The sequence below is a fragment of the Malus domestica genome, chromosome 02, assembly GCF_042453785.1.
Source record: "Malus domestica chromosome 02, GDT2T_hap1".
Lineage (NCBI taxonomy): Eukaryota > Viridiplantae > Streptophyta > Magnoliopsida > Rosales > Rosaceae > Malus > Malus domestica.
The window spans coordinates 31,292,306-31,414,215 of record NC_091662.1 but is presented as its reverse complement, the minus strand read 5'-3'; the positions used below and the strand labels follow the sequence as shown (position 1 = coordinate 31,414,215).

The window sequence follows — 121,910 nt, the reverse complement described above, 5'->3', positions numbered from 1 at the left end:
AGTTCTTTTATAGTTCCTTACATATGTCTCTGTATACTTTGATTACTTTCCTGAAAAGCTCAGTTTCATTTGAAGGTATACCATATACAGAACTATGTTATCCTATTTTATATAATCAATGGAAATATTAGATTCTTGGCTTGTTTGTTGACTAGAGGCTAGAGCTATAAATTAAGAGTGCTTGCGCTCGTTTGAAACTCGTTCCTTTCTTAAAAAAATAAGTGAAGCAGATAAGAAGGGTAGAGTAAAGACTGAAATATATGAATTCCCAAGAAGTACCGGAAAGAAGAGAAATTGAAACTGAGGAATACTGTTAAAACATTTAGTAATTACTCTCTTGATCTAAAATTCTCATCAGTTTTTCTTACCCTGACACAAACTAACAAACTTTCTTTGCCTGATTTATTATATCTTAACACCGAGTGAAACCCCAAAGAAAAAGAGTAAGCCAGTTGCAACGTTTGTTCGATTTTTGTGTTGTGGGGTTGTTAGTTTGGACTTTGGAAGACTTGATTGATGATTCTAGTTGAACTTTAAATGTTTATTTTCATTGTCTTTGATTCTAGTTGGAATGCTTATGTTATGATTGTGTTGGAGATGTTAAAATTTAAAATTACAATTATTTTCATTTTTTGAAAAAAAAAACCGAAACCAAACCGAAACCGAACCGAAAAAAAATGAACCGAACCAAACCGAATCGAAAATAGGGTTTGGTTTCGGTTTTGGCAAAAAACCGAACCGATTTGTACCGAACCCACCCCTACAAGCTGCTCCGTAGATTAGGATCTAGGAATTGAGCTTGTGTGGTTACTTTGTAAGAATCTTGATTTCACTAGTGGATTGGACTCAGTGGAGAGTCCCTGGTTTTTTTTTTTTTTTTTTTTTACCCAGAGGTGGGTTTTTTCGGCCAAAAACATATTGCGTTGTTTGTCTCTTAAGCTTGTCCACATATCTTATTTACTTGCATATATTTCATGCATCCTATTAATTGTTATTTGGTATGTGTTAGAGACTAAGCTTACATTGTATATTATGACCAATAAACTGATTTGTTGTTGACTAAGATAACTCGTAGTGATCTAAATATGGTTCATAGATTTGCGTTTGATTAAATGACGAATCTGTGCTTGTTGACTGGTGAGCTTGACTAGTCAATCCAGCATACTTTAATTCATAATTGCTTTGTTATTACTGTTTGCATAATGAATCGATATGTAAATGTGTTCAAGCTTAGGAATTATTGTTATGAAACTAATCTGGGCAGACTTTGATTAGTTGAACGTATTAATCAGTTTTGTTTTGTTCTTACAACTGCACTTTATATCACTGATTAACTTGTAACTAGTCTATTGTGCAAAGTTAATTTTTATTTACAGGATATTCTGCCTAGTATCGAATTTCAGAAGGAGTCAAATATTTTTAATTTTATTTTTTTAATTCATACGTCCCATTAGAGCAACTCCATCATTGGAGCCCTCCTCCCATGCAATCCACTATTCAATCCACCATGTGAACAGTAACTGCCTTTTGCATCTCCACCCTTGCACTTGAATAGCCATAGCAATAAACAATAAAATATTTATTAATTTTTTTTTACAAAATAATACTAAATAATTTTTTTTGTAATTTCGGATAAGATATTTGCATCTCCACCCTTGCACTTGAATAGCCATAGCAATAGGCAATAAAATATTTATTAATTTTTTTTTACAAAATAATACTAAATAATTTTTTTTGTAATTTCGGATAAGATATTTTAAATCGTTCTCGTTGAGCCACGTGTCATTTACCCAAAACGACTATTATTGGTCATAGATTTCGATAAGATTTTTATCTAATGTCATCGTGCCACGTGTCGTCATCTTTTCAGAATCTTTGAGAATGGATTTCGATCAGATTTTAAATCGTTCTCGTTGTGCCACGTGTCATTATCCGAAAAGATAATTATTGGTGATGGATTTCGATAAGATTTTTATCCAATGTCGTCGTGCCACGTGTCGTTCTCTTTTCAGAATCTTTTAGGATAGATTTCGATCAGATTTTTAACGAATGACGGCATGCCATGTGGCACTATCTACAACCTAATCATTTCAGAATCATCCATATAATCCATCATCCATCCTTTTAAATCTCACACCAATTTTCTCAATATCTCTATCATTATTCATAGTTTCTGCTTCCTTCTTCACCAAATCAAAATATGTATCATTATTCATAGTTTCTACTTACAATGTCTTCTTCTTCAAGCATGATGTGGGAAATCGATCAAGAAGAGGAAGAATTGTTTAACCAATCTGAAGGAATGTTCAATCTCCATATAGCCCAAAATGAGAATTAAGAGGATGAGGAGCGGAGAAGGAGAGATGACGAAGCAAGAATGGCCAGAGACTCACATTCTCGTCGAGTCATCCAAGCTGTGGCTTAGATATGCAAACCCACCCATTCCGAAAACCTTGATAGAAGTACGCAACAACGAGGTGAGGAGCTGTTGGACGATTATTTTGTCCATAATAGTGCATTTCCTGATACGTACTTCAGACGTCATTTTAGAATGGAACGACATTTGTTCAACAAAATCATGATTGCTATTTGCAACCATGATTCTTACTTTGTGCAAAAGAATGATGCTTGTGGTGCTATGGGTCTCCTTCTCGAGCAAAAAATTACTGCTGCGCTGTGGATGCTTGCGTATGGAGCATCTGCAGACCAAGTGGATGAGATAGCGAGGATGAGGAAATCAACCATTCTTGAGTCCCTGATGAGGTTTTGCGAAGCAATCAAATCTATCTACACGGTAGAGTACCTTCGGAAACCTTCTCACATGGACTTGAAAAGGCTTCTAAAGAAGGCCGAGATGTGAGGTTTTCCTAGGATGATTGGGAGCATTGATTGTATGCATTGGACGTGGAAAAACTGTCCAAGTGCATGGCAAAGCGCTTATGGAGACAGAAAATGAGCAAAAAGTATCATTTTTTAGGCGGTGGCATCTTTTGATACATGGATTTGGCACGCCTTTTTTGGGGTTCCGGGAGCTCAAAATGACCTCAACGTCCTTACCCAATCCCCAGTGTTCAACGATGTCTTGCAAGGAAAGCCCCAAAAGTCACGTATGAGGTCAACGGATGTATGTACAACAGGCCATACTACATAGCTGACGACATTTACCCAAGGTGATAAACATTTGTCAAAATAGTGCCACGTCCGCGAAGTGCAAAGGAAAAACATTTTGCAAGATGTCAAGAAGGGTGCAAGAAGGATGTGGAGCGTTGTTTCGGTATCCTCCAAGCTCGCTGGGCGATCGTCAGGGGTGTTGCCAGATTGTTTAATGTAGAGTCGTTTCGATCCATCATGATGACGTGCATCATTCTTCACAACATGATTGTGAAAGATGAGTACGATTATGAAGCCTAATCCGTACAAACAAATAATTACAATGTAAATTTGGGTATAGTACAAACAAATAAATAATATATTGTTACCTGATCCGTGTAATTTTCCCCACTTCGAAGATTACTACTAGTTTGTGCCAAGGCGTCTCTCCAAATAGTAAACGATTGGCTAAGTAATTTCCAATGACTAGACATCGATTCTTTAGTTCTACTCCCACCCATTTTCTCAGGATAATTGGTATGAAAAAGACTCCACATTTCTTGCAACTGCATCTCATTACCTGTAAGCGAACTATGAGTAACTTCAACCCAGCTAGTACACAACACAACATCTTCAAGAAGCGACCAATTCGTACCTGTAGCGGTAGTCATTTTGTTGAAAAAAATTGGATTGAAACTTTGAGAGAAAGATAGGAATTTGATTGAAAGTATTTGAGAAAATATGAAATTGTGGTGTAAGGTAGATGATAATGAGAAGGTATTTATAGAAAAGTAGAAACTTTTTTTTTTAATTTTCAGATATTTTTTTCGGATTTTTTACAATTTTTAAATTTTTTTTATTCAAATAATTAATCTCTGCCGTTGGAATTGAATTCCAACACTCCAGATTGTGCCACATGTCACAACGGCAACTTTTCTTAATTTTAAAATTATTTTTTCTTTTTTTTTTTAATTTATAAAGCAGATTAACATCAATTGTTGATCTCAGATCGAACGGTTGATATTAAATCAGCTTTTTTTTTTATTACCGTTGGAAATCGGACGGCTCGTATTAAATAACCATTGGGATCGAATGGACTGTGGGAAGCCATGTGGCTTCCCAACAGTCACCTGCATTTCCTGGCGCGTGGGCATTGTGCCCTGTAAACTTGTCGGCTGACGCGCCCCCACTCGCGAGTGAAGTGCACGCGCGTGACACAAAAAAAATTAAAAAAACACTGATGCCAAGCTTGGCGTCAGGCTGACGCCACACACAACTCGAGCTGCAAGCCTGTCAATTCTCCACGGGCCTGGCCCTCGGGCTCCCACCTTCACTCAGGCTGCCCAAGGCTGGAGGCCTATCCACCGGCCCTCGGGCCCTTTCCCTTCGCCTGTCCCCCGAGCAACCACCAAGGGTGGAGTTGCTCTTAACAACCAATAGAATAAAAATCAAAATTAATTTTGATTATTTTTAATAGTTAATATAACTCTGGGTGCAATAAAATAATAAGATGCATATTTGACACATCTATTGGAAAAGAAAAGGATTTAGCACTTGTATTCAATTTGCCAGATCAACCATCAAACATAATTTTGAAATACTATTTTTGACATCTCCTTTAGGGATGCTCTTAGTATAATCAATTGACCCTTCTCAAGTTATATTGCAAATTTGTATATGTTTGAATTTTGATTTTATATGTATTATTCTCAAGGCATGGTCCTTCTCATCGATTGGACCTTTATTGAAATAAAAGCTGACATAAATTTCACAAATATTAAAATTTTGATTTGTTGACTTTTATGTTTCTAGGACCTAGAAGATATAAAAGAAATGGTAATATGAATGATAAATGTGGTAATAGTTGTGGTTAGTTGTTGAAATAAATTTTTATATTAATGAAATTTACTACCCTGCATGAAGACATAACACCTCAATCCATGAATATGAAATCAACTTGGCAAACCTAAGGATTTTGTGCTATTAGATGATTTTATTTTGTTTTGTCTTAATTTTTGTTAATTTAAGTTGACCATTCTTAGTAGATTTTTCTGACTCCACCATTACTCTCACGTGTGACGAGTTCTCAAGTCTAACATATGGACAGCATAAATTGGGTGGCATGGAGCACGTGTGGTTGTTGTGGTTCACACATGAGACAACCTGCTTTAATACCATGAAGAAAGTTGAGGTTCCATCATAAAACTTATTGGCAATATGAGGAATGCCCAATAACTTATAAGCACATGCAAGGTCTATTCTTTACCCAATGTGGGATTAATATTTTCAACACCATTGTGAAGCCAAATATAATCCAAAAAATCCAGAAGGTGACACGTGGACTTTTACTCAAGAAATATAAGATTGCCCTCACTAAATGGGCATCGCATATTTATATTCCCACGCGCAGCTCATCATCCCTACAAGTTCAAGCAACGGACCATGACTGCTTAAAACTCCTCTACTCGTGGCCTCATGGTATAAAATAGTCAAAGGCATTAAAAATATGATTTATCAAGTAAGGAATCCCTACCATAATCAATTAGGGATACTATCACCATTATTCTAAGATATTATCTCCTAATTAATATCTTGGAAATATCTTTTCCTTGCGCATCCTACGAATGACATAACTTGGCCAATAAGAGGCTACCATATGTAGGGCAGAACCCTACACCATGGCCAGCCACTACATCCTATAAATACCCTCATCATCACCAAATTTTGATAAGTTTTTCGCTATACCAAAAAACCTAAATACTCACTCTATTCAGAGTTTTTAACAAAGGCATCGGAGATCCATTAGCCAAATCATATTCCCCTTCCCCCACTCCTCGTGGGTGCGTGAGGCTTTGGACTTTGATCAAAAGTGTTGATTGTTTTGTAGATACAATTTTGTCAAGACTAAAGACGGCTGAAATTTTCTGCCACAAGTTAGTGCTTTCATTGAAAATTTGGTTCAAACACTTGAGGAAGTCTCTCACATTCAATGTTTCAAAATTTTTGTTTATATGTAGATTTTCCCACACATTCCTATTCTTAGAATTTTTATTTAAATTCTTTGAATAGCCCTGGTGAAGAAACACGATGATGGGAAATTATGAAACCACGACAAACGAAACATTCTACGTTTAAGGATTTGGACCAGAAGATGAAGATCGTGACATAGCCCCATGTCGTCGCTCCTTGAGGATCACCACGGCAAAATGAGCAACCCTACCACCATGGGGCGCCATCGTTACCATGCAGCAGTGAAAGCCGTCACTGTAGTGGTCTACGGTGCACCCCCGAGCCACGGTGAAGAAGTTGCGAAGCATCAAACCCACAACGTGTGGGCATCAGTTTAGCAAGCCCAGGCAACTACATGCCTAAGGTAGCAATGCAAATTGCTTACCCAATCCACATGGGCCTAAACCCCAAGCAAAGCCTAAAAGAGTCGTTGGCCCAGTAGCGCAAGCCCAATAGAGGTAGCTATGCCAGACATGGCCCAGGCCTAGTGCGCGCATAGCGTGGCATGTGCTCAAGCGCCCAACTCACTCCCGCGGCCCACCTGACGGGTCCCATATCGGTTCAACCAACCCAACTTCAAGTTCCTGGACCGGCGATTAAACTGGGATTTTTTTTTCTTCGTTTTTTTTGCAATTTACTTGTCCCACCTTAAATTTTGGACCCGAAATCCATTACACTTCCACTACTCATGTAGATGCCTACCATACAAGCTCTTCCATCCCGAATAGTGAACAACATTTGTCTCAACAGGTCGCAGATTGTACAAGCGCATTCTTGTAGCATATGATGACATTTCTTTCCATCACGTTCCAGCAAGTAGCCACTCAACCAGTCAAGAACCAAACGTTCAAGTAGCTATACCAGACATGGCCCAGGCTCAGGCCCAGCGCGTGCATAGCGTGGCATGTGCTTAAGCGCCCAACTCGCTCTTGCGACCCACCTGACGGGTCCTAGATCGGTTTAACCAACCCAACTTCAGGTTCCTGGACCGGCGATTAAACTGGGATTATTTTTTCTTCATTTTTTTTTTGCAGATTTACTCGTCCCAACTTGAATTTTGGACCCGAAATCCATTACACTTCCACTACTCATGTAGATGCCTACCATCCAAGCTTTTCCATCTCGAATAATGAACAACATTTGTCTCGACAAATCGCAGATTGTACAAGTGCATTCGCGTAGCAGACGACTTTCATGAATCAGTTCTTGTAGTACATCGAGACACAGCGCGCCCTAAATAACGTGTCCTGAAATAAGACAAGGGCATACGAAGACATTTCTTTCCATCACGTCCCAGCAAGTAGTCACTCAACCAGTCAAGAACCAAACGTTCAGGTAGTGTGCACTCCCGTCTAGGCTCTTACGAGAACATTTTCTCCCACCTAAGCTCGCAAAGAAGCGTTCACTCCTGACTAGGCAGGGCAAGTATGCATTCACGGTTGGACCCTTACTTCAATGAACATCATAGACTTAATTCCAAGAAAAGTGTCCCTTCACAGTTTTGCCCGCGAGGAGCATCATCCACACCACATCGGAGTAGGCAACACGGTGGACAAAGAGAAGCAGCCACCCAATCCAACTCAAGTTCAACTGGCAGTCTGCGTCAAGTGCAACCACGAACAGCCTTCTCCCCGGCCAGAGACGAAGCATGTGCACCGAAGTCGTGACACAAACAAGCAGGACAATGGGAAAGCTAGCGCAGACCAGCATGTCACAATCAAATGAAGTCAGGAGTTCCGCTGCTCCAACAAAGGCAAATTCAATAAGAAGTGAAGAGGCTCATATCTGTCTGATTGTAGGTTCCAGCACATCAAAACCATTGATGAGGCACTTCAAAAATATGTAGCCCACATAAGTAAGTCACATTTCACAGACGAGATCAAGCAGACGGAGCCTACACGCAAGTTCAACATGCCACATTTCACTTTTTTGAATGGAGATGAAGACCAGTAAAGTCACCTAAAGCACTACCTCATCGTAGTGATCCTTTACCAGATCAATGAAGCCCTCATGTGCAAGATATTCGCCATCACCTTACAAGGTGAGGTGCAGGATTGGTTTCACATCCTGCCACCACGATCCAGCCAGAGTTTCGATGAGTTTTTTTTGGTCTTCACTAAGGAACACTCCTCCTACCGTTCAATCAAGAAAAAGTCTAACCACCTGTTCAACAAAAAAATGGTTTGAATGAGACGTTTCGCGACTACTTAATGAGGTTCAAGGCGGAGAAGGCAAAAATTGTATGATGCAGTGACTCGATAGCTATTGCAACCTTTCATAACGGACTCCCTGTAGACTACCCATTACTTGGAGAATTGATCATAGGAGAATATTTGGCTATGGCAGAGAAGCATGCACCTTGGGACGAAAGCTTGGTGAGCCAACAAAGCACCCAAGCAGCCTCGGAATAAGTCGGAGGTAGCCAAGAAGAAAGCTAAGCGATACTTGCCACTGCGATTAACCCATAATCATGAGGAAAATTGGGCGAAGAAGATTGTATGGGTTTTGCCTATCTAAATTAGGCAAAAAAGATGAAGTAAGTAAAGTAGGCAAATACTGTAATTTTGTAAAATATGTGGGGGTATGCTTGTTGTTTGAAAATTTCATTAAAGAGGCATTGTTCACTTGCATGCTTTGAAAATAAGCATAGTCTGAGTTGCTTTTTTTTTTTTTTTTTTTTTTTTTTTTTTGCCAATGATTCACAATTTTGAAAAAAAATAGCTTCCTTGCTTTTTACCAAACACTATTCTAACCTTAGCTTTTTTAAAGCTGCTTTAAAAAAAATCACCTCAACCCCAACCCAGCCCATAATCATCTGCTTTCAAAACATTAATTATTTTTTAAACAAAAGAAAATGAGGAAAAGGTAAACTACAAAAAGAAAAGAAAAACAAAGAAGAAAGTAACGAACTAATTGCAATCTAATTGCAATCAATGTAATGAGAATGGATGGAATTTGTGTATTTCCAAAATTTAGGTGTAGTAAGGAGGAGGGGGATAGTACTTACAAAGCGTCTATGACTCTCTGAGTAAGTTATCGAGAGTATAGGCTTCGACTATGTGAAGTCTAGTTTTATTGTTTGGCTTTCTTTGTTAAATGTTGTAAATTGTACCACACATGCTCTAGTTAGTTTTAGGGTTAAAATGCTCCTTTCGGGATTATGCTGCTGAAATATCATTTCAAGAGCTTAACTTCTCTCATCAAAGGTTTGTTCATACATATGCATTTCATGCCATTATTTCTAGTTCATTTTGTCTAGTCAAAACTTCTCGCTGCTTTCATGCTTGGGCACACACTTTTAGATAACCCACATGGGCTTTCTGACAGTTTCTTCCCCAAGAGTGTTTTTCAACCATAGATCTTTCCAGATTGATTTTGCACATGACATGTGGTTTTTCTGGTCCCCTTTATGTTCGAACATCAAATCCTCTTTAAAAGATCAATCTAGGGTTCATTTTGTTTTTGGGGTTTGAGATTGGAATTTTTTTTAAAGCTTTATTCTTCATCTCCATCTCGAATCTCCTAGGAGCGTGGGTAATGTTCTTTATCGAATAGTTCTAAATCTATCTTTGAAATTGCTTGCTTAAATTCGTTTTACAAGCTCATTTGTTTTGGCTAGGAGTTTTACTTTTTCAGAAAATAGTTCATTTTAGCTTTGAGCTACCTCTTGTGTTCTTCATTAGAACCCTAGCCAAAAAACCATGTTCATGAATCAAACATCCAATCATTGCATATTAGGGTAACATTGTCTTCATGGTTTTTTTTTTTAAATTTTGTGGTCAAGTTTTTCAAGTTTCAAATCTTTAAACTGACCTCTTTTTGGATTCACGTCAGTTTCATCTTACAAGTGTTTGATTGGTGAAACTGACTAGACATGGAATCCAGATTTATATCAACTTCATCATAACATCATTGACATAAGTTGATTTAATTTTGGTGCCAAAAGGTGAAGAGCTTAGAAGGAGCTTCCACTTCATGAAGACCGAAGGAGTCTACCTCGTGAAAGACAAGGTTGCACAAAGGTACAAGCTGCTATCTAGATTAGGATCTAGAAATTGAGCTTGTGTGGTTATTTTGTAAGAATCTTGTTTTCACTAGTGGACTGGACCCAATGGAGAGTCCCTGGTTTTTAAACCCAGAAGTGGGTTTTTTTGGCGAAAAACTTCTTGCGTTCTTTATCTCTTAAGCTTGTCCACATTTCTTATTTACTTGCATGTGTCTCATGCATCATATGAATTATTACTTGATATGTGTTAGAAACTAAGTTTACACTGCATATTATGAGCAATGAACTTATTTGTGACTAAGATAACTCATAGTGAACTAAGTTTGGTTCGTAGATTTGCATTTGATTAACTGACGAATCTGTACTTAGTTGATTTGTGAACTTGACTAGTCTATTGTGCTGCAGAATATTCTGCTTAGTACCAAATTTTAGACTATTTATGAATGTAGATTTTTATGTGAGTAGGTTGTTGATTCTTATGTAAGTTGTGATGGAGATATATATTAATTTCGGTAGAAATTGGGCAAAAAATACTAACCATCGGTACTAATTGATTCTTCCTCGAAATAGTTTTTGAAAGGACTAATAATGTAAAATTCATTCTCAACATGCTCTTTTATGTGTATAACAAATTTTCAAGCCTAATACATAAATAACATAAACAATATGACATGGAGCACATGTGACTGTTGTGTTTTACATATGAAACAACTTACTCTGATTTTATGAAAAAAGTTGAGGTTCAGTATAAAACTAATTAATAAAGAGTGTACTCCAAAATATAAAAAGTTTGGCCTTCTTGTTGTCATATGCTAATTAACGAAAATAATTGATTGATTAGGTTCAAAATATATTTGTTAATTAGTATGGAATTTTAACTTTTTTGGTCATAATGTATAAATTTTTAACTTTTTTTGTCGAACGTATAAATTTTTAACTTTTTTGGTCGAACGTATGAATTTTTAACTAACATATCTTTATATAGATAGATGCTAGAATTTGAACCGATACATAAAAAATCGTATCCACGAGGGATGTATTGGCATAAATGCCTTTCCATTTATTTCAAGAATCCGAATTCTCTCTGGATCCTTTTGTGATGCTTTTAAAAATTCATAAATCGTGTCCATTTATTATATATCGTGCAGTTCAAAATTTTAAATACTGTTTATATTTTAAATAATAAAATTTAAAATAATTTATGAAAACTTGATATAGACGAACAAAATACGCAGGTTCTCGAAATCCTCACAAAAGGATCCGACGAGGATCCTTATTCCCATATCACATCACCCCCATGACGCATACTGATACCAGTAAGTAGTCAGCTAACCTTTTGGCCTTCCTCCTTTGCCTTGTCTTTCATCCAAAATCACCGTCCGCTGTCAGAAGCTTTTACATTTATTTATATAAAGGAAACTCGATCCTCACTCAAAATCCAAAGGAAAGATAACCCACATCAAATCTCAATGGAGATTAGTGCCCCAGTCCCCCATGGCCCCTCCTCCTCTTTCTCAAGCCCCCGGGCCTACCTCCGAGCCCTGGCTGACACACCTACCCGCCTCGCTCGCCGGGCCAGTTCCGTCTCCACTTCCTACGACGAAATGAGTGCCGTCCGAGCTCGCTCCGGGCCCCACATGCAGAAGACGCTCCGCTGGTTCGACCTCGTCGGATTGGGCCTCGGCGGGATGGTCGGTGCTGGCGTCTTTGTCACCACCGGTCGTGCCAGTCGCCTCTACGCCGGCCCGGCTATCGTCATCTCCTACGCCATTGCCGGATTCTGCGCTCTTCTCTCCGCCTTCTGCTACACTGAGTTCGCCGTCGACATGCCCGTTGCTGGCGGCGCCTTTAGCTACCTCCGCGTCACCTTCGGTAAACTTTCTGATATTTTCTTCTGTTCTTTCTTTCTATATGTTTCTAATAATTAATTACTTAAATGCTTTCCCCTTTGGCTTATTTTTATTATTTTTGGTTTGGGATTTGGCGTTTGGGTTTCTCAGGTGAATTCGCGGCGTTTTTAACAGGAGCGAACCTGGTGATGGACTACGTAATGTCGAACGCCGCCGTCGCAAGGGGCTTCACCGCCTACATGGGCTCTGCAATAGGCGTCCCCGCCGCCAAATGGAGGTTCACCGTCTCCGGACTCCCCAACGGATTCGATCAGATCGACTTCGTTGCCGTCGTCGTCGTTTTAACCATTACGCTCATCATCTGCTACAGTACGAAGGAGAGCTCTGTTTTGAACATGGTGCTGACGGCGGTGCATATAATCTTCATCGCATTTGTTATAGTCGCTGGATTCTGCAAAGGGGACTGGAACAACTTCACGCACCCGGCCGACCCGGCTCAGCCATCCGGGTTTTTTCCTTACGGGGTTTCGGGCGTGTTCAATGGGGCAAGTATGGTTTACCTCAGCTACATCGGGTACGACGCTGTATCAACGATGGCGGAAGAGGTGAAGAATCCGGTTAAGGACATCCCAATCGGCGTGTCGGGCTCCGTCTTGCTCGTCACCGTCCTCTACTGCTTAATGGCGGCGTCCATGTCGAAGCTCCTCCCGTACGACGCGATCGACCCGGAGGCTCCGTTTTCGGCGGCGTTCAGAGGGAAGTGGGAGTCGAACGTGATCGGAGTGGGGGCAAGTTTTGGAATTCTAACGTCACTGCTTGTATCCATGCTGGGCCAGGCGCGTTACATGTGTGTCATCGGACGGTCCAGGGTTGTCCCTGCTTGGTTCGCTAGGGTCCACCCTAAGACATCCACGCCTGTCAACGCCTCCGCTTTTCTCGGTACGTTAATTATCCAAAAGTTTTATATTTCTTTTTTTTTTCCTCCTTCGTTGGTTTGTTTCTTTATTATCCATTTAGTGGTTTTATTCTTAAAAGAAATAAACACCTTAATTAATTAAGGATTAAATCATCAATTCCCATATATTTTTGATTTAGGTATGCTTATTAAATGAGCATAAAGAGACTCTCAAAAAGTGATTTTTGCTATAATTCTCGTGCCAAATTTACAAATATGATGCAAAAAAAAAATTGTGGTGACGAAATGTTTATAGAGAATTTTTCATTTTCTATTTTAAGAAGTAATGATACATTTACTATTTATTTGTAATGTCTCTATAATAGAGGAAGGATCTGTCAACGCATATGGTCTCATCTTTCTAATACATGATGTTACAAATAATTGGTAAAAGTAACATTTTTACATTTTTAAGAGTCTTATTATTAGCATTTCTCTTATTAAATTTGGATTTGGATCATCTTTTGAGCTTATGAGACTGAGTCTTTTGAGCAAAGGGCATATGCCGTTAGATTTTACAAATAAAGAAATTCTTTAAAAATTATAATAATTATAACCGTTGAATTAAAATCTAACGATCCGTATCTTACTTAAAAGTCCCAGCTTTCTAAGCTCACATGAGAGGATCCAAATCCATTAAATTTATGGTGGTTGTGATAATGTGTCAGTCGATAATGGTAATAATATAACGCTTTCTTTTCGTGTTTATCAATCAATGTGAGAGTTAATGTGTTTGCGTGCAATGCGTGTGTTGTTTGCTGTGCGCGCACATTGCCCCATGCGAAGGAGGAGGTTTCTTCCGGGCGTTTCGAACTAATTCTGTGGTGGGGTCCATTTGAACCGTTTCCGTTTTCCACGGCCGACCGGCGGACCGTCCGTTTTGTTTTGGCTCATCTTCTTTTGACCAAAAAAAGTTCTAGTATCGACCGAGTGATGAGTTGGCGGATTTTATAAGTATATTTGTCAGCAGCTGATTGGTGGAGTTAGGCGTTAGGATTAGTGGAGAGATTTTTCCGTTACACGAGATGGTATATCACGTATCCTTATATAAATAATGTGATATATGTGTGAAAAGATTAATAACTTAAAAGTTAAATTTTTCACCATTTAAATAAAAACACAGTGTACTATACGTGTTACTGTCCCAACTAAAAATTTCCTTAGTGCGTGGCTGGTAAGATGCACACGTAGGAAATTATCAGCTGTTGGTGTAGGGTTTAGTGAGTCCTCCTATGGTTGGGAATTGCGTGGCCCACTTAAACCCTAAATACTTGTTGTTGCTAATAATAAATAATGATGATGTGAAAAAGGATCCTACTTTTGTCCACCAGCGAAAAGTGTGAGAACTGCAGCTTCTTCTTCCTTCCTTCCTGTAATCTGTGTGTTTATCTAAATAAGATGTGATGAGGAAAGAGGGATGTCAATGTGAGTCATATTCATCCATTGGGGATTTGCGTAAGCTACCTCTGAAGTAGATGTGACAAATCAACTTGTTAACGGGTACTAGATTCATTTAGTTTGATTTCATCTTACACGATTATTAACACTATAAATTTCACTTTTATATTATGGTGATATCAATTAAACGGGTCTTAACGGGTATCCGTTAACAACCCAATGTGTTGATTTGCCGCATCTACCCGGTAAGACACTATGAGTGTTTGAATTGTTTGATGTATGCGAGAAATTGAAAAAATCAAGACAACTGTTAAAACATAACATCGAAGTATCTCATACTCTAGAACTCCATAGAATTTTTGTATTTATCGTCATAAGTTCTCATAACATTGTTGTTTCGCTCTATTCTATTCATCGTCTCATAGCATGTTTAATCTTGTTGGTGGTGTTGGTGATGAGGATATTTTGGTGACATATCAATTGGTTACAGCCGCCTGCGAGCTGTGCGCATGGGTGAAATGGAATTTGCTTTTGTCAACTTTAGTGCAATGGGCGTATCAGATTTCTCTCCATAAATTTATCCATCTATCTATCTATCTCGTGGTCGTAGTATCAATTTTCTTTTTTCAATATCTAATATAAAACATGGTTGATAGTTACCTTTGCAGCCAGGCTTTATCATGTTCATGGGCATTCTGACTTTAGCATCATCGTCATCTCTTATCTTTATCTCTGTCGCTTTCGGGTTCGATTTTTAAGTCGTTGGAGGAGATTTTAATGTTCAAGTTACGAGTGAGTCAAATGGTCGAGATTGGTCCAACCATGCATCTTCAATTTTCACTAGATAAAAATCCCTGCATATGCACTCGCAGCCATTGATGGAAGACGACCTTTTATTTTCTCTCAATCTCACCTGTCAAACTTCGTATAAATGGCTATCCCACTCAGCCCAGCAACTTGGCTCTCATATTCTTTGTCACATTTATGCTTTTGTTTTGTGGGTGCTCGTCTAATCTTCATCTCCCATCACCTCTTTGTTTTTTTCGTCTTAATCCCGAAAATGAAAAAAAATAAAAAAATTAAAGTTACTGGCCTTAGAAAACATGTTTTTCGTACTTACATATTTGTGACTTGTTCCTTTCAGGTATCTTGACAGCCGCAATTGCGCTTTTCACGGATCTGAATGTCCTTCTCAACCTTGTATCCATCGGGACGCTATTTGTTTTCTACATGGTGGCCAACGCTGTGATTTTTAGGCGCTATGTCGTGGTGGGGACGACCAATCCACGACCTACATTATCATTCCTGTGCTCATTATCCCTCACCTCTATCATCTTCGTCTTCATCTGGCATTTCGCACCACCAGGGAAGCTGAAAGCCTTCATGCTTGTTGTCACCGCAGCAATTGCGGTTTCAATGCTGCAAATTTTCCATTACCAGGTTCCACAAGTGAGAAAGCCGGAATATTGGGGCGTCCCCTTGATGCCATGGATGCCATCCATCTCCATCTTCTTGAACATATTTTTGTTGGGGTCCATGGACAAGCCATCCTATGTGAGGTTCGGGGTCTTTTCGGGAGTTACGGTGCTCGTGTATGTGTTCTATAGCGTTCATGCTAGCTTTGATGCAGAAGGAAGTGGACTTCTCAGTCAAAAGAACGGTGAATTTCACAAAGAATCAGCTCAAGAAAGAAATGATCCAAGTCTTGGAGTGTAGAGAAGAAAATTGTGATGTTGATGGACTAATTAGAGAGGGGAAAATAGGAGAAGAGAAAAGGTTAGGAAGAATAGTGCGTGCATCTTTTCCCAAATGACAAATGTATAGTTTGGTCTTTTGTGGGTACTTGAAAAAGCAAAGCTTTTTGGGCTATGATTCCTTTACCCAGCAAGTAATGTAATCCCATCAACTTTATCGTTGGATGTTGATCTCACTAGTAATGACTTGTAAGATGGAGCATCACAAAAATGCAAAGCAAAGAGAAAACTCAGAGTAGGGAATACAGGTGGGGAAGAGATGATATATTATTTAGTGCCTCCACTTGCATTATTAAACGCGATGTACATGCTTGTGTTTCATTGACAAAATTTCTTGCAAAGCAATATTTCAACCACCACGGAGTGACCTAGTGGATGGGACACGGCATGTCTTGAGGTCGATTCTTGACACTCTTGAATCACACAATGGTGACCATTGAGAGGCTGAAGTGTATTTGTGAGTCTTCCACTCTGAGAAGAGTTGACGGTCGTGACAAAATGATCAACTAGTTATTTTGAAAATGCTTTTTAGCCACAATGGTTTTTAAGATTTACATAACTCCTCATTTTGGTCTCTAAGATTTGAAATTGATAGAATTGGTTCCTGAGATTGTCCACAATCAATCATTTTAATCATTCTATGAAATTTTTTCATAAAATAAGGATAAAATAGCAAAAATACCCTCAAATTTGGTCAAATCATTTTGGCCTATTGTTTATTAAATTAAGGGTAGTTTTGTTATTTTGATCATTATTTAACATAATATTTCACACAAATACCAAAATGATTGATGGTGGACAATCTCAGGAACCAAAATGAAAAGTTATGCAAATCTCAATAATCATTTTAGCTAAAACAGTCTTTAAAAAAACTAGGTTACATAAGAGAACAAAAAGTGTGTATATCATTTATTTACTAAAATAAAAGGGGTTTTATACCACCTAGTTGGGTGGGCCAAAACAAAGTGTTCACACTAAAATGAGTAGTTTTGTTAATTCAAACTTAAATAATGTTGCAACATGCTCAAATTCTTGAAAGAGTTGAAAATTTTATTGGGGGACTATTGAAGAATCTTTGATACTATTTTCAGTCTGCACAAAGTTATGTATGGATGATTGATATTAATTATCTAGTTTAATAAAATGCTCCTAGTATCTTTCGAGGATATTTACAGTCGACATTTTCTAATTCGAAATCAAAACCATCATAGACTAAGGATTATATTAATCATGAAGAATCTTCAGCAATATATTTATCATAGAATTACTGTTTTAGTAATTTTGATGACATCGATAATTATTTAATCTTGTTTTTGCTGCGTTATTTAAGCTTCTATGTTCGTATTTATCTTTTAGGGATCACATGGATTACATAAAAAATTAAACACCTAAAATTACCACCAAATATTAAAAACATACAACATGAGTTTTAATGGTGGAAGTGAAAACAACCCATATATGCTTTAAATCTCAAACGGCATCTTTTGTCAAAATTATAGTCGGCATTTTTTGTCCAAATTAAAAGCTTTATAAGATTTGAGAAATGTGGGGTGTACAGAAAATATGGAGTACATGTCGAAAATGTAAGGTGTACATTGAGAATGTGAGGTGTGAGGATATTATAGGAAAGTAAGTGAAGTGTATGAAGATAATTTTTCATTGAAAAAACAAATATAAAATATATTAAGTATGTAAAATTATTTAATAATTTGTAGAATGTTAATATAATAAGCCTTATATTTATCATGAAGAATCTTCAGCAATACATTGTAACGATGCGCGTTGTGTTTTTTTTTTCTTCTGGCCTCTATAAGAGGAATTAAAAAGTAAGAAAAAGAAATCCGCATCTAAGAAAAGGAGAAAAACACCAGGCACCATGTCTTATCTTTCTCTTTTTTTTTTCAGTTGAAGATAGTGATCCTTTTTTTTTTTTTGTGTGTTTAAACATAAAGGAGAAGGATTTTCTTCCATCTTTTTTTCTTTCATCTCCCCTCCTCTTCTATTTGAACGGTTATGATTAAGTTACGTTAACATTTTATATTAATTTTTTTTATAGAAAGAGAATATGAGAAGAGAAGATGAAAGAAGATAGAAAGAGAAAGAAAGAGAATCTTAATATAAAAATAAATGAAGGGGACAAAAAATAATGGGATAACATGTTGGGTCCGCGCTTACTAATAGCACGCTATCTCAATTGAATTCCTTTTGTCCACAACAGCAGTCAATTTGCTTTCCTTATTATTTAAGGAAAACTAATGAGAATAATTTGAAAATTTTGAGTTTTAACGATAAAGATAAAATAAAAAATAAAGTAAATAGTATCAGAATTAATTTTTTAATAAAAAAATATGATTTTTTTTATTAAAATAAACAGTACCGAAAATTTTTCATTAAAATTCTTTATTGTTTATTATTGGGCCCAATAAACTGAGCTTTTAGTTTGCCCTATTTATTTATCATGGGCGGTGGGAGGGACTTCGAATGCTTTGCTTTGCATGGGTCATATCTATTGTATTGTCCTATCAAGCAGTTGATCCGTAAGTCTGACAAGGTAAATCATTCAATAATTTCAATTATTTAATGTTTGCACTTGGATGAGCATAGGACTGACAGTTGAATTGGAATTTTTGGTTCCACCGTTAAAATTTTAGGTTAATTATAGTTTGAACTCTTAAGTTTAAGGTTCTTAACGCAGGTTCTTTCTAACCTCTACGAACAGAAGGATAAGCTTACTCAGATGTCAACTCCAAACCACGTGACAATCATTCGATGGAACAAAAGTCTTTGAAAGGACATAAAGGTTGGCAATAGGTCTCTCGAGTGAATTTATCTTAAGAGAATCAGGATACAGCCCAATTTTGAGGAACGATCCACTTTTATCCTTTGTCTTTTTCCTTATTGTTTGCAAAGCCCAAGTATATCAAGGGCAAGCACTTGACCAATTCAGCCCGTGGTGATCTCACGAGTGAGCGTCCACAGTTTTAATGCCGTCTGTGAGAATAAATACAAGGGGTGTGCTATCCACACACCCCTTTTTACTTCTCACACACCCCTTGTTAATTTATGTCCGTTGATTTTCTTTATTTCATCTGATCCGATGGCCGAAAATTAGAAGGGTATGTGAGAAGTAAAAAGGGGTGTGTGGATATCACACCCCTAAATACAACTTGATTGCGTGTTTTTTTATAAGAAAAATAATGAAAATGTTTTAAAAATTTTGAATTTCAACAATAAAAATAAAATAAAAAGCATAATAAATAATAATATAATTAATTTTTTAATATAAAAATATTATTTTTTATTAAAGTAAACGGTATTAGTAGATCGACCATCCCGTGGCAAAAGAATGAGAGATCGAGCTTGTGGCTAGCAAGAGGAGGAGAGCATAGAAGGGCAAACCGAAGTTACTGTTCGGTTGAAGTTCGATTTCGATTTTTTATTTTTTCAGTTTGAATTCCATTTTGGTTTCGGTTTTTTTGAAAAAAAAAAAATTAGAAAATAAAAAAACCTGGAGATTAGCTTTGCCTAGTAAGAAGAAAAATCCTGGAAGGAGATAGGGAAATTGACAGATATCAAGCCACGCCTCCAGCCTTATCTTACCTTCAACCACGAAATCTATGGGGTATACTCAAACAATCCCCATCCAGTCAACAATAAACGTGTCGAGAACTAAAGCGTTGCCCTAGCAAGGTTACAAAGAATTTCCATGAGCACTACTTCCTGTAATTTCTCAAAATCCCACCATCCAGTCAAACAAAATAAGAGACTTTGAAATAAAGATCATGGGAGGATGGAGACGCCCTTTACTCCATTGAGAGAGAGACGGAGTTGTGGGGAAAAGGAGAAAAAAGATGGGATAAAAGGAAAGAGGTGACAAGGCGATAAAATGAAGAATAGGAGAGGCTGGGGTTTCCATAAGAATAAGATATTTGGACTTTTTGGGCCTCAAGTTGGACTTATGTAGACTTGTGTTGAAATTAATATTGGGTTTGAAAAATAAATACCCATAATAAAATAAATAAAATATTAAATTAAGTTTCATTTGGTTCGGTTTGGTTTCTAAATCTTTGAAGCCGAAACTGAACCAATAACTTGTGGTTTGGTTTGATTTTAATTTTGGTTCAATTTATGATCGGTTCAGTGAATGGTTTGATTTATTTTAGTTTTTGGTTTTTTGAGCTCACCTAGCCTAGGGGTGGCGCAATGCGGGTCGGTGTGCCTTTGAAGCCAAAACCGAAATGAAATCAAACCGTTTGATTTGGTTCAGTGCGGTTTCAAATAGTTTGGGTTCGGTTTTTTGAGAAAAAAATTGCAATTTTAAATATACACCTATTTATGTTTAAAACGATCTCATTTTCCTCGTACATTAATCAATGAACCTGCAGCGAAAAACAACAGCAAAAGCAAAACTGCAGCAAAAAAAGTAGCAAACCTGCATCAAAAGAGTTCACCAAAAAAAAAAAAAAAACTGCAGCAAAGGAAGTCAGAGATAGAGAGATTTGTCTGACCATATGCAAGAGTAGCACCAATCTACAACACACAAGCATTAAGGAAAGTATATATGTATACATCTTTCATATGCACAATTTGTTTAAGTTATATATCAAGATAAGCACTGTTATGAAGCACATTTCTTAAAAGAAAGAATATTGCTAATTACATGTGTGCTGCATTAATCAAGTTCAAGCTTCCAGAACTCTGTGCCTTATTTAGATCGAGTGAAGTGTTGTGATCAAGGGTTGGAATTAGTAATTCTACTACAATATGAGTACTATTGACTGCACAGCTTCTTGTGTGTGGCCAGATAGATGAACATGAGTTTTGAGAGAGAGAGAGAGAGAGAGAGAGAGAGAGAGAGAGAGAGAGAGAGATGTATGGACTCAAATAGAGGTGCAAAATTGGATGACATTATATTCTAGTGTAGTTGAATCTATACCATAAAGAACCAATTAGAACATAACATTCAACATATAGTGCGGTTTCGGTTTCGGTGCGATTTTGAAAAATCAAAGTCAAAACCAAAACCAAAACCAAACCGTTTTCTTAGCCGCGATTCGGTTTCAAAACCGTAAAATCAAAACGTTCGATACGGTCTGATTCGATTCATGTTTCGGTTTCAATTTTCGAGCCGAAGTGCCTACCCTGCCTTCACTAAATGATGGAGATGCTCTACAGAGAACGGGGGTAAGATTGTTGATCGAAAAGTTTGTTCTTTTAAAATGAACGCTACAGAAAGAAACATACGGCCTCTGGAAGGTAGAAACAATCTCTGTCCAGATAATGGAATTCTCACTCAGCACCCCACACTATCCCAACACCACCTCGCCCTTCTCCGCCGTCGCAGTCACCGTCGCCGTCGTCCTCAACCTCAACCAAAAACACCACTCCACCACCACTACTTGTCTCTTTGTCTCTCCCAGATCAACGCCTCTTCCTCCGCCAAATCCCCTTCTAACCAACTTCGCCGACCCAAAACTCCCAAAACCGCTTCTCCGCCGACCAAACCCACCTCCAAATTCCGCTCTAGCCCCTTCAAGAACCTCATTAATCCCACCCAAGCCCCTACCCCACCAGTTAACACCACCACTAACACCAATTCACACGCTCTCACTGACAAGATTTGGCTCACTAGCAAGCTCTCTCCTCCAACTCCGCCACCCGAAACAGAAACTCTTGGAGCAACCCAAAAACCCATCAAGGACAATGAGCCCAAGAAGAATTCGTAGCTACCCAAAGTTGAGTTCCGGCAAGATGGTAAAATCTTTGTGGGGAATTTGCCCAACTGGGTCAAGCAAAATGAGGTTTCCGACTTCTTCCGGCAAGTTGGGCCCATAAAGAGTGTGATTTTGATTAAGGGTCATTCAAACACGGAGCTAAATGCGGGTTTTGGGTTTGTTATTTATGGTGGTACGACTGCAGCCAAGTCGGCCATGAAGGCTGTCGAATTCGATGGCGTGGAGTTCCATGGGAGGGTTCTTACTGTTAAATTGGATGATGGGAGGAGACTGAAGGACAAAACTGATGAGAGGGCGCGGTGGCTTGAAGGGTACGACGGTGTTGGGTATCGGTCTCAGTGGCATAAAGAGCGGGAGAGCTCGCGTAACCCGAGAATTGGCAAGCAGTTGTTCGGGTTTTTGAGAGAATTAACAAGTTACACTCATAGTTCATATCCATTTCACATTCACTATATGTCCACATCCTAAGGCATATTGTAATAGTATTAAAAATCATCTTCAATTGTGAAAATAATTCGAATACTCATCACACAACATGTTATGGACATTCATATGACCGCGCATTACGTGGTACTTAGTCGATGAATATTTAACAAAATTATAATGTCTTTGATTCAGTAATGTATGCAAAACACAAAATGTCTTTTTTCTTCTTTACCAGCCTTCCAGAGGAGAATATGGCCTAATGGTGAAGCATTATGCAAGGCAAGGGGACATGCATCGTGCTCGTGAAACTTTTGCGAGCAAGGGGAATAGAACCATCATCACATGTGTACACAAGGTAATATTCATGTAAATCATTCAGAATTTAAGCTTTCTGTCATAGACTTTTTGGGCCTCAAGTTGGATTTATGTAGACTTGTGTTGAAATTAATATTGGGCTTCAAAAATAAATACCCATAATAAAATAAATAAAATATTAAATTAAGTTTTATTTGGTTCGGTTTGGTTTCTAAACCTCTGAAGTCGAAATTGAACCAATAACTTTTGGTTTGGTTTGATTTTAATTTTGGTTCAATTTATGTTCGGTTCAGTGAATGGTTTGATTTTTTTTTAGTTTTCGGTTTTTTGAGCTCACCCAACCTAGGGGTGGCTAGGGATGGGCAACAGTTATGACGGACGGGTAACCGCGGTTATTTACCCATAACCGTTTATACTCATACCCACATAACCATGTACCGGTTAGGTAATTGCCTAAATGGTTATACCCATACCCATAACTGTTTATAAATGGTTAATCATATCCATAACCGCATACCTATTTAACCGTAACCGTTTAATACCCGTTTACCTATTTACCCTTTTTAACCCGTTTATCTTTTTTTTTGTACCATTACCTCTTTTTCACCCGTCTACATGTTTTTTAACAACTTGAAAATTAAAAAAAAAATTGTCATAATTTTTTTTGACAATTAAACACCGTTATAGGTACATTCATCATACATTTCCGTATTTTAATTTTTTAAGTCCTTATACCATTCCAATAATTGAAATAATAGTTTACGGATGATATTTTTAACTGTTAACAATGAAGGTAAATATAATATTTGCTAAGTATTATTGGGTTACAAAAATTGTTTAGAAGACATTTATGTCAATTTCACGATTACCCGCAAGGAATTTAAATTGATTTGGCGAATTCCTTGATGATGAGAATCATCATTCCTGTAGCAGTATTATTGAGAGAAGGACCAAGGAATTAAATATCGATATTATCGGCGAAATATCGCCGATAATATCGTTTATTTGACCCGGCGATATTTTTTTTAGTAAAAATAAAATATCTTTAAAATATCGCGATATTACCGATATTAGCGATATTATCGCGATATTCGTCGTCGTCGCCACCGCCGGGAGGTGAGAAAGGGATCCAGAAACCAGATCGAAGAAGATGGATCCAGAAACCAGATCGAAGAAGAAGGATCCAGAAACCAGATCGAGGGAGAGACGAAGACGGAGAGACCGAGGGAGAGACGGAGACGGAGAGACCGAGGCAGAGATGGAGACGGAGAGACCGAGGCAGAGATGGAGACGGAGAGACCGAGGGAGAGACGGAGACGGAGAGACCGAGGCAGAGACGGAGACGGAGAGACCGAGGCAGAGACAGAGACGTAGAGACGGAGATGGCGATGAGGTGGTGTCGTCGTTGATGTGGTGTGGAAGTGAGGGTGTGGGTTGTTCACGGGGAGAAGGAGAGAGTGCAGAGATGCAGAGAGTGCAGAGAGTGCAGAGAGGGCGAAGAGGGAGAATGAGGGTTGTTCACGGGGAGAAGGAGAGAGTGCAGAGAGTGCAGAGAGCGATGCGGAGGTGTCGCCGTTGAAGTGGTGTGGAAGTGAGGGTGTGGCGTGTGGGTTGGTTCACGGGGAGAAGGAGAGAGTGCAGAGAGAGAGCACTGTAGAGATGAGAGAGTGAGGGAAAAGAGAGATCTGAGAGAAAAGAGAGACGGGGACACAAAAGCAAGGTGGGCCCCCTGGGCACACCTATTAAGATCTAAAAATAATTTTAAAAGCAAGATAAACTCAAACTTAGTGAAAATACAATTTAAATTGGGGTGGGTGTAACAATCTACCCCTCTTAAAAGAATTTCGTCTCCGAAATTTAAAATCACTTACTAAACTGAAATACTAGAAAATAGGAAGAAGAATATATGTATAAAGAGAAATTAAGTCCAAATAATTACATCATATTAAAATTTGATTAATTTTTTTTCAATTACATATATTCTATATGATAAATTTCTATTTTAAATCAAGTCCAAATAATTATATCATATTAAAATTTGATTATTTTTTTTTCAGTTACATATATTCTATATGATAAATTTCTATTTTAAATCAAGTCCAAATAATTACATCATATTAAAATTTGATTATTTTTTTTTCAGTTACATATATTATATATGATAAATTTCTATTTTAAATCAAGTCCAAATAATTACATCATACTAAAATTTGATTAATTTCTTTTCAAGTATCTACTTTTGAACTACTCACCACGTTCACTCTATGTGATACTAAGTCACTCATGTATCTTACCATACAATGTATAAAGTGTAAAATATTGTACTAATTCATTATATATAAATGATTATGGTGTGTTTAAACTTATTTCATTAATTACTACATATTTTCTACACTTACAATGTTTGCCAGCTCGCTATATAATCAACTTAAATCAGTTAAATCCATCATGCAATGCATTTCCTTCCAATTTTTTGTGATAAACTAATAGATAATTGACTAAATAAACATCCTGCAAAGTTTCAATAAAAATTTCCAAGTTTTTCTTACAATTTCCGTGGTTTCCATGTAATTTTTATCGATATCGATATTATCCCGATATTTTCATCGATATTTCCGTGTTTTCGGACTACTGATATTTCCGATATTACCGATATTTTCTTCCTTGAGAAGGACCGATGAATTCCTTGCTAATTTATTAGGTGCTAAGTATTATTGGATCGAGAACATGGTTTGTGTTAGTTTTACATATATAAAATAAATGGGTAAACGGTTACCCGTTTATAACCGCAGTTAATATCCATAACCGCCCATTTAAATTTCACGAGTAAACGGTTATACTCATAACAGTTTATTTATCTTAATGGTTATCCATAACCGTAACCGTTTAATTTAAATGGACGGGTAACCGCGGTCTATGGAATGGGCAACATGGACCGTGCCATCCGCACTGTTAGAGAAATGCAGCGGGAGAGACATAGACCTACATCACGGACATTTATGCCAATAATACATGGTTTTGCAAGGGCTGGAGAAATGAGAAGAGCCCTAGAGATTTCGATATGATGAGGATGAGTGGGTGCATTCCCACCGTGCATACTTTTAATGCTCTGGTTCTTGGTCTTGTGGAGAAGCGGCAGGTAATTATCCTTATATACATGCATCCATATAATTTTTTTTTGGGGCACTTTATATGCGATCCCTAACTATCAATATTCTTTGATTGAAACTTGTTAGTTTTTAGTTTTTAATTGAGGTCCCTGACATTAATATAATAATGTAAGTTACTATATTTTTAAATTAAAAATTAAAAATTGAAATTTGTTATTGTTTATATTAATGAGATTTTAAATAAAACCCATAATTTATGGGATTAAAAATAATAAAATATAAATTATACTCTCTATTATATTGTGTGTGTGTGTGTGTGTGTATACATATATGTATGGGTACACTAACCAAAATTAACAAAAAAAGGTATTGTACCAAAACATGGATACATTCTCAAATCAACGAAAAAGAATGTACCCATATAAGTTTAAACATGGATTAAAAAATTTGAATGGATTTTATATTAAAAAAAGGGTACATTTTACATATAACAAATTGATATATTTGAGAATGGGTACATTTAAGATTTAAAAAATTGAAAAATTATATGAATGGGTACATTTAAGATTAAAAAATTGAGAATCTTTTTATATATATATAAAAAAACTAATAGGTACAAACTTAATTTAATTTAATTTTTTATTATTTTGGAAATGTTTGAATTGAAAATTAATTAGAAGTTTAATAGAGGTGTGAGTATTAAACCCTAAATTAATTACTAATTTTTATATTAAAAATTATATAATAAACATGTAAAATCATTATCACATTAATGATAGGAACTTGAATCAAAATTTGAGAACTAATAAGGTCTTAGTCAATGAACAGTAAGAACTAGGGACCGGATACTAATTTTTCCTTTTTTTTTCTACTCCGGGACGTTTGAATTTTAACAATGTAGGATTTTGAATGATTTGATTTCCCATTCACTGCAATCTTGTTTCAAATATAAACAAAAGTAAGTATTGCAGATGCAGAGGGCTGTTGAAATATTGGATGCGATGACACTAGCAGGCATAATTCCGGACGAGCACACATACACAACTATCATGCACGGTTATGCATCTTTAGGTGATAATGGGAAAGCCTTCGAGTGTTTTACCAAATTAAGGCGTGAGGGCCTGGAGCTTGATGTGTTCACATATGAGGCTTTGCTGAAGGCATGTTGCAAGGCAGGCAGAATGCAAAGTGCATTAGCTGTCACCACAGAAATGGGTGCTAAAAACATTCCAAGGAACACCTTTATTTACAACATATTAATTGATGGGTATGGTTTGTTAAAATTTTTATGTGCGCTGATATACTTCACACTAGTACTTTCGTCAGTCTTTATTCTACTGTTTTTTTCTTTGTTTTGTTGGATGTTTATGTAATGTTATTATGTTTATCAAAAATAAAAAATAAAAATGTAATGTTATTGTTGAGTTTTGGTTTCAATATTTGTTGCATATTTCATTATGAATGTTACAAGAGAGTGAATGCAACTCTTATACAGAGCCAAAAGAAAGTTACAATAGATTGTAGGATAACTACACAAACACAATTCCTAAAATCTGCTCTAACAAGTGGAAAAGCAAAAACCAAATTACAAGTAAAGAAGCTTTTACAAGCAACTAAGAAAGGTTGATGTAAGGTGAATGACAAGCTATGGAAATGTTGATGAAAGGTGAATAACAAACTATGGAAAGTGAGGTTGATGTAAGGTGAATGACAAGCTATAGAAATGTTGATGTAAGGTGAATGACAAGCTATGGAAAGTGACTTTAGCCTATGACTTAGCTAAAGTGAGGATGACAACTCATACATACAACCCATCCATACAAACCGGTTTCAATACACCCCCTCAAGCTGGATCAAGGGGATTGATTGATCCAAGCTTGCACAACAAATGCTGAAATTGAGTAGAGTCTAGTGCTTTTGTGAATAAATCAGCAAGTTGATCGTGGCTGTGTGTGAACACGGTGTCTATCACCTTGGATTGAACTTGAGCACGAATATAATGGCAGTCAGCTTCAATATGTTTGGTTCTTTCATGGAATACTGGATTGGAGGCAATGTGCATGGCAGCTTGGTTATCACAATACAAGGACATATGTGTCATGTTTGTGAATCCGAGCTCGGAAAGAAGACCTTTCAACCATATGAGTTCACAGGCTGTTGTTGCCATAGCCCTATACTCAGCTTCGGCACTAGATCGAGCAATAACAGTTTGTTTCTTGCTCTTCCAAGTGACAATGTTCCCTCCAACAAATGTGCAAAAACCTGTTATGGATTTTCGATCAAGGGCATTTCCAACCCAGTCAGCATCTGTGTAGGCCAAGATGTGATTTGATCAATTGTTCTCCATAATTATCCCCCTTCCTACTAAGCCCTTGAGATATCGAAGTATTCTCCTGACGATTTCCAGTGAACTAGAGTAGGAGAGTGCATGAATTGACTGGCTAGGCTAACTGAATATGAGATATCAGGCCTAGTAATGGTGAGATAAATAAGTTTCCCAACCATTCGCTGATAAACACTAGGGTCTGAGAGAGGTTCACCTTTTTCATGCCACTGAAGTTTGCTAGCTAGGGGTGTCCGAGCTAGTTTACATTCCATCATGTTAGCTTCATCTAGAAGATCGAGAACATACTTTCTTTGATTCAAGAACAATCCATTTGAAGAGGTAGCCACCTCAATTCCAAGAAAGTATTTCAAGGGCCCCAAGTCTTTAATGGCAATTTTTTGGTGAAGTGACTGCTTAAGCGTCTTGATTTCACTTATATGGTCACCTGTAATAATTAGGTCATCAACATATATAAGCACAACCAATTTGCTAGCAATACTACTTCGAACAAACAAAGAAGAGTCAGCATGACTCCTTTTGAACCTTGCAGCTTTAAGGACTGAACTAAGCTTCGAATACCAAGCTCGAGGGGACTGTTTGAGACCATATATGGCTTTGTGAAGTCTGTAGACCTTGTTGGGTTCATTTTCTCTTGGATGACCAGGAGGCAACTTCATGTACACTTCTTTTTCAAGATCCCCATGAAGAAATGCATTCTTCACATCCATTTGGAATAAGGGCCATGCATTATTGATTGCCACATACAACAATACCCTCACTGTGTTCATTTTGGCAACAGGAGCAAAGGTCTCCTTATAGTCAATGCCATAGGTTTAAGTAAAGCCTTGAGCTACTAACCGTGCCTTGTGTCTTTCAATGCTTCCATTGGAGTTGAATTTGGTCTTATATATCCACCTACTTCCCACGACCTTCTTGCCATTTGGAAGATCCACCACACTCCATGTCTGGTTGTCATTCAGAGCTTGAAGCTCTTTAGTCATAACATCTTGCCACTCAGGCATGCATGTGGCTTCATGAAAATTCCTTGGTTCGAAAGTGTGGGACACTTTGTTAAGGAAAGAAGTATGAGAAGATGAGAATCTGTGATAAGAAATAGTTGTAGAGATAGGATGCCTTGCAGTGTAAGTAACATACTCTTGTAACCTCACTGGTGGATGTCTATCTTGTGTAGGATTTCTTTTTGGTGCACTTATAGCTTGCTGATTTGGTTGAGCTTCTGATAGTTCAGAGGAGCTTGGCACTGCATCAGTTACACTCTCAGTGAGTTGAGAATTATCAATGCTAATATGAGCATGAGTGAGTTCATGAATTTTTGCTGGAATAGGTAGGGGAAATAAGTCCATAAGATCTTCCATATTAGCATTAGTCTCCAACCCTTTGTGGAAATAAGGTGAATATTCATCAAATCGCACCTCTCTAGAGACTGCCAGCTTCCCCATGTAAGGGTTATACACTTTGTAACCCTTTTGAGAACTGGCGTATCCCATAAACACACATTTGACAGCTCGAGGGTCGAGTTTGTCACGATGGAGAGCTTGAATGTGCACACAACAAGTACAACCAAAGGTCTTGAGGTGAGACAAGCTTATAGGCCTGCCTTTCATGACTTCAAAAGGAGATTTAGTATTCAACACCCGAGTTGGCAGTCTATTAATGATGTACGTGGCAGTGAGTAGAGCTTGAGACCAAAATTTCTTAGGAACATTCATTTGGATCATAAGTGATCGAGTATTCTCCAATAAGTCTCAATTCTTTCTCTTTGCCACATCATTTTGTTGTGGTGTACCAACACAACTAGTTTGATGCAAAATGCCATGATTGCTCAAGTAATTACTCATGTTATTGGAAGTGCACTCAGTACCATTATCTAATCTTAACATATATAACTTAGATGAAAATTGATTGGTGATTAGGTTGTGAAAGTCCTTAAAAGCATCAAACAACTCACTTTTAAGTTTTAAAAGATACAACCAGGTTACTCTAGAATAGTCATCAATAAATGTAACATAGTATCTATACCCATCAAAGGATTCTACATGAAAAGGACCCCAAATATCAGAGTGAACAAACTCAAAAAGTTTACTAGTTCTAGAATTAGAGGAAACAAAAAGGAAGTCTAGTGGCTTTTGACATTTGACAAGTTTCACACTCTAGTGTGTTTTTACAATAAAAGGGAAACAACTTGGTCATCACATGTTCTGAGGGATAGGCAAGGCGTTGATGCAAGAGTTGGTGTTCCTGAACTTGACTTAAGTTGATACTGAGCTTTTTGACAAAATTGGACTACTTTGAGAGATAGTAGAGTCCATTGAAGAAGAACCCTTGACCAATCTTCTTCTGAGTAACTCGGTCTTGAAACACAACATTGTGAGGGGAAAATATGGCAAGACAGTCTAAGGTTTTTGTGATTTTTCCTATTGACAAGAGCTGAAAAGGAAAAGAAGGTACATAAAGAGCAGTGGAATCAATATGCTTACTTAGCAATCTAATCTTTCCTTTCCCTAGAATAGGTTCCCATTTCCCATTTGCAACAGATACATGAATTGGATCAATAGTTCTTTGAAAATTGTGGAGACTAGAGGGTTTATTAGTTATATGATCAGTGGCACCAGAGTCAATAATCTAAAAATCATGTGTAACATTTTCATTAAGAGCAGTGGAAATGGCATTGATAATACCTGGAATATTGCCTTTCGATGTGTTCTCCGAGTCAGCCAAGAATCCAGCAAATTTCCCTAGCATTGTAGTAGGGTTTTTAGGTGTTATTTCATCAGGTTCAGTGCTTTCTTGCTTCTTTTAAAGAAAAGCAGCAAACTCGTTGATCAATGACACATGATTTGTTGAGAAATTGGCCATTCCATCAGTTGAGGAACAAGCTGAATGAAATGCTTTTGGAGTGACTCCACCTTTCCCATCTTTGATCATCCTGCCTTCCCTATCAAACTTAGTCTTTAACTCCGGATGAAGAATACAACATTTTTCTCTCAAATGTCCCTTCATGTTGCAATAAGAACATTTCCAGTCTGCTTTCTTGCCAAGCACCCTATCACCAGTTGCTTTGTGATTTATCGTGAAAACCCTAGCTTCAGAGTTGGATTTGGGCTCAACGGTCATCACTATTTGTCGAGTTTCTTCTCTCTGGATTGCATGACACACAATGGTAAAGGAGGGCAGCTCTTGAGTCATTAACAAGTGACTACGCATGTCTTCATACTCCGCTCCCAAGCTTACTAAGAGTTGAAAAACCTTGTCTTCATCAGCCCTCTTCAGTAGCACAGCGGAATCAGTCGTGTGTGGATGATACATATCGAGTTCATTCCACATGGATTTCATACTTCCAAGGTGTTGAACAAATGAGTGATCACCTTGCTTTAAACTAGCCACACTCTTCTTCAGTTGAAAGATGCGAACTGAGTTGTTTTGGCTGCCATACATGTCTTTGACAGACTCCCATAGGAGAAGGGAAGACTCTGAGTAGTTGAAAAACTCAGACAATTTTGGCTCAATGGAGTTAAGTAACCAGGACATGACCAGCTGATCAGTAGTATGCCATGCATCGTAAGTTGGTGAAGTGGATTCTGGGGGCTCAGAGCTTTCATTGATAAACCCTAGCTTCGATCTTCCTTTTAGAGCAAGTGACACAGCTCTTGACCAAGGAACGTAGTTGAACTCGTTGAGTAGCATCGAGCATAGTCGTTGATTTGGATTGTTCTCAACCCCTTGGGTTAAGTTTGGGGAGGAGGATGAGGCATTGTCAGCATTAGACACATTTTCTTCTGCCATCTCTATCGATGATGAGCAAATGAAGAAGTAAAAAAAAAAAAACAGAGTCAGGACCCTATGGTTCCTGCTCTGATACCATGTTGAGTTTTGGTTTCAATATTTGTTGTATATTTCATTATGAATGTTACAAGAGATTGAAGGTAACTCTTATAGAGAGCCAAAAGAAAGCTACAATAGATTGTAGGATAACTACACAAACACAATCCCTAAAATATGCCCTAACAAGTGGAAAAGCAAAAACCAAATTACAAGTAAAGAAGCTTTTACAAGCAACTAAGAAAGGTTGATGTAAGGTGAGTAACAAGCTATGGAAAGTGAGGTTGATGTAAGGTGAATGACAAGCTATGGAAAGGTTGATGTAAGGTGAATGACAAGCTATGGAAAGTAACTTTAGCCTATGACTTAGCTAAAGTGAGGATGACAACTCATACATACAACACATCCATACAAACCGGTTTCAATAGTTATTATATTCTACTTTTTCAATATAATCTTCTCTTTTAATTGATTTTTTCAATATAATCTTCTCTTTTAATTGATTTTTTCAATATAATCTTCTCTTTTAATTGATTGTTATCTGCCTCTGAACCTGCCTTCCGTTATGCAGATGGGCTCGAATAGGAGATGTTTGGGAGGCTGCTGACTTGATGCATCAAATGAAAAAGGAAGGGGTTCGACCTGATATTCACACCTACACATCTTTCATAAATGCTAGTTGCAAGGCTGGAGATATACATGTATTCTACAATTTTGCCAGGTCGTAGGAGATAATTTTATTTCAAGAAATATTACTTTTTCATCACCATTTTGAGCTTCGACAAATAAAATATTTATTTCATATATTTCTTTATACTTTTTTTGAGCGTACTATATTCTACAAATGGATTTTGCAACTTGTTATGCATTAGAAAGCAATGGAAAATGATGACTTTCATATAACAGCAAAAAAATTTCATCTTTCTGATTTCAGTTGGCCAAAACCCTGGTGTTATACAATACAAGAATTAGAAAACTAAGTAACCTAGTTTATCAATTTGGTTCGTCATTTCTGCATTTTATCAATCTGTCTTTCTGAGAGCTGAACAAATAATTAAAGATATGGAAGCGTTGGGAGTGAAGCCAAATGTGAAAACCTACACTACGTTGATAAAGGGTTGGGCACGTGTTTCTCTCCCAGAGAAGGCCTTGAGATGCTTCAAAGAGATGAAGTTGGCTGGGCTGAAGCCTGACAGAGCTGTATACCATTGCTTGATGACATCTCTGCTGTCAAGGGCAACTGTTGCTGAAGTTTATATCTACACTGGCCTTCTGTCCATTTGTAAAGAGATGATTGAATCTGGGCTGACCATTGATATTGTTGGTGTGTAACCCTTCAGCTGAAGCTTGGCTGCAAAGATCAAGTTTCATGTTTTTGTTTCAGTTTGAATGTGAGTCATTGGATCATAGTTCACATGGCAGCTTAATCATGTATCTAGCCTAAGTAATAGAATAAGACAAGTGGCATCATCTCATAGGATGATAGCAATGAATGGTTAAGATTGTATTGTGTGTTGGTGAGTGAAGGATCTCCATTCCTTTCCACATATAACGGTTAAAAATGTATTTTGTGCAGAGTATGAAATCTGAAGAGACATAGTTCCATCATTTTCTCTCTAAAAAAAACTCTCTCCACCATTGCAGAGAACCTCAATTGAAATACATATCAAAAACACATAAACACTAACATGGCCTCAGAGCCAAGTTTCATTGTCTAAACTGGGCATGAAATATGTGAGTGCGATTGAGCTACATCTTTGAGCTCCAATCGAATCTGGAAATTTGTGATTTCTTGTATCCAAGTCTAATATGGCTGAGTCCGGCAATGACGAGCTTAGAGCTCCGGTTTTCAATGGAGATAACTATGAATTTTGGAGGATTCGTATGACAACTATACTGAAATCGTATGGTTTGTAGGAGTTGGTTGAAAATGGGTTTGAACCTCCAGATCCGAAGTCTGAGAAAGTTATGGTCAACGAGACGAAGAAGGAGACGTCAGATGAAGTGTCATTCAGTGAGATTCTGATGAAGGATGCTTGTGCGCTTGGGAAGATTCAAGGTGTAGTTTCGAACCAAATCTTTCCCAGAATCGTGAATGATGAGACATCCAAAGGAGCTTGGGATGTTCTAAAGGGTGAATTCCAAGGAGATAAACAAGTAAGAAATGTAAAATTGCAAGGGTTACGTAGAGATTTTGAATATACTCGTATGAAGGATAGTGAATTATTATCTGTATATCTCTCTCGATTGTTTGATATCATTAATCAAATGAAAAGTTATGGAGAAGAATTATCTAGAGAGAGAATTGTGCAGAAATTACTGATTAGTCTTCCAAAAACATATGATGCAATCTGTTCTGTGATTGAGCACTCTAGAGATCTTGAAACTATTAAGGTTCAAGAAGTTGTAGCTTCTTTAAAAGGATTCGAGTAGAGGCTTGATTTACATGCTAAGTCTTCTATTGAGAGAGCATTTGCAAGTTTAACTGTTACAACTAAGGGTGCTAGAAGTGGTGGATTTTTTTGGAAATCAGAGGTCTCAAGAGAATTGGAAGTCAAGGGGAAAAGGTTGGGATCATAAGCCAAACTTTGTTCAGAAGAAAAACAACAATCAAAGAAATTGGGATCACAAACCCAATTATGCTCAGAGGCAGAATAACACTCAAAGAAATTGGGATCATAGGCCTAATTATACTTAGAAGCCAAACAATTCTCAAGGTGATTGCAAATGGTGTGACAGGTTACATCATGGGAAGTGTTGGTATGAAGGTAAACCAAAGTGCACAGGTTGTGGGAAACCGGGTCATTATGTGAAAAATTGTCATGAAAACAAAGGAGTGCAGAAGGCTAATTATGTAAGGCAGATGGAAGAAACAGGATCATTGTTTTATACCTGTAATGCAGTGACAGATGTGAAGGTCAATAACTCATGGTATATTGACAGTAGATGTAACAATCACATGACAGGTGATGAGAGTTTGTTGGTTAATGTTCAGAGAAATTTGACCTCTAAGGTAAAAATGGGCACTGGAGAAATTGTTCAGGTGGCAGGAAAGGGAACCTTGGTGATTGAGACTAAATTGGGAAGAAAACATATACAAGAAGTAATGCTTGTTCATGAACTTGAGGAAAATCTTCTCAGTGTATGACAGATGATGGAACACGACTATTATCTGCTATTTGGAGGTGATGTAGTGAACATCTTTGATGGTTGGTCACTCGATAATTTGGTAGTAAGAGTACATATGACTGCCAATAGATGCTTTCCTTTGACAATGATGCCTGTAACTCAGTATGCTCTAAGAGCAAGTGTCACACACTGCTATCAGATATGGCATAAACGATTGGGTCATTTGCATGAAAGAAGTCTCAAATTACTTGAAGAACAAAAGCTGGTGCATGGATTGCCTAAGTTAGAAATGTTTACAAATGTGTGTGAAGGGTGCATGTTAGGCAAACAACACAGGGACTCATTCCCCTCTAAATCGACTTGGAGAGCTAAGGATCCACTGGAGTTGATTCACACAAATATTTGTGGTCCAATGCAAGTTGAATCTCATTCTGGAAACAAGTATTTCTTGTTGTTTATAAATGACTGCACTAGAATGACATGGGTGTATTTTCTGAGAAATAAGTCGGATGCATTTGGATGCTTTAAGAAGTTTAAGGTAATGATTGAGCTACAATGTGGATATAAAGTGAAATGTCTCAGAAGTGATAGAGGAGGAGAATTTCTTTATGCAGAATTTATTGAATACTGCAGTGATCTAGGAATCCAGAGACAATTAACTATGGCCTACACTCCTCAACAAAATGGAGTGTCAGAGAGGAAGAATAGGACTGTGGTGGAAATGGCAAAGTCAATGCTACATGAGAAGAACCGTCCATACATGTTTTGGGCAGAAGCAATTAATACTGCAGTTTATTTGCTTAACTGATGTCCATCCAAAGCTTTGAGAAAGACAACACCATTTGAGGCATATAGTGGAAGGAAACCTGGAATAGCTCATTTGAAGATATTTGGCTCACTTTGCTATGTGCACATACCTTCTAATCTTAGACACAAGTTAGAGGAAAATAGTCATAAATGCATCTTTGTAGGCTATGGTGCAAGTGAGAAGGGCTACAGATTGTTTGATCCCATTTCAAGAAAGATTATTCTCTCAAGGGATGTCACATTTGATGAGAATGATTCTTGGGATTAGAACTGCATTACAAATACTGGAGTGACATTTCCAGTTATCACTGAATGTAAGGATGCTAATGAAATCTGTGAGATTGGTGAAAACTCTCAGTCTGAGGAATATAATGTTTCTTAAAGTGAGAATGTGTCTGATAGATCTCAAGCATATGATGATACACCTAAGAAATGGAGAAGCATAAATGAGATCATGGCTAAATGTAACATGTGCGTTATTGAACCAGAAAGTTATGATGATGCAGCTAAGGATGATTCATGGATGAGTGCAATGAGAGCTGAATTGGACATGATTGAGAAGAACAACACATGGCAGCTTGTTGAGAGACCATATGACAAGCCTGTTATTGGTGTTAAATGGGTCTATAAGACCAAACTTAATCTGGATGGTACTGTGCAGAAGAATAAATCTCGACTTGTGGCTAAAGGCTATTCACAAAAGCCCAGAATTGACTATAATGAGACTTTTACCCCTGTGGCAAGGTTGGACACGATTAGAACCTTGATTGATCTTGCTGCACAGAAGAAATGGAACTTGTATCAATTAGATGTAAAGTCTGCATTTCTCAATGGGGTATTGAAAGAAGAAGTGTATGTTGAGCAACCTCAAGGCTTTGTGAAGGAAAGTGAAGAAACAAAGGTGTACAAGCTGAACAAGGCTCTATATGGTTTGAAACAGGCACCAAGAGCCTGGTATGATGGGATTAATGCATATTTCAATAGTTCAGGGTTTGAGAAGAGTTCAAGTGAGGCAGCTTTGTATGTTAAGACAAGGAAGGACTCAGGTATTATTATTGTCTCCCTATATGTAGATGACATTGTATACATTGGTAGCAGTCCACAAATGCTTGAAGAATTTAGAAATGACATGATGAAACACTATGAGATGACTGATTTGGATTTATTACGTCACTTTCTTGGAATGGGTGTGCTACAAACTGAGAACAGTATTTTTATACACCAAAAGAAATATGCACAGAAGCTAATTGAGAGGTTTGGTCTGAAAGACTGCAAATCAGTTGCTACTCCACTTGCAATGAATGAAAGGTTGAGCAAAGTTGATGGAAGTGAAGCTGCGAATGAAGGAGAATATAGGCAGCTTGTTAGAAGTTTGCTTTATTTGACTGCAACTAGACCTGATGTGATGTTTGCATCAAGTTTATTGGCAAGGTTCATGCATAAAAATCCCACTAAGAAGCATATGGGAACAGCTAAGAGGGTACTGAGATACATCCAGGGAACAATCGATTTTGGTATTGTCTTTGAAAGGGGAAAAGCAACTACCCTAATTGGCTATTGTGATAGTTACTGGGCTGGAAGTGAGGATGATATGAGAAGTACTACAGGTTATGCATTCACACTAGGATCTAGTGTATTCTCATGGGTTTCAATTAAACAAAACATTGTGGCTTTGTCTACTGCAGAAGCAAAATATGTTAGTGTCGCAGAAGCTACCTCTCAAGCAAAATGGCTGAGATTTGTTCTTGAAGATTTTGGAGACGAACAAGTAGAAGGAACTTAGATTATGTGTGATAACACATCAGCCATTGCCATGGCAAAGAATCCAGTCTTTCATCAAAAGACAAGACACATCAACAAAAAATTTCACTTCATCTGAGAAGCAATTCAAGCCAAAGAAATTGAACTGATGTACTGCAGGACTAAGGAGCAGATTGTAGACATTCTTACCAAAGCCTTGCCTAAAGATCGATTTGTGTATCTAAGGGAGCTACTCAGTTTGAATGTGAGCCATTAGATCATAGTCCACATGGCAACTTAATCATTTATCTAGCCTAAGTAGTAGAATAAGACAAGTGGCATGATCTCATAGGATGATAGCAATGAATGGTTAAGATTGTATTGTGTGTTGGTGAGTGAAGGATCTCCCTTCCTTTCCACAAATAACGGTTAAAAATGTATTTTGTGCAGAGTATGAAATTTGAAGAGACATAGTTCCATCATTTTCTCTCTAAAAAAAAAACTCTCTCCACCATTGCAAAGAACCTCCATTGAAATACATATCAAAAACACACAAACACTAACAGATATGGGAACTGCAGTTTACTGGTCGAGGTGCTTACGCAAGATTGAAACAACAGGAGGGGAGCTTACAGAAGCCCTGCAGAAGACCTTCCCACCTAATTGGAGCTCATTTCATACTTTAGATGTAAGTTCAGATTTAGAAAGTGATGATGATGATATGGAGTTTGCTAGTAGAATAAATGGTGATGAAACTATGACGAGGATAGTCTAAACGATAGAACCCGTTTGTAAATCGTGTTATGGACAAAGGTTATGGCGTGCTAATGCACATACAGGCGTTATGTATGCTGGTTCCGATACTGTATAGCTTCATTTAAAACAGTGAGGTTGAAGAAGTTTTAGATTGCTGGAATGCATTTTTCAGGAGAAGAACCCCCGTCATTACTATTGATATCATGATTCTTTTGTACAGAACATAAAGTTTTAATTTTATTTTTTCATGTTTTGAACAGAAATGACAATTAGGTTTTGTTTTGTTATTTCAAGTTTAGACAATTCGTTGTTCTTTTCTTAATTGTTGTGTCCAACTCCAAGTCCTCAAATGAATTTTTATTGAGCTGGCACGTTGGAGAAAGACTTACATGCAATATATTCACTGTCACGTGGCATTCTAGTCTAATAATGTATTATCATGTGTACTTTTTTTTTCCTCATATGGAGATGTTAAGTAACAAACTCCCAAATTCATGCCGCTCTTGCCTCACTAGGCGCAGAGCGATCCCAAACAGCAGGAACATGAGACGACTGACCCATAAAAGCCAATGCATCAGTTACAAAGTTTCCTGAAAGGTATGGCAAAACGAGACAAACTGGAAGTTACACGCCAACTTTTGCACATTATGAATAATAGTAAGGTGCCCAGAGAACCAAGATCCACCACTAATAATATCGATTAGTAGTTTATACTGGCTATGCTATAGAATGAAAAGTTTTAAATAAAATCTTTTTATTCGAGAAAAATTCTAATTAGCTTAATTTAAATTACAGAAAAAGGAACTTAAACTTGAGTTGGTTGAGAAGAGGGAGCACAATCCTCTAGCCAACTTGGAAATGTCTACAAAAAGTCTGAAATATCAAATCAAAAGATGTTGACAAAAGTGTTCGTGGTCAAAAGTCTGACTTTTTAACCATTAGATCTTTGGTCAAAAACATTAAAATCAAGATCTAATAGTTAAAAATCTTAGAGTATCCACCATAAAATATTCGTTGAGAGGTGATTTTCATACTTTTTTCATCGGATTGAAATCAAACGAAATAAAATGCCATGGTTATATAGGTGTGTGTAAGAGGCTAAAAAAGTGGGTAAAAATCAGTTTATTTTGGTTGAGTTGTTTTGATGGGGAAGGCATTGAACACCATTCAATATTGTACAAACCAACAATTTTATTTATTTTTTTTTTAGAAAAAGAGAGATAACCGGTGGCAAGTCACGATTATCCACATCTTCTGGGCTCGGAAAGGCTATAATGAATTTTGCTCTACCCGTGACCACAATCAAGCAAACTTGGAGCATCCAACCAACAATTAAATACACCCATGTTCTCTCCATGTTCCTTTTACTCTCCTTTTTTAAATATCACTCATCTCCTCTTATTGTAACCTCTATATATGATCTATCACACTATTATCAATGCCATAAAAAAAAAAAAAAAAAAAAAAAAAGGCTAACATACCTGATACCTTCACAACAAAAATCCCAGAATCCCAATCAAACCCAACCAATTTTGTAAGCTCGGACGGACGTCTTGGATTGGATTCCAATGAAGTTGCTTGTCTCTTAAAAAACAAGGAAACGACAACGTTAGCAGCCACGTCGGCAGTGCCATGGCAGGACTGGCCCTCTTGCAACCACTCCGGCTTCTTCGATCCAAGAACGGAAGGAGGAGCTGATCAGTCTTGGTTAGCAAACTCTTCCTCCTCCTCAGATAATCAATCACCAACCGAGTCTGATGAGGACTGGGAGGAGTCCTAGGATATGGTGGTGGTCCGAGGGGCAAGATCCGAGAGGCTGTTTTTCGAGCCGGAAGACACGAGCTGCATGGTAGGTATGGTAGACAAGGTGAAAGCAGACGGCGGAGGAGGAGAGATGATGAATCCGTCGTTGGAGGAAAAGTACGTGGTGGTGTTAGCCGGCATGGAATCGGAGGATCGGTTGAAAGACTTTAGGAGGTCAATGGAGGAGATGGTGGAATGTCATGCGCTTAAAGATTGGGAGTGTTTGGTGGAGCTGTTAGGATGGTATTTGAAGGTCAACCCAAAGAAGAATCATGGCTTATAGTGGCAGCATTTGTGGATCTCCATGTTGCTCTTTCGGAAGCTGCAGCTGCTTCTTCTCATCATACGTATTATTATTCCACTTCGTTTTCTTTTGCCATTTCTTCATTTTCTAGTTCTTCTCCGCTGTCATCTTGTTTTCAAGGTCAGGAGAATCACATTGCAGAACAAGTAGAGATCACAATGTCTTAACTATATATATAATCCCCATCATGAACACTATGTTTGGACGAAGAAATTTAAGATTACCAAAGAATTTTAAAATGATGGAAATTGAATTGATTGGATTTTATTTTCTAGAATTTGTGAATTTTCTTGTTTGATTAGCCTAAAAGAACAATGTAATTGAATACGGAATTTATTATTTTTAAGCTCTCAATCATAGAAATTGGGAAATGACACCTATGTATATGGAATTTAAACTTGGGAATTGAGGTCCCAAATTCCAAGTTTTTTTTTCCATGCGGAAATTCTAAATTTCTATGTTTATGAATCCAAACAAGAGAATTCGTGCATGTCAATTTACAAATTATGACTTTTATCCAAATTCCAAGTTTATTTCCCTCATCCAAACATCCAAACATAGCGTAACTTAATTAGAAAAGCGTTTAACTCTGAAAATCGAAATAACATGAACGAACAAACCCAACTGATAATTTCGATGTTCTGAAAATTCCAAGAAAGAAAAACAACAGTTTGATCAACATATCTATGTTAGAATATGTAAAAGCTTAATCTTTCAAATTGCGCACTGCTCATTTGGATTTCGATTCTTTATATAAATATGCAATGAAACAGATGGTCGCTGAACTGCGTACGTAAATACTGATGTGTTCTTTTCCTCCTATTGTGTTCTACTTCTGTTTATTTACTTGGAATAGGAGAAGTTATGAATCAAGTAACGGAAAGATGAATAAGAATGTGATCAACTAGTCCCCACAACTTATTTGATTCGTGATTTTCAAGGAACCCTCACTTTTTCCAATACCGATGTTTTAGTAAACGAAAAGAAATAAAGAATCACAATGATTGTAACTCTTATTCATAGTAAGTAAATATGCAAACCTTAACTTATAATTAATTACCTTGCGATATTTCAGATTTTGTAAAGTTAATTATAAAATTGAATTTTTATATATTTTATTTTACTATCTATGCCAGAGAATTTGTCTGCTAAAGGGAAAGATATTAATGGAAACACATGAAAAAAGGAAAGGAAAAATCTACTACGAATCGCTCCTAAAGTAACCAGATCTTGTTTCCTCCTCCTCATTGATATTGGAATGCAAACGAGTAAGTTTACATGCTTCCTCTTAAACAAGGACTTGGGAGTCCTTAATTACTAGTATAAATACCTCGTTCATGAACAATCCAAGGCACGCAATACTTTGAGCTCTAAGTAGAATTCTTTGGTTCAAAATTATACGAGTTACTGTGACTCTCGAAGGGTCTTTAGTCGGTATCACATCATTGTCTTTTTGTCTTTAAGGATTTTGCAGTTAGGTTGTTGATTACAATTGTAACTCGAAGGAGTGAAAATTTTGTAATAACAATGACGTCAGAAACGAATTACAATATTCCAGGGGAGATTCCTGACATTGTGTCCTTGTATACTTTTGACAATGGACCTAAGAAAAGAAGCAATGGAAAAGCAAAGAGTAGTAAACCAGAAAATAACAAGGAAGCGAGTTCCTCGTCAGCCACGGAAAAGAAGAGCAGCTCTAATAAATGACAACCAACTACTAAGGACTGACATTGTGTCCTTGCATTGGCATGTTGAAGTATTATAAACTTCGAAAGATTGTTGTTTTTGTTTCCTTTTATTTGAGGATTCTCTTTGACAAGTGTTTAAACTAATGAATGTTTAGTTTGCTTTTTCTTTTTTTTTTACTATTTTTGGTTTAATTTAATAAATAATTTACAATTCTTGTATAATTAGTTGATATTTATGTTTGAACAAAGGTCATTACAGCCATCCATACTGTTACCATATTTCTCTCTCAAAAAACGCTTCTCTTAGCCGCCAGCCTCTGGCTATGGCTGGGGCTGGTGGCTGTTTCTCCCTCCCTACGTGCAGGTGCAGAGTTGGTTGTTGCTCGGGAGAGAAACCGGCGACAGGTCTTACAATGCTGCACCTGTTTCCTCTAGAGGACATGTCGGTTTTTTTTTAATTTTGTAATTTTTTTTTAGGCTAGGTCGTTTTGTTATTTTGTAGCCTCGCTAACTACAATGGCTTTTGTGAGGGTTTTGATGCTTGGTATATCACATCTCGTCTACGTGACTCCTCGTTCTAGTGGTATGATTTGTGGGGTGGTCGTATATGGTTTTAAATTATTTGCGTTTTGTGCTAATTACCTCCAGATCAAGAAATTGATCACTAGAACATATATACCCATATGGCACCCTTGTAATTGGTTTTTTGTAATAATGAAACTCTATTGCTTCTGTCAAAAAAAAGGTCATTTTACATAGAGTAAAGATTTCTCTCTCTTAAATAGGTATGTTGTGGCATCTGTATGTTGTTCATAAATTGACCAAATCGAACCGAACAATTAACCAAATCGAACCATGCAAATTCTTCGGTTCGATTTTTGGTTTTTATGGTAAACCGGGGGAAATCGAACCATACCCATCCAAATAACTCACGGATAGGCTCTTGACTTTGCCGTGATAACTTGCACCGATGTTCACTAGGTGAATGGACCAAACCGTCATTCTCCGAAAAAAACCTAACCTTTTTGTACAGCCAAAAACTAATTTGCATATGTATCTTGGAATGTATATAGTTTTCAAAAGACCATAATTGACTCACATGGCTCATTTGGTCGGCTGGAGAATAGATTATGAAGTATTAAAACGAACTTGAGTCCACTGTTGTTTGATATGTTCAAAAATACCATGAACGAATTATGTATTTTGGATTCGTATCTCGAAAAATACCATTAAAAATCTCTCGTCTTGTAATTCACTGATCCTATCTCCGTAAGTTGTTCCATCCCGTTGACATTGTGGCGTCTCATTTCAATAAAACAATTATATGTGTAAGGTTTTAAACACATAACATTGTATTATTGGATCGGAACGCCACGTGACAGTGAACACATATCATGTAAGTTGCTCTCCAGTTATACGTTAATAAACTCTACGTTGTAATAAGTTATACTTTTCCTAAACCCTATCTTAAAATACTTGCCTAGTTGTCAGTAAATTCAAAAATATGAAATCTCACAAATAAAAATTTTAAGATGAAATCTCACAAAACATTACCAATAGGGTTTGCAGCAATCAGCTGCTCCCCAACAGCCTTCACAGCATAAATCAATGCTCCAGCTTGATTTGTGTATGGCACCCGCTGCGCTGAAATTACCGACCGAATCAATTCAGCCGTCTGTTTTGCAGTAGCCTGCGATCCCTCAATTTTACTGCAACCACAAAAATTTGCAATCAAATTCTGAAACATGAAGGATACCTATTAACCAGTATAGTCTCTTGAGCACGCAGGTTGCGCCAGTATAGTCTATGAATTGCGCTGAAGAACAACTTACCGCTTTTTAAGCTTTTTAAGATATCACCAAATTTAATCTGAAAATGTCAAAAATACAAACTTCAAATCATCACAATTTCATTTCTATGAAATCAAAAAGACTAAAAAGAAACAAGCAAATAGAACCCTTATTCTCCGTCGTTTCAGGGAACCAAACAAAACCAACAAATCGCCTGAAGTTAATACAAATGGGAGCTACTTTTTTTATAGGTGATTTGTTGGTTTTTATATGGAAGCCAAATCAGGTGGGAATTTGAGAAAAATGAAAAACCCAAAGCTAATTAATTCCAAAAACAACAATCCACAACGGAAGTGAAAAACTTGGGGACCAAGATTGTCTGCCCTCCCACTTACAATCCCCTACTACTTTTCTAATCATTGATTTCATGTTTAGTTAATTTAATGCTCCAGGCAAAACCCACCTAACCGAAAACATAAGTAAAACCCCAATTATAAACCTGAGTTAAACCTTTAATCAAACTCTATATTAAACTATTAATAATAGAGTAATGCTATTCATACCATGTTTTTGTATCACATTTTCATACCACCTTAGGTGGTGTTTGATGTAGACAGTCACATCATCTGAATTAATTAGATTGTTTAATTTAGTTCATTATTTAATAAACTAATAATTAAGAAAAACTAGTTAATTAAATGATGATTGTGGTATACGAGGAGTGTTTCTTCTTCATTTCCTTAGGTTTTGCAAATTTTTCAAATAATGTGGCTGTCCACGTCAGATGCCATCCAATTAAGTTATCAATTAGAAAAGATAAAATTGTAGAGAGAGGGGTTTAAGAGGTGGACCTAGTGTGAGTGGGCGAGTGGTGCTGCGATTGTGAGATGCTGAGAGGAGTAGAACAAGGAGATGGGACCGAAGAAGATGACTCCGAGAAGAAGGTGAATTTGCGGAATCGGAAATGGAGGAGAGAGTGAAGAGAGAAGGCAGCAGCTGAGGCCATCTCTAAGGCCATCTCTAGCCGAAGGGTCCAGAGGGCCAGATGGCCGAAAATAGCCCTAAAACCGTCTCCAACCGAGGGCTAGGCCAGAGGGCTCTGGAATCTGGGAGGGCCCCACGGGGTCAGAGAGGGCTGGAGGGCTGGCTGCTTTCGGCCAGCCAGCCAGCCCGGGGCTGGCTATTTTTTTTTTAATGTTTTCCTATTGCTGTCGGTTATAACTGAAAGCATTAAAGAAGAATTTTTTAATACTGTCGGTTATAACCGACAGTAATAGTTATTCAAAAGCAAAATTTTTATTTTTAATTACTATTAGTGTCGGTTATAACCGACACTAATAGTTTGAATTTTTTTTAATATAACGGCTAGTAGCCGCTGTATTAACTTTTTTTTTTTTTTTATGAATTTAAACTTCTTTTTTCCCTTTTTTTTCCTTTTCATATGAATCAAATTTTGTTTCATATTTTTTTTTCAATTCTATTTTACAAAATTTGTTTCAATTTTTTTTTAAATTCAATTTTTTTTCCTATAACTTCTATTTCACAAAATTTATTTCATATTGTTTTTTAAATTCCATTTTTTTTCCTATAACTTCTATTTGACAAAATTTGTTTCATATTTTTTTTAAATTCTATTTTTTTCCTATAACTTCCTAAGTCATTATACAACATTAAATTAAATTAAGTAACATGAAACAACATTAAACAATATGAAACAACATTAAATAACATTAACCAACATAAAAATTATACAACATGAAACTTAAACAACATTTTAGTTGTAGTTTTTAAATAATAAATTATGTTTGACCGAAGGGTGAAGAGAGAAGGCAGCAGCTGAGGCCATCTCTAAGGCCATCTCTAACCGAAGGGTCCAGAGGGCCAGAGGGCCGAAAATAGCCCTAAAACCGTCTCCAACCGAGGGCTAGGCCAGAGGGCTCTGGAATCTGGGAGGGCCCCACGGGATCAGAGAGGGCTGGAGGGCTGGCTGCTTTCGGAAAGCCAGCCAGCCCCGGGCTGGCTATTTTTTTTTTTATAGTTTTGTTATTCCTGTCGGTTATAACCGACAGGAATACATACTATTATTTAATATACTAAATAATGGTGTATTCCTGTCGGTTATAACCGACAGGATTGTTTTATTTTTTTTTTACATTATTATTATTTTTTTTATTTACAAAATTTTTCATATAACTTCTATTTTTTCCTATAACTTCTATTTCACAAAATTTATTTCATATATTTTTTTTAAATTCCATTTTTTCCCTATAACTTCTATTTCACAAAATTTACTTCATATTGTTTTTTAAATTCCATTTTTTTCCTATAACTTCTATTTCACAAAATTTGTTTCATATTTTTTTTAAATTCTATTTTTTTCCTATAACTTCCTAAGCCATTATACAACATTAAATTAAATTAAGTAACATGAAACAACATTAAACAATATGAAACAACATTAAATAAAATTAACCAACATAAAAATTATACAACATGAAACTTAAACAACATTTTAGTTGTAGTTTTTAAATAATAAATTATGTTTGGCCCTATGGCCCTTTGGCCCTCGGTTGGAGACGGTTTTTTGTGATAGGGCTAAAACGAGCCCTCTAGCCCTCTCGCCCTCGGTAGGAGATAGAAGCAAATATGGCCATGTACTGTTCATTAAAATATTAATATCTTGGAGAATCTTGGAGGGTTAGAGGGCTAAAACGAGCCCTCTGGCCAGCCCTCGGTTAGAGATGGCCTGAGAGGGAGAGGGCTAGCCGGCTAGCCCAAGCCTGATTCCATTTTTTGGTTTGGTGGGGCCCACGAGCCCTTTGGCTTAACCCTCAGTTGGAGATGGTTTTCGTGTCATTTCGGATTATTTTCGACCTTCTAGCCGGATCGGTTAGAGATGGCCCAACATATGAAGCATGTTGTTAAAGTCAATCGTAGAAACCTATTGATGGAGTGTTCAATACCAATTTATTCCTCTCATCCCTTTCGACGTCTCTAAATAATCCAGCCATAAAATCGTCTTAAATTAAAACAATGACGTGGCAAATTCAGGATCGACTAGAGTAAAGAACCACGAGCTCTTCAGTACAGAAACATGTAATGATAGTGGATTTTAAAAGATCATAGCCATTCCTCGAAGAATTTAAAAATCTGGTCAAAAAAATACATTTGAAGATGGACTGAAAATATTCAAGAACAAAAAGAACCCTAATTTGGTCTGAAAGTGCTAAGAAACGACTGCCCATTTTATAAAATTACAAAATTTGAACTTGGAACGCCGCCGGGCCGTCGAAGCAGCAGGGACTATACAAGCATATGTGGAAAGACAGACCCCTCTTATTCACTGTGCGATATACAGGGAAGGGCACAAACATTCCACAGGATACCAAAACCGATGGTACACATCGTTGGCTAAATCAACAGAGAGCCGGAAAGAGCGAGAGACTTGTCAAATCTACCTCCTGGGTTCGTTCACGTTCCTCCCCTCGAAGAATTCACCCAACATTCGCTCAAGATCCTCCGCGGTGTACCGGATGTACTTTTGGGGGTTCTTTCCACTCTCAACCAGAGGCCTGTGAGACAAACAGAACATACAGATTTTGGCACCAATAGATACAACTAGTACTTCGACATATTTGAAAACGTGAAGAAAAAAAACATGACACCATGGATATGATTTCCAGGCCAATTAACATACAATAGTTACATGATATTCAGCCGGAATACCCGAACTGAAGTGTTGTCCTATTAAATTCCTTAGATAAATAAATGATGAAGTTTGTAAAACACGGTTAGTTAAGAGATATCCTCTTTAGAGTCCCTAGACCAAGTCCATGGGCCCACTTAAGTGTCTATGGTAGTTGTGGCCTTGTTTGGTCTCTAGGATTGCATTGGAATGAATAACCCACTATATTCAAGAAAATAGGTAGAGGTGAATGATTTTTCATCCCAGGGAATTAGGTGGATTAAACAAGAAGGAAACTTCTTCCTTCCAATCCCCCCAAAAATGGTAGGATTGGAAAGGATAAGTTTCCTTCATGTCTAGTCCCCTTCTGATTGCCTCCAAATGAAAAATCATTCACCTTTACCTTCAACATACCTTGAATATAGTGGGTTATCCATTCCTACCCAAACTTCGAGGTCTAACAAGCCCTTAATGTCCAGTCTCCAAAGTATTAAGCTTTTTTTTTCCCAATCTAGACTCTAGATTATTAAGTTTGGTCTAATAAACTACAAGGCTTAAATGTCAAAATGGTCCATGTGATGTACCCATTTAGCCAATTTAGTCCTTGTGTTTTCAATTTAGCCAATTTGATCCAAGAATTTACCTCTGTCAGCCAATCTAGATTCTTTTCTATTTCAGAAATATTAGGCCCATTTGATAACCATTTCGTTTTCAGGTCTTAGTTTTCACTTTTAGTTAGCAAAAGAGAAGAAATATAAGAAAGAAATGAGGGGATGACCAAGGGTGGAGTATGGGTGGTGGGAAGTGGAAGACATGAGAAATAAACACTAAAAACTAAGAACTTTTGATAGGTTTCTGTTTCTAGTTTTTGTTTTCTACATTTTCCTTCACTCTCCCTCCACCATTCACCCATCCTTCATTCCTCATTCCTACATATACATTCCCTATATCTCTATGAAGGAAAAACATGAAAACTAAAATGAAATGGTTATCAAACAGGCATTAATGTTTATTGTTCTTAAAGGGATGTATCGTTATACTGGACATGTGGTGACAGTGCATGCAAAACAATAGAAGATAATGAAAACACACCCATAACGTTTTATGAATGATCTGTAGGCAGGCAATAAGACTTCAGCAACTGCAAGTCTTAGTGACTCTCGCAACTCAGTATCAGGAACTGTCCACTGAGATTGTTTTTGATGAAATTCCTCAAACTGCATATTGAACGTCTTGAACCTGAAATGGATTATATTTCAGCTGGTCAAAATGTTGATGACAAAGTAATCCGTGAATCGATAGATAATCAAGTTACTCTTTTAGGTGTATGTTTCAGAGGATAGAAGTTGAGATCAACCTATCTTTAACAATTGCTCTAGAAACTCCACTGCTTCCTCCATCAGCAGCTACTGAACTACCACCTCCAGATGATGTCAAGCCTTGGATGGAGAGGCACTGCAGAATCTGCATGGAAGAAAACACCAACATTTCATAAGGTAGTGAAACACCTCTTAAGAGAAAAATAAAAGCAAAATGAACATGCTGAAAGTGTTAAATATACGTAAAGCATGCTTCTGCATCACTGCATTACGACAAGAGAAACCATATTTTCCACGAAATATATTCAGATTGGTTGGCGCTCGAAAAGTAGCAGGACATAGAACAGTCACATCGATCACCCTCTTTCTACTATTCCGTAGAACGGTAACTATTCTTTTTCAACCTTTTTCCTCTATCTAAATTTACTTTTCACACACACAAATTTTCATGCAGAAGCTAAAATAGTATCTCCATACATTTCTAAAAACAGAGGATACTGATGCTTAGAAAGAAGCTTAAAACCTCACTCTATAGTCTACCACATTAGGTTACAACCATGTCTCCTAGCCTTTCTTTGATAGTTCTAACATTTCTCTCTCACCAAATCACCCAAAAAGACGGTTATTACGCCTTTTAGTGCTGAATTGAAGTAATCAACACCCAAGTATACCTTATGTAAATAACAAGCAAGTTATTTCCCGTTTGTATTGGACCCAAAAACCTTTATATTAATCTCCTTTTCTTTTATCTTTTATCTTCTATGTTTTCTCCAATCTATATGAGGCCTAATGGAACTTCCTAACTACAATGCAATCCTGACAATGGAGTGAAGATACAGAAAGAATATTTGATATTAAGCTACAACAAATTAAGATATTAAGCTTTTATAAGTAATAGCCACTTGGCCCACACACACAAAAATTAAACAAAACCCAGGGAGAAGAGAAACATAATATAAGTAAATATCCAACAAAAATCTGGCACTATACAGTCCTTCAATTTAGAATATTATTCATTTCCAGGATCTACACCACTTCATGGCAGATGAAGGATTTCTCAAAAATATTTCAATATCTAAACTGAAAAGCCATAATTGTACAAATGTAATGGATTTTTATATGAAAAACACATAGGTCATGGATTTGAAAACGGAAGCTATTTCTTGTAAAAGTGTAATCGACATGCCAAACTAATGGTTGAACATATCAGACCATTACAGAATCAAAACACAACCTAAAGCACGGAGGGTTCAATTTTTTCTTATTAGTGGATTTTGAAGGTCTGTAAAACTTTACATTCCATAACTTCTCAATGGGGTACTAATACGTCTAATGTCACAATGACAATCTAATATCTTTAAAAGATAAAAGAAATGCAAAAAGCTTAACATTGATCATAATACAAATAGTAATGGCCCAAAAAGCAAGAACCAAGTCCCTATAAAGAAAAAACTAAGGTAAATTATGGAAAGATCGTGTAGGGTTCAATTAGGTCAACAAATCAATTATTTTAACAAACAGCACCTTTCCCCAAGCATTTCTTTTGTATTGGTTTGCATGCTGCTGAACAATTCTCCGGTGTCTTTGCACCCAATCATCCCCCAACAAATCTTTGGCTTCAGATCTGAAAACAATTTGAAACAGGAGTGGCACATATTATAGGCTTGTAACACTTAAACCAAAAGGTCAAATAAAACATATCTGAGACAAACCTCCGCACAGATCTGACCATATAGTGAATATTATTCATGAGAAATAGGTGAGTTAAAGCTGGATCTCTGTACTGCTTAGACTTCCCATCCAAATTGGTTTGAAGAGCTTGCATTATTTGCATCGTGACAGCAGCTAATTGTGAACCACCTTCATCTCCATTTTCAAATTCTTTGAAAAGTTGCTTCAATGTCGATTGGTAACTGTAATATATAGTTTTGGCCAACTTAGAAAGCTGTCAAATGAAAAATTAAGAAATAGGCATACAAAACCTATCTAACAGTCACAACCTAAAATTGATTGGCCAAAAAAAATATGTATCCTATGTATCAATGTATATAAGAGAAAGCAGCGTAAAAAAATATTTCAATAGAAACTATGAGGCACGTTTCAGAGGAATGATCATCCAACCAATAACCATAGAGCACCACTATCAGACCACAAGACCAGGAAAAGTCTTAAAGCCTAATTAGTGGAACTTACTCAAAAAGAAACTTCACATAGTTGATCACATAGCTTGTCAAAGGATGGACAGTGCCATCAGTTACAGCAGTTTTCGTTGCATCCCTTTCAACGGCTTCTTCAAAATCCCCAAAGGTACTTTTTGCGGTCTGGGCAAGCCTTTTTGTCAAGCTTGAAGCTGATTCTCTAATTTCAGCACAAGCTTTACCTATGAAGATCGTTTCAATCTGCAGATGAATTCAGGGATCAACTCAAAGCATGAATCTGGCACCAGGCCATCAGGCCATCAAGCTACCTACTTTCTCAACAAACAAGCAAGTTTGAAGTTACCTAGACACCACGTTAATGCAAAATGGAAAGTATTTTATTAAATTTGATTTTCTACAAAAATTGCATTGTAAGCAGCCACCAAGTGTACCGAGTGAAATAATTGATAACTAATTCTTCCAATTATGAAAATGCAAACAATAAATATAAACCATCATGGATGTGCTAAAGTATTGAAGCCCTAAGAGTAGAGTAATATCTTGTAAAAGATAACCAAACAAATATTCAAAATACAAAGAAGCTAAGTATTTTGATATAGATGAAATGGAAACAAAAAAATTATAATTTGATATGGATGTGATTGATAATTTGTGGAACAAAAGCCATCTGTATCTTAAGCAGACATATCTTGGAAAGAAACAAGAGAATATAGATCTTAAAATAAAATCCCCTAATTCTCGAACTCAAAGTTGTCTGATATACTTAATGATCCTATGTTACCTAATGTGATGAATTCCTAACTGTCAAAGTGCTCTGGACAAATCAATAGCCTTACAAACTTCAGCACCTAAGGGGCACTTCTAATTGTGTCATTTCCTTTGCTCTAATTTGTCATATTGTATATAGAGTGCATGCTTTATAAATTTGTTAAATTATTCAAACCTCTGAGTGAAGCTCCCGCATTATCTCGTACATGTCTAAAAGTACAAATAACTTTTCCGGAGATCTTTTGCTGTTAGCAATTGCCTCGCCAAAACTAAGTAGAACTGAGACACTACTTCTGGTAACTTCAGCAAAACATTGGTCACCAAGAGAATCAAATGTTTCAAACATTTGATCGCAAACTTTCCGCTCTCCGGCAAAGAGCAATTTGACCTGTTCATGGACAGTTAGATATTGAAGAAAAACAAAGATAATCTATGAAACTGAGGAAATGCCAGAAAATCCTTACAGCTATACGCATGTAATGAATCCAGTTCCCAATCTTGGCCTCCAAAATTTCCCATTGCATTTTCTGAACATCATCCTTGCTAAGTTTTTCGACCCCCAATTTATGGAGGCTTGCTTCCAAAACTGAAGAACGGGTATCCCTTCAAAAAAATGTTCAAATACAAGATCTGAATTGACCAGCTAGCTTCAATATTAATGGTGTGGTTAGGCACCCAGGGAGGACAGCAGAAATTACAAATGAGATTGAAGCATACAGGCACCTCTACATCACAATAACTTTTCTTTAGGATTTGAAAACTTAACTCCTATTATCGGACGGCACTAAGACAAGTATGGGTGTGTCAACATAGGCACAATGATTGTTGTATATATCATGTTTAAGAATGGAAAAAAACAAGACAAACTCGGAAAACTAAAAAGAAACAATCAAGATGAATAACACAAAGAATATATGTGGTTAGGCTACGTGCCTACTTCCATGGGGCAGCAACAACAAACTTTCACCATATCAATACTGAATGATTACAACAAATTATGTTGCCTAAGTCTCTAGAATTAAAACTTGACCAAAAACCTGAAAGAACAAGAATAAGAAATACACTATTATCTCCTTTGTTTTCTCTCGCACACACTTTACCCTTACAATACTCTCTCACTCTAACTCCTTGAGTGGTATAATTGATTGTTTTGCTCCACTTCAAAACTAGTGCAATAGCCCCTGTTGAGAGTTGTCCCACATCAGTGAGGAACAAGGTTTGCTATGTGTTTATATGATCTTGGGCTACTCCCCATATTGCCAATTGGTTCTATGGTGGAACCTCAATTTCATCAGCCCCTTTATATAAACATAATAAATGTCTTCTTCAATGAGGAATACTAATCCTAATTGGAATTTAGTTGGGAAACCAGCTCCTCCAATTGAGAAACCAACTCCAATTGGGAAAAAAATTGAATCCTCTGAGACTTTAATTCCTAAGAGCCTTAGGATAGCTCATTGGGCTTGAAAAACCCAACAATGTTTCCTATGCGTTTTCCAAAAGTCCAGATACAAGGATTGTGAAATTTTACATGGTTAGACATCTATCAGTGCTTTAGAAAACAATTACTTGTAAAAGAACCATTCTCAAACGATTTAAGACAACAATAGCTAAGTGCAGTTTTCTTGGAAAAAGTGATCAACACCTTGTTAAGTTTGGACTCTTTCTAGCAGATGAAGCAGCATCATTTCTAAGAACACAAAGAAGTATTCGACACACGTGGACACAAGTGTCATATCCCTTGGGTGTGAATGCGGAAAATGTTCTATGGAATTGTCCCACACACGTAGGTCAATTCTCTTCTAGTCATAAAATTTGAGCTTCACCAACATTAAATAACTTTATACCCAAAAAGCAGTAACTGTTTAACAAATCACCCGACGTTGATAAAATATGAAATCTTGAAATAACCTGTTGTCATGAGTAGGGAGTGAAAAACCAGCATGCCTCATTGATAACTGAAGAGCAAATAATGCCTCTTTATTACCTGTAAATTATTAGCAGCTGCTGGTGGTGACCAGCTTGAAACATTTGCTGGGCTAAATCATGTAACAATGGAAGAACCCGTAGTGGTATCAAAGCAGGAGGTGTGTAAACAGCATTTTCTAGGTTACTGTTGTGGTGTTCAGGATGGTTATTGGATGAAGGATTCTTGCCACCATAATCACCCTGATTCCCAGGAGATCCTGAGGATGGCCGCAATGAGGTTGGGAGGCAATCAAAAAGGCGTTCAGGCTCCACAGGTTTGCTGAAATTCGAAAACACATATATGGTGTAAATGAAGCACCATTTCAATTCTGAAAAAAGGCACAGTTACAGTTCAATAGATGACCTAACAACCTATCTGAAGGTCATTAACAAAATTAACATGCCTCATAAAAGCAAAGGCACAAAAAATTAGACTTCCCAAAGAAAAGTCGCATTCTATCGCAAAGTTAAGCAATAAAAGTTGAATATTTTTTAAAATATACGATGACGTTAGTGGAATTGACCATTTTGGTTCCATAGTTTGACCTTGGATTCAATTGGGTCACTGTCTATGTAACACGGATACTGCAAAGTTTAATAGGGTGAGTGAGTATCCCATACGGATATGGCCCCGATAAATTTCGTGTACAGAAGTATCTGTTGACATTAGGATATGGTATGGATAGGTTTAGATACATTTCAAATATGGTAAAGGTTACGGCACTAACAGGGATTATGATTTGAGGAATTTAGGGGTGAGTTTGTAATTTTAAAAGAAAATTTAGCCTGCCAAATAAGTCTTTCTTCTCCTTCCTGGTTTGACAAAATGGAAAAGGGGACTACAGATTTTATTTTCCTTAGTCTTATTTATCACAAGAAGAAGAAGTTGAAAAGAAAAGGGATTGGTCCCCTCAAAAGGGAAGGATCTCTACTAGACTGGACTGGACTCAGTCCCAATCCTGTCAAGTTGCACCTACCATGTGTGTTCAACCCAAGAAAAAAGAGAAAACACAGAAGTGTAACATGATGTGGTGAAAATAGGAAAATTCTTGACATAAAAAATGCATAATATTAAAGAATATCTGCTAAGGGCTGGACTGAACAGCCACATAAAGAGAAACCCGAGAGATATTAGAGAGGTGCGTACTAATATGATTAGCCCATCATTCTCTCCTCTCACATTGTTTTTTAGAAAGTCTGTTCTAATAAAAGGTCGTACCCAGTGCACAAGGCTGTTCTAATATTGAAATAAAATTACTAATGCTTTCTATATAAAAGGATGGGTAGAAATTTGCCAGTTAAACTCATTTTTAAAGTATACACAGTATTCTAATTGACGTATTTGTATCCTAGTTTTTAGAGATTTTTCATATCGCCCTACCCGAAAACCTGTATTTGTGTCATGCATCACAATCCCTGTATTTTCAATTGTTTCCATCAAGTCCCTGTAGTTAACCATTAGTTACAATAAAGAAACGGGTTTGGGATTGAGTTGGTTAGATTGGGGATTCCAGTGATTGGCTGGGATTCGATTGTAGAATTGTTGGAGAAGATGTAAGTCTTCCATACTACATTTTAATTTATGAATTGAATGTTAGATTATCCTTTAATAGTTTAACACCTTTTTTTTCTTGGACAATATTACCCCAGCACCAATGACTACCATCTGAAAGATTGAAGAAATTATAATTTGGGACTTGACTGTAACCAGTAGTTAACTATTGATACTTGACTGAAACAACTGAAACTACAATGACACATTTGAGACCAAAAGTCAAACTACAGGACCAAAATGATTGTTTCCCCATAAATAAATTCAATTGTTAGAAGGTATTACAATTAGACAAAAGAAAAACAAAATAACAGACCACCACCCTCTGATGCCAACACAAAACACAGACAAACAGGACATGTTGCACATGAAACTGAAACTGAAATGAAAGAAAAGTAGAGCATAGGCTGAAAATGGAGGCAAAGGAAGTAATAGCACCAGAAAAACAGCATCGTTAGTATTCAAATACAAACCTGTAAGACAATAACAGCTGCTTGAACTCTTCTTCCAGCTTTGAAATAGCTTTAGCAAGCAAACCATTTGCATCACTGATAACTCCATCACTACTCCTAAAGCCTTTTGTGCTACTAAAGAACCGTATGTTTCTTCTTAGCTGATCAATTGCTTCTAGATAACTTTCCAAGTCCTCACGAGGCCCTCTCAGTATCTTTGACTCGGCCTGCGAATTGAAAATCAGACATACGGCTAAAACACACACACACACAGCCCTAGGCAAGATAAGGCTAAAACAACACTGTCATATGGTAATATCCCAGCAATTAACTCTAATAAGCATTTTTACAGCTGGAAATGATAAAAAATTATTACAGGTAGATTATTGAAAATCCAATGACTACTAAAGAATCAAATGTTAGGTAAGATCCTCTCTTGCAAGCTATGAAGTGTGGACAACTATACCGACATATGGTCTAGGTTAGTGCCTAGGCTTCATGACTGCATCGCAAACATTCACCAAAGCAAAAAAATTACATGTCTACCTGTTGTAACTTGCTGGTAATTTTACATAGTTAAATTGCTTGAGTAAATTATTAACAGCACATTTACACGAAAATAAAAAGAAAAAGTGCATGGACTAGTAATTTCAAATCCCACTTGAAGTGCAATGTATCCAGGGTTTTGCATGGTTTTTCTGCCTAATTTAGTCACATTCTCAAAAATCGAACTCCTTTCTTACAAATCATCCTGCCCAAATGGGACCAGAAAGTGAACAATGCTCATGTCCTATGAAAGCACCCCAACAACCCGCACGAACAAACTAGGCGCATTCATTGTAACAGGTGCAATTGCAAAAAATCAAACGTCAACAATAAAATCCAAGAAATACGAAGGAAGTTAAGCGCCCGGTGTACAGATACCATTTCTTACAAGAAAAAAAGATTTGGTTTACACTCATTCGATATAAAGTCGAGTCTAGTTAAAATTAAACAAGTTGAGAGGTATTGGCTGATCTGACTAACAATTACTGTATATATGTTGTTACAAATTAAGCTTAGGAATGAAAATATACCTGACGAGAAAGATCGAATTGCGCCAATATAACCTCAGCAGCCTTCAAGGTCTTGTCAATGTTCTCATGAGCTTTCCGAATAGAATGCGTCCTAATCTGCACAATCCAAAATTCAGACAAGCCAGCCCAAATAATTAAACACAAACTTAAGATCAAGCATATGAAACCCAGTCAAAATCTGAGAGATCCACCGTTTGGTTACTGAGAAAAATAAAAGAACAAAAACATATATATATATATATATATATGCTACTCTTGTGTGAGGAAAGTAAAGGCCAAGTCAAACTCAAAAGCTGCGATCCGAACTTGAAAAAGAAAACCAAAGGTAGAAGAAGAAGAAGAAGGTGAGAGGGTGGGACTGACCTGGGTAGGACGCATGGCGGTTTCGAGGGCGGAGAGGCGGTGGTCAAAGGAGCCAAGAATTGAGACGACGCTGTCAGTGATGGTCTGGCTCTTTTGCAGTGACTCTCTCATGGTGGCTGCTCTCGCGCTCAGTGAATCGCCGCCCGGTGCGGCGGCAACAACAGCCATTCTTGTCCTTGTTGTTTTGAATCTCCTTCTCCTTGTCCTCCTTCTTCGTCGTTGCTGCAGAGCTTCTTGAACGAAACAGGAAAGGAAAGAAAAAACGAGGATTGAATTTAAATATTTTTTTTAATTTGTATTTAATGGTTTAAAGTTGGCGAGATGGTAATTATGGACCCCACTGGCAGTTAGACATTTTCCTCTCTGTCTTTTTTTATTATTTTTTTATCTTTTTTTTGGGGTCAAAATTCCAGTCTTTCTTCGGACACTGTTTTTCTCAAGTCTCCTTCCCTCTTTCTATATTCTCTATCCAATAAGAATTTTCATTTCTACCTACCGATTTGGTTTTGGGTTGGACCGCACAATAATTCAACAATAATTTGATATTGAGTACGTTATTTATTAGAGTCTAACTTCAAATCTTGTGCACCTAAAATGGATGTGTCTTGTTTGTGATTTTAGTTATTATTTGACACATATTAAGTTCATGACAATAAAGTTAAGAAAATACGCGTCAGTCAATAATTGAGAATACAAAGAGACCACACCAACTTTGAGTTCAGAACCTCAAGGTCTTACTTACTTGAAATTTGAAGGTAGTGAGATGTGAATGAGGATTGTCTCGAGATTTTCATATTTTAGTCATTCATCGTACATCATGCGGTTAGTTTTTATATAAATGTATTTTTGTTTAATTTTAAATAAAATAATTCAATATGATTTCTGACCGCACGATATACGATAAACGATTAGGATATAAGGATTCCTAGAATCCTCACAATTTGGATCCGAATGGGATCCAAATCCGTGAGATGTCTTAACACCATAAAGCGTCAGGCCCACTAGCTTAAATTATGTAATACCCCTTGTTTGGAAAGGGGTGTGATATTCACACACCTCTTTTTACTTCTCTCACACATTTTTAGTTTTCGATCGTCGAATCGAATGAATTGAAGAAGATCAACGGACATAAATTAACAAGGGGTGTGTGAGAAGTAAAAAAGACGTGTGGATAGCGCATCCTATTTGGAAATACCCGATTAGGGTTGATTTCGTTAAAAAATTTGGCATAACGTTTCATGAAAGTAATACATTACTCAAATTTATCACTTGCGAGCAAACACATCCAAGCTCAACCAAGTCTCAATCAACCATTTAGTTACATACATACAATTTGATGTCTCTGATCCATCAATAAAAACGATTATAAGCCAACCTCTACTAGTTACAACCTGAGGGCGCAAAATGAACAAAAACTGTGAGATAATTCAGCAAGTGGACAAATAAGATTTTTGCAAACATATTTAAATAAACAAGACATGAAACAATTTAGTAATACTTATCGAATATTCAAATTTGTTTGTAAAAAAAATGAAAAAAATTAAATAAACAAATTTGTTTCTCAATAGATCTTCCTGATTTGAGGGTGAACAATATTAATCATCATTAAAGTAAACATTCAAATTTGTTCACTGTCAATTAATGAACCTAATCTCACATCAATTAAAATTTAAAATAGATATTGAAGAATTTCAACGAAGATGACTACGTTAACTTAAATGGTTTAATTTATTACTTACTAGCATATGGGCATACACAAAGTGTGTGAGAAATTTTTTTATTTTTTTTATTTTTGAAATAGAAGGAGAGAGGAAGAGAGTGATAGAGAATGTGGGGGTGGGAACTTTTTATTTATTTGTTTATTTTATTTTTATTTTTTTAATTAGAGATATGTTAAGATTACAGGTAGGTGAGGCTTTGAAAAAAAACAACAAAATTTGGTTGTGTGAAATTACATTTCTACCCCATATTTTTTATTCATGTTTTGTTTTAATTAGAGGGTTAAACTAGTAATTTTATAGGGTTTTAGTTGACAATAAATGTTTTATTAATTAGTAGAGATTAGGCTTAAGATTAATTAATCAAGCGAAAAAAAATCTAAATGGGCCTGAGGATAGTTTGAGGTTTCATGGCTCATTGGTCTATAGCCCATTGGACACTTTAATTTAAGTTGTATGACAAATTAAAAGGGCCCAATGAGACACCAAATTGAAGGATGAAGGTGTGACCTGTGAGCCCTATATACAGCTTCAACAATTTTAAGGGTTTTTTTAGTTTGAGGGAAAGAGAATGAAGGCCATCACTTTGGGTGACCATTTTCTCTTATTTGCTTCAAGGGTGATACTCGTCTTCTCTCATTCTATATATATATATATATATTTTTTTTTTTTAGTACTTCGATATTTTTACATTGAAGAGAAGGGGAATTCGGCTAAGTCACACAATAGGCAGCCTAATTTGGTATCGAATTCGCCATCCACGAAATTTGAATTAAAGACATTTCACTTCCAAGTGATGAAGAGTACTAATAGACCGTAGTAAGTTTTTGGTTCATCAACCCTTTAAGCTTTGAATAAAATGAAAAAAAGAAGATTTGTTTTATAGTTCAAGCTTTCTAAGCTTTCGCCTCTGATTACACATTATTTTCTATATAATGTCATATAAAAATGTGATATGACTTAACATTATTGCTTCCTAAGGTTACGAGAGAATTTCATTAAATCAACCAAAACATATAGAGAACGAGCATGCATGAAAAAAAAACTTCTCTCGAGTAAAATCACGTGGGAAAAAGCCCTGCAACAAAAAAAAAGAGAGCTCCCACATGTCAAAAATTACAACGCTACTCATGACTCATTTGGTAGTACTTTTAAAATAATTGAAAGAGTTTTTGGTGAAAGTGTGTTCGGGATCCAAAAACACTTGAAGTACATTTTTGAAGTGCGTTTTGAAAGAAGTACTAGTTATGTGCTCTTGTAGGAAGCAGTTCAAGAGTTTTCCAAGATTCATTTGCCCTTTTACTAAAGATTGGTATAAAAAACACTTTCATCAAAACACCAATCATTTTAAATGAACTTTCAATCGAGCCCTCAATTGTTGATACAATTCATAAGCCACATAGGGTCCTCATCAACCCAAAAATGACAAACCCCGGACCCAAAGACTATGACGGGCGAGACAACGAGCCATGTTTGTTAGCCTCTTTTGGGATGTATTGCACAATAACCACACGTCCTCTCATGATGCTCTTTATTGCCTCGACATATAAGCTTTCTAATGCATACCAGCTTCCACACGCAGCGAGTTTGTTTCCACCTCGAACACCAAACAGATGGCGTCCACCACGAATCCCAGCCCAGTCTTGATGGTATGGAGTAGAGTCGCAAGAACCGCGCGAGATGACTGCAGGGGCTTGCAACGCCACTGCCCCACAAAGTTCTTCAGCTTAATTCCGAATAAGAACACCCATTCCTCGACCCCTTCCCACTGCGTCAACATTCTAAAGCTTCATGGCCATGAAAACACAGTGCATATTGTCGATAAACCATCGAAATAGCAAAACTACAGTTTATCGACGACAATGCTCGATATCCTTTTCGGATAGTCTTTCATTTTCTAGCTTTTGGGATGAACATGTGTATTTGACTAACATTTTTGTTAGTTGATGAAAAGTCCAAAAGCTAAAAGTTAAAAATCAGAGAACACGCAAAGGAATAAATAAGTTACAAATTATGAATATTACTTTATTAACAGAAACGAAAGAAAACATTACAAATTAGCCCAAACGGCTATATAATCTAAAGGGACTGTATTGTGAGTGACTTATATCAACTAAATAACAAATAACATGTATTTATTATGACCTAATCCCTAATACATAAGTAAACGAAATCCTAACTCGAACGGGCTGAAGCCAAACCTTAAACTCACAAGGAACCCAAAATCTAAAATACTAATATTTTCCAACACTAATATGATAAAATAGATATGGCATCTAAATCTAAATGCCTCAATAAGTAATGTCTCATAGAGAGTAGCTACAATTTAGAGGGTATGACATTACCACTAGTACTAACCCACAAAAAAAATTTCCCCGTTGGAATCTCCTCAGGAGGAAGCAATGCCAGCCTTGCGCCAACACTAGCGGCATCATCGGCTGTGTGGTCGCCCTTACAACGAGTCATAGATGTCTGCGTGAAGCCGGGACAGAAGCTATTCACACTCAGACCCCTCCCCTCATATCGCTTGGCCAAAACTCTTGTGTATGAATTGAGTGCAAGCTTTGACACAGCATAGTCGGTCCATACTTTAGGCCACCCTTGGCTCTTCCATCTGCCGCTCTTGACGTCTTCAAGAAACAAACTAACCACCCCCTCGATATCATTTTCCGACAGTGTTTCGCTTTCTAGAACTCGTTTTGTGCTAGGGTTTCTTAGCTTCTGCAAAAATATTTTGAGAGATTGATGATCGAGGATTAATGCATGCATGCGTTGTTTCATGAGCTTAATATATTGAGCAGGTTTAATTTTTTGATCGCTTACATTTAGTGAGCCGAGTCTGGAGCTAACGTTAAGTATCCGACCAACGGAGGAGGTGCTATGATGGAACATGGGCAAGAGGGCATCAGTTAGTAACTTAGGTCCATAGAAGTTGGTTTTCATCACTATCTCGGCATGTTCCACCGAGTTTTCATTGATATCATTAAAAGACACAGCTGCATTGTTCACCTTCATTTATCCAAATTTATAATCGATATAAAAAGTACGTAAAATTATACATATGTACCAAGTTATCAACGTACAATTTAACCATAACTAAAATGTAAAACACCATGTTCTGAATTCAAAGCCGTCACCCTTTTTCAACTGTAGCTTAGCATAGTAATATCCTTTGTATTAAAAAAAAAATTAATATCCACTAAAAGTTCCTAATTACAGTTTGAAATTTCCAGATATTATTGGTCTGATTGATTGACTAGTTTTAAAAATTGTACTGTTCGAAATTGCTTGATTGATCGACTAATTAGATAGTCATGAAGATTTGATCCACTTTGACATGATTGTTCTCTATAAACGTGAATATATCTCCACCGAACTTTTCTGTCCCTCATCAAATTCACCTAACAGATAAATATCGAAGATATACACCCACAAATCGATTATGTAGAACGGATCACATTTTGGAACATGTAATGTAATCACGTTCACGCTTAACATACCATGATGACAATGCATCATGACTATAATGTAGAAATCGCCTTTGTTATAGTAATAACAACGTTATTATATAACTTTGAACTGTAATTAAATTTTGGCAATTATAGTGTAACCTTCCCATGAATTTTATAATTTAGGCGTGGGATATTAATTTTATTTTGTAACACCATTTAACGTGAAAGTAAAGATAATTTCATGTTGTAACGCTATTTAACGTGAAGGTAAGGAGCCAAAAAATGAATAACAATATATAAGAATAATTTCATTACGCTACAAACAATAACTTACATCTATATTGTTAAATGGAAATAGAAAAAGCTTACAAGAATATCCAGTACTGCATAGCTTTTTTTGAACCATGAAGTGAAAGATTTGATAGAAGAAGGATCGGAGACATCAAGGCAAGAGAAGGTTACATTATGAAGACCTTGAGCTCTGAGTGCCGCAACAGCCTTGCAACCCCTTTCCTTGTCTCTGGCTGTTAATATCACCGTCACTCCCAACTCCGCCATCCTCTTCACAACTGCAAACCCTATTCCTTTGTTTGCTCCGGTCACTATCGCGACCGTGTCCTCCGACCACCATCTTCTCCGATGTCGATCCACCGCCATCAAAATTTTACAACAAAGCGATGAAAAATTAAACAGCACCAATGATATTGGATGACCCTGTTGGAGTAAGTATGTTTTTATTTAAATATTTTAATTGCTATGTTGTCGGTTGTAGTTTTTATATTTTGGTTTATTACAACCATTAAATGTATATAACCTAAATTGATTTTTAACCTTATCTTTTGATAAGGAGTAATCTCCTTCACTAACTTTGAAACGTGAGAAAGCTTCTCACATTAAATAATTGGATGGAATTCCTTCTCTGGATAGAGAAGATGATCATGTCCCATTCATTCTTTTGTTTCGTTTTGAATATTTACTTTTTTGATTTCGTCTGTTTTGATTCTTTAAGATTTTCAAGTCCTTGATTTTGTCAAACTTGCAACGTATACTTTATCTTTTTGCATATATATATATATATATATATATATATATATATATATATATCTAGATTCCCTGTATCGAAGAAAGTATAGAGAAACATTAGCGTATATATTTTTCTTAAAATTGAGTTCTAAAGCAACATATAGAAAGGGTGTGAGTTTGAAAGTTCTTTCATTGTGCAAGAAAGAACTTATCAGAAAAAGAAGGTTCCGAGCTTTTTTATCCTGGGAACGATGTGATATTTGTGAAATGCTTGCACACTTTGGGCAGAGCCGCGAAACATCTTAAAAAGAGCGACTTAATTTACAACTCATCCCAAGAATCATTCACCACTTAAAGCTTCTTCATATTCCGGATAAGTTCGTTCCTTTCTATTTCAGTTTTCAACAGACCCCATGCATGCATATACCAAAATTTAAAGCTTAAATATACAGTGATGGACCTGATGGTTAGGGACCAAACCTAAATGCATAAAGGAAGAGAAGAAAAGAAAAGGTGAACTAATAAGACGTAACTTAAACCTAACCTGAATGGTTTAGGTTAGGGACCAAAACGAAGGTAATGAAACCGAGTAATAAATTTATCTAAACTACGGCATGAAGAGAAAGGAAGTATACTGCTCTAGCCAACTTAATTAAGCTCAGATATACATAGTGTGACGTAAATTGAAAATAAATAAATAAATCAACTACGTACTGTTTTATAATGCAAGAGAAGAGGAAAAGTATATTATCTTTTACCTGGTGGTTGGGGTTGGGGAGAGGGAAGGAGAATGAGAAGAGAAAGTTGCTTCTTTGGACTCCATAACCTAATTAAAGTTGGGGTCAGAGAGATATGTTAATTGGAAGCAGTGGCGGATCCACAGTGGGGTCATTGGGGTCGCGCGACCCCTTGGAAGCCATGGAAGCAACCTTAGAGACCCCTTGGACTGGTGGTGCGACCCCGTTCGCTGCACACCAACTGTTCGACGAAAGGTCGTCGGTCTGGGCAGGTTGGATGAAGAAGACGAAGGCGCTGTGGCGCCAATTTGTTTTAAAAAAAAACCTGGGCGAAACGACGTCGTTTTGGCCCAGGAAATTTTTTTAAATGACCTAGCCAAAACGACGTCGTTTTGGGCCAGGTTTAAACAAAAAAAAAAAGCCCAGCGTGTCCTGGGCAGGTCTGAACAAAAACAAAAATACCAAGCGTGTCCTTTCGACCTTATTTTGCACAGAGCCTTATTTTTGTGCCTTTGCTAGTGGAACCGAAAGGCTCTGCTTTTTATTTTATTTTTTTATTGTTCTTTGCAGACGTAGAGCTGGAATGTAGGATTTTGAACAAGGATTTTGGAGTAGCTGGTCGCGCTATCCTACCAAGACCTGATGAAATGACGATATGCATGCCGTTTCTGTTAAAAAAAATTTCGCGCTGCGCGCGCTATCCTTAATGACCCCTCAAACATTATTGCCTGGATCCACCACTGATTGGAAGGGAGGAGAGGATTAATGGTAGCAAATTAGCACTGTTTATTATAGACCAAATTAAAGGAGATTAAGAAAAGGCAAGTGTGTGAATTGGGCAATAATAAATTGAAGCCACATATCATATGACATACACATGAATAAATTAACAAAACCAAACCCACCCACGTTCCTAGCTAAAGCTACCTTCTTGTTTCTTTATTTCCCTTCTTTCGTTTATGTTCTACTGGTTGCCTTTCCCTTTCATATTTCAATTCTTGTTAACTTATTTCAGGGATCCAAACCGTCTATATTCAATTAATATACCTAACTTAAAATCATTAAAATATTTATTTACTGTGAAGAAAATGAACTAATACTGTTTTACAAAGAAATGCTAAAACGACTACCGTTTAATCCACCGGTTATATAGCTTCAGATTTTGCTATTTTAGACTAAAAGATAAACGGTTAGATTGTTAAAATACATTATAGGATAATCCTTATCAGTCATTATCTACGTGGACGCCACACATGTTAATATAAATTATGACGGAAAGCCTATTATGAAAGTCTCTCAAAATCCTCATTTTCGGTAATGGCACTGGGATAAAAAATACTTAACGTATGAAAGTTTGGAAATCATGATAATACATAGTAAAGTATAAATTAACATGAAGCAGCTGCATGCGGCCTATTTTTTTTTATCAATTACAAATGCATAAAAATGGCGAGCAGCACTACATCTTTGACCAGAAACGGCTTAGAGTAGCTTCGATTGATCCGTGTGGTTCATCTGTTGGGAGATAAACATCGTCCTCAAACTGCAAACAGCGGAAAAGGATAAGGAAAAGTTCAAAGTCAAAGGATAACACAGCATTAGCTAATACCCCAAGAAAAGAAAGAATAAAATAACAGATTGACCTCACCATAAAAATTCACATGCAATTGAAAATCTTCCATTGGCATCTCTATGTTTTCGTTATACCAAGGATTTGGTTTCACACATCTCAGTAAACTTAATCCCTTATTTCAAAGATGCGTCACTGTCATGACCTACAGTTGCTCCGGTTAAGATGGTTCTAGTTAGAAGATGCAACTATGAGATGGAGGTTCATGGCAAAAGGGGTAGAGGAAGACTTAGGTAGACTTTGAAAGAGGCTATAAGAAAAGATATGGAGTACTTGGAGCTAACAGAAGACTTAGTGCAAAACCAAGAGCAATGACGTTCTAGGATTTATACAACCGACGCCACTTAACGGGATAAGCCTTGGTGGTTGTTGTTGTTGTCATGACCTCTAAAACACATGTATATTGTATACAATAACTGACTGGGTTTTATCAACTTGCAAATTATTCGAATGATGAAGTCTAGACATTTAGTTTCCTACAAAGTCTATGCCTAACAGAATATTTGCAATTTTAAATTACAACTTTGACATAAGAATATTAGCCATTGTATGAATAACCTATTTCCTACGTGATCTAAATGTGAATTGGACCTGTAAAGCACAGGAAATACCGATCCCAGTATGGTGAAAGAAACAGCAGTTTTCAAACAGTGTCACAGAACTAATGGACAAAGCGGAGACCACCAGCATACTAGACTTTAAACAGGCTATGAAGGGTGAGGGCTGAGGAAACCAGGAAGGCAAACTATACTGCACGCCGCAGTGGAGAACTACTTTGCGAGGAAACATGGGATGTGAGCTAAAAAGCAACATGGCTCTAAGCAGAATAGCAGGAAAATATTGGTTTGGGAAAGTTGCTGAGTAATAAGCCAGACTGGCTAGAAATCAATTTATTCTCTTCAAATACTATATATATATACGGATGAGAACCACTGAAGATTAGTATTAGTTTTAGTTTTAGAAACCCTCTCAGATCCTTCATCTTTTTAAGAAAGTACAAACTAAAAGGCCAGATACTCATCCAACTACCTTTCTTTCATATCACACAAATTATGAAACCAAATCAAAATAAACTGTACAGAAATTCAATCTGTTGGTAAATAAGTATATAGATTTTGTATGCAAAAACTTGTATAAGTCTTACCTTCACAATAGTATTATCCGTGTTAGATAGATTAACAGGTAAGAAATGGATATTTGGCATTTTCAGTTGTACTGCTGCTATGTCAGGAAACCTGTAACCATGAACATGAAAAAGTATTTTATTTGACAAAATGCAAAATAGAAAAACAGATAGATGTCATACAGGTAAGCATATGCATGTTTGTGCGCTGACAGAGAAATACCCCTTGAGAACAGTCTTTGCCATGTGAAACAGAGTGCTTTGGACGGACGGGCTATACACTCCTTCCTTTGGAGGACCATAGAAAGTGTCAGCGAGAGCTTTTTTCACATTCAGGTATCTTTCAGTGAAGTACAGCGGCTTTTGAGGGATGCTAAAAATAGATTCATATTGGTACCTGCATGCAATTTATCTCAGTAAAGTAGATTTGTATTCTCCAAACACTTGTGGAAATTAACTTTGGACTCAATGTACCCACCCACTGAAGACTATAATACAGAAGAAACCTTGAGGAAAACCAAAGTATTAGAAAACCACTCAACAAGCATTATATCACGCCACCAAATGAAAACATGCATACTTCCATGATGCAGTGATTTCTGTAGCCAGTATCCTCTCTCGTGTGTCAGGAAGAGCTGTGTATTTGTCCCTAATAAACCCCTCAAAACCTGACTGCTCAGGCAGAATCCAAACAAAAAATCATCAGTATCAACCAACAAACTCAGCAAGAGAAAAATGAACATACATGCATGCTAATATGCAAATAGCAGTTAAAAGTCTTCTCAAATTACATCGGCTTGTAATGTCTGCAATGCAATACCTTTTCTGTCTCCTTTCTTTGTTCAGTAAATTGGTAATGGATGAGTGTGATAATACAACCACATGCAGATGATACCATGTTAGTCAGAAACCACGAAACAGTAAATTTTGATAACTCATAAGTAGCTGGATGTTGATGCATTGGAAGTTATGTTTCCAGATTTTATCACTCTCCAGCAAGGGCATCAAGAAGCTTCAAGATTTTAAGATGCATCTGTGTTTCCTTACAGTTAAGACTTGAATAAGGAATCTCAACGACTAGTCGGAAAAGTTTGCCTTCATGTCAGCAAAGCTCGAGGTCTGATCTATTTCCTTCAAGGGGGGTGTTAGGGGCTGGAATAAATGTTCAAGAGACATTTACCATCAATGGGGGATAACAGGGGGAGAGAGTGGGTCCACTTCCTTTTTATCCAATTTGGAAGGCAAAGATTCCTATTAAGATTCAAGTGCTTGCATTTTTTATGGCTAAAGGGAAAGTTAATACTTGTAATCAGATTCAAAGAAGGCTGTATAAGCATCTTTGCCCTCAATCGTGTATTCTTTAAAGGCTGGGGATGGAACTGTCAGTCATCTTTTTCTTAAATGTCCGTTTACGATATCTGGTAGAAATTGTTGAAGGAAACTCATTCAAGTTAGGTGACCCCATACGGATGTTACGAGGTTCTTATGCAGCTTAAAGTCTTGGAAAAATAGACAATATTGTAAAAACTCTTACACGTAGAAGGGCCATGGCAGTTTTCCAGATCATCTGGATGGAGTTAAATAGATTGAGTTTTTGGGATTATTCAGGGTAGATGAAATTTTGGATTGAGTTAGTTTTTGGTCTCCCCCCTTTGGGGTTCACTCACAGTAGAGTTCAAGGAGTCTCCAAGTCGTCAGTGCTGCTAGACTGAGCTTCAGTGATTTATGTATTGTGGGTTTAATTTAGATGTCTGATTTTTAACCTAAACAAAAAGTTGAGGCAAATAAGAGAGTTTTGTTCTTTGCTGCACTAAATTGAGAGTGGATTCCTTGTCCATAATTGTGCACATGACATTCTTTTTAATAAAATTTTGGTTTCTTCTCAAAAACAAAAGAGCAATTACAATTGGTGATTTCTTGTTATGCGCAAAGGCATTGATTATGACATTGATATCCATTGACACATGACGCGTTCAACTTTGAAAACCTTGATATAAATTTGATTGGATAAGATTACCTTTGTTGTCTTTAGCAGAGATAGTCCTTCAATACCAGAAGTCAGCCTAAGTGCACCAGATTTCTCAAAAATTACCTCTGTTGTATGCTTCTCAGATCCCAATTTGAAACCTTTACAAAGACGGTGATGGAGAAAATTAAAAAGAAAAGAAATTAAACGAATAGATGTTTCCACATTGCAAATCAATATGCTTGGAAATATTTTCAGAATATATGTAATATAAGGACTTCTACTCAACATTTTGATAAGAACAAATGGTAACCTAACAAGATTTAAGTTTAAGGCAACAAGAATGGAGATGCCATCCAATATGTCATCTCTACAAGCAACTAGACAACAAATTAATCCCGAAACTTATTGCTGTTTAGTTTCCAAGTTGAGGTGACTCTCAGCTAATAAACAATCTTAGTATACAATAGAATGACGGAACAACATCGAGCAAATAGGTGAAAATTGCTAAATGCAAATAATCATGTGAAATATGGTGAATTAAATTCCCAAGTTTTCTGGTTCTAAAGTGATGGGGGAGCATCCAGAAAGATTTCAAGATTGCTTGGGTCAACTGAGGAATTAGGCTACGGTTCTAGTTAATTTGGCTAGTTTAGTTCTTTATTATTTTTCATGTTTCCCTATGTGTCTGATGTAAATCTAATAGGTTTTATTAAGTAATCTTAATAGGAGTTGGATTAATTAGGTAAGTACTAGTTGGATGAGATTTCTTAATAAAGAAGGATTACGGTTTCTAGGCAGATGTACTCTAGTATAGATAGGCTATTAAGAGACTCGTGTACTCAGTTTCTTATCGAATGTATTCCAGTTTCAGATTTAAGAGTTTCTCATGGGAATGTCCCTAGAACTCAAATCTTCCTTGCTACTTCGATTCTGTTGCTTCTATCTCTCTATTTTCTGATATTTATTTGGAATCCGCTCATATTGGCCCTATTTTATCCACTGGAGAGCAGCTTATTGGGACTGCCCTGCATCATAAAGTCTTCACTAGATAGTCGATATCACATACAGTTACTTTATAGCTTTGCCCTTCCTATGCAAGACAGAAGATAGACTAACCATGTTCGTGGGGTTGACCATCTACATATGCACGCTCCCATGGCTTCTCCACAATCTTTACTATGGCAGTAGTGACCTACAGAAATAAGAACAACTGGATTTTTTCACTAACTATGAATTATTACAAACAACAAATATTACAAGAAAACAAAAACATGAGATGCCAACTTGAAAGATCTTTAAATGAAAAGCAAGATAAAAATGTGAATACTGTCTAAACAGTAGGCATAGGAAGTTTGTGCCAAAATACTCCTCATCATACCAATACTCCAACAAGGCTTCCCAAGAAAAAAAAAAGTAGTAAAGAAGTATCATTAAATTTCTTTTTATTGAAAAGAAGTGTTCGTGAAAATTTAGCATCATAAGAGTTGAAGGCGTAACGGGAACCGTGGGAAAAATGGAGCTAAAGTGGAAACAAAATATCATATCTTTCAACACCTAACATGTATAATGCAATAAATAGCCAGACCTTGCTTTGAAATTGGAAATAAAGATTGGAGGCTTGAGCAGACACACATTTCTAATGCAAATAATCTTCACCTATCTCTATCGAAGTCTCTCTCAGGGAGACTACTATAACTAATACTAAATGTTGCAGGGAAGAAAGCTTTCTCCTTTTTTAGTTTGTTTTTATATTTCAAAATGACAGCTTTCTTTCTGGATTATGCAAATACTAAAAGCATAAAACAAGGCCAGAAGAAGTTGCTGCAGTTCCAACAAGGCAGTATTCAAAGTGTGAAACTCTGTGTATGGGAAAGAGGGCGGGTGTTCATGTTCACACTTGAGAGGGAGAGAGAGAGCCAAAAAAAGTCCAAACTTCAGACAACCAATCAAACTTAAAAGAAACAAACTTCTATAAATGAAATATTAATTCATTTCCATGAATCATGCCTTCAGGGATAGGGAATACATATTAAGATGTCCAGATGAAAGCATGACTAGTTAAAGTGACCAGAAAAGACTAATTTCATAACTAACCCATTAGAGGAACCTGTGAGTACCACCAATTATTGATAATGACATATACACTGTAAACCATTAGAAGAAGATGCACCTCTAACCAAAGGAAGACCAGTTATATGAGAAAACAAAGACCAGGAAGCCAACCAAGAATAACAACTACAGCCATCGTTTCAGCAGCGACAGTAGTAAAAGTATCAACCATTTTTCCTTTAAGTCTACAATATCGGATTAACTAATGAAATTTAATAAAAAAAAAATGCTTAAATTACATAGTATTTACCTGCTGGTAAAGCGATGTGAAGTGCTTTGCAAGTCGAACTGCAAATTCCTCCACTGAAAGTTCTTCTTTACATTCCTTTGCCTTTACATATACCTGTGTTGCAACTAGGTTAAATCCCAAAGGCGAATAGCAATCTAAATGATGGAAACATAGCAGATTTCCAGTACTGGGAAAGCTAACAAACATAGATGTCTAATTGTCTACATACATTTTTTTCTTTTGTGTCAGTAGGACATTGTATTTCGTTAATCATTGTGTTAACTGGAACTTGAGTCCATAAGCAGTCACGTTAGTTGCTAAGTTCTTTAATCACTCCTACATTCTTTTCCTTTATGCGTCTTTTATTTTTATCAATTGAACTGAGGAACCAATTTCTTCGCCCGCAGTTTCAACCGATATTTTTGCCATTTGGTGCTGAAAATCATGATCAGCTCCTATATAAGCCTTAGGAGTAATCAATTAGCAATAGTTCATTAGAGTTGATATGTTGCACAGCAGTTTCATCCATTCGTCCATGGACAAGCATAGATAAGACGATATCATATTACTAAGGGTGGTGCTATCCACACACCCCTCTCGTCGGATCAAATGAATTGAAGAGTTTAAAGAACAAAAATTAACAGAGTGTGTATGGTAAAAAAGTGTGTGTGAATATATTTTATATATATTTGAAAAGTAACAAATAATTTATCAATCTAGATAAGAAGGTATCATTTTACTAATCATAATCTATGATCATAATCATAATCTCTAATAATATAAGAGTGGATGGAAATGATGATCATGTGGATTGTTGATTTGATTCGATGAGAGAGAGAGAGGCTTATTACTTACAGTGTTCTTCATGGTATCGGTAGTGACGAGATCAGAGTTGTCGCCGCGGGTATAGGCATTGACGCAATCGGAGAGGAGGCTGATGCCGACGTTCCATTCGACGATGGAATGGCATCCGTCGTTGTTCCGCCAAACCCTGGCCACCCTAACCCTTTGTTTCCCTTGCCGTTGCTCAAAGCTCAACCCCTCTATTTTGTTGGCCATCGTCTGCGATTCAGCGAGTCACCGGTGTTAGTGTGACAGCAACCGGAAGCAGACGGACTTGCAGCCTTCCTTTTAACTGCACTCAATTATTCTCAACTTTCCATTTCGTGTTGAGCTCATCTAGTCAGCTTGCTCAGTCAACCAACATCGAAACTTGTCCAACCAATAAAAACCATCTCCAACATTTTCTTTTAACTTTTGCGCACCACCATAACCTTGGATGAAATAATATGTTGCAAATGATGAAACGTATGACGAGCATACACGATCTTAATAAACCAATTACAAATTTTATTTAAACTCATATAACATCTTTCTACATCTAACTTAAATTTTAAATGTGAATTGTCTTTTTTATCCTATGGCACAATTACCATAAAGTATAAGATAAAATTAACAAGAAAACTAAAATGTATCAATAAACCCTCATCCAATAATCAAACCTTACTATTGTGCAATCTTTCTCTTGCATCATATTCTGGCTAAAATCCTAATAAGCTCTCGTAGAGAAAATAAGCTCTTTTTGACCAATAAATAGTGATTTTGAAGATTTCGATCATTTTATTTTTAATTATTTTATGAACTCAAAGAAAAAACTCAGTCGATGTCCCATCATTGAAACATCTCAAGATCTGATTTTCCTGCAGCTACGTAAGTCCTAAGCAGCAAATAATACTCATTGCAACTGAGACAACCTAGACGCTTCAGAATCTCACAAAAATTCTCAGCACCATCAACATCTTTCTCATCCTCAAAATACTTGAGAAATGCAATTATGGTATCTAGGGATGGATGCAATTCCTCGTTCTTGCTTTCCAAAATAGCAGCTCCCAGTTTGCTAACAGCCAAATCCACCTTACAGGTGTTCAAGGCGTGAGCCATGAGCATTTCCCGAGCCTTCATGAAAGACCCTTTAGTCTTCTTACAGGCACTTGCGAAGACCAATTCTGCTTCTTCATGCATGCCATGACTGAGTTACCCATGTTTAGAACCATTTGCCAACCTCATATCAAAACTAAAGCAAATGGATCCCATTCCTCAAATAATTCTTTCAATCCCTCAATATCTTTTTGCTTATAAAGAATTACAAGATTGCTTAGGCTTGAAGAAAACATATGCTTTGATTTTGATGTTTTACCTTTTGAAAATGGGTGTAAAGATAAATGTGCCTATCAAATTGGATTTGTGAGTGTTAAACCCCACCCCCAAATTATTGTAAATTTCAAAATTTCCCTAAAGGTTTATTAAATTTACAATTTAGTCCCTCACATCCTTAACCAATTCGGACCCTCCCTTTTAGATTCTCCTTCCCTCTCAGCCTGCCACGTGGCAGCCCTTAACCTTATCTCTCATTTTCTCTTTTCTCCCCAATCACTCTCAGCTCACTCACTCTTATCTCTCTCTTTCTCTATCCCGATCTCCACACTCAGACGCCCTCACCCATACCCAAACCTAGACGATCGTCAGCACCATCACCACCATCGTGTAACTCTCTCTCTCTTCGTCTTTGTGAAGCTCCGGGCATCCAGAGGGCACCCAAAACTAGGTCCTGCGAACCCCCAAAACCTTCGAGCGAAATCCCAGCCCCGATCCCGACATACGTCCAGGATCGACATATAACGTCACCAAATACTCGTATACCTCACATACCCCATCTCCAGGATTTGGCAAATCACAACTCGAGAATCAAATTGCAAAGTAATTTTTCGTTTACTTTATGGCTGCATCTAACCTCCTCGTTAGACTGCCTACATACCCACAATAGGGATCAAGTCATTCGTAGTTCACTTATCACAAAATCAGACGTTTATTCCACTAAGTTCAAGCAAAAAAGCATAGTATTCCTCAATTATTTATTATAAACTGACAACATGTAATTCCTGGACTCATGCTATATAACAAACTCCCATGAAAACATGATTTCTCTCCCATCCAACATATAAATCATTATGTCTCATCATGATATCGCAATTCACAACATACATCATATTGAAGAACCGACGAAACACAAAACCATTCTCTAGCCGCATTAATTAATTAATTTGATCAAAGTAATAACAATTATTCCCATTTCTTCTAAATTCATACCTTATGACATCATAATCGAATCATAGAAAATCCTGAAAGAGTCACTCAAAAGTCCAACATTTTTTCTAACTCAATTCACAAGATTCTTGAAACCGTTGGCACAAATAAATATATAAAACTAAGGCTAGAGTGACACAGTTAGGCCAAGCCTACTTCTCCAAATAATGGGTTTTTAGACTACTCCACGAAATTCAACAACCTCGGGTTCCGGACCATTCAACGGAACCAAATTAAATATGATTGCCTATCAAATGTACCTAGTACAACTAATCATCATCACCTCTAGAATGCGTATAGTCCCCCATCGCAGATATACCAAGAAGAACCATAGGCATAATCTCATCGTGCAGGCAGTGATCACCCATCGCGGATATACCAAGCATGATCACCCCTGAATACATATGGTCCCCCATCGCGGATATACCAAGCAGGACCACATCCTAACTCTAGGTAGTGACCACCCATCACAGATACACCAAGCATGATCACCCATAACAGTCCCCCATCGCAGATATACCAAGCAAGACTGTATCATATAGCTCTAAGTAGTGATCACCCATCGCGAATATACCAAGCATGATCACTCCTAGCATGTGTATGGTCCCCTATCGTGGATATACCAAGCAGGATCATCCATGTACCACTACTACATGATGCAATCTCATCATCACACATTATACATAATTATATGCATACATGCTGTCGATTTCCCATATCAACTAGCATCTAGTCATATGGAGCACAACATAAGGAATTCCCTTAATTACTATTTCTACTAAAAATCTAATAAAGTACATAACTCATCTCCTGACTTTCATCTCCATCTCATGCTAAGTAGTAATGTCAAGTTCAAATAGGTATTCAGTTGGCCATCATATCCAAATATTTATCAAACAATATTTAGATCCCATAATTGTCATAACATTCATCATAATTATCAATCACATTATTACAGAGATATCACAAGCATCATCAGTACACAAGCCAAATCCTAATTAATAAGCATAGGTATATGGCTAAATATATAAAATCACATTTTAATAGAATCATACTGATAAGACCAATTCATATTCACAAATGATACTAATATAAGAAATTAAGATAATAATCATATCTCATGTATTCAAGTCACTATCTAACTAATATAGACCCACTAGACTTCAATTAGTCCAGTAGTACAAATTTTATTATTTATAACGTTTCGAGACGTGTTGACCACAAATCAACTCTCGGTCAATGATAGGGTCCACAACTCTACGTAATTTGATCTTGATGATCCGCACATCGATTTCGGATCCATAACTTCCCAAAGTCCACATTATGCTTCTAGAACAATATACTAAAATTCCATCGCGATCCGACGGTCAGATCTCCGCTGATTACTAGAATTAAGTGGCGGTTAACAATTTATTTTACAAACTTAGAAATCCAATTAGGGAAGATCCGTACGTCGGATTCCCGATCCGTAAGTTTCTATGATCCAAAAATATTATGTTCTAACACGCATTAAGGTTTGGTGACGATCCAACGGTCAGATAGTTGATTCATATTTTGACCAAGTAAGGTATCGTAATGAAACTAAGTCCAAACAATCAAATTACGTCATACGGATATCAATTATGAATCAAGGCATCTATTTGAACTTAAAAGGACATCGTCGGCCCATTTTCCAGGCCGCCGCCCCGACTTGCCGGAAAAATTCAACTATTGTTTTAAATTACCAAAATTTACAGAATGAAGATCTCAATAAGTAGAGTAAGTTTTATACCTGCGGCCAAGTCCAATTTTGCTGGGAAAGACCCCAAATTAGCTCGCACCCGTTGGAAACCCTAGAATGGGTGAGCTTCGATTCGTCCACTCCGATGTTTCGTCGCCCCTAAAACTGATTGGGCTTTGTTCCAAGGCTTAAGGGGAGTCTAATGGTGGTGGAGATCAATGAGATTACATTTAAAAATGGTGGATTGCCATCAAACCCTCCCTTGAACTCCGGTGATGTTCCTTGCGAATTTGGACCTAAAAACCCACAATCTTGGGCGGAGATGATAGATGGGAGATCGTGGAAGAGGTTGCAAGTGGTGGGTGTGGCGTTTCAACGGAAAAAAATGGTAGAAGGAAGCCGAAATCAAGTCGGGTTGAAACCGGGTTAGTGGTGTGCGCGCGGGTTGGAAGGGAGATCACCCTTTTTTTTTCTCCCTTTTTCTCATTGGTCCTTCTTTTTCCTCTTCTTTCCTGATTGGCTCCCTTCATTACTTCTAATTGGCTCCCTTAAACTCCCACATGGTCAGGGTTTATCTCATTTAAAAACTATAGTTTAGTATAACAACTTCAAATGTCTCTAACTATACCGTTATAATCCGGACTCGCAAATGGCTTTCGCCTATACGTTCGTGGTTTTGAGATCTATTTGAAAATATAAATTGTGACCTCCAAAGGTCTACGAATTTTAAATAATTAATTTCCAAACTTCAAACTTCGTAACTAGTTTAATTGAAATCTAAATTCAAATAAATTAATATAAATTCTCGAAAAATAATATAAAATCTCAATAATACAAATACGTAGATTATAACAATAAAATCCAGGAATGGGATTTCACAAAAACCCTTGGACCCCAGGCCCTTGGGCCATCAAGCTTGGGTCTCCGGGCCGATAGCCTCAAGCCCAAAACCCTTTAAGCCCCGGCCTAGTTACAAGCCCATGCCCAAACCCAACCAAAACGGACCCCAGACAATGTGTGAAGGGCTACCGGCACTGGCGTGTACAGCACACGCTCCACCGTCCATAGGGGCATCGACGACCCACGGTGGCGCGTGGCCGCCAGAGCCATCACCTTGCCGCAAAGCGTGAGGGCGCCTGGCGCAGCGTGTGACCGTACCTGAGGTCCTTGTTTATGTTTTTCGATGTCCTAAACCCGTTTATGACGTCTGTTTTCCGAAATTCAACCGTTTAAGTTTAGTTTTATTAATTGGACCCTTTATGTGCTTAGGTGTAATTATTAGCAGCGATTCCGTCATTCCCATTTTATACGGCTCTTCGATGACGGAGTATCTGTGAGTGAACCCCTTCTAAAATGCATGTTTTAATAGTAGAAATGCATACGTGAAAACATGATTTTAATGATTACGCTTTATGAAACGTTTTATGAGATATTATGCTTACTGAAAATATTTTGGAATACTATATTTTATCGAAATGACGTTATTTGTAGTATATATGATGGATGACTATGTTGATGCACAAAACTGGATGGGTTTTAGAACAACGTAAATTCGACCGTGAATCTGTAAGAAAGTAAAGAACACAAGATGTATTGTGGTTCACCCCAATGTTTGGGCTACGCCTACACTGATATTGTATTTCTTTGTTTGTGAGAGGATTGTGAGGGTGAGAGAGCTGTGAATATGAGAGTGAAGCTTGAGGATTATGAGGGTGAGGAGACCCTTTTATAGGCTAAGGGCTCCTCCCATTTTACATATTTGCCCCTTCATTTATTACATAATTACATTTGAGTCCCCCGAGTATTTATACGAGATCTAAATACGGAGGCCTTAAGTATGGTATAAACAGTAGTTCCCCAAGTCTTCAGTCAAGAGAGTCTTTTAGTTGGAGACTTGAAATTCAGTCCATGTGTGGGCCGAAGTAACTAGATGTCGTCTAGAACTGAATACTTGATATGAGGCGGTGCTCAATGTGAAATGATGCTCAACTAGATGTAGCACATGTTGCGAGGTTGCTCGGCTTGTGGCTTATGTTGCCTTGCTTGGCTCGGCTTGCGGCGAGGCGGTTATGCTCTCTAATGATGGTGAGGGAGTCCCTTTTATAGAATAAGGGCTCGCTCCTCAATACATAAATGATGGGCTAGAGTTGATGCTCGCGGCGAGGCGGTTGCTCAACAGGCGGCGATGCTCTCTAATGATGGTGATGGAATCCCTTTTATAGAATAAGGGTTCGCTCCTCAATACATAAATGATGGGCTAGAGTTGATGCTCGCGGCGAGGCGGTTGCTCAGTAGGCGGCGATGCTATCTAATGACGGTAAGGGAGTCCCTTTTATAGAATAAGAGTTCGCTCCTTAGTACATGAATAATGGGTGATCTCTAATGAAAGTGAGGGATTCCCTTTTATAGAATAAGGGCTCGCTCCTCAATACATAAGTGATGGGTTAAGTCCCCCAAGGATTTTTCATGAGGCCCAGTTGTGGAAGCCCAATATATGGTACATAGTGTAGTCCCCCACAAGTCTTCAGTCAATAGAGGCTGTTGGCTGGAGACTTCAAATTTAATCCATGTATGGGCCGAAGTGGGAGTTGTTCGGATGCGGTATTTGTATACCCTGCACTAAAGTTTTGTAGGTGAAGCTTTGCAAGTGAAGCTTTGAAGCGGGAACTTTTGTAAATGAAACTTTTGAAGCTGATTGACATGAGTGATGTTCATGAATGTTTGATTGACATGAGTGATGCTCATGGATGTTGACATGAGTGATGCTCATGAATGTTGACATGAGTGATGCTCATGAATGTTGTCATGAATGATGGTCATGAATGTTTATGTATGATTGACATGAGTGATGTTCATGAATGTTTATGTATGATTGACATGAGTGATACTCATGTATAATTTTGGAGTACTTGACGTACTTTTGATCACCTAGTGGGTGATAATAACGGCAGGCTGCCGAATAATTTTAGAGTACTAGACGTACTTTTGATCACCTGGTGGGTGATAATGGCGGCAGGCTGCCGAATAATTTTGGAATACTGGTCGTACTTTTGATCACCTGGTTGGTGATAATAGCGGTAGGTTGCCGAATAATTTTGGAGTACTGGACGTACTTTTGATCACCTGGTTGGTGATAATAGCAGCAGGCTGCCGAATAATTTTTTGTAGTACTGGACGTACTTTTGATCACCTGGTTGGTGATAATAGAGGGTCTGGCTCTTTTGAGCATATGGGCATTCGCCCATAACATTCTAGCCTATTATTTTGGGCTTGCCGTTTTATTTTTTATTTTTTTATTTTTTTTATTACCCTCTGATGGGGTTATACAGATGTCTCCAAAAGATAAGAAAAATAAATCACATCATTCAAAAACAAGAAAAGTAAATCACATCATTCTGGTGGGGTGTTTATTCCTTGCTTTTGCAGTGTCCCCATGTGCTCTCGCAGAGGAAAGCCTCTCTTTTGCTTTCTGCTTTTTCTCGATTTTTTTTCTGCTTTGCTTTCGCTTTTGTTTCCCACTGCGCCTCTCTCTTTTGCTTTTGTGCTGCAGCTCACTTGATTGGTTTTGCCTTTGTTTCCTTTTTTTTTCTGCTTTGCTTTCGCTTTTACTTTTTGTTTTTTTTTTTTGACAAGCTGATGGATGGAAAGGGTGGCATTGTATGGCTCCACAACGGTGTCAGTCACCCCGATGCCGTGCTGCTTCCGTTCACATCCCCAGGCTTGGGAGCTTTTGTTCACATCTGCCAAAACCCATATACGAATCATGCGCATCGCAGACTTTGGGAGATCAAACCTTGAAGAAAACAATATCCTCTTTCTCATCCTCCTTATCCTCATCACACAAAGTATCCAATTGTTGATGTGAGCGTCGTCGATGATGTGCCCTCTCGACCACGTGGTTGTGCTGAGCTGGCAAGGAAGACGGCGAGAAGTGCACGGAAGAACCGGCGAAAGCCACCAAAGACAGGTTCCCTTTGTTCCAAGCTCGCCTCAGCGGATACGACACTTTCTTACTCTTAGGCCCTCCGTGGGTGCATTGCTTGTTACGTGACTTGTTGTGTAGGACACAACCGTAATTGTGGTGGTACGGGCGCCGTTCCACTCCGATATTCGACCCCAATATGCAACCCTCGTACACGCACTGAAACAGCCTGTCCGCGGTAGCTCCTACAGAGGCCATGCGATCCGTTGATTGATTCGTATTAAATACGTGTTGCAGGTTCAGAAATAAAGTTTAGAGGCAACGGGGGCCATGGCTGCAAAACATTGGAGAAGGTGGCCACGGCGGCCATGGCTGTAAAATATTGGTGAACATCCCTGCGGGTCGGTGATGACCCCGACTTTTGACATTGGAGAAGAGGCCGCGTTTATCAAGCGGGTAGCGCTGGACGGTGGCCTGAGACTCGGAGAGAGAGACGGAGTCGCGCAGAGATTCACACACGACCAAGGAAATTCTTATGGTGTCTGATTTTTCTGTCATTGTAAATGACAACATCGACAGTCTTGTGGGAGAGGTGAGATGGGTCGTCGATATTGAAGACGAGCTTCTCGTTCCAGTAAGGATTGAGGTCTTTGGGCTTGGTCTGAGTTCGCTGCCGCTGCCCCTCGAAGTCGACCTCAATGGAGGGACTCACAAACCCGTCGCCGTCTTTGGGCATCAGGCCGTTTGCGTCGTGAACTTCCACCACGAGTTTAGTACTGGCCATGGCTAGCTTGACAAAGCTGAGAGAGCTCAGAGGAGGTTGTTTGGTAAAATGGAAGGGTAGCTAGAAGGAGAAGAAAAAGATAGAAGTGGTGGGGATGAGGTAAGGGTCTGCATGGCGATGAGAGAGAGAGTCAGATTCTTCAGTCCCTCCGTAGGTGTTTGGTTTCTTGGGTTTTTGTGATTTTGTAGATTCACGGTGGAGGTGAAAAAAATGAAAAAGAACTGACACAACTTTTCATATCGATTCCCACAGACGGCGCCAAATGTTGATGCACAAAACCGGAGGGGTCTTGGAACAATGTAAATCCGACCGTGAATTTGTAAGAAAGTAAAGAACACAAGATGTATCGTGGTTCACCCCAATGTTTGGGCTACGTCCACACTGATATTGTATTTCTCTGTTTGTGAGAGGATTGTGAGGGTGAGAGAGCTTTGAATATGAGAGTGAGGCTTGAGGATTGTGAGGGTGATGATGCCTTTTTATAAACTAAGGGCTCCTCCCCTTTTTACTTATTTGCCCCTTCATTTATTACATAATTACATTTGAGTCCCCCGAGTATTTATACGAGATCTAAATACAGAGGCCCTAAGTATGGTACAAACAGACTATATGCTATTTATGAATATGCTTTTACACACTTCTTTGTAGTATATATGATGGATGACTATATGCTATGAAGATGTTTTGAGATATATGTATCTATGTTTGGAAAGACTATGTTAAATGATTTTGTGTGTATCTAGTGGTCACTGTTCTACCTACGGGCGAGAAAGATATATGAGTGAGGGAAATATATGGCTGGCAGGAGATATATGTAGATGGCTTTGGGCCGAGAGATATACGTACTAGCTTCGAGCCGAATGATACTGATACCACTAGTTAGGACATAGGAACGAGAATTACGACCCAAACTACGAGGCATTCCCTTAACAGTGACATCGTGCCATCTCTTCTACTTTGACATCATTGTGATTTCACCTTCTGCTTGTATTCTGAATTAGTTGTATATTCTGAACATGACATGCATTATCATTAGATTCATTGTTGGCAGTTGAATATTAAGACTTATATTTGAATATCACTTTGCGTAGTTACGCGCGAAATTTACATGCACGTTTCACATGTTCTTAGCATATGCATTCATTAAATGGCTTTTCGTCACTTTCGGGTGTCGGCCAACACGTGACCATTCCGATGTCCCTCGGACATCAGGATTGAGGCATGCCAGTGAGGGTAATTTAGATAGTAAATTTGGGCTTAAAAAGATATTGATAGTTTAGTTAAAAATAATATGGGTGTAATGAGTAAGTTGGGTGTAGAAAGAGATTGCATGGGTTGAAATAAAATTTCCCTAAACCAAAATTTCCTTTCTCCAACAATATTATGGATACAAATTTTCGCCGCCTTAAAATTAAGGCGAAAAGCCTTACGCGCCCTCGATGAATGGGGCCTTTGCCGAAGAATATCCGATGCCAAAATTAAGAATTTGAGAGAGAATGTATTTGAGAATTTTTGGGAAGAGAGTGACTTAGCATTTTAGTGGGAAAATATGGCTATTTATAAGGGAGTGACCGGCTCTATTTGGAGAATAGGGGCCGGTCACATATGGTCAAATTGTGAGTGTAATTGTAATATATTATGAGAAATAATATCTTACAATTAACTTGACAATTAATTCCAAATTTAATAGGAAATTTGGGAATTACTTTTGAGTGAGGATTTGATGAGGTGTGATGAGAGAGTTTTGATTAAATACTATTTTGATCATATTTGACTCTTCCTTGATTGAGCCGTTATTGTCCGTTGCATGCGCGTGGGAATCCCAGTGTGCCTCGAGGGTAATTTTATCTTTTTATCCAAAAGTACATTTGTCACTTCTATAATTTTCTTGATTATTTTTTACTCCACAAATATCAACAAGTTAATTAAACGATATGGGAATGAATGCATAAGAATAGGAGATCTAAAAAATACGTTTTAAGCTAACTTTTTTTCACTTTTTTCATACTCATAGCCTTTTAGAATAGTTTATCAAATATTAACTATTTTATTTTAAAACTACTTAATTTTTAAAGCACAATTAAAAAAATTGATGAACAATGTTGAGCCTGAAAATTTTATCACAATCCCTCCCAATTCTCAAAATATTTTTTAGGATGACGAAAATAATATTTGACACATCAAGTATTATAATATAATTAATTGAAAACTAATAAAAAAAGAAATTTGTCAAATTATATTATGAAACATAATATACTAAACTGCGATCCCGGCACAATAAAAATATCTTCGGAATCTCCTACCCTATCCGTCCACTAAAAAAGTAAATAAATAAAGTTTTAAAGGGCATCGCATTCCTGGAGGGGAAAAGCTTCTGGAACAAAACTATGCGGTGTAGGAAAAAAAAAAAGAAAAAAAAAAAGAAAAGGAAACCGATGGCATTGAAACGCTCAGTTGGTAGCTGGTTTAACCACACACCCAAAAACTCATACCACTCGTGCACGTGAACTGGCAAAGCAAAGCAACTAAAGTTGTAACTACCAAAAATCTCCTCATTCATTCGCCTCTCTTCTTCTTCTTCTTCTTCTTGAGGGGAAAGCGGTTCCATTTTACTCGCTTCTCAATTTCAATGGCTGCCGCGCAAGAGTCATCGGATGCGGAGATGAAAAGAGTGGTGGTGATTGGAGGCGGCGTCGGCGGCTCCGTCGTAGCCCATTCTCTCCAGTTCTGCGCTGATGTTGTCCTTGTTGATCAGTAAGCCATGCTTCTAAACCCATTACTTTACTTGTTTTCTATCATCCGACGATCATTCAGCAATACTTTAATCTTATTTAAACTACGGGGAGGGAATTCGAACTTGAGTGCAGAGAGAGGAGTTTCAATTTTTATCAATGACCTTGAATTTGCTATGCTATGCTGTGTTATGCGGCAGAATATGGTCATAGAATTTGATTTTGCAATTGGATTGGTTTTCTGTGTATTTAGAGAAAATGATAACCTTATGAGCCGACAGAAAGCTAACTTTTAATTTAACAGAGGTCCGTTCTCTATGCACACTTCACTCAAAGCCCGGCTATCTGCACCGAGAAACTAAAATAAAGAGCCTTTGTGCAAATAATATATATATCTTTGTGTAACTTTTATTATGGTGCTGTTTGATGTAGGAATAGTAGTAAGAAAAAGAGTGGTATTGCTTTTATTTTCATGGTTCTTTGGGCTAATGTAAATCATGTATGAATGCTAACTCATATTTATCGGACAATCCTACAAAGCTAGTGATTCATGATTTCTCGAAGGATGTATTGGGATAATGTAAATCATGTATTTTGAAAGATGTTTCTAAATGATGTGCTCCTCTAGTTTCTGTGTTGCTGGGTTCCGTAGATAGTTATCTTAGAAAAGTCAAGTGCAGGGATACCTTCTACGATAAGAATTCACTATAGAGACCAGTAGGGGGTGCAAGTGCAACCTTATTGCTGCATGAATAGAAGATGAAGAAACTGAAAACAAAGACAATTTACAGCCCGGATTTTGAGCGTAGTTTAGACCCCTTTCTGTTTTTGGACGAAGGGCAGGCGGTGTGAGGGTTTAGTTTTGATAAGACTGCATACCAAACACAGCTAATTCACATGAACAGGAGGTACTTGATGTCTGGACAAGCAACAGTTCTTTTCTATCCTGAAAGCACCGATTTGAATGAAATATGTATGGAATTGATTTCAGATTGAAAGTAAAAGTTATGGAAATGTCTTTTCTCTGAAGATGAATAAGCAATGATTCTGTGGAAAAAGGAGACGGTTTGCAAATATGCAATGAGGTAGAATTACCTTAAGGCTTATTATTTAGCTGAATGACAGTAGAATAAAGGATTCAGATGTTTGAATTGAGGAGGCTATGGCTCATGATTATTGGAAGAAGTAGTCTGAAATGGTGAAATAGACTAAGGGTACTGATCTAAGTCATTGTGATTTCTGTGGTTGCTCTTGCTGTCTTTTGTGGATGCATTTGTGCCCCAACGATCTTGGTTTGTACCTTTTGAACCAATGATATTTTAAATTTATGTGTGGGAAACCAAATATTCGACTTGTGATGTGGTGGCTCCTGGCAAGTTTCAACTGAATATTCGAGTTTTTCTAATAATTTGAAAAATGAAATGATGCTCAGCTGCTGAGGCATATTAACACCATTCGAGGTTTAAATGGATGAGAATAGATTTATTGCAAATAAGTATCTTCATGATTTTCAGGCTTTCTAAGATCGTAATCAATGAGTTTAGCTCAGACACCAATTGAAGAGTTTAAGAAAGAAGTTTTGTCATAGATGAAAGCGTAGAAAGGGAAGAAAACTAGGTGTACCCCTATTTAGTAATAGTTTTCATCAGGAGTGTACAAGAAACGCCACTGGACTTCGTTTCATTCTTTTACCATATTATTACTTTTTTGTTTAATTTTTTTTTAACATAAAACTATTTACAATTTTTTGTTCTATTTGTTTTATGAATTTTTCAATTGTTTGATCAATGATCATGTATAGCAGGCAGCGCAAGGCTTTTTGGGTGTACTTGTCTATTAATTACTCCAGTGGAGATAGTAAACATGATAGATGAAAAGAAGGAAGTGGTGTCACTGAACTAGCCATGTTTTGCATGTAGAAGATTCAAGATGACCTGTTTAAACGTTTTGAATGGTAAAATGCATTACTTTGTCATGCAACTGTTGAGTAAGGCAGTTTTTTCCAGTTTAAATTGGCACATGTTTATGGCGCAACATGAAGTAAAAATACTATGTAACCATGTATTCTCTCTCTCTCTCTCTCTCTCTCTCTCTCTCTCTCTCTCATCATCTGACCATGCTAAATACATCTGCTCATACCATATTAAATTGGAATGTTAAAGACACCTATCATTTCCCTACCTACATGCAACAACCAAGACCTGTCATGGTTCCCTTGATTTGAGTTTTATTACATGTCCCCATCTTATTTATGATTAAGATGATGTGTTTTCTCTGGTTTTAGTTATCCTTCTTTGTACCTGGTTGATGCTCTCTTGGAATTTCTCCAGTAGATTACTTATTTGTAAACAAGAATCATGGTTTCTTTTGCGTCATTTCTGGTTTCATGTCCACTTATTCCTCAGTATGCATAATTTAGTATCGATACAACTATAATTATTGATGTATCAAGTTATTTTATTCTTTGTTCCTTTTTAATGACGTTTTTGTTTACACCTTAGGAAGGAGTATTTTGAGATCCCATGGGGAAGCTTGAGGGCAATGGTGGAGCCATCATTTGCCAAAAGATCCATCATTAATCACTGCGATTACCTTCCAAATGTGCGGATTGTTGCATCTACTGCAGCTAACATCACAGACCGTGAAGTATTGACTACAGATGGCCGTTTGCTTGTATATGATTACCTTGTTATTGCCACTGGTCACAAGGACTCTGTTCCAAAAACCAGAGTTGCGAGGCTCAGTCAGTACCAGGCAGGTAATACATAAAGATTCATAAGTATCACTGCATTTGTGGTCTTGTGGTCACTGTTTATGATAGCTATTGCATTTAGTACTTCACCCAATTTCAAATTAAACTTAACTTATAAATCCACATAACTCATGTAAGAAATCTCATACGTTTACTTTTTTTTTCTCTGAGATTGCATTTGTGGACTTTTAACCGCTCTACCAGTAGTAGTTGAAATGATTTAGTCCCACTCAGCTTACCCGAGTAAGTGTTAAGAAGCTTTAATACTTCACATGTTTCACTTAATTTAGGTTATGGGATTAAGGAGTTAGGATTGTACTTGGTTGTTTATGTTTGTTGAGTTTTTTTTATTATATACTAGCCGATGAGCACACACTTTGTGTGTGTGAACAATTTCATTTTATTTTTTGTTTTTTTATTAAGGAGTGTGATTAGTTTTTAAAATTTTAAAAAAGTATGAAAAAATGATGGTGGGACAATTTCTCTTAATAAGTGCATATTTTACTGTTTTTTGTCCTCCTTATGTAAATATTGTGTATCAAAAGTGATGGTAAAATAGGAAAAATAGGGATATGATTGTCATTTTGTAAAAAAAAAGAGGGTAAAATAGGAAAAATAGGGATATGATTGTCATTTTGTCAAAAAGTACAAAATTACTATTTAGCCCTCCTCATGTCAATATTGTGTATTCAAAAGTGAGTGCAAAATTAGAAAAAAAGGGGGGGGGGGGGAAGTTGACAAGGGCTCCTCTCTTAATAGAATAGATTTTTGTGAATTGTTTGAGTCTTTGAAGTATTCTCATTATATTAGGATTTTACTTGAGTAGTTTCTGTTGTACATACTTGCATAGCATGTTTGTTTCTTACTTATGTTGTATGCTTCTTGTGCATTTTTGAGGGAAGGCTCCTTATGCCCCCCCACCCCCCCCCCCCCCCCCCCCCAAAAAAAAAAAAAAAAAAAAAACTAGGTATATATTTGTTACTTATTAATGAAATGTACTCTTGCTGTTGAGTTTTGTTCATAATGATTTCATTTATCCTGAATGTGTTTTTATATGTATATTTTGATCAATGATATGAGAAACAATATTAGGAGGCTCCTTTAATAGGTTACGTAGCTTAGAGCTATAGCACACCCAAGAAAAAATCCTGGCTCCGTCCTAAAAAGGAAAAGGAAAATAATGAAAATAGAATTTTAATTTTAATTTCGTGAAGGTGCTCTGACAAGGCTACAATACTTAACGCTGACTTCTACGTCTTAATTGTTCACCATTTGATGAAGCCTTTGGCATCAAATCTGAATTTATTCTCTTTCTGTGTCCAGAGTTCGAAAAGATCAATTCTGCTGAATCAATCCTGATTGTTGGAGGGGGCCCTACTGGTGTTGAACTTGCTGGTGAAATTGCCATTGATTTTCCAGAAAAGAAGGTGACACTTGTGCACAGGGGGTCAAGGCTACTAGAATTCATTGGCTTGAAGGCTTCCCAAAAGGCACTTGATTGGTTAATATCAAAAAATGTTGAAGTTGTTTTGAATGAGTCCGTTAATTTGAACAATGTATCTGATGGTTTTATTCAAACATCTTCTGGAGAAGTTATCGCAGCTGATTGCCACTTTGTGTGCACGGCTAAACCAATGGGTTCGTCATGGCTTAGGGAGAGTATTTTACAGAATGACTTGGATATGCAAGGAAGATTGATGGTTGATAGAAACATGAGGGTTCGTGGTCATAAAAATATCTTTGCAGTAGGAGATATAACCGATGTTAAGGTCAGCCAAATCTATCTTTCTCTTGTGTTTTTAGTACTTTTTATTTTTTGGTTTTGCTATTGGCAGTCAATATTTAGTAAGAAACTCCTTGTTTGAGGCATGTGGACCTGATATGTTCTACACATGGACAAATAGGTGGTGGTAGTCAAATTCGAGGATCCTAAAGTTAAAAAGTGCAAATCTGGAATGTAACTACTAACTAGGTCATGGTTAGTGGTTAGCATACAAGTTGTAAATATAAGTAACTATTGAGGGGCTGGATAAATATGGGAAAAAATTCAGGGTTTGATTCACATAAAATGCTAGGGGCCGAAAAACACCTGAGCTAATTATAAAACCGAAAAATTATAGAGTTAATTAACTGTTTGATGGTAGAGGCAGAACTGCAATCATGACGCTATTTTGCTTTTCTCAAGGCTAGCCAACATTCACCTCTCCCAAACCCTGCGTAAAGCGGGAGCCTTGTGCACTGGGTACGACTATAGTTTAACAAGTTTTGGAATATTATGAGGCCTGAACTTTGTTTGATATTTCTATTTCGTGAAACAATGCAAAAAACTTCTAGTCATGTGGTTAATAAGCAGCAAAATTATCAGTTTATAAATAAGCAAAATTATCAGTTTATAAATAACTTCAAACAAGAAAAAAATAGGATGATTGATAAATGGGGAGTTTTCAGTATGATACAGTGTTTTGTAGAGAATATGGGTAAGGACATATCACCAATAAGTAGCTCTTATTTTGAGAAACCTCATACTAAAGTGAAAAGATAATTTAGAAACCACAAAGATAGGTATAACAAGAACAAAATGTTGAACAGACTACAGACCCCAGCGCAATATGACAGCTCTGATTTAGATTTTGCTCATACTCGGTAATATTGACTTCTTGTTTTTGTAAGGGTTCAAAGTCATTTTGGCAAGAAGTAACAGCCGTATGAGTTATGAGTCTGGTGAAAAAGTTAGATCAACCTTTGCTGCGATTTTGTTCGTCATTTTCACTATCAATGTCTACGAATTTTTATGTTTAAAAAAAAATCTGTCTTAAACTAATAAAAACAATCTATTGAAACAGGAGATCAAACAAGGATATTTAGCACAAAGACATGCTGAAGTGACTGCCGAGAACCTGAAGCTATTGTTGAGCGGACGAAATGAAAGCAAGATGGCTACATATAAGCCTGGTTTAGAAATGGCACTTGTTTCACTTGGGAGGAAAGAGGGAATTGCTCAGTTCCCATTAGTGACAATTAGTGGTTGCATCCCAGGCATGATCAAATCCGGGGACTTATTTGTAGGAAAGACAAGGAAACGTCTTGGGCTGAAACCTTGATAAACAAGGAATCATTTTGGATGGTTTGGCAGGTTATTCAGGATATCAAACTCATCTTCTCCGGTTATTTCATTTAGAGCAGAATCGTGCAGTGGTACATTAACCAGGTTCGGGCGCTTGGTTATTGCAAACAAAAGTGGTGGCATTCATTTCCCCGTCCTTAGTGTTTGCTATCAAGCCTTGCAGGGTGCTGGACTTCCCCATCTTATGCAGGTTCATGTGTGTTTCTTTTAGCCAAAAGAAAAAAGTAAAGGGAATTCCAAGTTCATAATTCTGCAGAAACGCTAGTCGGGTGGTGGAAGTTAGATGTTCCAGGAAATTATTTCAAGATAACAGAAACAATGTAGATCGTTATACTCCTTCCCGCAGCTTTCAGGTACCTGACCAAATTGTACGTGGCGGGGCGTCTGTAATATTGATGTTTTTAGTAATTATGCAACTGAAGAGTGTCTAATTCTGATTAAACAAGGTAGAGTGCCATTCAGATTTTCCTCTTGCAGTCTCGCCAGCTGCAAGAGGTCGCACTTGGTGCGATGGCAAGTGCCTTCGCCCATGAGCGGTAGGTCTCGGGTTCGAGACTTGGGAGCAGCCTCTCCATAAAATGGGGGTAAGGCTAGCCGACATTCACCTCTCCCAGACCCTGCGTAAAGCAGGAGCCTTTGCACTGGGTACGACCTTTTAGTCTCGCCAGCTGCTGCTATAATTTGTTGTTCTCCACGGACAAAACAATGCTGTTGAAGCCGTTGAGCAATTTTAAATAAAATTGAGTTGTTGTAGGATAATTTTCTTTTCTTTTTAATTATTAAAATTTAAAAACAATTTTCAATCTCATACCAAACAAGTTTTTGAACAACATGTTCTTAATAAATGTTTTGAGAAATTATGAATTTTTTTTAATACGATAGCCAACATGATGACTAAGTACGCGATTGAAATAGGGTCGACAACCATGGAGTGAATCTGTCAGAGCACGGAACATCATTCATGCAAAATGTGTAATTCCTCTTGGACGGAGTTTGGTCACATCAATCAAGTACTTCGAAAACATGATTTCAAATTCAATATTTTGTAGCCCTCGGTTGCATGAAATCGAGCTTGTTAAGGTCGATATTTTGCTGAGGGAACAAAGTTGCTGTTAGTGTTATGGTAAGATAAAAAAAAATATGTAAACATAAAAAATTTGAACATGCTTGTTCAAGACATGATTTGATTTGATTAGGAACTTCGGATTTCAACATGAGTGATATGTCTTATAAAACTTCACATTGTTATGACATCTCTCGAAACTATAAATTCAACATTTAATATGAACTTCAGATGCATTATATCTGCATTCTCAAAACCAATACAAAAATCCAATATTTGCAATCGAATTGAATAATCAAAATATAAATTAAGGCAAGATATATTATTCGAACAACGTAAAATTAGAGTTCGTGGTCATTGTGAATATTCATGCCATCAAGAACTGGAAGATATTGAAATTGAAACCATGTTTAAAAGTATTTGATCGATGTTACCAAACTCCGTTCTTTAGGGGACCTCTCCAAATTCGAAACCTAACATTTGGGGGTGCTGATAACATGTTATAAACCAAAAAAATTGAGAATGAGAGGAGCGACTATAGAGAGAGAGAAATGCTAGAAAATTTCTATATGTTAAATTGTGCCTTCATTTATACTAGTTTATGAAAAAAATACTTGTTGCCCAAATAATACAATAACACAAAATAAATCTCTACTTCTGATTTACATAAACACTATTCCTTTTTAATACTAAAACAATTTTCTTTGAAAAAAAAACAATATTCCGGCAAATAGATAAAAAAAAGGAAAACTAATGAAAAGGGTTTGAAAACTTTGAGTTTTAATGATAAGGACAAAATAAAGGGTAAAGTGAATAGTATGATTTTTCGTTAAAGTGAACAGTACCAGAAGCTTTTCGTTAAAGTTTCTATAAAAAAAAGGTAAAGGGTAAAGGGTAAAAAGCAAAAAGACATTCTAGATCCTTCCTTATTCGCATGTGAAATGTCAATACTAACCCTTAGCGACCACCTCGATGACAATCAATCGCAGCCGTCCATTCCCTCGCTTTAATACACAGATCCCTGAACCAACACTCCTCTCTCTCTCGCCCTCTCTCGTTCTTCTCTCTGCTCTGTCCGACGACATACCTCCAATTAATCGAATTTCAAAATCGGTTAGCTCTCTATAATCTTTCTCTGTATCAATTTCAAAACCCAGTTCTGGGATTTAGGTTTTTTTTCTTTCTTATTTTTTGAAATTTATTGGTGGTTTTTATCATTTATTTTTTAATTATTTAACAGATTAAGGGTAACAAGTGAGAATGTTTGGGAGAGCTCCAAAGAAAAGCGATAACAGCAAGTATTATGAGATCCTTGGAGTTTCAAAGACCGCTTCGCAGGACGATCTAAAGAAGGCTTATAGAAAAGCCGCCATCAAGAACCACCCTGATAAGGGCGGCGATCCTGAGAAGGTTTTACTTTCCTTTTCCTAATATTAATATTCTCTTGGTTTATTAATTCAGCAGCTTTTTTATTTTTCAAATCTATGGTTTCGTTGAGATCTAGCAAATTATTATTTTTTTTGGCTTTGAGTATATTGGGGATTTCTGGGTTTTTTTTTTAAATTTTATTATTGTTGTTTACTGCACTTGAATTTTTAAATTATTGAAATTTATAATTCATCTGAATCGTTTTTGATAAATCGGAGGTATATGTGAGCAGTTAACATGGTGAAACTATATGTTGGGTTTTCTTCAATCTTTCATATGTTTGTATTTCGGACACTACGAGTTATAGTCCGACCCGAGGGGGTGCTTGTGCTGGAATTTCATTGTCATCAAATAAAACCTAATGGTATTTTCTTGTTATGTTGATTTTCTGACCGTTTTGATACCGGTTTGTAATTTAGTTTAAAGAGTTGGCCCAAGCATATGAGGTTCTGAGTGATCCAGAGAAACGTGAGATATACGATCAATATGGCGAGGATGCCCTCAAGGAAGGAATGGGTGGTGGAGGTGGTGGCCATGACCCATTTGATATTTTCCAATCCTTCTTTGGTGGAAACCCATTCGGTGGTGAGGCATTTTCCCTGTTTGGATCTGAGCTCCGTGTGTTTGTACTTTGTGTAAATTGGAATTAAGTGTTTTGATGCTATGTCCCAGGTGGTGGAAGCAGCAGAGGCCGAAGGCAGAGAAGGGGAGAGGATGTGATCCATCCCCTTAAGGTTTCTTTGGAAGATCTCTACAATGGAACGTCCAAAAAGCTTTCTCTTGCGCGCAACAAAATCTGCTCCAAGTGCAAGGGGTTAGTGTTTTAATACGAGTTGAATGTTGTTATTCGAAATTTACTTTAGTGCTCTATGGTTCTGATATGGAGATGTTATTTTACATGATTCAGTAAAGGGTCGAAGTCAGGTGCTTCAATGAAATGTCCTGGCTGCCAAGGTTCTGGAATGAAAGTCTCTATTAGACATCTCGGCCCCTCGATGATCCAGCAAATGCAACATCCTTGCGCTGAGTGCAAGGGTACTGGTGAGACCATTAATGACAAGGATCGCTGCACACAATGTAAGGGTGAGAAGGTTGTTCAGGAAAAGAAAGTCTTAGAAGTAATTGTGGAGAAGGGCATGCAAAATGGGCAGAAGATTACTTTCCCTGGTGAAGCTGATGAAGCGGTAGGTTTACATGCTTTCACTTTGAACTTTGAAGGTTCGTTATTTGTGACCACTTTATGTCAGTTGTCTTTGGTACATTTATTGATCCATGCTATTTTGTCTTCCTTTTTTTTTTTTCATTCTGCAGCCAGACACCATCACAGGCGATATTGTCTTTGTCCTACAACAAAAGGAGCACCCTAAATTTAAGAGGAAGGGTGATGATCTCTTCTTTGAACATACCTTGTCACTTGTGGAATCACTCTGCGGCTTCCAATTTGTATTGACACATTTAGATGGAAGACAGCTCCTCATTAAATCCCAACCTGGAGAAGTTGTAAAGCCTGGTAAGTTTCATTATTACTGTACTCATTTTGAATAGTTGCTTTGTGCATTCGGTTAGTTCCTGATGTTATGATTCATTATCAAATTCATTCTTGGAATATTTTATTATGCTACCTTTATTAGGGTTGGTCAAATAAATGTGTAGGCCATTGTCACTTGAACCAATGATGATTTGGATTGGTGTTTTATGGGTTATTGACAAGTCTGGTATAAGTTTTTGTTTATGTTACAAACAAAAAGAAGTTTTGAGTGAAAAAGAAAAAGAAAACAGACAACCAAAAAATACATGAACAGAAAACAAACGTATATGATGACGATATGAGTAAAGCTATTCAAAGATGACCAATTTTTTTGGAAAGGAGAAAAAGACTAAGGATTATAGGAACAAAGGGATTGAGAAGGTAATATGTTTTAAATTTAATGGAGGGTGAGAAAACGGAGCGGGTGGGAATAACATCACATCTATTTGCCTTTTAAATTTAAAACATATTACCTTTTCACTCCCTTTATGCCTATAATCGCACCTACATTTCTCTCTCCCCCTCGCTCTCTCTCTTGTAGTTAGTGACTGGAAGAAGACACTGTTGCTTGTGGTCATGTGTTTGGTTTACTATGGTGCAATTATCATAACTATACTAATGGAACAAATGAGATTTGCAACCTGTCCCTGCAGTCCCTGCAATCATAATATTGAGTTCAGTTAGGAAATGCATAGCGGTGAAAGTTAGTGCATTAGTTTTTGGCCCGTATTGTGATAAAAGCTTTTGTTTGAGAATTCTAGGCTTTCATCCTAACAAATGGACGTTGCATCAGAATATTTTTTAGTTCCAGTGATTTAATTTGTTTTTTCACTGGTGTCTATCAGATCAATTCAAGGCTATAAATGATGAGGGCATGCCAATGTACCAGAGGCCATTCATGAAAGGTAAGTTATATATTCACTTCACAGTGGAGTTCCCCGACTCACTGAATCCAGAACAGTGCAAGGCTCTGGAGGCTGTCCTCCCCCCCAAGACTTCGGCTCAGCTGACCGACATGGAGTTGGATGAATGTGAGGAGACTACGCTGCATGATGTTAACATAGAGGAGGAAATGCGCCGAAAGCAAGCACATGCACACGAGGCATATGACGATGATGAGGACATGCATGGTGGTGCCCAGAGGGTTCAGTGTGCTCAGCAGTGATTAGATAGGCTTTATGAAAGTATTTGAGAAAAATAAAAGTTTCTGCATTGTGGTATGTTGGATGCTAAGACGATGGTTACTTATATTTGTGGTTTGGTTTGTGAATCGTAAATTTTCGGGAACAATAGCTACTAAGGAGATGGTTATATTCTATATAATGTTAATTGTTGAAAGCTAAGAATTTATATTCTGCTGCTTTAGGATGTTGGTTAGAGTAACCCTTTGAAAGAGGTTATATGTCTTTGGTCCGTGGGGGCTTGAGCTTATAACCATAATCCCATTTGCAATGGGGGCCGTTGCTAATCTGAGGGTTTAGGGGCGCTCTTTGCGCAACTTTACCCCAAGTGAACAAATCAATACCAAGTTGCGAACTGTGCACGTTTGCTTTAGATGATTTTTTGTGGTTTTGGGGTTTGCATAGGAAGTATTTTGGATGGGATGGCTTATTGTTTTTTTCGTTTTTATTTTGTGCAAAGGATCCGTTATCATTTTTTAGGAAATTTTAACGAAAAACTTTCGGTACTGTTTATTTTAACAAAAGTCATATTTTTACACTAAAAAGTCAATCTTGATACTATTCATTTTACTCTTTATTTTATCTTTATCGTTAAAACTTAAAGTTTTCAAGTGTTTTTCATTAGTTTTTATTTTTTTTTATAGGTGAATTAGGCCAATTTCGGTTGGAAAGATATCTGGGAATAGGCTGATCATGTTTTTCTTTTTATCGTAATGAGTACTTTCCAAGTGTAAAGTTTACTATGTCTCGCAAGTGAAATGAACTTTAGAAACAAAATGAAATGACTAGAAACAAAATTGTAATTCTTATATTGGTTTATATAATAATATTGTTGCCACAAATTTTTCTGTTTATTGAATAATTTATTTCTAAAAAGCCTCAAAAGTACATGTTAGAATTAGAGTTGTCAAAAATGAGTGGGATGTTTTTGTGTGTAGACTGAAGCAAAATAAATGTGTAAAAAATAAAACGGTCCAAAATACTTTTGAAGATAACATTTCTTTAATCAGGTGGATTGAGATCAAAAGAATTAAAAATGTTAGTTAAGAAATGAAGTGAGACGAAATTAATTTCAGAAATTAAATTGAAATTAAATGACAATTTCAGAAGTGATTTCAATTAATAAGCCGTAAAAAAGAATTAATGAAAAATGGCTTCTGCTTCTCAATCAACCATCCATAACTGGAGAAATTTTTTATTATGATCGGAATAACAAATGTACATCATGTGTTTTTATATAAATTGTGAAATATTTTATTTTTTAAGTTATTAATTTTTTATCACATATATCCTAATATTTGTATAATAATACATTTTGTATCACTCGTATACCCGTGATAATGAAAAGTTTCTCCCATCACTGTCCTTCAAGGAAAAGTAAGACGGAAAAAAAGTGACAAAAGCTAAAGAAAAGAAGCCACTAGCAAATTATGACCGTTAGCCTCACACTTATCCTGTTCCGCATCCCACAGCATTCCCTGCCCCCATGTTTTCGAATTTTAGAACTCCAAAAACAACTTTGTAGCCGTTGAAGTTGGAAAGCTCCGTCTGTAGAACCACCAACCACCAAGGTCAAGGCGGAGAAAGAAGAAGCAGCAGCAGCGTCGTTTACTCTCTAATCTCTACGATCCTCCTTTTATTTTTTTTATTTTTATTTCCGTGTCCAAATTTTGTTGCCTGGTTCAGATTTTCGGTGCTCAATTTCGGAAACAATGAAAGGGGTGAAAGGGAAGTTGATGATGAAGTTGAAGTCAATCGGACCGATTGGACCGATTGGAATTGGGTACCTGAAACCCCAAGATCGAGTTCTTCAGGTAAATGCATCGGATGGGTACGCGGATTCAAATCTCAACATTCAGACCCATAATTTGATTTCGGAAGGAACGAAGCAGAAGAAGAAGATCAAACAGTTAGAGAAGAATGTGACGGAGAAAGAGCCTGACATCATCGACGTCACCGAGCTTATGAGAGACCTCGAAGATGAAGAAGAGTCAGAGCAGGATGGTGATGATATCGATGTCGACGACAAGGAAAACGTTAGGCCTAAAATGGTGGCAAAACACCCTGTAGAGTGCAGTAAAAGTAGGGATAAAACGGAGTCAAATTTGGAGGAAAACAGAGCTTCTGAAGCTTCAGAGAATCGTAGACAGACCCCCTTGTCGGAGATTGACATCTCATCTTTTCGGAGACCGGACTTAAACTCCGGTAGCCTCTTCGACCCGGACCTACTAGCAGCCTTTCAGCAAGCAGTGATGGAATATATGAGGTTGAGCGAAGAAGAGAAAAATGCAAGGAGAAGCGAAAAAGAAGATATTGAAGCGCCAGATCCCGAGCCAGTGCCAGAGCTAGAGCCAACACTGCCTTCAAATGAAGACGCTCTATTAGGCTTTGAAGAAAAGTGTCCGCCTGGTAGTTTGGATTCATCGGTAGTTCTCTACACTACAACCCTTCGGGGGATTCGGAAGACTTTTGATGATTGCAACAGCGTTCGATTTCTTTTGGAGAGCTTTCGGGTGGTGTTCTACGAGCGAGATGTGTCAATGCACATGGAATTCAGACAAGAGCTGTGGAAGATTCTGGATTGCAAAGCAGTGCCTCCAAAGCTTTTCATAAAGGGGAGGTATATCGGGGGAGCGGAGGAGGTTTTAACGCTTCATGAACAAGGAAAGCTCAAGCCGCTCTTCGAAGGAGTCCCGTTGGATCGGTCCATTGGCCCCTGTGAAGCTTGTGATGGAGTTCGATTTGTGGTTTGCTTCAGATGCAGCGGGAGCTGCAAGCTCATCGCCGATGAGGGGCAGCCGGATAAGTGCCCCGAGTGTAACGAAAATGGGTTGATTATATGCCCCTTGTGTTGCTGAATAAATTCGAATTGTGATTCTCTTGTTGTAATGTAGTGTATGTAACTTGAAATTTCTGATTCTTTGTATTCATTATATTCTTTCGAAATTCTTTTCGCGAAAAGTCGGGATCTGAATAAAAGAAGGTTCTTTGATGATCCATTTCTCTTTTTTCTAGTAAATTTCTTTCTGTTTGATCCAGAATAACTAACACGAACTAAAAATAGACGGGGAAGGCTGGAATTATCTCGTTCTTTATTTTTATTTCTTTTGGAAGGTTCTTCGTACGTAAACAAAACGAGTGAAGTGACACAAGAGTTTCCGGATAATGTGGTTTACTTCGAAAACTATCAAACTCTCCGGTAATTGAATATGTCAGCACAAGTAACAAACTCCGTTGGACAAAACGAGTCGATCTACTGAGCGTTCTAGAGATAGAATACCAATCAAGGGTTGTGGAAGGTAGAAATATTAACTAGTTTGTTTTCGAGAGTAAGTAAAACAAGTTTTTTCTTTTTTTAGCGAGCCAAAGCATTGCCAGTTGTCTGCAAGGTCGTGATCATATAAAAACCGGGGTACGTTCTTCATTAATCAGTTCTGGGTTATGAGTTTCTGCATCTGCATAATTAATTTCTTTGTAAAGACAGATACCAACTAGCTCGTAGCTTACAGCCTGGTGGTACTTCTGTTTCCGAGGTCGATTGGAAGACAAATCATATAGAGAAATGGGAAGAGGGACAGTAGAATCGAGAGAGAAGGTGACACTTGCAATAGACAGAGACAAAGGAAGTCAACATGCTATAAAATGGGCCGTTGATAATCTTGTCACCGGAGGCCAACATCTCATCCTGCTCCATGTCAAACAAACGCCACCGGTGGTTTCTGCTGTATCCCAAGGGGAGGAAACTGAATATGTGTACAAAAAACCCGTTGACCCCATAACCAAAGAGCTTTTTCTTCCATTCCGTTCCTTTTGCAGCAAAAAGCTTGTGAGTTGCGCTCCTAATCAATTAGTTTACGTATCATTTTGTTTCTCGATGCAGTTTTTGATCTGCAGGTTGCTTAACTTGATCTTTGCTGCAGATAAAATGCAAAGAAGTCGTGGTTGAGGCTGCCGATGTACCAAAAACCTTGATCAACTATGTTATCTCTAATTCAATTGAGGTTTTGGTACTTGGAGCACCCACAAGAACCGGCTTTTTCAAGTAATCTTTTGCTTTCTTCCCTTCTTTTTTTTGATGTGGTTTCTTACTTTTCATATTTCTTCTTATTCTTATCTAAGTGAGATTCTAATAACATAACCTATCAAAGAAACAATGAGTCATTCTCTAAATAGGGTTTACGTTCCTATCACCGCGATTAAAAATTTGTTTTGTCCATTTGATAATCGTTTAGGTATCTGATTATCATTGTCATCGTTCTCGTGTTCATTAACACTATGTATGTTCGCCTATTTATAGTTATCTAACAATAAGATAAGAATTTGGATGAGTAAAAATTTTCAATTCGACTAATTTTGGAAAATAAATCTTTGACTGAGTGAACCAAGATAGTTTAAACAACATTACTGATGATCTTAATGTCGTCCACTCTTTGCTCGAAAGCAACAGATCATTCAAAACAACAACAGACGTCCCAAGCTCTGTGTTAAAAGGGATACCAGATTTCTGCACTCTCTATGTCATTGGGAAAGGAAAGATCTCATATGTGCAAACTGCTACCACAGCACCACCCCAAAAAGCACATAACCAAATTCAAAAACATTCCAGCAGAAATTCGGAAAATGGTGAACAATCCATGCGTAAGCAGCATCCCAGGGGTAAATTTGTTTCTGTTATTCTACAACTGATCAAGTTATTTCCCCACTAGTTCGATGGCAGGATTTTTTCATTACTCACTCAAGTTTCTTTGATTAATACAGCTTTGGAGAGGAGGACGCACGCTTCACCCCCTCGCCAGCTGATGCATCATGACACTGATGAAATCAAGTAATTAACCTCTCACACACACTTTGATTCTGCGAGACAATAATAAGTATGCTGATCGCTGATACAATAATTGATGAGGATACTGACCTAATAAAAATGATGCAGATCACCATTCACAAGAGGACGATCTTCAATGAACCACTCATACGACCTCTCACCAGAGAGTAGTGATATATCATTTGTGAGCAGCGAAAGGCCAAGCATTGATCACATGTTTCCTTCCTCGTACAATAGTGTATCATCAGAAATGAGCTCCCGACAATCAATGGGCTCGGAGTTTGACAGCATAAGCTCTGCGTCATCTTACTCTAGACACCAATATATTGACATGAGCGCCTCACCATATGGATTCTCAACATCCTCATCAGAAAGTGGAAGATCATGGTCATCGTCACAAAACACAGTAAGACAAGACAATTCCCACCATAAGTAAACTGGAAATAGCAGACAAGTTGCTAGTTTAGATTATACAAATAGCAGCATTCGATTTAACTAATTTTGAGCGAGTTTGAGACTGTACGTAGAGATGGTTGAGAGTATTAATACGTAGTTTTTTCTTGAAAATAAAAGGATGAAGTGGAAGTTGAGATGAGGAGGCTCCAGCTAGAGCTCAAGCAAACAATGGACATGTATAACGCGGCCTGCAAGGAGGCAGTCGCATCAAAACATACGGTATGATGTGGAAGTGAAATCTTATTTGAGCATATAATATAGAAAGACAACTAATTCTAACATGCATGAATTGTAATAACATACCGTGATATATAGGCAAACCGATTGAAATCGGAAGAACAACAACGATTACATGAGGCACGAATAGCAGAGGAAGCTGCATTGGCACAAATAGAGAATGAGAAAGCGAAATGTAAGGCAGCCATTCAGGCGGCAGCGGCAGCTCAAATGATTGCTGAACTGGAATCCCAAAAAAGGAGGCTTGCAGAAATGACAATTCTTGAACAAGCTGAAGAGAAGAAGGGAACAGAAGCAACGGCATACAGTTTCAGGTACAGGAAATATACAATTGAGGAGATTGAAGTAGCAACAAATAAATTTTCACAAGATCGCAAGATTGGAGAAGGAGGCTATGGACCAGTGTACTGGGGAGAACTGGATCACACACAAGTAGCAATCAAAATTCTACGTCCAGATGCAGCGCACGGACGTTCACAGTTCCAACAAGAGGTTTGTGACTTTTTACATAAATACATGATACAGTTTTCAAGCACAATTAGTATACAGCTGCTTTGGTACCAATTTAGGATGTGAGCATCGAACTCTAAACCAACTGGTGATAGGAGAGAGAGCCCTAAGATCACTTAAACAACTAAGGCAAATCTCCTTTTTTCAATAATGTGGGACAACTCTCAACGCTGACAACTCTTTGACTATGCAGATCGAAGTATTGAGCTGCATACGACATCCAAACATGGTGCTCCTTCTTGGAGCCTGCCCAGAGTATGGTTGTCTGGTCTATGAGTACATGGCTAAGGGGAGCTTAGAAGACCGTCTCTTCCAGCAAGGTAACAGTAAGACCCCGGCTATTCCTTGGCAGCTCAGGTTCCGAATTGCTGCAGAAATTGGCACTGCACTTTTGTTCCTTCACCAGACGAAGCCAGAACCAATTGTACACCGTGACCTAAAACCTGGAAACATTTTGCTAGACCATAACTATGTGAGCAAGATTAGTGATGTAGGTCTAGCCAGGCTTGTCCCTCCATCTGTACAAGACTCTGTCACTCAGTACCGAATGACATCAACAGCCGGAACCTTCTGTTATATCGACCCAGAGTATCAACAAACTGGCATGCTTGGAACAAAATCTGATGTCTACTCACTCGGGGTCATGTTTCTACAACTAATAACAGCGAAATCGCCAATGGGTTTGACTCATCATGTCGAGCAGGCTTTGGAGCTAGGGACCTTTGCTGAGTTGCTAGACCCTGCTGTTCCTGACTGGCCAGTGGAGGAAGCCACCAACTTTGCCAAGTTAGCCTTACAATGTACTGAAATGAGGCGGAAAGACAGACCCGATCTTGGGAAGGTTGTGCTACCTGAACTTAACAGATTGAGAGCATTAGCCGAAGATAGCATGCCTGGTGCTGGTCCTGGTGGAGTATACTCACAAAGACATGGCCAAAGCTCGATGTCCTCATGTGATCAAGTGAGTTGTTTAACATACATATTCTAGCTAAGCAAGCAATATTGTACTTAAACAGTCACTGCACACATAGATGATTCTCTGTCTGAATTCTTTGGATATTTTCCTTAAATTCAATTTAATCTTTCGTCTTATGATGTTTAGGATGTGCTAAGCGACGTCCATCTACCACTATCTGGGTACGAGATCTAAAGGAGCCAGTCAAGCACATCTTCAAATGCAGGAAGGAGATTATAGAATCCCATCTTCAGACTTCAGGCACCATACACGGAACAAGTGAATGCACTGAGGAGTTTATGATTCAGAAACAAGGGTTAAGTTGATAAATCAAGTATTGGCAGCATAATTATCTCTTATATATAGTAGAGATTTATTTATTTATTTCATTCTTTAATGCATTAATTAAGAACGATCCACTCAAATGCCTCACAAGTGTAATCATCTGTTCTTCTTTCCTCTTTTGTTCGAAGCTCAAGTGCAATCCTCTAATGAAATCATATCCATACTAAACGTAAATCTTCACTTGTATGGGATTTTTTATTCAGAGAAGGAAGAGAGGGAAACCCACTTATACTGGTCTACTCGTAACTGCAGTATCGCTGTTCGCTTGTAGGTGAAATGTCTTACGTTCAACTCTCATAATGGTGATTATTGGAATCATTTCAATTCCTAGCTTCTTCTATAGTAGCTAACACAAACTTCCGAAAAGTATGGGTTCTACCTTGAAATTCGTAATCATATACCAGAAAGTCAGAAATTAGATCAACTAGGAGGACTAGCTGATCTCGTTCCGATTCTTTCTCTCTTTCCTTGTTTATGACTTGCGTCATTCCAAGTAAGTAAACAGTCACTAATATATTTGGTTGTATTTATTTACTACGCCCACGGCTATGCATATAAAACTGAAATTATAAGCGCATCTTAGCATCCACAACAAATTTGCAGTTGTTTAGTAAACAAAACATAATTACGAATTTGGCAATGCATTCTCTGTTGAGAGTTGTCACACATTGGTGAGGGACAAGGTTTGCTATGTGCTTATATGATCTTGGGCTACTCCCCATATTACCAATTGGTTTTATGGTGGAACCTCAATTCATCATAGTATCAGAGCGGGTTGTCCTCGTGTGAAGCCAAATGGCCACACGTGCTCCACGTCACCCAGTTGTTGTCCACGTGTAGGCTTGAAAATTTACTACACGTGCGGCGGCGTGTTGAGAGTTGTCACACATTGGTGAGGGACAAGGTTTGCTATGTGCTTATATGGTCTTGGGCTACTCCCCATATTACCAATTGATTTTATGATGGAACCTCAATTCATCATTCTCTTCTTCTTGACACTCAGAAAATATTGGGAAAAGAAAAAATCCAAAGCCAAAGACATACTGTAGGCAATTAAGTTGCCTCCATCTCCACGGCCAAAACAACCACTGCACATGATGCTCTCACAAAACTTGTACTGCAAGAAACATGGCCCTGTTATGAAACTACGGTTGGAAAATTTAGGTCTAATTGCTATGTTAAATCACATAAAAATTTAAGAAATAAATCATGCAATTATATATAATGCATGCACATGAGTAACCAATGTTAAATGAACATGATATAACGGATTAGAAAAACCTAAAAAATACGATTGAGGCAAGTGTTGGACACTTTGTCCTTAAGACAAGTTTACGCCCCACTATGGTGCTCATGGTTGATCAGCGCATGTCTCTCAAGATATAACAACCACGTTCTTGTAATAGTAGCACTCCAAATCACAAGGCTCCATAAACCACGATTGTGTTGAAAACTCTCGCATATGGACTCCATGAGACTCTCTAATATTTAACGCACTCTATGTATGATTATATAAACAATGAAAAGTTATTTTGTGATTATAGGGGCTTCCCTATTTATAGAATGTGAGATATCTCTTTGGAAAGCATTCATGAAGAGTCAAAAGTTGCAACTTTTCATTTGAGTAGTCACATCTTTCTACCAAAAAGCCCTACTTCTAATTTCCATTTAATTAATAAATTTAATATAATAATAATATTATTAAATTTTCCAACAACTACAACTGGGTGATTATTTCATCATCAGAAGCAGCCCAAGAGGTGTTGAAGACGAACGAGGAGATCAGTTTCACACATAGATCGACCTCAAGTCAAGTGTATGTATATACTGCTCAAATAATCGCATATGACCACTAATTCAAGCATTGTGTTCTCCCCCTACATTCATTGGAGACAACTACGAAAGATATGGAACCTTATCGAAGTAGGATACCAAACTGGTCCTAAAATTCTTGACCTTATCGAAGTAGGATACCAAACTGGCCCTAAAATTCTTGAATTAATGCCTGCATTGCATACAAATTCGCAAAAGCTTGCATTCGTATCTTTCAGATTTTAGGCCAATTGCGATGTGTTCAGATTTAAGATAAAGGAGAAAAGAAACCACCACTTCAAAATACTCTTTACATATATATTTACTTGTTGTACAAGTAAGTACGATTAAGGTCCGCACACCCCTGTTTAATTATTTATGTCGCTTGATGCTCCTTTGATTTATTCAATCGAAGACTCGAAATAAACCTATGGGGAGAAAACAGGTGTGCAGTATTCACTTCCAATAACTAATTGCAACTTCATATTTTCAGGACATTTTCTCTGCTGCAGGCTGTGAGAGTTGACCAGCAACGAAATTGGCAATCTCAGAGCTGCTAAAAATCCCTAATTAATGGAGAAGTCACAATCGGAGGCACGACAACCGTCAAAAGGAAAGGACAAAATCGAAGAGCTTGAATACTTCTACTTGAAATTAGTCATCAAGGAAACTTTTCGATTACACCCTGCACATGCAGTCGGTCCTGTCATCCCAAGACTAGCAAGGGCCAAAGTCATCATCAATGCTTATGCAATAGGGAGAGATTCAAAATTTTGGGCTGATCATCCTGAAAAAGCTTTCAAAACCATGGACTTTAAAGGAAACAATTTTGAATTGCTTCCGTTTCCATTTGGTGCAGGCAGGAGACTCTGTCGAGGAATATCATTCGAACTGCCACTGCACACATTGAACTTGGATTTGCTCAAATATTTGTACCACCTCGACTGGAAACTTGCCAATAGGATGAAACTAGAAGCCCTCAATCATGATGACTGAGAATTTCGGAATAACAACTAGAAGAAGGACCAATCTGCATTTGGTCGTCACTACACTTTCCTTTCCGCAAATGAGATCCAGTAAACTCTAGTTTTGGTGCAGTCTTATTGAAGAAAAGGTGGTGAACTTCTAATCTAAGCTTATCCACCTTTTCTTCCATTAGAAGAACCAGAGTTGGACTGAAGCTTTCTTTTCTTTGTGGGATCTATTTCATCAAAGGATCGAAAAATATTTATGACATGTACCAAACGTCGGGGTAAAGCCCTTCATGTTAAGGTTCTTGAACATGAGGATTTATTGTTGATAAACAAAGAAATAATGTGGTATGAGTTCTCTATTTTGAGTTCTCTATTTACTTTGTATTGCTACTAGAGAAGAACAATTGAATCCCGAAAAGAAGGGGGAGGGGGAAGTCATTATACAACGGTCAATGCCATGGCCATTGCTGGTGCATCAGCTGCTGTTTCACTTACTGAAACTTCACCCGGGGACAGCAACAGCTTGGTATAGTGGAATTCAATTTGTAGCCGGTGATGGAGAGGTACTGATGTCATCAAACCCCTCTTAAGATCCGCGAGCAATCCCCTTATCGGGATAGCAGCAAGAAAGCTCTTAATATACTCTTTACAACAGTCTTTTCCTTTCCACACAATCTCCTCTTCTCTATCTCCGTCTTTCGAATCTTTCTGGCTCACTACAATTGCCCCTTCAGCTTTTGTTTCCTTGGAGTTGTTCAGTTGTAATTGATCGCTCTTTTTCTCATCTGATGTTTTAGTACCGCTTGGTAATCTTTGGATCACTGTGTCTTTGTCAAATTTGAGGATATAAGCGTGGTTGCAGCCTTCATACAGCCTCTCCCCCAACGTATCAATTATGTAAAAAGCATATTGCTCTACCCTTAGGACAAAGAAATGGTCATTCCAACTCACAATGTAGACTAACGGTTCGCTGTCCCATGCACATTCTGATGCAGAACGGCTGATCTCATCCCATATACTATCGAAGGACATGGCACCATCAAGGAAGTCGAAATCCCTATTTTCTAGTCCCTCGGGATGGAAGAATCCTACGAAAGATTTCTCCGGAACTAGAGAAAGAGGACGAACTTTAGATTGAACAATGGTGTCAAGATCAAAGTGCTTGTCAGGGAAATGCTCTATGTAGGCCTCGTTATTGCAGAGAGCTCTCCACTCTGATGATCCATCTCTAATCAGGCTGTCGAATTCAGACTTGATAGGCATCTCATCCTGGTTGGATTTCAACCAATCTGCAATGACTGCAACCAGGGCCGTGCACGCACTTTCTCCAGCAGCACGTTCACTCCTTTGATCAATTGAAGCAAAAAATACTTGGGTGTGAAGCTTCATATTTCCATCACGGCTTATCACTTCCTTTTGCTGCCAAGTTCCCACATAAAAACTATCATCCCCAAATTCAGATACTGAACCCTCTGTTTCATGAGACTTTTCAGGATAGAAAGAAGAAACAAAAGGTTTCAGAAAAAGGATACGAAAATAGCGAATACAAAAACTGGACATTTTCAAAAACAACAGGGAGAAGTTGAACATGTACCCCAAAACTGGACTCATCGGAGGAGCTAAGCTGCCTGCGATCAAAGTCAATATCATCGCCACCCTCTTCTCCATAATGTTTCTTCAGAAGAGGTTCCTCTTTGGCTTTTGGAGATCTGAAGCTCAATTTCCTCTTCCTCCAAGGTAGGATGCTTCCCATTGAACTCTGCCAGAAGGTTGGCCTGTGGACTGGTGCACTAGAATTCTCAACATGCAAGCCGCCTGCTAATTTATGGTTGCTATAGTGGATCCAAAAATCATCCTCATTGTCAATGTTAGTATTGGAGTAAAACAAGGCTCCAGCATAGTTTGCATATGCTATAGTTTCGTAGCTGATTGACCGCCTGACACTAGAATCGTCCTTACTGCACTCTGATTCCTCTCCAGCATCATCATCAAGTGAACTTGTGTCAAATGGATAATTGGACGAAGCATCCTCACTTCGATTGGAACTCCTGCTATCAGTGCCACCTTCCTCGCAGCATGCCTTGTTTGATTTACCAAATGAAACATAATTGGTTAGGATTTTCACCTTTCTCAGCCCTGCTTTAAGAGAAGAAAACTCGTCTTTTTGTGCGGAAATAGCTTCATCAGAATGCGGGGATCCCCGCATTGTCTCTGAGAGTTGTTGAGTGGCTCTCAGTTCCAATAATCTGAGAGAGATCTGTAATTATTGTGGAGGAACTTTGCATAAGATGAAATATTCAAATTCAGAAAAGAGAACTTGAGCACAACCCGAAAAGGTGACACAAGAAAACCAGATGAAGAATAAAATAGTCTAATGCACACATAGGCAGTAGTACATACAGACAGTGATGGGATAGTCTTTGAAACCCCAGTAGCGACATTAACAGGAATGTTGAGCCGGAATTCCTTTCCGACAGACGCTGCTAAAGCATATTCCGCGAGGTTCAGTGACGCAGTTCCAAAGACACTGACTCTGTTTCTCACTCCTTTGTTTTCAGCCTGATTCATTAAACCGAAAAAAAAAAAATTCACAAGATCGATGAGACCACAGTTCATGAGAAAACTTGACAAAAGATGGAAGCAATAAAATCAAAAACCGTAATTGGAAAATTAACCATTGAAAGAATGCTAAGTCTATGGAAACCGGTACGTATATGAGGTTCTCAATATTCAAATAATGTCTTTATAATTATGTTCCAATATTCTGGAGAAAACAAGTTCAAAACTTATAAGCATATTCTTATTTCAATTAGATTCTATTCTCTAAATTCAATTAACCCACAAAATACACATAAGGTAGCATAACAGGTTTGAACTAGTCTTGTATGTAAAGACGACGACTATTTGACAGAGAAGGAAGAAAGAAGTAAAATCAGATTACTACTTGTCAACTTGAATCGGCAGTGAAATCTTGAATCGGTACTTTGTCATGTTGGTTTGGTAACTAAAACGAATATTCTTGTATTGATCTTGTTGTGCCGCCTTCGCCTTCCTTTTTTAGATTGTTTTTTCTGGGATTGATGGATGGATAGTTTACTAAATCATTCTCAGCAAAGAAATGTAGGGTGCTTAGGACTCAATATGCAGGCTCAAATTTCATACAAAATAAGCAATTCTACGAATTCCCCTCTTCGTAAATTAGAGGAGATTAGAATATAATTCAAGTCAAAACCGAAGCGAAGAGAAATAAAACTTTCATTTCTTCTGTCACCAATAGTCAACCCATCAATCTAAAGTATATGGAGAAACAGAGAAACTGGAAAAAAAAAAATATCATCAATCCTCGTAACAAAAGCAAAAAAAAGTTGAGAGGAAGAGAGACTGACTGACATTGAAGAGCACTGTAAATGCAAGCTCCCATGGAAAAAACAGAGGCTCCCCCTCCTCCTTGTAACCCGAAAAGCGACAGACACTCGTAAACTCCTCATCCCACTCGACCGCCCCATCATCGCCAATTCCACCTTCTTTGGTGAAATTCCTCTTGACAGGAGGCGCAGAGCCGAGTCTCCAGGACTTCTTCTGACCCTTCCACTTAACCTCCACCACCAACGCTCTTCTCTCCTCCTCCACCTCGTCCTCCAATTCCAACCCCTGTAGCCTCCGCACAACAACCACTACAGTATATTTCTTGGTGGCAACCGCTGCTGCCGGCCATGGTGGCCACCTCATCATCTTCTTCATCACCATTGTCCTTGGATGTCAATATTACCAAACTCGGCTGATTAAAACTGAAATTTCAAGATATGGGTAATCAAGATTGAATTCAAATATCCGGTACTGGATCATTATAATTAGAATATAACCTGCCGTGCCGTTTGTAGAATGGACACAAAAACTTTTGAGAGAGAGAGAGAGAGAGAGAGAGATGCCTGTTTCCCGACGGCAGCAAAAAATACACATACATGACGCGCCTAAGAACCAACGTCTCTTTTTCTGTTTTTAGTTACAAGTGGAATTTGCAAACGGGTCCTTGCACTTGCGCATATTTCTACTCTCACCCTGTTATTATTTGTTTGCCTCCAATTTAGCTAATTCTTTTGCACTTGGTGGCATTCCTAGAATATCTGGATTCTAAATCTTTGGAGATTCTCTAAATCTGTAAGGATTCTCATAAAAATTGTTTCTTTATTTATTTATTTTTAATATAGGAGGTATCCAATTAGATATTGAGCATTCTTGTGAGTTCGTTTAAGGTTCCAAACATTGGTCGCTTCACTAGACCAACCCTTTAAGGTTAAAAACACAATCGTTAAAATTATTTCTCAAATTTCACAGGCTGCACCTTCATACACTATATATATAGGGTTGGGATCGGAAACATGCGCTTTGGACACATATTTTGACAACTATTTTGTGAGCTCCCCTTCATAAGGTATTTCAACGATTCGAACCGTCTATATTTTAATACATCATTCATAGAGCATCTTTAAAAAAAAATTAGACAAATTTAAAATCATTAAGACATTCTTTTTATAGTAAAGAAAATGAACTAATATGGTTCTATAAAAGAACATTAAATTTAATCCAATGGTCAATATTGGCAAGCATAATCTTTTAGAGAAGACCTAAAAGGTAGACTGTAGACGATTCAAATTGTTAAATATATTACGAAGTAAGTCGCACAAAAAGATGTGTGTCAAAATCGATGTCAATAGCATGTCTCCTAATCCTAAACCATACATATATTATATTTACTATTACTTTAACTCGCATTGGATCATCTCCAAATTAGATGTCAAATATGATTAAAAGACATTCAGGTGTTCTTTAATGGATATTTCAAATATGATGTGGCACTTGAGTTATTTGACTCCTTGCTTTCTAGCTGTTTTGTTTTGTTTTTGTTTTTTTTAACAGCAAACAAAGACAACAACAACAACAACAACAACAAAGCCTTTTCCCACTAAGTGGGGTCGGCTATATGAATCCTAGAACGCCATTGCGCTCGGTTTTGTGTCATGTCCTCCGTTAGATCCAAGTACTCAAGTCTTTTCTTAGGGTCTCTTCCAAAGTTTTCCTAAGTCTTCCTCTACCCCTTCGGCCCTGAACCTTTGTCCCGTAGTCACATTTTCGAACCGGAGCGTCAGTAGGCCTTCTTTGCACATGTCCAAACCACCGGAACTGATTTTCTCTCATATTTCCTTCAATTTTGGCTACTCCTACTTTACCTCGGATATCCTCATTCCCAATCTTATCCTTTATCATGTGCCCATACATCCCAAGAAGCATCCTCATCTCCGCTACACCCATTTTGTGTACGTGTTGATGCTTCACCGCCCAACATTCTGTGCCATACAACATCGCTGGCCTTATTGCCGTCCTATAAAATTTTCCCTTGAGCTTCAGTGGCCTACGACGGTCACACAACACGCCAGATGCACTCTTACACTTCATCCATCCAGATTGTATTCTATGGTTGAGATCTCCATCTAATTCTCCGTTCTCTTGCAAGATAGATCCTAGATAGCGAAAACGGTCACTTTTTGTGATCTTCGCTAGATTGCTCCGGTCATTAGTGTGGATAAGTATATAAATGGATAGAGATAGGAAAGCAACCACAAGATGTACGTGGTTCACCCAGATTGGCTACGTCCACGGAATAGAGGAGTTCTCATTAATTGTGAAAGGTTTACACAAGTACATAGGTTCAAGCTCTCCTTTAGTGAGTACAAGTGAATGATTTAGTACAAATGACATTAGGAAATATTGTGGGAGAATGATCTCGTAACCACGAAACTTCTAAGTACCGGAGTGTGGTATCGTCTTGACTTGCCTTATCTGTCTCATAGGTAGATGTGGCATCTTCTCTGGAAGTACTCTTCCTCCATCCAGGGGTGGTATCTGTAACTGGTGGAGATGCACTAGGTAATGTATCAATTTCACTTGAAGCTTACTTGTAGTTTCAGGCTTGGTCAAGCGCGATACAAACCATGTAGTAGGAGTCCCCCAAGTCGCCGGGCTAGGGGATCTGCTGAAAGAGGTGACAGACAAGGTAAGCAATCAGAGCTCCGACTGATTGTTCACATTCTCCCTATCTTGCAGGCAGCATGAAGGATAAAGAGAAGAAAAATGAGAAGAGATGATATGGGATACTTTTGCTTTTGAAGAAGTAACTTTCCACAGGCTTATTCTTGAACCGGGCTGGAGGGTTTTCTGGTTTCCTCCAGAGTATAAGGCCGACTGAAGAATTTGAGGGTCAAAACAAGTCCATCAAATCTAGAGTACGTTCGACCCTGCTGATATGGGATACTTTTTCTTTTGACAGAGTAGTGGATGTATCGGCACGTGTGCTGTTACGCTTGTCTCCACATGCTTCCTTGTATCCTTCTCACTTGCCATATCTGTTCCTCAGGCAGATGCGATATCTTCCCTGGAAGCATAAGATGTTGAAGATGAGTACTCGAGAGCAATGCCAGGTAAGTAATCAGGTAAGGGGTTCCAGGCAGTCAGTTCCTGGCTGGAAGCTTGATTCCAAGTGCTGACTGATTGCTCTCTTTCTCCTTGTCTTGCAGGTAAGAACAAGGCCAAAGGAAAAGACAGGGAAAAAGCATGATATGGGATACTCTTGCTTTTAACCCTGATGATATGAGATATTCTTGCTCTAGTATAGCTTGTTTACAGAGGTATTATAGGGGGGAAAGAAAGCTGAATATTTCGAAAGGCTTCGTTGGGAGTGCCCTCTCAGATAAGAGAAAGGGTTGAGCATTTTTACAGGTCTGCCTGTCCGTTAGGGATGGAGGTCGACATATATAGGAGTCTCCCTAACATCAACTAATAATGCTATTCCTTTACCCTGCTTGGTCATAGCACGGTAGTGGGAGCTGCCAGCTTCACATGTTTTAACTCTGTCAGAGCACTTTGAAAAAGTGGTCTGTGGTATCTGGAAAGCTGATGTTGCGTGTGAAGATTACAGACAAGCTTTATCCAAGGAGATCCAGCTCTTGAAGTTGGGAAAGTGGTGCCTCTTCGGTTTTCGAACAAGCAATCCTGTCGGGGATCTGGCTCTCGAGATTCGGAGAACGATGCCTCTTCGATTTTTGAGAAAGCAATCATGCTGGAGGTCTGGCTCTCGAGATTCGGAGAGCGGTGTCTCTTCGATTTTTGAGAAAGTAATCATGTTGGGAGTCTGGCTCTCGAGATTCGGAGGGCGGTGCCTCTTCGATTTTGGAGCAAGCAATCTTGTTGGGAGTGTTTTCTCGAATGTGAGTAAAGGTTGGGCATGTTTGCTAGTTTACCTTGCCACGAAGCACAGAGGTTGACACACAGGGACTTTCCAATTATCCAGCAGTGGTACTGTTCCTTTACCCTCTCTTCGATTTTTGAGAAAGTAATCATGTTGGGAGTCTGGCTCTCGAGATTCGGAGGGCGGTGCCTCTTCGATTTTGGAGCAAGCAATCTTGTTGGGAGTGTTTTCTCGAATGTGAGTAAAGGTTGGGCATGTTTGCTAGTCTACCTTGCCACGAAGCACAAAGGTTGACACACAGGGACTTTCCAATTATCCAGCAGTGGTACTGTTCCTTTACCCTCTCTTCGATTTTTGAGAAAGTAATCATGTTGGGAGTCTGGCTCTCGAGATTCGGAGGGCGGTGCCTCTTCGATTTTGGAGCAAGCAATCCTGTTGGGAGTGTTTTCTCGAATGTGAGTAAAGGTTGGGCATGTTTGCTAGTCTACCTTGCCACGAAGCACAGAGGTTGACACACCGGGACTTTCCAATTATCCAGCAGTGGTACTGTTCCTTTACCCTTGTGGGTAATAATATAGTAGCTAGACCTTCAAAATTTATGTGTCTAAACTTTGTTAGTGTTGTTTCTTTGCAATTCTTTTACCCTTCTTGGTCAGAGTGATGTAGCGGGAGCTGCAAGCTTCACGTGTCTCAACTTTGTCAGAGAACTTTGGCAAAGTTATCTGTGGTACCCATGAGTTACTGTTGCGTGTGGGAAGTGGGTGATTGAACAGTACGATTCATGTGCTTTCTACTTCGCCAGAAATTTTCGACAGAATGCCCATAATTTCCGCAAAGCTGAGTGTGCGTGTGACAGGTGCTGACAAGGCTGGAAAAGTAGGTGCCTCTTCGATTTCTGAGATCGGCCCTCGTGGTCTCTTAGCAGCCCAGCTTTTGAGAAAGCAAGCCTCTTTGATTTCTGAGATCGGCCTTCGTGGTATTTGAGCAGCCCAGCTTTTGAGAAAGCAAACGCCTCTTCGGTTTCTGAGATCGACCCTTGTGGTCTATGAGCAGCCCAGCTTTTGAGAAAGCAAACGCCTCTTCGATTTCTGAGCATGCGCCTCTTCGATTTCTGAAGCTTCGTCGAGTGCAGATTTTTATAAGGGCTGACATTAAGTTCCAAAGCACACTTGAATATCCACCAGTAGAAGCTCCATTCTTGCACTTCTAAGATCTTGATTTGTCCGACCTCTTCTCTCTTCAGCACCTTTGAAAATGTCTGGCCTCTCCGACCGTTGTTTTGACTTGAACCTTGTTGAAGAGGCAGCCCCGCCTTCTCCAGACAACATATGGCGCCCATCCTTCGTCTCCCCTACTGGTCCTCTTACCGTTGGGGATTCCGTGATGAAGAATGATATGACCGCTGCGGTAGTGGCCAGGAACCTTCTCACTCCCAAAGATAACAGACTACTTTCCAAACGGTCTGATGAGTTGGCTGTTAAGGATTCTCTGGCTCTCAGTGTTCAGTGTGCAGGTTCTGTGTCTAATATGGCCCAACGCCTATTTGCTCGAACCCGCCAAGTTGAATCATTGGCGGCTGAAGTGATGAGTCTCAAACAGGAGATTAGAGGGCTCAAGCATGAGAATAAACAGTTACACCGGCTCGCACATGACTATGCTACAAACATGAAGAGGAAGCTTGACCAGATGAAGGAATCTGATGGTCAGGTTTTACTTGATCATCAGAGATTTGTGGGTTTGTTCCAAAGGCATTTATTGCCTTCGTCTTCTGGGGCTGTACCGCGTAATGAAGCTCCAAATGATCAACCTCTGATGCCTCCTCCTTCTAGGGTTTTGTCCAGTACTGAGGCTCCGAATGATCCCCCTCCGGTGCCTTCTCTTTCTGGGGCTCTACCGACTGCTGAGATTTCTCCTAAGCAACCTTTGTGAATGCTCCCTCTTGTTTGTTTATTTTGACTCAAGTATATGTACATATTTGTAACTTATCGGGGATATCAATAAATAAGCTTTCCTTCATTTCAACGTATTGTGTTAAATACACCAAAGCCTTCTTCGCTAAGTTCTTTGAATTTTCTTTTGTTGAAGCTTGTATGTTGAAGCTTTGTGAGTGGAGCATGTAGGTTGAGGTAGTGTTCCCTTAATTTCCCGAGTGAGGAAAACTTCTCGGTTGGAGACTTGGAAAATCCAAGTCACTGAGTGGGATCGGCTATATGAATCTTAGAACGCCATTGTGTTCTGTCCTGTGTCATGTCCTCCGTTAGATCCAAGTACTCTAAGTCTTTTCTTAGGGTCTCTTCCAAAGTTTTCCTAGGTCTTCCTCTACCCCTTCGGCCCTGAACCTCTGTCCTATAGTCGCATCTTCTAATCGGAGCGTCAGTAGGCCTTCTTTGCACATGTCCAAACCACCGTAACCGATTTTCTCTCATCTTTCCTTCAATTTCGGCTACTCCTACTTTACCCCGGATATCCTCATTCCTAATCTTATCCTTTCTCGTGTGCCCACACATCCAACGAAGCATCCTCATCTCCGCTACACCCATTTTGTGTACGTGTTGATGCTTCACCGCCCAACATTCTGTGCCATACAGCATCGCCGGCCTTATTGCCGTCCTATAAAATTTTTCCTTGAGCTTCAGTGGCATACGGCGGTCACATAACACGCCGGATGCACTCTTCCACTTCATCCATCCAGCTTGTATTCTATGGTTGAGATCTCCATCTAATTCTCCGTTCTTTTGCAAGATAGATCCTAGGTAACGAAAACGGTCGCTCTTTGGTATTTCTTGATCTCCGATCCTCACCTCTAACTCGTTTTGGCCTCCATTTGCACTGAACTTGCACTCCATATATTTTGTCTTTGATCGGCTTAGGCGAAGACCTTTAGATTCCAACACTTCTCTCTAAAGGTTAAGCTTTGCATTTACCCCTTCCTGAGTTTCATCTATCAACACTATATCGTCTGCGAAAAGCATACACCAAGGAATATCATCTTGAATATGTCCTGTTAACTCATCCATTACCAACGCAAAAAGGTAAGGACTTAAGGATGAGCCTTGATGTAATCCTACAGTTATGGGAAAGCTTTCGGTTTGTCCTTCATGAGTTCTTACGGCAGTCTTTGCTCCTTCATACATATCCTGTATAGCTTGGATATATGCTACTCGTACTCCTTTCTTCTCTAAAATCCTCCAAAGAATGTCTCTTGGGACCCTATCATACGCTTTTTCCAAATCTATAAAGACCATGTGTAAATCCTTTTTCCCATCTCTATATCTTTCCATCAATCTTCGTAAGAGATAGATTGCCTCCATGGTTGAGCGCCCTGGTATGAACCGGAATTTGTTGTCCGAAACCCGTGTCTCTTGCCTCAATCTATGCTCAATGACTCTCTCCCAAAGCTTCATTGTATGGCTCATTAGCTTAATACCCCTATAGTTCATGCAATTTTGTACATCGTCCTTATTCTTGTAGATAGGCACCAAAGTGCTCATTCGCCACTCATTTGGCATCTTTTTCGTTTTCAAAATCCTATTGAAAAGGTCAGTGAGCCATGTTATACCTGTCTCTCCCAAAACTTTCCACACTTCGATTGGTATATCGTCTGGGCCTACTGCTTTTCTATGCTTCATCTTCTTCAAAGCTACAACGACTTCTTTCTTCCGGATTCTACGATAAAAAGAGTAGTTTCTACACTCTTCTGAGTTACTCAACTCCCCTAAAGAAGCACTCCTTTCATGTCCTTCATTGAAAAGATTATGAAAATAACCTTTCCATCTGTCTTTAACCATGTTCTCTGTAGCAAGAACCTTTCCATCCTCATCCTTGATGCACCTCACTTGGTTTAGGTCCCTTGTCTTCTTTTCCCTTGCTCTAGCTAGTTTATAGATATCCAACTCTCCTTCTTTGGTATCTAGTCGCTTATACATATCGTCATAAGCCGCTAACTTAGCTTCTCTCACAGCTTTCTTCGCCTCTTGCTTCGCTTTTCTATACCTTTCACCATTTTCATCGGTCCTATCCTTGTATAAGACTTTACAACATTCCTTCTTAGCCTTCACCTTTGTTTGTACCTCCTCATTCCACCACCAAGATTCCTTTTGGTGTGGGGCAAAGCCCTTGGACTCTCCTAATACCTCTTTTGCTACTTTTCGGATACAACTAGCCATGGAATCCCACATTTGGTTAGCTTCCCCCTCTCTATCCCACACACACTGGGTGATTACTTTCTCTTTGAAAATGGCTTGTTTTTCTTCTTTTAGATTCCACCATCTAGTCCTTGGGCACTTCCAAGTCTTGTTCTTTTTTCTCACTCTTTTGATATGTACATCCATCACCAACAAGCGATGTTGATTAGCCACGCTCTCTCCTGGTATAACTTTGCAATCCTTACAAGTTATACGATCCCCTTTCCTCATTAGAAGAAAATCTATTTGTGTTTTTGACGACCCACTCTTGTAGGTGATCACATGTTCTTCTCTCTTCTTAAAGAAGGTGTTGGCTAAGAAGAGATCATATGCCATTGCAAAATCCAAGATAGCTTCCCCATTCTCGTTTCTCTCCCCAAAACCATGGCCACCATGAAAACCTCCATAGTTGCCTGTCTCCCTGCCCACGTGTCCATTTAAATCTCCTCCTATAAATAACTTCTCCGTCTGAGCAATTCCTTGCACCAAGTCTCCAAGGTCTTCCCAAAATTTCTCCTTCGAACTCGTATCCAACCCTACTTGAGGTGCGTACGCACTAATCACATTGATAAGTTCTTGTCCTATTACAATCTTGATTGCCATGATTCTATCTCCTACCCTCTTGACATCTACAACATCTTGTGTCAAGGTCTTGTCCATGATGATGCTAACACCGTTTCTCGTTCTATTTGTGCCCGAATACCATAGTTTAAACCCTGAGTTTTCTAGATCCTTTGCCTTACGACCAACCCACTTAGTTTCTTGTAGGCACATAATATTTATCCTTCTCCTCACCATAACTTCTACTACTTCCATAGATTTTCCCGTCAAGGTTCCTATATTCCACGTTCCTAAACGCATTTTGCTCTCTTGAACTCTACCCTTCTGTCCTAGCTTCTTTACCCTTCCCCGTCTAATAGGATCAAAGTACTTCTTTTGTGTGTCCCGTGTAAAGTTGATAGGAGCATATGCTCCCAAACAACTTTGAGTGGAGTCGTTCGAAAAGAAGTTTCTATAGCCCCCTTGCTCATTTAACACTGCATCCGGGTGCCGATGGAGATACAGCGACCCTTGCTCACTTATCACTGTGCTCGGGCCACACAGCGCGCCACTTACGGGTGACGCCCTAGCTTTAGCGCGATTTCGTTCTGGATTCATTTTCATAAGGATTCGACGTGATCATGGAGTGCCGGCTGTCGACTACCTGACGCCCTCCCCCTCCTCCTTTATCCGGGCTTGGGACCGGCAATGTAAGATAAACTTACACGGCGGAGTTTTTTAACAGCAAACAAAGGAGTCAAATATTTTTAATTTAATTTTTTAATTCATGTTCTCATTAATAACCAATAGAATAAAAACTAAAATTAATTTTGATTATTTTTAATTTGTTAATGTAACTCTGGGCCAATAAAATAATAAAATACATATTTGACGCATTGTAAAAAAAGGGATTTAGCACTTATATTCAATTTATCACATCAGCCATCAAATATAATTTTGACCTATTATTTTTGACATCTCATTTGAAAATGCTTTTAAATACATTTAAAAATGAAGTGGGTATGAATAAAGGAACAAAAAAAACTAATGAAAAAAAATTAAAAACTTTGAGTTTTAACAATAAGAACAAAATAAAGGATAAAATAAATAGTACCAGATTGACTTTTTAGTGTAAGAATATGATTTTTCGTTAAAATAAATAGTAAAAGAAACTTTTTAATAAAGTTCTAAAAAAAAAAAAAAAATAAATAAATAAAGAGACAAAACAGAAGCGGGCCCCACTTCATGTCCTATCAACCTTTTAACAACGACGATCCTCGTATTTACGCACCCTGTTTTACCTTGCACTCACCGTTTAAATATTTTAATATTTGTTTGCTCCTCCATCTCTGTGTCATCGAAAAAGAGTAAACAAATAGTAAAAATTGAAAAAGTGTGTGAAGGGGAAATTAGGGAGCATGAAAATCACCACCCAAATAAAAACATTTTAGAAAATATGACTTAGGTACCACCACAATACAAATCAAGAGAATTGTTCCCACAAAAAAAAAAAACACTAAAAATTTTATTTCTGAACAGGTCTCACCAAAATACTTAATCAACTGACAATCACCACAATACTAATCAACTGACAAACATGGTGGCAACGACATATGCAAATGCAAACAAACATGAATTAGATTCTGAACAAGGGAAAATGAATTTGATACAGTTATAACATATATATTAGCAGGTCCCGTACAAAACTAGCGCCGAAGAACTTGATCTGTACTAATTAAACCGTAAATGGACAATTAGCGTTGAGATCGAACCAGCACTGAAACTGCTAGAATCCACTTCCGTCTTTCTTTCCTAAGCAAACATTTGTCTTGGTCTCCTAATGAAACTAAGAATCCTTAACCTTCTTGTTTTCATTAATGAATGTTCCCACTGATTTGAACCATCGCAAAAGATTACGATGATCTTTGACATAAAGCCATGCTCGAAGAAATGGAAAGAGACTTTCACTCACACCCCGCTCTTCTAGGTAATTGTGGAATGCATCCCTCATTGTTTCATCAAGATCTCTGTCAGTTGGAGAACAATTCAACCCAAATATACATCAGTTTTTCATGCATAAAACAGAGCACACGACAGATTTAATTTCTAAAAAGCCAAAAAAAAAGTTTACAAAAAAGAAGAAAGAAATTCAGCAACTCAGACCCATTACAGAGCAGCAAGGAGGGATACATCATTTCCAGCAAAATCATATGGCAATGACACACTACCAGAAGTATATAAACAATATAATAAGTTAGAATCGTTGGAGCAAAAGCATATGGCAATGACACTACCAAAAGTATATAAACAATATAATAGGTTAGAATCGTTGGAGCAAAAGCATATGGCAATGACACACTATCAAAAGTATATAAACGATATAATATAGGTTAGAATAGTTGGATACTAATCTACAATGAAAGAAGTTGTTAAACATATATGCTTAGGGAAATGATTTTCACGCACCCTTATTTTTTCTTGCCACTGGACTGAACAAAACAAATGAGAATCAAGGGCTAAATCACTTCCAATATGCTTAAGGACTAAACTTGAGCTGATATGCTTAAGGACTAAGCTTGAGCCGATATGCTTAAGGACTAAGCTTGAGCCGATATGCTTAAGGACTAAACTTGAGCCAATATAACTTTCAACATGAATTACAACCAGAGACAACAACTATCCACTCACAAAAATATAGTCATCGTTGAGCTAGAGATGTTTCCAAGATCAGCAATATTAATGTATTAATAACAGATTTAATATATTCTTGTTTATTTTGTTGAGAAAACAAAATTTATGTATTCTATACACTGATTATTGAAATGAATAAATCTATGATATTCTCTTGTTCTATTTTATTTCTTTTTTATTCTTTCAGTGTATCTATCTATATCAAATTTCAATGGTCACAGTTTTTAACTTATAGATACTACTTCGTATCCAAAACTTTCGCTTCTCAATTAAAAGGGAATAGAGGAAAGGAGATTCACAGACAGAATCAAAAAGTCATCCTGCCCAGTGTGGAAGGAAAGCATATCTATATTTCAAAATTAGCATCGATAGCAGGTGGGCTGCTTTTACAGAACATAACCAAAAGAGATGGCTTCTCTTGAGTATGCATACATAACATCCAAATGGACATTTGTTTCTTTCTGGAAAAAGAAAGGGAAATTAAAAGTAAGCTCGCTAGCAAGCAACACCAAAATAGTTCGTTCTTGCTGGGAACTTAAACCTGCTTCTGTAAATATCGCTTACATAAATTTCTACATGCATTAATTACAGGTCCAGTTGGTCTTCTTATTAGGCAGCTACCACATAATTGAAAAGCATTGTCGTTATAAAGGCTACTGAATACACAATTTTATGCTTTTTTTTAAGCAAAGCCACATCCACATCCTATCAAACAAAAGATATAGAACAAGAAACCCAAGTACTTGAGTAAGATTCTTACAAAGTCTGGCTCCTAGTTCCATTTTATGCCAAGTTCAAGCATGTAAGGTTGATAATTCCGGCCCCGATTAGAAACTAATCATGTCAACAAATGTATATTCTATCAACTTATCATTCAAATATCACAATTTCTCTTAAATACCATGAGACGGAAGACCATTCATTGAGACTAACCTAATCACCCGATTAATTAAAAATCCCAAACTTGCTAGCAAAAGAACATTACCCACAACAAAATTGTAGTTACTCTCGGGTTTTTAAGACAATTTGCCTCGTTTGTTTCTCTTTTATACTCAAATGCAACCACAAACAATGACATATATTGCAAATTGTACCAAAACCCCAAACCCTAAACCTAACTAGCATATTGCCAATTTTTATTTTATTAAAAAAGAGGAGGAAGGAGAAGAGATCTTACTCAAAAACAGGGCCATTATACGTGGAAAGAACATCACGAGAGCTCGATAAATCGGCGATTTTGCGCAATGAGACAGAGTGAATTCCCAAAGCATCCGGATACAGGGCACAAAGAAAATGTAGAGACTCCTTCTGCCCGGGCTTTGAAACATCGAGGTGTAGGAACAACTGGTTCGTGTCATCGGCATCGTCGTCTTCTCCGCCATCGCCAGGAATAATATTTTCCATTCGCATCACCGATATGGTGATCTCCTCCCGGCCGAAAATCCGCTTGAGAGCGGGGCCGTTGCCGTCGAGCGAGCCCTGGACGACTGTGAAGGGCGAGGGAGGGTTGATTTTTGGGGGAGGGTTCATTTTCTGGACATCGAGATAGTGTTCCTTGAGGGAGCGCAGGATAACGGAGTCGACGGCGGCGGAGGGGGATGCGGTGGTTGAGTGGGGGCGTGCTATCGTGCGCCACGGGTGGTGAAGTGCGCCGAAGCGTGTTGCTGCTGCTGTTGCTATGGCTTTCCTCCACATTTTGGTCTGTGATTTCGGCAGCGCTCCCACCGTGGCGGTGCCGGCTTCTTCTTCTCCTAAACCCTTAAGCGGCTTTTCTCCAAAGTTTGAAACCCTTTGCCCTTCCTTTTCTTTACAGTGAAATAGAATTACATAAATGCCCTTCTAATAAACAGTTTCACTTTATTACTCTCTGAATTTTTATAATTAATCAATTTTCACATTGAACTTTTAATTTTAGCCAATTATTTCCTAAACTTTTATAAATAATCAATTTTCCTACTAACATTAGATTTTAAAAAATTTCATTCAATTTTCCATCCATTTTGATTACGTGGACAACACATGACAACCGTATGGGGGCAAAAAGAAAGGAAAATTGGATGAAGAATTTAAAATCTAATGCTAGTGGGGGAGATTGGCTATTTAAAAAATTTAGGGAGTTCAGGAGGAAAATTGACTAGTTACAAAAGTTCAGAGAATAATTAATTAAAATTAAAGTTTATAAAAGAAAATTAGCAGCTCTATACAAGTTCATGAGGTAAGCCAACAAATACCTCTAAAATAAAAAACGCATGACTTGCAAAAGAAATTGTTTGGTTAATAAAACGCCAGCGCATATTTGGAGCCCAACATGAGCTCCAATTTTCCTTCAAAACCCGTTTGGACAAGAAAAAACTCCAGAGGTGGCTTTGAAGTAAGATCCTTGCATTGACCCTTGGCTGAACCCGAACTGCCGTGCCGTTGCTGGATGGTTCCGATTTTGATTCGATGGTAGACGAGATGAAAAGAAAGGAGCACTTCAAATGATGACCTACATATAAGCATTGAGGTTATCTCTAATAAGTTATTATGTCAGTTTATGATCTGTTTTTAGCAGATAGGATGACTCAGAAACGCTTTTGGTTACATTAGGATTTGTTTAC

At 37.8% G+C, this 121,910-nt stretch overlaps 11 protein-coding genes and 2 pseudogenes across 17 annotated transcripts; 7 read left to right on the top strand and 6 right to left on the bottom strand.

The window, feature by feature from the left end:
• The first annotated feature begins 11,280 nt into the window (after positions 1-11,280).
• On the top strand, positions 11,281-16,238 carry LOC103408828 (cationic amino acid transporter 7, chloroplastic-like). 3 transcript variants are annotated; one of them, XM_008347644.4, is made up of 3 exons: positions 11,281-11,977; positions 12,106-12,894; positions 15,453-16,238. In XM_008347644.4, the coding sequence occupies exons 1-3, from the start codon at positions 11,575-11,577 to the stop codon at positions 16,022-16,024; spliced, it is 1,764 nt and encodes a 587-aa protein (XP_008345866.2). In that variant the 5' UTR covers positions 11,281-11,574; the 3' UTR covers positions 16,025-16,238. The 3 variants fall into 3 exon arrangements, with proteins under 3 accessions (XP_008345866.2, XP_028950662.1, XP_070673901.1); XM_029094829.2 differs by lacking the exon at positions 15,453-16,238 and adding an exon at positions 13,697-14,237; XM_070817800.1 differs by having other exon boundaries at positions 11,445-11,977; positions 12,130-12,894.
• Positions 16,239-21,093: 4,855 nt separating this feature from the next.
• On the top strand, positions 21,094-32,542 carry LOC114823713 (pentatricopeptide repeat-containing protein At5g04810, chloroplastic-like; annotated as a pseudogene).
• Positions 32,543-38,058: 5,516 nt separating this feature from the next.
• Positions 38,059-40,692, top strand: LOC114823784 (transcription repressor OFP13-like; annotated as a pseudogene).
• A 6,245-nt stretch (positions 40,693-46,937) lies between these two features.
• Positions 46,938-57,455, bottom strand: LOC103418482 (exocyst complex component EXO70A1-like). 2 transcript variants are annotated; one of them, XM_008356605.4, is made up of 12 exons: positions 57,174-57,455; positions 56,811-56,906; positions 55,756-55,961; positions 53,750-54,010; positions 52,227-52,365; positions 51,938-52,150; positions 51,029-51,234; positions 50,548-50,748; positions 50,360-50,459; positions 48,874-48,980; positions 48,609-48,755; positions 46,938-47,403 (listed from the first exon to the last, which is right to left on the bottom strand). In XM_008356605.4, the coding sequence occupies exons 1-12, from the start codon at positions 57,339-57,341 to the stop codon at positions 47,286-47,288; spliced, it is 1,962 nt and encodes a 653-aa protein (XP_008354827.3). In that variant the 5' UTR covers positions 57,342-57,455; the 3' UTR covers positions 46,938-47,285. The 2 variants fall into 2 exon arrangements, with proteins under 2 accessions (XP_008354827.3, XP_070673900.1); XM_070817799.1 differs by lacking the exon at positions 53,750-54,010 and having other exon boundaries at positions 57,174-57,447.
• Positions 57,456-60,891: 3,436 nt separating this feature from the next.
• LOC103418483 ((+)-neomenthol dehydrogenase-like) lies at positions 60,892-64,231 on the bottom strand. The gene is made up of 4 exons (XM_029094822.2): positions 64,125-64,231; positions 62,713-62,974; positions 61,715-61,900; positions 60,892-61,612 (listed from the first exon to the last, which is right to left on the bottom strand). Exons 1-4 carry the CDS (start codon positions 64,187-64,189, stop codon positions 61,211-61,213), a joined length of 915 nt encoding a protein of 304 aa, XP_028950655.2. The 5' UTR covers positions 64,190-64,231; the 3' UTR covers positions 60,892-61,210.
• A 1,180-nt stretch (positions 64,232-65,411) lies between these two features.
• Positions 65,412-72,459, bottom strand: LOC103418481 (uricase-2 isozyme 1-like). The gene is made up of 8 exons (XM_008356604.3): positions 72,019-72,459; positions 71,185-71,277; positions 69,942-70,017; positions 68,874-68,983; positions 67,437-67,528; positions 67,080-67,253; positions 66,878-66,968; positions 65,412-65,646 (listed from the first exon to the last, which is right to left on the bottom strand). The coding sequence occupies exons 1-8, from the start codon at positions 72,220-72,222 to the stop codon at positions 65,563-65,565; spliced, it is 924 nt and encodes a 307-aa protein (XP_008354826.2). The 5' UTR covers positions 72,223-72,459; the 3' UTR covers positions 65,412-65,562.
• Positions 72,460-79,814: 7,355 nt separating this feature from the next.
• Positions 79,815-80,319, bottom strand: LOC103407372 (uncharacterized). The gene is made up of 2 exons (XM_008346305.1): positions 80,238-80,319; positions 79,815-80,194 (listed from the first exon to the last, which is right to left on the bottom strand). The coding sequence occupies exons 1-2, from the start codon at positions 80,317-80,319 to the stop codon at positions 79,815-79,817; spliced, it is 462 nt and encodes a 153-aa protein (XP_008344527.1).
• Positions 80,320-83,086: 2,767 nt separating this feature from the next.
• Positions 83,087-89,772, top strand: LOC103418480 (uncharacterized). Of its 3 annotated transcripts, none has more exons than XM_029094816.2 (5): positions 83,187-83,487; positions 85,270-85,419; positions 85,967-86,223; positions 87,541-87,986; positions 89,061-89,772. In XM_029094816.2, exons 3-5 carry the CDS (start codon positions 86,007-86,009, stop codon positions 89,316-89,318), a joined length of 921 nt encoding a protein of 306 aa, XP_028950649.1. In that variant the 5' UTR covers positions 83,187-83,487; positions 85,270-85,419; positions 85,967-86,006; the 3' UTR covers positions 89,319-89,772. The 3 variants fall into 3 exon arrangements, with proteins under 3 accessions (XP_028950647.1, XP_028950649.1, XP_070673899.1); XM_070817798.1 differs by having other exon boundaries at positions 83,340-83,487; positions 85,267-85,419; XM_029094814.2 differs by lacking the exon at positions 85,270-85,419 and having other exon boundaries at positions 83,087-83,487.
• Positions 89,773-91,377: 1,605 nt separating this feature from the next.
• On the top strand, positions 91,378-94,698 carry LOC103408779 (dnaJ protein homolog). The gene is made up of 7 exons (XM_008347606.4): positions 91,378-91,517; positions 91,645-91,814; positions 92,252-92,417; positions 92,505-92,646; positions 92,740-93,016; positions 93,144-93,342; positions 94,206-94,698. The coding sequence occupies exons 2-7, from the start codon at positions 91,665-91,667 to the stop codon at positions 94,523-94,525; spliced, it is 1,254 nt and encodes a 417-aa protein (XP_008345828.1). The 5' UTR covers positions 91,378-91,517; positions 91,645-91,664; the 3' UTR covers positions 94,526-94,698.
• A 1,265-nt stretch (positions 94,699-95,963) lies between these two features.
• LOC103418479 (uncharacterized protein At3g28850-like) lies at positions 95,964-97,540 on the top strand. Its single transcript, XM_017327629.3, has one exon. The coding sequence runs from the start codon at positions 96,254-96,256 to the stop codon at positions 97,397-97,399; it is 1,146 nt and encodes a 381-aa protein (XP_017183118.2). The 5' UTR covers positions 95,964-96,253; the 3' UTR covers positions 97,400-97,540.
• A 509-nt stretch (positions 97,541-98,049) lies between these two features.
• LOC103418525 (U-box domain-containing protein 35-like) lies at positions 98,050-101,716 on the top strand. The gene is made up of 9 exons (XM_008356641.3): positions 98,050-98,367; positions 98,462-98,583; positions 98,983-99,197; positions 99,300-99,366; positions 99,472-99,769; positions 99,937-100,038; positions 100,135-100,548; positions 100,760-101,527; positions 101,669-101,716. Exons 1-9 carry the CDS (start codon positions 98,104-98,106, stop codon positions 101,714-101,716), a joined length of 2,298 nt encoding a protein of 765 aa, XP_008354863.2. The 5' UTR covers positions 98,050-98,103.
• A 3,209-nt stretch (positions 101,717-104,925) lies between these two features.
• LOC103410357 (uncharacterized) lies at positions 104,926-108,611 on the bottom strand. Of its 2 annotated transcripts, XM_070817797.1 has the most exons (5): positions 108,516-108,611; positions 108,043-108,440; positions 107,053-107,211; positions 106,247-106,909; positions 104,926-106,137 (listed from the first exon to the last, which is right to left on the bottom strand). In XM_070817797.1, the coding sequence occupies exons 2-5, from the start codon at positions 108,397-108,399 to the stop codon at positions 105,091-105,093; spliced, it is 2,226 nt and encodes a 741-aa protein (XP_070673898.1). In that variant the 5' UTR covers positions 108,400-108,440; positions 108,516-108,611; the 3' UTR covers positions 104,926-105,090. The 2 variants fall into 2 exon arrangements, with proteins under 2 accessions (XP_070673898.1, XP_017181241.2); XM_017325752.3 differs by having other exon boundaries at positions 104,926-106,071; positions 108,043-108,537.
• Positions 108,612-118,277: 9,666 nt separating this feature from the next.
• LOC103407369 (uncharacterized protein At2g39795, mitochondrial) lies at positions 118,278-121,118 on the bottom strand. The gene is made up of 2 exons (XM_029099133.2): positions 120,488-121,118; positions 118,278-118,646 (listed from the first exon to the last, which is right to left on the bottom strand). Exons 1-2 carry the CDS (start codon positions 121,003-121,005, stop codon positions 118,466-118,468), a joined length of 699 nt encoding a protein of 232 aa, XP_028954966.2. The 5' UTR covers positions 121,006-121,118; the 3' UTR covers positions 118,278-118,465.
• Positions 121,119-121,910: the final 792 nt, after the last annotated feature.

What these genes read in the sequence shown, in the direction of transcription:
- LOC103410357 (XM_070817797.1), bottom strand. Translation starts at nt 108,399, where the DNA reads ATGGTGATGAAGAAGATGATGAGGTGGCCACCATGGCCGGCAGCAGCG. An exon ending in CATTTACAGTGCTCTTCAAT is followed by an intron (nt 107,212 to 108,042) that starts GTCAGTCAGTCT and finishes TTAATGAATCAG; the next exon opens with GCTGAAAACAAAGGAGTGAG. An exon ending in CCGATGAGTCCAGTTTTGGG is followed by an intron (nt 106,138 to 106,246) that starts GTACATGTTCAA and finishes TATCCTGAAAAG; the next exon opens with TCTCATGAAACAGAGGGTTC.
- LOC103408779 (XM_008347606.4), top strand. Translation starts at nt 91,665, where the DNA reads ATGTTTGGGAGAGCTCCAAAGAAAAGCGATAACAGCAAGTATTATGAG. An exon ending in CTGGTGAAGCTGATGAAGCG is followed by an intron (nt 93,017 to 93,143) that starts GTAGGTTTACAT and finishes TTCATTCTGCAG; the next exon opens with CCAGACACCATCACAGGCGA. An exon ending in TGGAGAAGTTGTAAAGCCTG is followed by an intron (nt 93,343 to 94,205) that starts GTAAGTTTCATT and finishes GGTGTCTATCAG; the next exon opens with ATCAATTCAAGGCTATAAAT.
- LOC103408828 (XM_008347644.4), top strand. Translation starts at nt 11,575, where the DNA reads ATGGAGATTAGTGCCCCAGTCCCCCATGGCCCCTCCTCCTCTTTCTCA. An exon ending in CTACCTCCGCGTCACCTTCG is followed by an intron (nt 11,978 to 12,105) that starts GTAAACTTTCTG and finishes TGGGTTTCTCAG; the next exon opens with GTGAATTCGCGGCGTTTTTA. An exon ending in CAACGCCTCCGCTTTTCTCG is followed by an intron (nt 12,895 to 15,452) that starts GTACGTTAATTA and finishes TGTTCCTTTCAG; the next exon opens with GTATCTTGACAGCCGCAATT.
- LOC103418482 (XM_008356605.4), bottom strand. Translation starts at nt 57,341, where the DNA reads ATGGCTGTTGTTGCCGCCGCACCGGGCGGCGATTCACTGAGCGCGAGA. An exon ending in AGAGCAATTGTTAAAGATAG is followed by an intron (nt 48,756 to 48,873) that starts GTTGATCTCAAC and finishes AATCCATTTCAG; the next exon opens with GTTCAAGACGTTCAATATGC. An exon ending in TCATTCATAAAACGTTATGG is followed by an intron (nt 47,404 to 48,608) that starts GTGTGTTTTCAT and finishes TTTGTCTCACAG; the next exon opens with GCCTCTGGTTGAGAGTGGAA.
- LOC103418479 (XM_017327629.3), top strand. Translation starts at nt 96,254, where the DNA reads ATGAAAGGGGTGAAAGGGAAGTTGATGATGAAGTTGAAGTCAATCGGA.
- LOC103418525 (XM_008356641.3), top strand. Translation starts at nt 98,104, where the DNA reads ATGGGAAGAGGGACAGTAGAATCGAGAGAGAAGGTGACACTTGCAATA. An exon ending in ACAAGAACCGGCTTTTTCAA is followed by an intron (nt 98,584 to 98,982) that starts GTAATCTTTTGC and finishes TTTGCTCGAAAG; the next exon opens with CAACAGATCATTCAAAACAA. An exon ending in CAGTCGCATCAAAACATACG is followed by an intron (nt 100,039 to 100,134) that starts GTATGATGTGGA and finishes CGTGATATATAG; the next exon opens with GCAAACCGATTGAAATCGGA.
- LOC103418483 (XM_029094822.2), bottom strand. Translation starts at nt 64,189, where the DNA reads ATGGAGTCCAAAGAAGCAACTTTCTCTTCTCATTCTCCTTCCCTCTCC. An exon ending in TCCCCAACCCCAACCACCAG is followed by an intron (nt 62,975 to 64,124) that starts GTAAAAGATAAT and finishes ACATCGGAGAAG; the next exon opens with ATGGTGGTCGGAGGACACGG. An exon ending in CCAGACTCGGCTCACTAAAT is followed by an intron (nt 61,613 to 61,714) that starts GTAAGCGATCAA and finishes ATATTTTTGCAG; the next exon opens with AAGCTAAGAAACCCTAGCAC.
- LOC103407372 (XM_008346305.1), bottom strand. Translation starts at nt 80,319, where the DNA reads ATGGCCGCCGTGGCCACCTTCTCCAATGTTTTGCAGCCATGGCCCCCG. An exon ending in TATTTCTGAACCTGCAACAC is followed by an intron (nt 80,195 to 80,237) that starts GTATTTAATACG and finishes TGGCCTCTGTAG; the next exon opens with GAGCTACCGCGGACAGGCTG.
- LOC103418481 (XM_008356604.3), bottom strand. Translation starts at nt 72,222, where the DNA reads ATGGCCAACAAAATAGAGGGGTTGAGCTTTGAGCAACGGCAAGGGAAA. An exon ending in TCACATCGCTTTACCAGCAG is followed by an intron (nt 70,018 to 71,184) that starts GTAAATACTATG and finishes TTATTTCTGTAG; the next exon opens with GTCACTACTGCCATAGTAAA. An exon ending in GCAAAGACTGTTCTCAAGGG is followed by an intron (nt 66,969 to 67,079) that starts GTATTTCTCTGT and finishes TCATGGTTACAG; the next exon opens with GTTTCCTGACATAGCAGCAG.
- LOC103407369 (XM_029099133.2), bottom strand. Translation starts at nt 121,005, where the DNA reads ATGTGGAGGAAAGCCATAGCAACAGCAGCAGCAACACGCTTCGGCGCA. An exon ending in TATAATGGCCCTGTTTTTGA is followed by an intron (nt 118,647 to 120,487) that starts GTAAGATCTCTT and finishes TCCAACTGACAG; the next exon opens with AGATCTTGATGAAACAATGA.
- LOC103418480 (XM_029094814.2), top strand. Translation starts at nt 83,363, where the DNA reads ATGGCTGCCGCGCAAGAGTCATCGGATGCGGAGATGAAAAGAGTGGTG. An exon ending in GATGTTGTCCTTGTTGATCA is followed by an intron (nt 83,488 to 85,966) that starts GTAAGCCATGCT and finishes TTTACACCTTAG; the next exon opens with GAAGGAGTATTTTGAGATCC. An exon ending in GCTCAGTCAGTACCAGGCAG is followed by an intron (nt 86,224 to 87,540) that starts GTAATACATAAA and finishes TTCTGTGTCCAG; the next exon opens with AGTTCGAAAAGATCAATTCT.